Raw genomic sequence first — 137,718 nt, 5'->3', positions numbered from 1 at the left:
AAAGGATCGCCTTGCATGGGAACAGGTGGAGGCAGCTAGGAGAGCAGAGGCAGACGGAGAGAGGAGCCGGCGATATGAGGGAACACTGCTGGCAAGGAAGCCCGAGAGGCAGCCCCAAAAATTTCTTGGGGGGGGGCACACAGGAAGTGTTGCGAAGCCAGGTAGGAGAACTGCGCCAACTTCCTGTGCTTACCGGGGGGCTGGAGAGACCGGACAGGCACCGTGTTATGCTGTGAAGCGCACGGTGTCCCCAGTGTGGGTGCATAGCTCGGTGCGGTACATTCCAGCTCCGCGTATCGGGCCGGGCTAGAGTGGGCATCGAGCCAAGTGCCATGAAGCCGGCTCTACGCATCTGGTCTCCAGTGCGTCTCCTTGGGCCGGCTTACATGGCACCAACCTAGCGCACGGTGTCCCCGGTTCGCCTGCATAGCCCAGTGCGGGCTATTCCACCTCGCCGCACTGGCAGGGCGACCGGGACCATTCAACCGGGTAAGGTTGGGCAGGCTCAGTGCTCAAGAGCTCCAGTGCGCCTGCACGGTCCGGTCTATCTGTCACCACCTCCACGCACTAGCCCTCCGGTGGCACCCCCCTGCACCAGGCTGTCTCTCCGGCTCATCCTTACAGGGGCTCCCGCCTGTCCAGCGCTGCCGGAGCCTTCCTCCTCTCCAGCGCTACCAGAGCTCCCGCCCCTCATTCCAGAGGCGCTAGAGCCCCTCATTCCAGAGGCGCCAGAGCTACTCAGTCCAGCGCTGCCAGAGCCTTCCTCTCCAGCGTTGCCGGAGCTTCCCGTCTGCCCAGCGCCATCTGAGCTTCCCGTCTGCCCAGCGCCATCTGAGCCACCCGTCTGCCCAGCGCCATCTGAGCCACCCGTCTGCCCAGCGCTGCCTGAGCCGCCAGTCTGCCAGGGGCCGCCAGTGCCGCCAGTCTGCCAGGGGCCCGCCAGTGCCGCCAGTCTGCCAGGGGCCGCCAGGGGCCGCCAGTCTGCCAGGGGCCGCCAGGGGCCGCCAGTCTGCCAGGGGCCGCCAGTGCCGCCAGGGGCCGCCAGTGCCGCCAGTCTGCCAGGGGCCGCCAGTCTGCCAGGGTCCGCCAGTGCCGCCAGGTCTGCCAGGGGCCGCCAGTCAGCCCAGGGCGCCAGTGCCGCCAGTCAGCCCAGCGCCAGTGCCTCAGCCCAGAGGCGCCAGTGCCGCCAGTCAGCCCAGTGCCGCCAGTCTGCCCAGGGCGCCAGTGCCGCCAGTCAGCCCAGAGGCGCCAGTGCCGCCAGTCAGCCCAGAGGCGCCAGTGCCGCCAGTCAGCCCAGAGGCGCCAGTGCCGCCAGTCAGCCCAGAGGCGCCAGTGCCGCCAGTCAGCCCAGAGGCGCCAGTCAGCCCAGAGGCGCCAGAGCTTCCGCCCCTCTGTCCCGAGCTGCCCCTCTGTCCAGTGGGGTCATTAAGTAGGGTCGCCGTGGCTAGGAGGCCACAGAAGCAGACAAGGTGGGGGACTAAGACTATGGTGAAGTGGGGGCCACGTCCAGCACCAGAGCCGCCACCGTGGACAGATGCCCACCCAGACCCTCCCCTATAGGTTCAGGTTTTGCGGCCGGAGTCCGCACCTTGGGGGGGTGTACTGTCACACCCTGACCATAGTTTGCTTTGTATGTTTTGTTTTGATTGGTCAGGGTGTGATCTGAGTGGGCATTCTATGTTGGATGTCTTGTTTGTCTATTTCTATGTCTGGCCTGATATGGTTCTCAATCAGAGGCAGGTGTTAGTCATTGTCTCTGATTGGGAACCATATTTAGGTAGCCTGGGTTTCACTGTGTTTGTGGGTGATTGTTCCCTGTCTCTGTGTTTGCACCAGATAGGACTGTTTTGAGGTTTCACATTTCTTGTTTTGTTAGTTATTTCATGTATAGTTGTCTTTATTAAAACATGAATAACCACCACGCTGCATTTTGGTCCGCCTCTCCTTCAGATGAAGAAAACCGTTACACTGATCTAGAATCAATCCTACATATCCATCCCTACATGTCACCATTGTAAACCATACTGCCCCTGGACCAGTTGCTGTGGTGGACATAATTTGCTGTCTGTTCTGTGTCCAGGCAATTGGCTCTGACCATAGCCCATAACTCAAGATAATGGCTGATTGAGCCAGGAGAGAGCAGATCTGAGTCTGTCTGTCTGCCTCTCCTCAACAGGTCAGAGTCAGACACAGGGGGAGAATATTAATTTCATTTCCTTTATTTCTCATGTCCTCTCTCCTTGCCTCCTCAAATCCCATTAGATGAGAAGGTTAGAGGGAAGGGATCTTTGACCTTCTCATCCAATGGTTTTTGAGAGGGAGGTGAGCAGAGAAGATTTGAGGAATCAATTAAATGCTATTCTCCCATGTACATTCGTACATCAGTTTCAACACTGGCAAAAGGAAAGCAGTGGCTACATCAGTCTAAAACGGCTCCCTCTTCTTTAACTGCACTTGCTACAGGTCTATTCAGTATGGAACATGCCTGCCTGGAACGTGCTCTCTCTGACCTTTACTAAGTCTGGATAGTCTGAGTTACTGTGAAGGAACCATGGTAACAGGTACAGTATGTAGTTATATTGGCACTGGCAGGTGTTGCACCTGTTATGATTGCAGTGATGGAACTTTGAGTATTAACCTAGCCTCGTGGCATTTCGTTAGATTTGGGACGTACTTTTGTATCCCTCCATTTAGTGTTATATGTTACATTACATTACGCTACCTTACGAATGGAATAGCGGTTGTAAATGAATGTGGTCAGGCTGTGAGTATAGATCATGGGTATAAGACATTATTCATAATTTAGTAACAGATAATAACACAAACAGGTCACTTCAAAATATAGCACATTGAATCAAAGTTTATACACTAACTGATTAATGTGAGCAAAATACATATCATGGCTAAGATAATTGATTTTATCTTCTGTTTACATTGATTATCGATTTCTATCCCCATTGATTGGGTTTGTCTTGAAGGAAAAAATATTGATTGCAGAATTGAGGACAGCATGCTTGTACCTTGATACAAACAAGACAAAGCCTTTTGCCAAATAATCAGAAATAACTTATTTGTTCTTCCTGACTTTCCTCTACTTGTTGAATTCAAAAATGCAAAATGTAGGCCGACTTCACTTTTTATTCATCTTTGTCACCATCTAGAGACAAAGTCAGGTATTGCTGAGGTTTTCTCTCACTACCGACTACAGCACGTGACAGACTGTTTTATGACCAACAAGAGAGATCAAGTTCACCTTTATTTAATTTACTATAATTCAATTCCCCACACAAATAAGCAGTATCATTCAATAACTCAGTTCCCTCCTATACACATAGCATACAGGTTATGTATAAAATAAAGGTTTATAAATCCATGTTAAGGTGAGGCTACTGGTCCGTCTTCTTTGAAAGACTCTCAGCATCTCTCTTTCTGATGGAGGGCAACACACTGTACTTGTTGAGGGAGCTGCAGGATACTCGAGGTACAAGGAGGGGATGTGTAGACAAGGAGTATGACTGCATCCTATTTGTATTGGACTCCACCATATCTGTGGCTGCTTGATTATGACCGGGATAAACATGACTGCCTGGCCGCTTTGCGTCTGGAGCATGGTCCTCCTGACTTTGAGTTAGTACTGGGTACCGATGGTGTCCCTGTCCTTAAGTGTTGTGTGTGTTCCAAGGTTGGTCCTCCTGACTTTGAGTTAGTACTGGGTACCGATGGTGTCCCTGTCCTTAAGTGTCGTGTGTGTTCCAAGGTTGGTCCTCCTGACTTTGAGTTAGTACTGGGTACCGATGGTGTCCCTGTCCTTAAGTGTCGTGTGTGTTCCAAGGTTGGTCCTCCTGACTTTGAGGTTGTGGTTGTACTGGGTATCGCTGCCGTCCCTTCGATGACTTGTGGCTGATTCTCTGACCTTTCACCTCTGGGTCGTCTTGGTCAAAGGAACTGCTACTCTTCCCTCTGTTCAGGTCATCCTGAGACACATAGGGGGTCTCAGCCCCAGCTCCAGACCAGTTGACAGAGGCTATCTTCGATGCCTGGTTCATGCGAGGTTGACTCGGAGTCAGGTCATGTGGACGATGGGTTTCCACTTGAGATTGGTTCCTCTCTGCATCTGGTGTGGGATGGGCGGGTTGTTGTTGTCGTCGGCACCCCCTGGCGGACATGGGCCTACCTACAGGGGAGGCCATGACGCCTAGGTTCCTGAGTGGAGCAAAGCTGTCTCTCTGCTGGTCCCTCTGGTGATGCCTAGATGGCACCACAGCACCAGTAGCAGCTGCGATAGTAAAGGTATTCAAGTTTGCACAATACATGCCTTGTGGAGTCTGAGAGCGGTGCTGGCGCATTGACACTGACACTACCTCTGCATGTTGTTGGGTAACCACATTTACAGACGGGTCTGGGTCAGGTGGAGGATACCGTTGTCTGGCCTTGGCTGATTTGGGCCTCCTGGTCAGAGCCCTGCTGACTGCGTCCTCCAAGCTATCTCTGGGACCACGTCATGAGCTACAGATAGAGATAGTACTTAAGAGAGGAGACACGTGGTCAGGTTCATCACATGCTGCTCAAATAATGCACTGATAAGATATCCATCACTAGCATCTAACGCCACACCGCAGTCTCACTCCATAGAGGTGTGGCTCAAAGCCTTAATGCAAACCTCTCTGTATGCATATGATATAAAACTGAGCATTTTTATTTCACAGCTCCAAAAATATTCTGAAAGTGAATTCTTATTGAAATGTTGTGCATATCTCTTTTCAAAACATGGACCATTATTGCTGTTGCATGTAATATTACAATAACAACAGAACTTCAAATACTGTGTAGTATAGACTTCATGTGTCTGTGAATGAACCTATGCCTGTTAGTTCTTATGGGAATGAGCTGAGTACCCCGTCTGACTTTAAATCTTGTAAGGGGCTTGGGCTAATGCACCTACATTTGCAAAGTATGATTTAAAAAATGGACACAATTGACATATGGGTACAGGACTCGTGTCCATGATTCTGTACATGACAAAGACATTGAAGTAAATTATTATAATGTATTTAGATGTGACAGATTACAGAAAGGGGGAGGAGTGGCCATATATTTTATGTAAAATCAAATTTCATTGCGTCCCAATCTTTAAATATTTCTGTTCGCAAGAAATTTAAGCTCCTGATTGTAGATGTGTCCATAAACCAGAATACACATGTATTTGTTGCTGAGATTTACCGATGCCATGGCGGATGCTATTGGTGCTATATCAGAGTGTTTAACCCTTTTTTATCCTTGGTGTAGGTCATATTAGGGGATTTTGATCTGTATTGGATATCCCCGACCTCAGCTCAATGTAAGAGTATATGCAATGACTTTAATCTGTCTCAATTGATCTCAAAACCCACACGGCTAAATGTGAAAAACCCTGTTAACTCCTCATTGATCGATTTAATTCTTACTAATAACCCCCAGAAATATTTGTCTGGTGTAGTATTTGCATATGATCTCAGTTATCATTGTCCCATAGTATGTATTAGAGATTTGAAACACCAAAATACTCATCTTTGTTTAAATAAGAAGAGCCATTTTAAGAAGTTCTCCTCAATGGTTTCTACGTGACAGGTTCTACTCTGATTTACCACTGTCTCCTGTATTCCTGACCCTGAGTTGTATCTTCGTCAGGTCATCTCTACTCAGGTTCTACTCTGATTTACCACTGTCTTCTGTATTCCTGACCCTGAGTTGTATCTTCGTCAGGTCATCTCTACTCAGGTTCTACTCTGATTTACCACTGTCTCCTGTATTCCTGACCCTGAGTTGTATCTTCGTCAGGTCATCTCTACTCAGGCTCTACTCTGACTTACCACTGTCTCCTGTATTCCTGACCCTGAGTTGTATCTTCGTCAGGTCATCTCTACTCAGGCTCTACTCTGATTTACCACTGTCTCCTGTATTCCTGACCCTGAGTTGTATCTTCGTCAGGTCATCTCTACTCAGGCTCTACTCTGATTTACCACTGTCTCCTGTATTCCTGACCCTGAGTTGTATCTTCGTCAGGTCATCTCTACTCAGGCTCTACTCTGACTTACCACTGTCTCCTGTATTCCTGACCCTGAGTTGTATCTTCGTCAGGTCATCTCTACTCAGGCTCTACTCTGATTTAGCCACTGTCTCCTGTATTCCTGACCCTGAGTTGGCTCTAGAAAATGGATCCTCCATATTTATTCCTCTGGCAGATAAACACAATCCTTTTAAACAATTCAGAGTCAAAGATAAATCTAGCGCTTGGTTTTCTTCAGCGCTTTCTGAGCTCATTCAGATGAGAAATCTGTCCTGGGCCAGAGCAAGGAAAAACAGACTGTAGAGGACTGGCAATCTTTCAGCCAAATGAAAAACAGATGTACTATCTCAATTAAGAAAGCTAAATCATTTAGGAAAACAGTCAATGCACTGAAGCGTACAAATTCCTCTTCTTCCCTGCCGAAGCAAGTTCTGTCTGATTCTGGCATCAAAAATGAGAAGAATGGAATAAATTATGCTCTTAATCATAATTTTATCTCAGCAGGCTTTTTATTTGAGAGAAACAGTGGTTTAATTGACCCTGGTCAGTCAATCGACTGCTCTTCCCTCTGCCAACCTCTAGCTGACTCTATGGTTAACCCGTTAACTTCTGCTGAATCTGTTTTCATTTCAACAATTTCCTGTCTGTGATGTGCTAGACTCCTTGCTTAAGATTGATGTAAAATTTAAAAAATCCACTGGGGCTGATATGCTTTATCCATTTTTGCTGCACTCTCTGTCCCACTGATTGCTGAATCACTTACACCTATTTTTAGCCTGACGATTATATCTGGTACTATCCCCAAGGTTTGGAAAGTGGCCCATGTACTCCCCCTTCACAAAGGTGGTGACCCTTGCGACCTAAATAATTATCGCCCTATTTCTAAACTTTCTTGCCTAGCTAAAATATTAGAATCCTCGATTAAGATTTTAAAAATCCAATAAATGATCAGCTAAGATCATTCTTATCTTTGAAATCTATTCTAAATGTACATCAGTCAGGTTTTAGACCAGGTAATAGCACTATCTCTGCTGATAAAAAGCAACGTGCTGCCCTCTTCATTGACCTGTCAAAGGCTTTCAATACTGTTGATCACTCACTTCTAATTCAGAGGATTTCCTCAATTGGCCTAGACCAGGCTGCATGTATCTGGTTGAAACATGACATGACATATTTACTGATGGTGTTAAATCAGGTTTCCTGGATATTACGGCAGGTCTCCTGCATGTGGCGATTCTGGGTCCTGTTTACATTAACAATATCGACTCGTCTGTAGAGAACTGTAACCTGCACGCCGATGATACTGTTTTGTATGCTATTGCCCTCATGGTTGACAGGCTCCATCTGAACTACAGTCTGCCTTCATCTTGTAACAGAAAAACGTTATTGACCTGAAATCAGTACTGAATGCAGATAAAACCAAGTTTATGTTGTTTTCTAGAGCGTATAAAAAACAACTGATTTAAGCATATGGCCTTTGGATGGTGTCCATATTGAACACGTCCCGCTTACAAATCTCTGGGCATCTGGACAGATGAAAAGCTGTCTCTTAAAAAGCATATTGAGAAGTTAGTGACAATGGGCTTCTTCTATAGAAATTGGTCCTGCCTCTCGCTACATAGTAGATAGCAGATTATTCAGTCGACGTTCCAAGGCTATGGTGACGTCATTTCCTGTACATGAACACAGCTGCCACTTCATTAAAGCCATTAGATGCAGTTGATCATGACACACTGTGGTTGATTATTTAACCTTTATCCAACTAGGCAAGTCAGTTAAGCACACGTTCTTATTTACAGTGGCGGCCTATTCTGGCAAAACCTGGACGACACTGGGCTCATTGTGCGCCGCCCTATGGGACTCCCAATCACGGCCGGTTGTGATACAGCCTGGAATCAAACCAGGGTCTGTAGTGACACCTCTAGCACTAAGATGCAGTGGCCTAGACCGCTGCGATACAGCCTGGAATCAAACCAGGGTCTGTAGTGACACCTCTAGCACTAAGATGCAGTGACCGCTGCGCCACGCTGGATATATTTTACATTTGAGATTCTTCAAAGTAGCCACTTTATGGGAGACAATTTCAGTACTCATCACTGTATTCTCCTGCAAAAAGTTGGTCGTCCCTCTGATGTCACGTAGCTTGACAAAATGCTATGTTTTCATTTATAAAGCCCTTTTACAAAAGGTCCCACTGTACCTAACACATTTAGGGACAAGAGTGTGCAAAGCTGTCATCAAGGCAAAACGTGGCTACTTTAAAGAATCTCAAATATAAAATATACACTTTTTTGGTTACTACATGATTCCATGTGTTATTTCATAGTTTTGATGTCTTCACTATTATTCTACAATGTAGAAAATAGTACAAATAAAGAGAAACCCTTGAATGAGTACAGGTAGGTGTCCAAACTTTTGACTGGTACTTGTATATATTTTTTGAATGAATTGTATTGTAACTAAACACAATGAATAAATGTTATTACCTGCTGTGTTGCTCCTATATTATCTTCATTATTTAGCAGGAGATAGTATGAAAGCTTCTTTCTCTGCCAGCCTGTGCCTTTCTCGCACTTTAAAGAAAGCAGAGACAGAGCCAGGCAGCTTGCTTTGCCGGTCAGCGGATTAGGCGGTGTGCCAATTGCTTTGTGCCTCCAATAGGCTAGGGGAAGACAAGCTTTAGTAAATTGAAAAGTAAATGGAAATTAGCTATAGCCTATAACTACTTGTGTCTATACAGAAATAATTAATTCAACATACGTCACAAGAGAGCATGATTTGGCCATTGATAGGTGAGAATTGTCTGTTAATTGAATGATTAGAATATTCTGCCCTGAAACATATAATTTTATGGAATTGATTAGAATGTATAAAATCATAATCAATAAATGTGTAGTCCTAGTCAGAATTAGGGTAAAACAATATGTCTTTATGGTATTTTAAACACAGACTGTCTGAGCTTGGTGCCGACCTGACTAGAGATTTGGGAGAGAACGGGGAGTACGTCTCAAGGACAAGGTCACTATCTCTGTCGGCTGGGTAGTGAGACAGACAGTGTGTGTAGCAGGACATGTGTGTGCGTCTGTTTGTTTGCATGTGTGTGTGGGTATGTGTGTATGTGCGTCTGTTTGTGTGTGTGTGTGTGTGCGTATGGTTGTGTGTATGTGTGGGCGTGAGAAGTCAGTATAAAATGAATTGATTTGTATTCTTGACTTCAGAACGTCTCGTGAATAAATCTTTTTGACCATTTAGCTGGGCCTCAGTCTGTTTCATTCGACCAAGATCTTACACATTCTGGTTTGCAGACTGAGAGTAATATAATTAAATTGGGTGATGTACCTAGAGAACATAATTCTCTTATCAGCCATAGCTTCTTTTTAAAATGAGCTATGGATTGTTTTCAGCACACAATTTGGGCAGCGCATGGCTAATAGCCGACCATGGCTAATAGCCTACCATGGCTAATAGCCGACCATGGCTAATAGCCTACCATGGCTAATAGCCGACCATGGCTAATAGCCGACCATGGCTAATAGCCTACCATGGCTAATAGCCTACCATGGCTAATAGCCTACCATGGCTAATAGCCGACCATGGCTAATAGCCTACCATGGCTAATAGCCTACCAAATAGCTGATTGTTCTGTCGCAGCAGTCAGTGAAAAGCTAAATCTCAATTAAAACATTTAAAAAAGTTAATATCTCAAAAAATATATATTTATATTTTTAGAAAAACATAGTTTAGAAAGCAAAAGTCTATTGCTGAAAAGAGAAGACAAAGAAAATACTCAAATCTGTCTTAAGTTATCAACATTCTCATCCCCCAATTGAGCGACCAGTAGCCTATTTCACTGGCCATATCGTGGATGAGTGTGCTCATATTCACTCTTTATCATTGGCTCAGTACCACTTTAAAGTTTTTCTGGGGACAATCACTTCCTCCTCCAGGCTAGATGGATGTCATACTGTACACAACTCCCCTTTTCGCAGGCCTAAATTAGATGGCTGCAGACAAGGTCGTTCTACTGATCTGTTTGTCAGTGTCAGCAGAGTAGGCTACTAATTTGTGTCGTATGAAGAAATATGTTGCTTGTGTCTTCAGTCATATAAAGTGTACTAGAATTGCATGAATTGTGTTTATAAATGGCCACATTTTTCCCATGCAAAGAAAAGACAAGAAACATCTCTGATTAAGGCCTGCTATATGTCACGTCACTACGCGATCAGTCATGAATTGTTCAGCACTTTCTGTTTTGCTAACAGTGATTGAGTTATATTATCAGCCTAAATTATGACTACGCAATCTACTCATCACAATCGGAATAGTAGCCCAGCTAAAAAGAAACGTCCCCAAAACATTACAGAACTTTCCCTTAAGACTCCCATTAGGGTGATGTGCAAGAGACCATTCCCTTAATGTCAAATAGAAGTGATCCAGAAGTTGGTTAACATGTTCTCAGAACGTGTTAATATTCTAAACACATTTCATAGGAAAGTTGCAAGAACATTCATGTGTCCAGTTTTCTGAGGGTTTGGAAAATGATCCATCAGACATGTTTAATGGGATCGCTGCAAGAACATTTCTGTGTGTCAGTTATCAGGACATTTCGTGATGGTCTTAAAGAAACCCCCCCAAAGAGTATTCATTACACCTTGTTACTGTTGCCATCTCACACCGACTAGCTCAAACCGGTGCCACGAAAGGTTAAAGATGTCCTCCAGCAATTTTTGAACAATTCCTGTTGAAAAGTGATATCCCAAATATACAAATACAGTTAAGAACACTGGAATATGTTCCGGGCGCCACTGTGGATAACATCAATGAATACACCGATTCAGTCACCGGATTTTAAAAAAAATGTATAGATGACGTGATGGTGATGGTGTCTTTCAAAACATACCCAAATCAAAAAGCGTGGAATGATGGCAGCATGGTTGGGAAACTGAAGGAGAGAGATGCTGCTTATGAACATGGCATGGTGACCGGGGAAAATAGTAGGAATAAACACTGCAAATACGACCTACGCAGATCCATCAAGATAGCGAGACACAAGTAATAGAGACAAAGTGGAGGAGCAATTCAGCGGGTCGGACATGAGGTGTATGTGGAAGGGGCTTCTAACGATCACTTATTACAAAAAGAAAGCCAATCACGTTGCAGACTCCAACGCCTCCCTACCAGACGACACATTTCGAGCATAGCGACTCTGAGTTGCCGAGGTACGCCCCTGAGGACATCCAGGGCTTATGGTGCTTATGGTCTCCACGGAGGACGTATGGAAGTCATTCAAGGGTGTTAACCCTCGCAGGGCTGCCGGCTCAGATGGCATCCCTAGCTGCGCCCTCACAGCATGTGCAGACCTAGCGGTTGTATTTCCAGACATTTTCATATCTCTCTCTGGCTCAGGACATTATCCCCACCTGCTTCAAGATGTCCACTATCATCCCCGTGCCCAAGAAAGGGAAAGTAACTGAACTGAATATACTACCGACCAGTAGCACTCACTTTCATCATCATCAAGTGCTTGGAGAGGCTAGTCAAAGACCACATCACCTCCTCCCTCTCCGACACACTCGACCCTCTCCAATTCGCCTACCGCCCCCGACACATCTATGGACGACGCAATCGTCATTGTACTACACACTGCCTTCCCCCACCTGGAGAAAAGGAATGACCTCATCTTCACTAGAGGCTGTTGGCTTACTAATCTCACTGCAACCCCCTCTCCGTGTCTCTGGTCACTACTTTTTTTCCCTTTCTATCCATCTCCCCTCCAACCCTACCCACTCAGCCCCAAGCCAGATTGTAATGCGCCACCGCAAACTTCGCTCTCTCCTGCTACTCTCCCCTCTTCTGTCACATCCTCTCTTTCTTCTGCTAAATCCTTCTCCTTTCTGTCTACTGACTCTGCCTCTTCGACCCTACTCTTCTACCTTTCTGCATCATTTGACTCTCACTTTCCCTATTCCTCCTGTCCGGTCCGACCTTCTCCTTCGGTAACCCTTCTTTCTTTGCTTTCTAAAACACTTGAGCGTACCGTCTTGGAACCAACTCTCTCGTTATCTCTCTCAGAACAATCTTCTTGACCCTAGCCAGTAGGGCTTCAAGGCAGCTCACTCAACTTATACTGCTCTTCTCTGTGTCACAGAGGCTCGCCACTCTTCCAAAGCTGAATCTCTCTCCTCTGTTCTCATTCTCCTAGATCTATCTGCTGCCTTCGACACCGTGAACAATCAGATCCTCCTCTCCACCTCTCAGGGCTGGGTGTCTCAGGCTCTGCCTCCTCTCCACCTCTCAGGGCTGGGCGTCACAGGCTCTGCCTCCTCTCCACCTCTCAGGGCTGGGCGTCTCAGGCTCTGCCTCCTCTCCACCTCTCAGGACTGGGTGTCTCAGGCTCTGCCTCCTCTCCACCTCTCAGGGCTGGGTGTCTCAGGCTCTGCCTCCTCTCCACCTCTCAGGGCTGGGTGTCTCAGGCTCTGCCTCCTCTCCACCTCTCAGGGCTGGGTGTCTCAGGCTCTGCCTCCTCTCCACCTCCTCTCAGGGCTGGGTGTCTCAGGCTCTGCCTCCTCTCCACCTCTCAGGGCTGGGTGTCTCAGGCTCTGCCTCCTCTCCACCTCTCAGGGCTGGATGTCTCAGGCTCTGCCTCCTCTCCACCTCCTCTCAGGGCTGGGTGTCTCAGGCTCTGCCTCCTCTCCACCTCTCAGGGCTGGGTGTCTCAGGCTCTGCCTCCTCTCCACCTCTCAGGGCTGGGCGTCTCAGGCTCTGCCTCCTCTCCACCTCTCAGGGCTGGGTGTCTCAGGCTCTGCCTCCTCTCCACCTCTCAGGGCTGGGTGTCTCAGGCTCTGCCTCCTCTCCACCTCCTCTCAGGGCTGGGTGTCTCAGGCTCTGCCTCCTCTCCACCTCTCAGGGCTGGATGTCTCAGGCTCTGCACACTCCTGAATTGCATCCTACCTGGCAGGCCGCTCCTACCGGGTGGCATGGAGAGGATCTGTGTCTGCACTTGACTCTGTCGGCTCTGTCATATCCTCACATGGTCTCTCCTATCATTGCTATGCGGATGACACTCATCTACTGTTGTCCTTCCTCCCTTCTGACACTCAGGTGGCGACATGCATCTCTGCGTGCCTGGCAGACATCTCAGCTTGGATGTCAGCCCACCACCTCAAGCTCAACCTCAAACAAAACGGAACTGCTCTTCCTCCCGGGAAAGGCTTGCCCGCTCCAAGACCTCTCCACCACGGATGACAACTACACGGTGGCTCTTTCCCAGAGTGCAAAGAAACTTGGTGTGACCCTGGACAACACCCTGTCATTCTCTCCAAACATCAAAGCAGTGACTCCCTCCTGCAGGTTCATGCTCTACGACATCCGTAAAACACAACGTTTTCTCACATCGGAAGCTGAGTACGTCCTAATCCAGGCACTTGTTATGTCCCGTCTACACTACCGCAACTCTCTGTTGGCTGGGCTCCCCGCTTGTAGAAGTTTGTGAGTCATCAAGGACATCAACCACCCGAGCCACTGCCTGTTCACCCCACTGTCATCCAGAAGGCGAGGTCAGTACAGGTGCATCAAAGCTGGGACCGAGAGACTGAAAAACAGCTTCTATCTCAAGGCCATCAGACTGTTAAACAGCCACCACTAACATTGAGTGGCTGCTGCCAACACACTGTCAATGACACTGACTCAACTCCAGCCACTTTAATAATGGGAATTGATGGGAAATGATGTAAATATATCACTAGCCACTTTAAACAATGCTACCTTATATAATGTCACTTACCCTACATTATTCATCTCATATGCATACGTATATACTGTACTCTATATCATCGACTGCATCCTTATGTAATACATGTATCACTAGCCACTTTAACTATGCCACTTGGTTTACATACTCATCTCATATGTATATACTGTACTCGATATCATCTACTGTATCTTGCCTATGCTGCTCTGTACCATCACTCATTCATATATCCTTATGTACATATTCTTTATCCCCTTACACTGTGTATAAGACAGTAGTTTTTTGGAATTGTTAGTTAGATTACTTGTTCGTTATTACTGCATTGTCGGAACTAGAAGCACAAGCATTTAACTACACTCGCATTAACATCTGCTAACCATGTGTATGTGACAAATACATTTTTGATTTGATTTGATTTGATTTGTGCAATCAAACCCCTGCAACTTATCCAGAATGCCACTGCCCGCATGGTGTTCAACCTTCCTAAGCTCTCCCATGTTACCCCGCTCCTCCGCACACTTCACTGGCTTCCAGTCGAAGCTCGCATCATCTTCAATACCCTGGTGCTTGTCTACAGAGCAGTAAGGGGAACTGCACCTCCTTATCTTATCTTCTAATCTTATCTTATCTTCTAAAAAATATGTTTTGAGCAAAATAGTGTTTTTTAGACACAACTGCAAACTTCAAGGAGTGCTGAGGAGGTTTGAAGGTCAGAAGTGATGTCATCAGCCTCCTCCCTTGCTTGAGGAACAGTAGAGGACCAATAGAGAACAAAAGAGGAAAGGATCTCCCCTCCACTTGTGCCATGTCATGTCATGCCTGGACGACCTATTGAGATGTGCCTTTTGCGAAGTAAATCATTTGTGAAATGAGTTGAAAAGGAGACTGGAGGAGGACTTTAACAATTCGGTGGCATAAGGGTGACACTTCAGGCTGCATTGTGATAATATGCTACATTCGCCCTTTAACCTTACTCAACAGTGACCCCAGAGTTGAGCTGAGCGCACCTGTAGATCCAAGTCACTGGTCTAAGAGGGATGACAGACACAGAAGCCCCGTCTGAGTTCAATGATGAACCAGAGTATACATGTGTTACTTGGTCAAAAACGCACAATTTTCTCTGCAAATGAAAATGGTCTGATCTCCACAAAAGCCAACCAAACTGAGAGATAAGTTTTGTTTTCATACTAACAAATGGTTGCCGTGGTGAATAATCCAATAATAATTGGTAGGATGCATGAAAGGAAACATCAAAGAGTTTACCAGAATCTCTAAATGAAAATACTGGCAGATCAATAAAACGGCCTTGAAGATCTAATTGTAAATGAATATCTAAGGGACTTCTACACACTAGGCACCATTATTCATCTCAACCCAAGGCTCAAACCCAGGACCTCTGCATCTTACCAGTCAGGTCATTCCTACAATGAGCTGACCTGGCTCGTTCAATTGGCCCATTCATCCACCCTCCTATCCCCCATCAAGCTCGAGACCCTGGGTCTCGACCCCGCCCTGTGCAGCTGGGTACTGGACTTCCTGACGGGCCGCCCCCAGGTGGTGAGGGTAGGTAACAACATCTCCACCCCGCTGATCCTCAACACTGGGGCCCCACATGGGTGCGTTCTGAGCCCTCTCCTGTACTCCCTGTTCACCCACGACTGCGTGGCCATGCACGCCTCAAACTCAATCATCAAGTTTGCGGACGACACTACAGTGTAGTGTCGTCGAGACGGCCTACAGGGAGGAGGTGAGGGCCCTCGGAGTGTGGTGTCAGGAAAATAACCTCACACTCAACATTAACAAAACTAAGGAGATGATTGTGGACTTCAGGAAACAGAAGAGGGAGCACCCCCCTATCCACATCGATGGGACAGTAGTGGAGAGGGTAGTAAGTTTTAAGTTCCTCGGCATACACATCACAGGCAAACTGAATTGGTCCACCCACACAGACAGCATTGTGAAGAAGGTGCAGCAGCGCCTCTTCAACCTCAGGAGGCTGAAGAAATTTGGCTAGTCACCAAAAACACTCACAAACTTCTACAGATGCACAATCGAGAGCATCCTGTCGGGCTGTATCACCGCCTGGTACGGCAACTGCTCCGCCCACAACCGTAAGGCTCTCCAGAGGGTAGTGAGGTCTGCACAACACATCACCGGGGGCAAACTACCTGTCCTCCAGGACACCTACACCACCCGATGTCACAGGAAGGCCATAAAGATCATCAAGGACAACAACTACCCGAGCCACTGCCTGTTCACCCCGCTATCATCCAGAAGGCGAGGTCAGTACAGGTGCATCAAAGCTGGGACCGAGAGACTGAAAAACAGCTTCTATCTCAAGGCCATCAGACTGTTAAACAGCCACCACTAACATTGAGTGGCTGCTGCCAACACACTGACTCAACTAAAGCCACTTTAATAATGGGAATTGATGGAAATTGATGTAAAATATATCACTAGCCACTTTAAACAATGCTACTTAATATAATGTTTACATACCCTACATTATTCATCTCATATGTATATGTATATACTGTACTCGACACCATCTACAGCATCTTGCCTATGCCGTTCTGTACCATCACTCATTCATATATCTTTATGTACATATTCTTTATCCATTTACACTTGTGTGTATAAGGTAGTAGTTTTGGAATTGTTAGTTAGATTACTCGTTGGTTATTACTGCATTGTCGGAACTAGAAGCACAAGCATTTCGCAACACTCGCATTAACATCTGCTAACCATGTGTATGTGACAAGAAATGTGATTTGATTTGAACTATTCCACGGGTCGTTGCTGTAAATGAGAATGTGTTCTCAGTCAACTTACCTTGTAAAATAAGGGTAAAATAAAACCTCTGGTGCCTTTTCTGTCCCAAGGAAATATCACCTCATATTTAGTGTAAAATGTGGATTCAAAAGGGCTTTAAATATAAAGTTAGGTGTCCCTTTACCATAAAAACCACAAAGATTTGGATCTCAAAATAATTTTAGGCATTTTGTTTTTAGTGGATGTAGGCGTTTTTGCCATGTTATATTCATCAAATATAAGCAATTAAGACCCCTTGACTTTTTCCTCATTTTGTTACGTTACAGCCTATTCTAAAATGGATTAAATATTTTTCCCCCCTCATTAATCTGCACACAATACCCCATAATGACAAAGCAAAAACTGTTTTAAAAAAAAAACATTTTGCAAATGTATATGTATATCAAAAGAATAAACTGAAATATCACATTTACATAAGTGTTCAGGGCCTTTACTCAGTACTTTGTACTGAGCCCTGAGTCTTCTTGGGTATGACACTACAAGCTTGGCACACCTGTATTTGGGGAGTTTCTCACATTCTTCTCTGCAGATCCTCTCAACCTCTGTCAGGTTGGATGGGGAGTGTCGCTGATACTGCCACCCCCATGCTTTATCGTAGGGATGGTGCCAGGTTTCCTCCAGATGTGACGCTTGTCACAGATCTGGGGAAGGGTACCAAAACATTTCTGCAGCATTGAAGGTCCCAAAGAACACAGTGGCCTCCATCATTCATAAATGGAAGAGCTGGCAGCCCAGCCAAACTGAGCAATCTGGGGAGAACGGCCTTGGTCAGGGAGGTGACCAAGAACCCAATGGTCACCCAACAGGACAAAGACCCCTGAAAATAACATAAGTTTCACTCAATAATCATTGTTTTATAATTATTTGAAGAAATAAATGAACCTTTGATATCTTTAGAAAATCTAAATCTATCTGTATACATGCATTGTTAACACTTTGAGATATTTATGTGTATGTCCCTAACAGGGTGGAAATATCTGATGGTACAGTGCCTTGCGAAAGTATTCGGCCCCCTTGAACTTTGCGACCTTTTGCCACATTTCAGGTGCTCTGGTCAGATGAAACCAAAATTTAACTTTTTGGCAACAATGCAAAACGTTATGTTTGGCATAAAAGCAACACAGCTCATCACCCTGAACACACCATCCCCACTATCAAACATGGTGGTGGCAGCATCATGGTTTGGGCCTGCTTTTCTTCAGCAGGGACAGGGAAGATGGTTAAAATTGATGGGAAGATGGATGGAGCCAAATACAGGACCATTCTGGAAGAAAACCTGATGGAGTCTGCAAAAGACCTGAGACTGGGACGGAGATTTATCTTCCAACAAGACAATGATCCAAAACATAAAGCAAAATCTACAATGGAATGGTTCAAAAATAAACATATCCAGGTGTTAGAATGGCCAAGTCAAAGTCCAGACCTGAATCCAATCGAGAATCTGTGGAATGAACTGAAAACTGCTGTTCACAAATGCTCTCCATCCAACCTCACTGAGCTCGAGCTGTTTTGCAAGGAGGAATGGGACAAAATGTCAGTCTCTCGATGTGCAAAACTGATAGAGACATACCCCAAGCGACTTACAGCTGTAATTGCAGCAAAAGGTGGCGCTACAAAGTATTAACTTAAGGGGGCTGAATAATTTTGCACGCCCAATTTTTCAGTTTTTGATTTGTTAAAAAAGTTTGAAATATCCAATAAATGTCGTTCCACTTCATGATTGTGTCCCACTTGTTGTTGATTCTTCACAAAAAAATACAGTTTTATATCTTTATGTTTGAAGCCTGAAATGTGGCAAAAGGTCGCAAAGTTCAAGGGGGCCGAATACTTTCGCAAGGCACTGTATTAGTATTTAAGTCAGGGCTGGCTCCAGGCAGAGGTCACTTAGGAACCCCGGCAACTAGGGTCTCAACTTACTGTTGAGAGTTAGAATAGTAGAACACACAAGGTGCCATTTCAAAATGTGGTTGTGCATCAGCAGTTTTTCTCTTGTGATGTCAGTCACTGACAGTCGCTCAATTAGCCATGTCAGCTAACAATTTTTTGATTGGTAAATTAGTCAAGCCAGCTATCTAAACTTGTAGTAATCATCAATGAATACCAACCAGGCACGCAGGGCACGTGGCCAGGGACACTGACCTCCAGGAAGCCCCCATTGATTTTGTAATTCACTCTCACTCAGATATCTTTGACCCCCTTTAGAGTCGATTGACGCACCGGTGTGTCAATCTGCAATAAATGATATAACAAAAAAATCCCCATCAATATGTATCAGTTTAAGCTAGAGGTACTGTATCTTTGTTTTGTAATGATCATGGTGTTTAATCAGCTTCTTGATATGCCACACCTGTCAGGTGGATGTATTATCTTGGCAAAGGAGAAATACTCACTAACGGCGATGAAAATACATTCCTGCTCAAAATTGGCTAGCAATAAGATTTGTGTGTGTATAGAACATTTCTGGGATTTTATATTTCAGTTCATGAAACATGGGACCAACACTACATGTTGCATTCATATTTTTGTTCAGTGTTTATATATATATATATATTCAGTTTTTTTTATCTCCTAGATTTACTACAGACACTTCAAAACTTTGTTTCTTATGATATTTTTTCCACTGTCCTTTTTTCCATGTATGAATGTGTTATTCAATGCATTTCTTTGGGTTTAGTAGTCAAGGCCCTGTCCCCCAATGTCTTAGACTCTAAAGAATTAACATGGCATAAGTCATGGCAAACTGTGTAGAATTTAGGGCTGTCCCAACTAAAAACTATCTTGGTGTCCAAAAATCGTCTGTTCTTTCGATCAATCTGGAAATGTTAAACGTGTATTTTTCCATATATAGACACACCCTATGTGTTTTAATACAATTAACTATATGCATAGAGCTTGTCGGATTCTTAAAGCTTATGGTTTGATGAAATAAGACAATTGCCTCAGGATGGCGCCAGAGATCTAGATAACCAGAAACATTGTATCAACTCTTAAATTGGGTCCAGCACCGAGCTTGCGCTAGCGAACTTGCAACATTGTATAAAATGTTCTGGACACACAGAGTTTCCACGCCAGTGAGGGCCGGACAGACACAGCTGTAGCCTATTTGTGCAAGGGATAAGAAGCAGTGTTTGACTTGGGCAGTAGATCACCGGAGCTGAGTGCCGGTCCTTCAAATGTTCTACTGCTTGAGTTCCTGTTCCTCTTGAGTGATGGAAAGATTTTTCAGGTCGCTTATTATATGGGCTTACTTCTATGCGTGCGCCTCCCTTCTCAACATTGACAGGAGAGCTCCACACAAAAGACAATGAGTAAATTGACAAAACTCGTAAATGGAATGAAATAAATTAAAACTTGTTTCTCACAAGTGTAGCATAGGTTGTGCACTCTGCCAACAATGTGTCCACTCAGACAATGAGAACGGGAAGACAGGAATAATAATATTGAATGCATTAAAATAATTACAACAACTAAAGGTTAGAATATATAAAGTATAGGAATTAACGGTAAATGTAGTCTACTACTGGTGATATATGTAATGGGACATTGATATACACTAACAATTCACACAATGAAGTTATGAAACAATGAATGTGCACAAATTGGTGGGAGAGAGCAAATTCTGGAGAAAGAAGTGCATTAAGCATCTGGGACATGGTCAATCCGACTTCTGCATTCGTCATGCAGCATTTACGGTGATACGAGAAGTCAGGTTATTCATACTCCTTGCGCTTCACGGAGCAGTGCAGCGTTGTTGTCAAGGAAGTGTTTGCGTTTATACATGATGTACCGCCCCACCTACCGTCAACCAATCATGTCAATGAAGAGCCCACCGCATTGTTACAACATTTGGGAGGCGCATGGCGATATGGTAGAGCTCGATTTGGCCTCTGGAGGCTCCGCAATTGCTTCACCCCCATCATATGGAGACTCCGACCACATTTTCGGATCAAGCATAAATGGTCTTTTAGTTCAAGGCCTCCGCAATGGATTAATTAGTTCACTGAGATGGGCGCAAATATACACAGTACCAGTCAAACGTTTGAACACGCCTACTCATTCAAGGATTTTTTAAATAAAATGTAAAAAACAATTTTCTACAATAATAGTGAAAACATCAAAACTATGAAATAACACATGGAATCATTTGTCCAAGGAGAGTGGTGAAGTGCTGCATCAGATGACCTGGTCTCCACAATCACCTGACCTCAACCCACTTGAGATGGTTTGGGATGAGAGAGATGGACCGCAGGGTGAAGGAAATGCATCCAACAAGTGTTCACCATATGTGGGAACTCCTTCAGGACTGTTAGAAAAGCATTCCAGGTGAAGCTGGGTGATGCCAAGAGTATGCAAATCTGTCATCAAGGCAAAGGGTGGCTACTATGAAGAATATAAAATATATGATTCCATATTAGTTATTTCATAGTGTTGATGTCTTCACTATTATTGTACAATATAGAAAATAGTAAAAAAAAAAATAAAGAAAAACCCTTGAATGTGTAGGTGTGTCCAAACCTTTGACTGGTACTGTATATATATTTGTAACTGCTTGACTAAAACAATCTTGTTCGACCAACAGCCTAAAGACCAAACAATCCACCAGTCGACTAATTGGGGTCTGTTTCTCAAACTAGAAACTCTAATGTACTTGTCCTCTTGCTCAGTTGTGCACCGGGAGCTCCCACTCCTCTTTCTATTCTGGTTAGAGACAGTTTGCGCTGTTCTGTGAAGGGAGTAGTACACAGAATTGTACCATATCTTCACTTTCTTACAGTTTCTCGCATGGAATAGCCTTCATTTCTCAGAACAAGAATAGACTGACAAGTTTCAGAAGAAAGTTCTTTGTTTCTAGCCATTTTGAGCCTGTAATCAACCCACAAATGCTGATGCTCCAGATACTCAACTATTCTAAAGAAGGACAGTTAGATTGCTTCTTTAAATCAGCACAACCGTTTTCAGCTGTGCTAACATAATTGCAAAAGGGTTTTCTAGTGATTAATTAGCCTTTTAAAATGATAAACTTGGATTAGCTAACACAACGTGCCATTGGTACACAGGAGGGATGGTTGCTGATAATGGGAAACTGTATGTGTATGTAGATATTCCATAAATAATTTGTCATTTCCAGCTACAATAGTCATTTACAACATTAACAATGTCTACACTGTATTTCGGATCAATTTCATGTTATTTTAATGGACAAAAAAAATGTCATTTTCACATTTTCAAGTCACCCCAAACTGTTGAACGGCCCCATGGCAATATGAGTAGAATTGCATGAAATGTGTTAGAAAATTGCTACATTTTCTCTCCACCCATGGCAAAGTGTGTAGATTTGCAGAAAACGGCTTTAAAACTACAACATTTTCTCTAAGCCCCATGGCAAAATGTGTAGAATTGCAGGAAATGTACTTAAAAACTCTCCACTATCAAGAGGGGGGACCACTAAAATGTTTTGCCTGCGAGGTGCTTAGGGCCCCCAAAAGGCTAGGACCGGCCCTGATTTAAGTGCCTGAACCAATATTAATTGGTTCAATAATATGCTTGACCAATATTTTCTTAAGAAAGTCAATCATGTCATTTTTCTGATAGAATAAATAATATATATATAATTTTCCTCTAAAAAGTTATGAGGTCCAAAAGGCCCCACATTGTAGGAATGACCCAGTTGTTCGGCCAACGGTGCAAGTGGCGCCACTTCAGGCTGAGGAGTAAATTGCACACTTCCCGATGACCATAGACTGCTGACAGAGTAAGGAAACCAACACGTAATTTTGTAATGTTGATGAAATATCCCTTTAATGTCTCCTGTAAAAGCGTGTGTCATTTGCCTAGACACGCCCCCATATCTTTCTCCTGAAAACAAGTTGGCATTTAGTCAAGCAGCTCGAAACAATATTTATGACAAGATAAACAAAACCAATGTGAGTACTTACAGTAGCAAATTTCGGTTACTGCCTGGGAGCAAAATAAACTTGCTAGTCAACTTTATTGCCTTGCTGTGGTTTAATATATAAGCCAGTTTGCTAGTCAGCTAAAATGACATCGCTAACGTTAGCTAGCTAGCTCTGGCTAGCTCCTCTCAGTTTTTCCTCAGATGGCTGGAGAGCCGAAATACAGCAACCAGCTGGAGCAGTTCATGTTGCTGGCCAAAAATACGAAAGGACCCGCTTTGATTACCCTCATAAAACAATTACTGGAAGCTCCGGGGGTATATGTCTTCGGAGAGTTCCTAGAACTGCCCTGCATTCAACAGGTAACCTAGCTAACCAGCTTCTTTTTCTTCTCAAGTGGAGTGACTTGTGTATGAATGTGGAGGGCATTCGTTTTTCACTCAAATGTAGTGGCTAACCCCACAACACTAGATGTCACTGGTTTCAAGGTATGTGATTGCGTACAATGTTGTCAATTTTTCCCCAACTCACTGCTCTCTTTGTAGATGTCAAAAGGTCCCAATGAAGGCTACAGTCAACTGCTCAACATGTTTGCCTATGGCACATACCATGATTATAAAGGTAGTTGATCCTTTCATGCTTTTTTCTGCTGGTGTTATTCATGTTACACGGTAATGGTGCTACAGTATCCACGGGTTGATTTATTTACATTTTTACATTTTAGTCAATTTAGCAGACACTTCTCCAGAGTAAATAACAATTAGTGCATTCATCTTAAAAATCCTTAAAGCTGCAATATGTAACTTTTTGGGTGACTGACCAAATTCACGTAGAAATGTTTTGAACAGTCTATAGATCTGTCATTCTCATTGAAATCAAGTCAAAGAAGAGGTAGATCTGTATAATGTGTGCTATTTCTATGCTTCCTGTTCATAAGTTTGGGTTTTGCATCTATTTAATTTCTGTTTTGTGTGCCAGCTTAAAACAGCTAAAAATGAAATATTTTTGCTTATGAAAAATATTTCACAGCAGTTTAGATGGTACAATTATTATCTACACCAGGGGTCTCCAACCTTTTCTAGCATGAGAGCTACATTTTTAAGCTGCTCATTTTTGAGCTACTCATTTTTTTTCTAGCTTTCCAATAGACACAATCTTCTCTCCCCTGTGACTCTTCCCCAGGTCCTTAGTGTACAATAGAAAGTAGTGCACAATATTTTCTGGATTATATTTTTCCAGATTGTTTTCTCAGTAAAAAAAATCATTTTCAGTCTCAATTACAATTGTTCATAGAGAAAAAATGAAATTGGATGTTCTGAGTACATGTTTAAAAAATAATAATAATTCAGGTCTGGTAGAAAACATTTTGTTGCGTAATCACACTGTGCAGAGTGATTTCTGCACAGTGCATCTCTAAGTCTATTGCTTCAATCTAAGTAACATTATTTAAAAAATCCCCATCAAAATCAATCAGTTCAACCTCTACAGTATCGGTGTGCCATTTATGAATGTGGTATTCAATGTGTTTCTATGGGCTATAGTAGTAAAGGCCAAATTCAATATTTTTTCAAATGTTTTATATTTGCCTTTTTAAATTATACCTAAAGGGGTCCTACAATTCACAATTCACAGTCGTAGCAAGTACATCATCCCTCAATAATGATTTATCAGCTAAATCTATGCTAGTAGGAAAATACAATTCTTTTTGGTCCTATTTGTCTTTTCAGCATTCAAGGATACTCTACCCCCCTTGACTGAGACCCAGAAGAACAAACTAAGGCATCTGACCATTGTCAACCTGGCTGCAAACATGCAGGTCCGTACAGGACTGTCTACTGCAACAGACCCGAAGCAACCCTAAATATTGTTTGTGTATTGTATTTGTGCAGTCAGTTTGATCAAAGAAACTGAGAGCAGTAGGCTTTCTTCATATTCATGGTGTTCATTATTGGTCCAGCACCAGTTTGCAAATGTGTAATGTGCAGCATCACTCTCACACACTTCTATTCATTTTCATGGTGAGTGCAGGTGATCCCATACTCAGTGCTGCTGAAGGACCTGGAGGTGGGCAGTGTGCGTGAGCTAGAGGACTTGGTGATAGAGGCTGTGTATGCTGACGTGATCCGGGGGAAGCTGGACCAGTGCAGGCAGCAACTGGAGGTGGACGCCTGCATCGGCCGGGACATCCGCTCCCAGGGCATGGGCCGCATCGCCAGCATACTGACACAGTGGTGTGGGGGGGGGTGTCCACATATAGAAGAGTTCTGCATATTAATGTTTGAGATTATAGACCCGGTTATGAGTAGTTTTTTCCCCAACAAAAGCCATGTTAGAATGTCATTGTCTGTATCTGATGAATCATTAATATTGTATCATTAGTCCTGATTTTCTACTGTTTGTTTTATGCCTGTTTCTCTGTCCACATATAGATTCTGCTGATCTTTATGCGTGTCCACAGGTGTAGTGACTGTGAGAGCATGTCTGCGTCCATAGAGCAGGAGGTGGGCAGGGTGAGCCACTGCAGAGAGAGCCACCTCAAAGCTCTGCAGCACATCGAGACCGAGGTGAGGGAAACATTCAGAGAGGGTTGAGGTGGATGGTAAGAAAGAATAAGTGCTCCATTTTCAAGTGTGCTCTGTGGTGCATGCTTTTTAGTGTTGTCTCCCTGTCACTTTTCTGTCCTTCTTCCTCTCTTTCAGTTTAAAGGGCGTTATTGGCATGGGAAACATGTTTACATTGCAAAGCAAGTGAAATAGATATATTTTTTTACTCACACATTTTATGTCTATGTCCTATTATGTCTATATACAGTGTTGTAAAAATAGTTCAAGTACAAAAGGGAAAATAAATATTGGTTGTATTTACAATGGTTGCCCTTTTCTTGTGGCAACAGGTCACAAATATTGCTGCTGTGATTGTACACTGGTGTTTCACCCAATAGATATGGGAGTTCATCAAAATTGGATTTGTTTTTCGAATTCTTTGTGGGTCTGTGTAATCTGAGGATAATATGTGTCTCTAATATGGTCTCTGTCTCTCTCCTGTCTCGGTCAGGTGGGTAACATCCGCAGGATGATGTCAGCAACCACGTCTACGTCCACTCAGGACATGGACCCTCTGGGGGAGCAGGAGGGGGAAGGGGCCATGGCAGGCTCCGGGGCCGAGCGCAGGCAGACCCCCCTACAGATAATCTCCAAGGCCAAGAGCCTCAACAACCAGAGACACTGACCACTGTAGCCTGAGACGGGCATGTACTGTTTTATTAAGACATAGGCTGCTTAGTGGTCTGAAGGTGCTTCCACGCCTTGTCTCCTTCCTTCAGTCTGCACTGCCTTCAAACAACTGAAAGGGAGGAGACAACGAGAGTAAGACACTTTTGAGATTTATTCCATGGGTTTGTGGCCTGGACTAGGAGTCTTTTGTTTAAGGCACTATCCTTTCCCCTGTTTATAAAAAGGTTGTTTCTAATTTGTCTTTAAAAAAAATTGGGATAAAGAGAGAATGTATTTCCTGTTGAATGTGCCGATTTTTGTCATTTTATTTGCTAATAGCAAATATTAAAAGCTATGTTTTCAGATTTTGAACTGAACTTCATTATCACAAATGCAACATCACTTGAATAAGCACACAAGTTTCATCAGCATACTGCTATGTAGTTTAGGAAATATTGCTGATCTTATTAGTGTTATCCTGTCCCCCATTTAAATCTGTGATTATTCAAATGGAAACAATTTCCGGTTATGTTTTAAGAGTTCTACTAAATGTTCAAGAATGAAAGACCCGCTCCAGCCCTACACAGACGAGATGCTTTTGCTTGAGTTATTGTCTGGGGGCTGAAGTGTAAGTTTTTAGGTCTGTCTGCTGCCTTGTTGGGAACCCCTTCTCTCCCCTTCCCAGCCCTGCGTACCCCGCTGACCTAGTTTTCAATTGTTTTCTGCCTGAGACAATGGGAGAAAATGGTTTCATAACCACACACAATACCTGGGTGTTATTCAACAGGATTGTTGTTAAGGGTTCTCATTGTGGCGTGATTGTGTGTAGAGCGTTGTGCGCATCCTTTATGTAACCAACTCATGCAGCCCCCCCCAGCGAGCAGTTTCAGTACCCAACGCCCTTTCCACACACACACACACTTTGTCCTCACTCTGGGGTCTCAAAGTTATTCTTATAGAGAGATCTCAAATGTCCCTGTTGACAGCCTTTACAAAACCTTTCCTTTCTCACGCCACTTACTAACTCATTCACTTTGTGCCACTTACTAACTCATTCATGTTGTTCCACTTACTATCTCATTCACTTTGCTCCACTTACTAACTCATTCACTTTGCGCCACTTACTAACTCATTCACGTTGCTCCACTTACTAACTCATTCACGTTGCTCCACTTACTAACTCATTCACTTTGCTCCACTTACTAACTCATTCACGTTACGCCACTTACTAACTCATTCACGTTGCTCCACTTACTAACTCATTCACGTTGCTCCACTTACTAACTCATTCACGTTGCTCCACTTACTAACTCATTCACGTTGCTCCACTTACTAACTCATTCACGTTGCTCCACTTACTAACTCATTCACTTTGCGCCACTTACTAACTCATTCACGTTGCGCCACTTACTAACTCATTCACTTTGCGCCACTTACTAACTCATTCACGTTGCGCCACTTACTAACTCATTCACGTTGTGCCACTTACTAACTCATTCACTTTGCGCCACTTACTAACTCATTCACTTTGCGCCACTTACTAACTCATTCACTTTGCGCCACTTACTAACTCATTCACTTTGCTCCACTTACTAACTCATTCACTTTGCTCCACTTACTAACTCATTCACGTTGTTGGTCTTTTTTCCAAAATCCAGCATGCGTTTAGCAGAAAGGTTATGACCGTTATTAGACCCTTGCCCACTGTAGTGTCTTTGTAGGGCTTGTGTGTGTTATGTCAGCACCATGTGTAACCTCCGTTGATCCCTAGGGCAGGAACCACCACACACACATACACACCCTAAACCCAATTCTCCAAAAACTGGGTTTCTTGTCTCAATGGAGATATGGACTGGCAAAAGCAAATCCTGTCTAGGGTTCTGCAATGCACTTCTTGTGGCAGTGAGTTGTAACCCTTGTAGCCATTTGAGACTGCTGAACTGGCCGGCTAGAGGAGATGGCTCTGGTAAGTACCCTCCAAAACCTCTCCATACGATGTGGTGTCAGTCATGCCATGATTTAGCAGGACATTAATGCACTTTCAAGTTAAGCTTTCTATGGATTTGTGTGTGTTCAATTTTAAGCGTGTGACTTTGACTTGATTTAATGTTCTCTGATGTATTTCAGGTCTAGAGCAGCGGGTGTGCTGTCACAGCAAGAAGAGGCGAGAGAGGTGAGATGCCTGAACCACTTGTTTGTCTAGCTGTCCTCTCTCATTTTCCATTTAGTATCTCTCACTTTCCCTTCTAAGACTGCTGACCTCTCTCATTTTCCATTTAGTATCTCTCACTTTCCCTTCTAAGACTGCTGACCTCTCTCATTTTCCATTTAGTATCTCTCACTCTCCCTTCTAAGACTGCTGACCTCTCTCATTTTCCATTTAGTATCTCTCACTTTCCCTTCTAAGACTGCTGACCTCTCTCATTTTACATTTAGTATCTCTCACTTTCCCTTCTAAGACTGCTGACCTCTCTCATTTTCCATTTAGTATCTCTCACTTTCCCTTCTAAGACTGCTGACCTCTCTCATTTTACATTTAGTATCTCTCACTTTCCCTTCTAAGACTGCTGACCTCTCTCATTTTACATTTAGTATCTCTCACTTTCCCTTCTAAGACTGCTGACCTCTCTCATTTTACATTTAGTATCTCTCACTTTCCCTTCTAAGACTGCTGACCTCTCATTTTCCATTTAGTATCTCTCACTTTCCCTTCTAAGACTGCTGACCTCTCTCATTTTACATTTAGTATCTCTCACTTTCCCTTCTAAGACTGCTGACCTCTCCCTTCTTCAACCTTGCTTGCTGGTCTAGCTCTGTGTGGTCAGTGCCACTGAGACTGGTAAAAGAGGTGTAATACTGAGCGATAGACTGTCAAAAAGAAAGGGGGGGCTTCAGTACACTATGCCCACTCGAGGGGGAGGGATGGGAGGAGCGAGTGAGCGGAGGCCAGATTAATCAAAGGACATCAAAGGGGATGGAGGGATAGGATGAAAGCGTGCCGACCGTTTGTCCCATGCCATCCTGCTCTGCCTGAGCTGGCTTACAGATCTCAAGGCCATTGTGCCACGCGGGTGCATGGAGGGGGCTGGGACACGACACACATACACACTACAGTACCAATACAACACTACAAACTTAGAAACAACACAGACTCACCATACCAGGGCTGCTAATTAGCAGGGACCTCACGACACGATATTAGATTTGTGTGTGTTGGGTATATGTTGGGAAATTGTAAGATAGAAACAAGCATTTTGCTACACCCGCAATAACATCTGCTTAACACGTATGTGACCAATACAATTTGATTTGATTTATCACGATACTTAGGTGCCAATACTATATTTATTGCGATTCTCACGATTCTATTTGATATTGCGGTTTGATGTTCCAAATATATTGCTCACTATATGTCAGCTGCAGAGAGGGAGACGAGAGAGAATGAGTTTTGATCAGTCATAATATCGTCCAAAATAATATTACGATATGTGACTGTTTTGATTCCCCCCCCAGTCACTACACACACTCACACACAAAGTACTGAGAGCGGAAATTAGCGCTTTCTCCTCTTACACTTATTTACTGTCGGTCTCCTTTTTTCCTCCTCTCTCTCTTTCCATCCCCCAATGTGTGTCTCTCTCACACACCCGTTCTCTCTGTTATGCCGCAACTTGAAAGCACAGCCCTCTGATGTTGCCAAAGTCGGCCACTCACTCAAACTGCAGCACAGCCACTCATACACACAGTCACACACACTTCACACAGCCAAATCCACAAATGTGTATATATAGTCTATTTCGGACACACCTGTTGCTGACAGGTGTAAAATCTAGCACACAGCCATGCAATCTCCATAGACAAACATTGACAGTAGAATGGCCTCACTGAAAAGCTCAATGACTCTCAACGTAGCACTGTCATAGGATGCCACCTTTCCAACAAGTTAGTTTGTCAAATGTCTGCCCTGCTAGAGCTGCCCCGGTCAACTGTAAGGGCTGTTATTGTTAAGTGGAAAAGTCTAGGAGCAACAACGGCTCAGCCGCGAAGTGGTAGGCCACACAAGCTCACAGAACAGGACCGCTGAAGCTGGTAGCGCATAAAAATCATATGTCCTCAGTTGCAACACTCACTACCAAGTTCCAAACTGCCTCTGGAAGGGGCGGCAGTGTAGCCTAGTGGTTAGAGCATTGGACTAGTAACCGAAAGGTTGCAAGTTCAAATCCCAGAGCTGACAAGGTACAAAATCTGTCGTTCTGCCCTTGAACAGGCAGTTAACCCACTGTTCCTAGGCCGTCATTGAAAATAAGAATTTGTTCTTAACCTAGTAAAATAAAGGTTAAAAAAAAAAAGTTAAAAAAGCAACATCAGCACAAGAACTGTTCGTCGGGAGCTTCATGAAATGGGTTTCTATGGCCGAGCAGCCGCACACAAGCCTAAGATCACCATGCGCAATGCCAAACATCAACTGGAGTGATGTATAGCTTGCCGCCATTGGACTCTGGAGCATTGGAAACACGTTCTCTGGAGTGATTAATCACTCTTCGCCATCTGGCAGTCCGACTGACGAATCTGGGTTTGGCGGATGCCAGGAGAACGCTACCTGCCCGAAGAATAATGGTCTGGGGCTGTTTTTCATGGTTTGGGCTAGGCCCCTTAGTTCCAGTGAAGGGAAATCTTAATGCTACAGCATACAATGACATTCTAGAAGATTCTGTGCTTCCAACGTTGTGGCAACAGTTTGGGGAAGGTCCTTTCCTGTTTCATCATGATAATGCCCCTGTGCACAAATCGAGGCCCATACAGAAATGGTTGTCTCGATCAGTGTGGAATAACTTGACTGGCCTACACAGAGCCCTGACGTCATCCGCATCGAACACCTTTGGGATGAATTGGAATGCTGACTGCAAGCCAGGCCTAACCGCCCAACATCAGTGCCGACCTCACTAATGCTTTTGTGGCTGAATTGGAAGCAAGTTCCAACATCTAGTGGAAAGCCTTCCCAGACGAGTGGAGGCTGTTATAGAAACAAATGTGAACCAACTCCATATTAATGCCCATGATTTTGGAATTAGATGTTCAATGAGAAGCTGTCCACATACAGTTCTTTTGGAAAATATTCAGACTCCTTGACATTTTCCACGTTTGGTTTACGTTACAGCCTTATTAAAAAAATATATAAATATATATAGTTTTTATCCCTCAGTCTACACACAATACCCCATGATGACAAAGCGAAAACAGGTTTCTAGATTTGTTTTGCAAAATTACAAAAAATTACAAAAAGTCTGAAATATCACATTTATATAAGTTTTCAGACCCTTTACTCAGTACTTTGTTGTGAAGCACCTTTGGCAGCGATTACAGGCTTGGGTCTTGGGTATGATGCTACAAGCTTGGCACACCTGTATTTGTGGAGTTTCTCCCATTCTTCTCTGCAGATCCTCTCACGCTCTGGCTGGTCTTCAGAGATGTTTGATCGGGTTCAAGTCTGGGCTCTGATTGGGCCACTCAAGGACATTCAGAGACTTGTCCCGAAGCCACTCCTGCATTGTCTTGGTTGTGTGCTTAGGGTCGTGGTCCTGTTGGAAGGTGAACCATCACCCCAGTCTGAAGTCCTGAGCGCTCTGGAGAAGATTTTTATCAATGATATCTCTGTACTTTGCTCCGTTCATCTTTTCCTCGATCCTGACTCGTCTCCAAGTCCTTGCTGCAGAAAAACATCCCCACAGCATGGTGCTGCCACCACCATGCTTCACTGTAAGGATGGTGCCAAGTTTCCTCCAGGCGTGATGCTTGGCATTCAGACCAAAGAGTTCAATCTCGGTTTCATCAGACCAGAGAATGTTGTTTCTCATGGTCTGAGTCCTTTAGGTGCCTTTTGGCAAACTCCAAGTGGGCTGTCGTGCCTTTTTTAATGAGTGGCTTCCATCTGGCCGCTGTACTATAAAGGCGTGATTGGTGGAGGGCTGCAGAGATGGTTGTCCTTCTGGAAGTTTCTCCCATCTTCACAGAGGAACTCTGGAGTTCTGTCAGAGTGACCATTGTGTTTTTGGTCATCTCCCTAACCAAGGCCCTTCTCCCCTGATTGCTCAGTTTGGCCAGGCGGCCAGCTTTAGGAAGAGTCTTGGTGGTTCCAAACTTCTTCCATTTTAAGATTGATGGAGGCCACTGTGTTCTTGAACCTTCAATGCTGCAGACATTTTTGGTCCTTGTCCGCAGATCTGTGCCTCGACACAATCCTGTCTCGAAGTTATATTCTAACCAAATTCAATTGCTAACATTTTGAAAAACCTGTTTTGGCTTTGTCATTATGGGGTATTGTGTTTAGATCGATGAGGAAGAAAATACATCTGATCCATATTAGAATAAGGCTGTAACGTAACAATGTGGATAAAGGGAAGGGTTTGTTAGCAGTGTGAACCCTGCCGTCAGCATTGGCCTGTGGGGAGGGCTGCAGCGGCACACTTTGATGCTGTCCTGCTACTGTTGGAGCCGCGCTGCGTTTCATCGTTCAGCCGCTCACTTGGCTTAAAGATGACTCCAATTTGCGTCCCTCTTTTGGCTTACTGGCGCTTTGTATCTAGACCTCGTTTTATGTGGACGTCTAGCTAGTGTGTGACCATAGACCACGTTCTCTCCACTAACAGTCTGTGTATGGGTGTACAGAACATTGTGTCTGTGTTGGTGGTATGGTCTTCTGTGGTCGCCGTTAGTGTCACATTTTGTTGTCGGTTCTACAGAAGTCTCAAGAACCTGGGTGATGGGTGTCTGAACAACTTGTGATTTTCAGAGGAAAATGAAAACTTAACACAGATCCAACTTGGAAGTCACTTTGTCTAGAACCAAGGTCTGTGTTCTCCTCTTGACCTCTATTTGACTTATTTGTAAAACCTTATAGATTGGGTTAGGAGTCTTTCCTGGCCATGTGACCTGGAAGTCACTTTGTCTAGAACCAAGGTCTGTGTTCTCCTCTTGACCTCTATTTGACTTATTTGTAAAACCTTATAGATTGGGTTAGGAGTCTTTCCTGGCCATGTGACCTGGAAGTCACTTTGTCTAGAACCAAGGTCTGTGTTCTCCTCTTGACCTCTATTTGACTTATTTGTAAAACCTTATAGATTGGGTTAGGAGTCTTTCCTGGCCATGTGACCTGCGCAGGAAAAAAAACTCTGGTTCTTCTATTACAATATGCGTTAGTTCCTCTAGAAAATAACAGGTGCAAACATTTTGTCTAGTACAAATTAAGCCAGGTTGCCCTGAAGTTGGGGTTCAGTTCAAACCCACATTGCATTAAAAATGAAGATGCATACACCTTTTCCTGTTCCCAGATAGAATAGCAGAACGGTTCACAGTAGAGTAGATGTATTCATAAACTGCCCTCACAGATATTGGCCTACTAGTTTTTAGAATAAGGTGTGTGTGTGTGTACACAGGTAGTAGTTATGTTAGTAACAAAGATTTGGTTTGATTTAAATCTGGTCTTAATTACATACCGACAACACATCAAAGAAGAGTCTTCATAACGATCAATGCTGTTTTGGTTACTCATGCTGGAGCTGCAATGCATAGACATACAGCAAAAAGTTACCAAGATTGAAAACTTTTCAATTGAAACCTACTGGTTTGCTACTATAAGACACAACTTATGATGACCACCATTCTTATAATGTATCTTTATATAACGATTGGTGAGTTCATCTGAGAAAGACAAAAGTGATGTGAACTGACAATATTTTAATGGGGGGGATAAAGGGCTGTAAGTGATCAATGGGGGCGGTGTCCGAGTGATTCCCGGGGGACGGCTTTGAAGTGGGCATCCTCTGAGAGACATCGAGCACAATGCCCTCTTTGACGGGCAGGGAGAATGGCAGACGCTCCTCTCTCTCTTCTCACTGTCCCTCCCCCATCTCTCTGCCCTCCCCGCTTTCTCTCATCTCTCTGTCCATGTTCTCTCTCTCTTTCTTCCTCTCATCTCTCCGTCCCCGTCTCCCTGTCTTCCCTATCTCTCTGTCACTGATACCCTGCTTTGCTCGGCCCTTTCACAACATTAACTCTCTCACACAGCCATAGCTCCACAACTAACTCTCTCCCTCCAATGTTAATGAATTCAAACACCCCCTCCTTGCCTCCAAGCCCCATCACTCCACCCCTCCCTCCTGGCTCCCTCTCCCCCCTTTTCACAGAACCAAACCTCTTTGTAATTTCCAGCCTTGGCAAGTTGTACTCAGATTTGCTGTCACAGTTTTAATGAATTCAGCTGTTTGTGCATTGGCCATGGGAGCATCTCTCCTCCCTCCCCCTCCCTCACTCTCGCCCCTCCTCCACCTCTCTGGTGTTTCCCGAGGGACTCTATATATACCGCAGACCACTCTACTCCTTCCTATTGTTCCTCTAAGGAAACTTGCAGACAGATGCCCCGCGGCAGCACAGTGTGTGTGGGAGAGTGCAGAGAGACAGCCACGATAGAGACAAGTCTCAAGACAATAGCTGGTGCTGCTGGACAGAGACGTTTACTACTACTACTACTACTAGCCCATTTCTTCTTCTCTGAGTTTTTTGTTGTGATTTTTTTTTCTTCTCCACCGCTGAGTGGTGATCTGATGATCTGACGGCATGTTGCTGGTGTCACTGCTGCTGATGGCGATGGACTGCTGCCTTGGAGCGCCAGCCGGGAGAGAGGTGTACAGGATGCCTCAGAGTGCTCTGAAAGGTAAAAGGCCGGGTCTGTGTGTCATTTTAAACCGTGTCTCTTTGTGTCATACCTTTGCACACTGCGAGGGTTACGTTTCTCATGTCAACTGCTTGGCTATTCACTGAATAATATGTCACCTAGTGTGGATGATCTAGACCGGGATTTCCTAAACACAGTCCTAGGGTCCCCCCTGGGTGCACGGTTTGGGTTTCACCCTAGCACTACACAGCTGATTCAAATAACCAACTCATCCTCATGCTCTGATCATTTCAATCAGCTGGACACATTTTGGGAAACACTGATGTAGAGAGTACATGTACTGTATATATGCTGTGGTAGTGATGACTTTTTCACTTTAATGATGCTTGGTTTGTCATTCACACTCTGCACATTGAGTCTGCAGCACGATCCAAGTCTACTGTTGCCACAGTTCAGAGGAGCTGGCCTTTATCTATCTGATCTTGAGCTTGTCACTTGAAATAAAGCAAGATTTTCCTGGTAGTGCGAGGGTGATCTATTCTATTTAGTGTTTTGATCGGAAATTCTCTCTGTCCTTGTGAAGGCACGATAAACTATAGGCCTGTGCAGCAATTTCTATGAGGTCAAAAGCCTAACCGATGCAGATTGGTGAACTGGATTCACACAGTGAACACACACTGCTGTATTACATAGTGACATGTTCCAGACATTAGTGACAGCAGTAAGTCGTTTGGTGTCGGTGTTTTGAAATAATAAATAGCATATGCCATTTAGCAGACACTTTACAATTACCGGGACCAGTAAGCATTTGATAGCAGAGTAAGCATAGGATAGATCAAACAGTTTGTCGGAGCAGGCTTCTCTAATCCTGCTCACTGCAGAGGTCATCTTGACATCTACATACCGGTGAGTGAATTAGGGGTTTATTGTTTTATCACAGTCCAATGGACCTTGCACATACAGGCACATATCCAGCCAAATCTCATCTTGGTGAGTACAATCGCTTACCGTACCTCCTTATAAAAGGAATGGATTGGTAACCTTGCTCACTTCCCTGAGCTTTCTCAGGGCTGTTACAGCAGCTACCCTGATCGGCATGAATCCTAAGAGTAGAGATCCCCAGATCTCTTTGGAGGCTGAGTACAGCAAAGTGATGATGATGGCGGCGCACAGTGCTTGTAGCGGTTTGAACCAAGGGTTCCAAGAGTGCAGGGTTCCTGCCGCCCCTGTCCTGCCAGCCCGTGTCCCCTTTCCTCCATGCTTCGGGCCGTCTCTGCCATCTAATTAAGTCTTCTAATCAGCATTGTCGTTGTTTGCTAGCGGCCTGCCCTGTGATGTGGAGCGCACAGGGGAGGGGCGCGGGGGCGGCGGCACAATTGAAGTGCGTCCGCACAGCCCTCGCCAGCGTGTTTGTGCGTGAGCTCGCTCCCCTATCGCGCTGCCAAAGGGCTCAAGAGCATCATGAGAAAAATGGGGCTCCACACAGTGACACACACACACACACACATAAACACTCACTGTACTCGCTCTTACAAGCACAAACACAGAGTGCGGTCAACTACTGCGACTTTCCCACACTTAAGGAATGTGTCAGTCGTGTGCATGTCCTCCGAATGTGCTTCTTATAATTATATCTCCTCCGAGAGTACAAACCTGTCACAATGCCCTAACAGTATAAGACCATGTAAATGCAGTCTCAACTGTTCTGAGTAGTCTAAAGATTTGCATTTATGTGCCCTAGTGCTGAGAGTCACATGGCTGACATTCTACATTTCATTTCTGCACTGACCGTTTGCTGTTGGTCATACTGTTCTTCAAGTTGACATATCTCTTTCTCACTCCCATCTCTCTTCTCTTGTCTCTCTCTCTCTCTCTCTGTAGCTCTATCGGACCGGGGTACTGTGGTTCTGGAGGCGGCGTTGACCAGTGCTCTGTCGGCTCTGGAGCTGGCGACGTCGGAGCGGAGTCAGGCCGAGGCAGTCTGTAGAGACTGTGTACCCTGTCTCTTTCAGGACTGCGGACAGCGCTCCGCACCCTGCTGTAAGGAAACATCCATAGCTTTTATCTCTCCCCATCACCCATGTGACAACATGAGGCTAGGTCTTAAGAGTGTTTTAATGTCTTGTTGTACTGATTTTGTGTAAGTGGAAACAGAATTTTTGCTGGAGTTAAAGTAGTTCATAACAATCACACAAGATGAGAATAAGTGTTCGTACATATGGTGCCATTTAATCATTGTGGTTGTAATCGTGGCCTCATCTCTACTTCCTCTTCCTCTCTACAGCCTCTCTGGATGGCACATTGGCTGAGCCCAGCTGTGACGTCATTACCAAGGCTCAGAAAGTTCCGGAGGAGGGCGAGCGGAGCTGGGCGCTGAGCCAGGCATGTGGGTATTACCGCCGGCGGTGCCCGCCGGGCGAAAAGGAGAAGGAGGCTTGTGTGAGGATCATGGGCGAGAGCTGCAGTGCCCGCGTGCTCCAGTGTAGCCTCCTGAACACCATGCAGAACCTGGAGCCTGCCACACAGACACGCACACAGGGTGGGTGAGCAACACACACAATTTGCACGATATTTGGTTGTTATTCATTGGGGCACACAAATGTTTTGCAATGTAAAATGAAAAATAAGTGTTCCCCCCCTCTCTTTCCCAGCAGCAGTGTGTGGCCAGAGGCTGTCGGCGGTGCAGAACGTGACCCAGCCCCGCTCCCGTATAGTGGGGGGTTCCCCGGCCCTCCCTGGCAGCTGGCCCTGGCTGGTCAACCTGCAGCTGGACGGAGGGCTGATGTGTGGAGGGGTGCTGGTGGACAGCTCCTGGGTGGTGACCGCCGCTCACTGCTTCGCTGGGTAAGTGTGTAAGTGTGGGTCCTTTTGTACTGGTTGTTTGGTACTGGTTGTTAAACCGAGAGAGTGTGACACTTCTAATTTTGTCTCTCTGAATATTTTCCCTCAGAGTAAAAAGTTCAGCATAATTGACCTTATTCCGCTCTCTCTCTGTGTTTCTCTTCTGTAGCAGCCGCAGTGATAGCTACTGGACGGCTGTGGTGGGAGAGTTTGATATCACCAAGACCGACCCTGACGAGCAGGTGCTCAAGGTCAACCGCATCATCTCCCATCCCAAGGTGTGTTTCTCATACATGTTTTGTTACTGTGCATCCTGCCTTCAGAGCTGCGTCTATACTACAGTTTGAGTGTTGCAGCACAGTCTGTTCTCTGAAGGTCACATGTTCCCGGCTAGAGCAATGCAATTGAATGAATCAATTAACTGCTAAATCAGTCAAACACGTCGGTCAATCAACTTAATCAATCCTCCCTCCCTCTCTGTGCAGTTCAACCCCAAGACGTTTAACAACGACATAGCGCTGGTGGAGCTGACATCTCCGGTGGTCCTGTCGGACCGCGTGACCCCTGTGTGTCTGCCATCAGGTCTGGAACCGCCTACTGGCAGCCCCTGTCTGGTGGCCGGCTGGGGCTCCCTCTACGAAGGTACTTCTATTATTTTAACCATCCTTAATATATGATTCATTCACCAAAGACGTGTGGCGCTATGCACTAACTGTAAGTCACTCTGGATAAGTAAATGTGAGCTACAATACTCTGTATTTCATGTGTTACAAAGTTGTCAGTTTCTCAAGTAACATTTTTGGGCCAGGTTATAGACCTCATTTGTATAGAAAAGCAAATGCATTGACATAAGGAAGTGACTAAATTGAGCGTTGTTTGAAGCCATCACACACAGTATGATATGTACTCATTAAACTACTTCCTGTCTATCACCTCAGATGGTCCTTCAGCTGACGTGGTGATGGAGGCTAAGGTTCCTCTGCTGCCCCAGAGCACCTGCAAGAGCTCCCTGGGCAAGGAGCTGGTCACCAACACCATGCTGTGTGCCGGGTACCTCTCTGGGGGCATCGACTCCTGCCAGGTGGGTGGTACTGCCATGTCAATGGACTGAGATTAAGATAATGTAATTCCCAGGTCATTTGTTTAAATGTATTCAAAATGTAATCCAGAGCTTTGCTCCTGTGCATTTATATTGTGATGAGTGAGGTCCTCTGGTGTTCAGTTGGTAGAGAGCATAGCGCTTACAATGACAGGATAGTGGGTTCGATTCCCGGGGCCACCCATACATAAAACATGTATACAGCACATGCATGACTGTTAAGGTGTCAGCATGAACCAAACGAGTGTGCTCGCATACTCCCTTAAATTCTATTTTCAGGAAGTGTATTTTCTAAGAAATCTGACATTCATTTTTACCGAGGAGATCTGGGTTGTGCAATTTTACATCTAACTAAGATGTTTGGTGCAAAATAAAAAATTTGCATGAAAACGAGGTGTCTCTCATTGAATAATGACAGACTTATTGAAGAATCCCTACTGTTGACCAATCACTGATGAAGGGGCGTAGACTTCGACTACGAGGTGTCTCTCATTGAATAATGACAAAGACTTATTGAAGAATCCCTACTGTTGACCAATCACTGACGAAGGGGCGTAGACTTCGACTACGAGGTGTCTCTCATTGAATAATGACAAAGACTTATTGAAGAATCCCTACTGTTGACCAATCACTGACGAAGGGGCGTAGACTTCGACTATGAGGTGTCTCTCATTGAATAATGACAAAGACTTGATTGAAGAATCCCTACTGTTGACCAATCACTGACGAAGGGGCGTAGACTTCGGCTACTGTCTCCGGCTTGCCTCCAAAAAAAAATGTTGTGTGCTCGAACAGCCCGGAAAAGTCCAAAACAAACAAAAACATCACAAAATATCGTCATAATATATGCACAAACTCTTCCGAACTGTTTTGTCTGGGAAGCATGCGGACGCCTTAACTTCTTGCGTCGAGCCATCCCGGATCCGGGATCGTGAATCATTACCTTTGAAGAACTTCAGATGTTTTCAATGAGGAGACTCTCAGTTAGATAGCAAATGCTCCGTTTTTCCTGAAAGATGATTTGTTTAGGAGAAATTGCTCCGTTTGGTGCGTCACGTTTGGCTACCAAAAAAAAACGAAAATTCAGTCTTCAAAACGCCAAATTTTTTCCAAATTAACTCCATAATATCGACTGAAACATGGTAAACGTTGTTTAGAATCAATCCTCAAGGTGTTTTTCACATATCTCTTCATGATATATCATTTGTTGAAAGCCTCCTCTCTCCTCTCAATCACTAGATGACTGCGTGCAGCTTGTAGATTACGCACCAATTTAGACAAGGACACCGGGCGGACACCTGGTAAATGTAGTCTCTTATGGCCAATCTTCCAATGATATGCCTACAAATACGTCACAATGCTGCAGACACCTTGGAGAAACGATAGAAAGGGCAGGCTCATTCCCGGCGCATTCACAGCCATATAAGGAGACAATGGGAAACAGAGCTTCAAAAATTCTGCCCATTTCCTGGTTGAAGTTTCATCTTGGTTTCGCCTGTAGCATGAGTTCTGTGGCACTCACAGATAATATCTTTGCAGTTTTGGAAACCTTAGAGTGTTTTCTTTCCAAAGCTGCCAATTATATGCATAGTCGAGCATCTTTTCGTGACAAAATATTGCGCTTAAAACGGGCACGTTTTTTTATCCATAAATTAAAAGAGCGTCCCCTATATCCAAGAAGTTAAATTGCTTTGGATTAAAATGCCTGCTGAATGGCATATTTATGAGTTCATAGCAGAGTACTTCATAGCTGTAATACTGTATGTGTCCTGTAGGGGGATTCTGGAGGCCCTCTGATCTACCAGGACCGTATATCAGGTCGATTCCAGCTGCACGGCATCACGTCCTGGGGAGACGGCTGTGGGGAAAAGGGCAAACCTGGGGTCTACACACGGGTCAGCGCCTTCTCCGATTGGATACTCGCTGAGATACAGAGTAACTCATTTTTTGAAGCCACTATTATTTGCCACGCATTTACATTATTGGTTCTAAAGCTTTTGAAGTGAAACATTTCAAACATATTACATACCCTGATGTGAATCATGATACAGTACTGAACTAGCATTCTAACATTCACTCCCTGGTTTCCCCAGAGTCCTTTGGGAGTCGGGAGCCGACGTGCCCTGAGTTGCTGAAGACATCGGAGCTGTCGGAGGAGCAGCAGAGGTCGGAGTTTGTCTCTCTGTGTCGCTTCTACGCCCAGACCTGCCCCCCCAGCCAGGGGACCGCTGCCTGCAACCGCCTCGTAGAGGAGAAATGTCGCAGCCGATTCAAGAAGTGTCGTAAGTGTTTGACTTGTAACATTCACGGCCATTTTTTGCTGTGAAGTGAGCACGAGGACCATGAACTCTCAACTGCCCTACGTTTAGTGCATTAAAAATGAACCAACCCCTATATTGCAGGGTTATTCAACCGGGGATCTGTGAATGTGTATATATACAGTACTGTGTAAAAGTTTTAGGCAGGTGTGGAAAAAATGCTGTGAAGTAAGAATGCTTTCAAAAATAGATGTTAATAGATTATATTTATCAAAAAATATCAAATCAATATTTGGTGTGACCACCCTTTGCCTTCAAACCAGCATCAATTCTTCTAGGTACAGTTTTTGAAGGTACTCTGCAGGTAGTGTGGATTTAGGCAGCCTCAGGTGCTTCTCTCTCCATGTAATCCCAGACAGACTTGATGATGTTGAGATCAGGGCTCTGTGGGGGCCATACCATCACTTCCAGGACTCCTTGTTCTTCTTCACGCTGAAGATGGTTCTTAATGACTTTCGCTGTATGTTTGGGGTTGTTGTCATGCTGCAGAATACATTTGGGGCCAATCAGATGCCTCCCTGATGGTATTGCATGATGGATAATTATCTGCCTGTACTTCTCAGCATTGAATGGATGATAATTTCTTAATTCTGACCAAAACCCCAACTCCATTTGCAGAAATGCAGCCCCAAACTTGCAAGGAACCTCCCCCATGCTTCACTGTTGCCTGCAGACACTCATTCGTGTACCCCTCTCCAGCCCTTCGGTGAACAAACTGCCTTCTGCTACAGCCAAATATTGGACTCCTCAGTCCAGAGCACCTGCTGCCATTTCTCTGAACCCCAGTTCCTGTGTTTTCGTGCATAGTTGAGTCGCTTGGCCTTGTTTCCACGTCGGAGGCTTTTTGGCCGCAAGTCTTCCATGGAGGCCACTTCTGACCAGACTTCTCCGGACAGTAGATGGGTGCACCAGGGTCCCACTGTTTTCTGCCAATTCTGAGCTGATGGCACTGCTGGACATCTTCCGGTTGTGAAGAGAAGTAAACATGATGCGTCTCATCTGCTGCAGTAAGTTTCCTTGGCCGACCACTGTGTCTACGGTCCCCAACGTTGCCTGTTTCTTTGTGCTTCTTCAAAAGAGCTTGGACATCACATCTGGAAACCCCTGTCTGCCTTGAAATGTCTGCCTGGGAGAGACCTTGCCGATGCAGTATATCTCCCTTGTGTCTTGTTGCTGTACTCAGGCTTGCCATGGTGTATGCCTTTTGACAGTAAACTGTCTTCAGCAACCTCACCTTGTTAGATGAGTTTGGCTGTTCATCACCCAGTTTATTCCTCCTACACAGCTGTTTCTGTTTCAGTTAATGATTGTGTTTCAACCTACACGGATTGGATTGATGATCATTAGGACCTGTTTGGTATAATTGTTTAATCATACACCTGACTATATGCCGACAAAATCCTTGACTTTCTGCAAGTGTACCTAGAGGAATTGATGCTGTTTTGAAGGCCAAGGGTGGTCACACAATATGGATTTGATGTAGATTTTTCTTCTGTTCAATCACTTTGCATTTAGTTAATTGATCAATATAATCTATTACCATGTCTATTTTTATAAGCATTCTTACTTTACAGCATTTTTCCCACACCTGCCTAAAACTTTTGCACGGTACTGTGTGTATACAGTGCATTCGGAAATTATTCAGACCCCTTGACTGTGGTAGAGAGTCTGGCCACTCTATCATAGAGGCCTGATTGGTGGAATGCTGCGGAGATGGTTGTCCTTCTGGAAGGTTCTCCCATCCCCCATAGAGGAACTTTGTAGCTTTGTCAGTGAGATTCGGGTTCCTGGTCACCTCCCTGACCAATGCCCTTCTCCCCCAATTGCTGAGTTTGGCTAGGTGACCAGCTCTAGGAGGAGTCTTGGTGGTGCCAAACTTCTTCCATTTAAGAATGATGGAGGCCACTGTTCTTGCGGACCTTCAATGCTGCAGACATTTTTTGGTACCTTTCCCCAGATCTGTGCCTCAATACAATCCTGTCCTTCGATCTCTACGGAAAATTCCTTTAAACTCATGGCTTGGTTTTTGCACTGACATGCACTGTCCAATTGTGGGACCTTCTATAGACAGATGTGTGCCTTTCCAAATCATATCCAATCAATTGAATTTACCACAAGTGGACTCCAATCAAGTTGTAGAAACTTCTCAAGGATGATCAATGGAAACAGGATGCACCTGAGCTCAATTTCGAGTCTCATAGCAAAGGGTCTGAATACTTATGTAAATAAGGTATTTCTGTTTTTTGTTATCAATTTGCAAAAAAATCTAGAAACCTGTTTTCGCTTTTCAGTATTGTGGGTATTTATTTTTTAAATCCATTTTAGAATTAAGCTGTAACGTAACAAAATGTGGAAAAAGGAAACGGGTCTGAATACTTTCCGAATGCACTGTATGTACAGTACCAGTCATGTTTGGACACACCTACTCATTTGAGTTTTTCTTTATTTTTTACTAATTTATACATTGTAGAATAAAAGTGAAGACATCAAAACCATGAAATAACACATAAGGTAGTAACCAAAAAAGTGTTTAAATTTGAGATTCTTCAAAGTAGTCACCCTTTGCACCCTAGGCATTCTCTCAACCAGCTTCACCTGTAATGCTTTTCCAACAGTCTTGAAGGACTTCCCACATATGCTGAGCACTTGTTGGCTGCTTTTTCTTTACTCTGCTGTCAAACTCATCCCAAATCATCTCAATTGGGTTTTGGTCACGTGATTGTGGAGGCCAGGTCATCTGATGCATCACTCTCCTTCTTGGTCTAATAGCCCTTACCCAACCTGGAGGTGTTTTGGGTCATTGTCCTGTTGAAAAACAAATTATACTCCCACTAAGCGCAAACCATATGGGATGACGTATCGCTGCAGAATGCTGTGGTAGCCATGCTGGTTAAGTGTGCCTTGAATTCTAAATAAATCACTGACGGTGTCACCAGCAAAGCACCATCACACCTCCTCTTCCATGCTTCACGGTGGGAACCACACATGCGGAGATCATCTGGTCACCTACACTGTGTCTCACAGACTCGACGGTTGGAACCAAATCTCAAATTTGGACTCATCAGACCAAAGGACAGAATTCCACCGGTTTAATGTCCATTGCTCATGTTTCTTGGCCCAAGCAAGTCTCCTCCTCATTATTATTATCCTTACTCCTTTAGTAGCGGTTTCTTTGCAGCGGTCTCTTCTGAACAGTTGATGTGGTCTGTCTGTTACTTGAACTCTTTGACGCACTTATTTGGGCTTCAATTTCTGAGGCTGGTAACTCTAATGAACTTATCCTCTGCGGTAGAGGTAACTCTGGGTCTTCCTTTCCTGTGGTGGTCCTCATGAGAGACAGTTAACTCTAATGAACTTATCCTCTGCAGTAGAGGTAACTCTGGGTCTTCCTTTCCTGTGGCGGTCCTCATGAGAGACAGTTTCATCATAGCGCTGGATGGTTTTTGTGACTGCACTTGTAGAAACTTTTAAAGTTCTTGAAATGTTCCGTATTGACTGACCTTCATGTCTTAAAGTAATGATGGACTGTTGTTTCTCTTTGCCTATATGACCTGTTGTTGCCATAATATGGACTTGGTCTTTCACCAAATAGGGCTATTTTCTGTATACCACCCCTACCTCGTCACAACACAACTGACTGGTTCAAACACATTAAGAACTAAAGAAATTCCACAAATGAACTTTTAACAAGACACACCTGTTATGTGAATAGCATTCCAGGTGACTACCTCCATGAAGCTAGTTGAGAGAATGCCAAGTGTGTGCAAAGCTGTCATCAAGGCAAAGGGTGGCTACTTTGAAGAATCTCAAATATAACACTTTGTTTGGTTACTACATGATTCCATGTGTGTTATTTCATAGTTTTGATGTCTTCACTATTATTCTACAATGTAGAAAATAGTTTCTGATATAAAGCTTTGAAAAGCACCCGCGAATAGGCTACCAGTGTGCTGAAAAGCTTTGAAAATAATTAGCATTTCAGTATACATCCTGAATTGACTGGAATTTAAATGGAATTGTCCCCAACCCTGTGGCTAACCTTTGTTAACAGCTGCTCTTAGCGATACAATTTAGAGTTACCTTTCTAGCTAATAGGCTATGTTAGAGTTTTACTCTTCCTCTTCCAACTGTAATGTTGGGATGTCAAAATCTAAAAAAATCTATTAATTTGTAAATGTTGCTCCTCGTTCACCTGAGAAGACGAGATGTGAGATGTATTATTTTTGCTAACGTATGATGGTGGGTTGCCAGTTTGCCTGGGATGGGGTCCGTGGGCAAGAACAGCTTGAAGACTATTGTATAAAGCAATAATGGTGATACTATTGTTGTAGTGGAGATGGATATTGGATATTGTAATGATTACTCAGATTAATCAAGTCTCTCTCTGCTCTTTATATAATGTATCCTTGATTTCTCCTCTCTTCAGAGTTGCGTTCGTTCCTGCAGACCCTGCTGGACTTACTCCAGAGAGCAGAGGACTATATCAGAGACAAGGTAGACCTGACCTTCTTCACCCAGACCCTGCCTCAACTGGTGGAACACATCTACAGTACAGCCTTCACCGCCAAGGAGAGGGAGAGGAGGGACATCCCACAGGAAACAGGTACAACACAGGCAGCCCACTACTGTACCCTTTCTAGCCCCCTCTCCATTCCTCCCTGTTCTGTTAATCACCAACATTCATCTTATCCCCTACCTCCACAGCACAGTACTGTAAGCCCCTGCTACCCCCACAACAACCCCATTCCTCCTCAAAACCATGTCCAAAAACACAATCTTACCCACACAGCCTACCTTTGCTTTTTTTTCTATAGGTAGTAATACTATCAATAAATAGCATTACTATGTATATATTATATTATGCATCCAGAAGTGTGTGTCACATGGCTATTGTATGTGTGTAACAGGGGTATTATTTATTAAAGAACAGGTATGGGGTGCTGTCCGGTCAGGGTCAGAGGAAACTGGTCCTGGGTTGTTCCAGAAGGTAGGCCCCCTGGTGGCTGACTGGGAGAACTACCTCAGGGGCATCGCTGTGGAGTTGGACACACAGACACACGGCTCCAAACCCCTGAGCCAAGAAGAGAGCCTTTTCCTTCAGGTAGGCCATAGTGAACTCAACTCTTCCAACACTTTGTAAAGGTCATTTTCAGTCACTTTGTTTATCTTGGGAACTGTCTTTATGATCCTCTCCCATGTTGACCACTGGCTTATATGAGACTGTGTTCTACTCTTTCTTTATATTCAGTAGCTATATCAACACTACAGTTTGCTTTACTGGTGTACTATGCTATACTGTTGCTGTACGTTATTGTTAGTCTGTGCTTTACTATACCCTTTTTAACCCTCTTTATGATGTCATTTCCAGGCACAGGACCCCTCTCTGCATCAGCTAGAGGGGAAGTACCAGACCATCATCTCAGCCTTACACTCCAAACTGGACTCCAGACCTGCTCCTCCGATCTTGCACCTGAATACAGACCTCCTCCAGGAAAACTCTCCCAAAATTCATGCTGTTCCCACTGAAGAGTCGCCCTCCTCATTTCCCCTTCAGAGGTCAGAGTCGCTCACAGCCCTCATCAGTGAAATCCGGAAATTTGGGACACAGAATGAAATGGCGACAGAAGATGCAGAAATTAGTGTAACATCGTTTGAAGAGGACACATTTTCAGATCCAACACCAGTCAGTTCAATAGAGACTACTGATTGGCTTAACGAAGCTGTGACTGAACAGACAACCTTACAGCGCCTGTTCCCGTCTCTGTCCACCATCGGCAGCACCATGTCTCCCATAGCAACGACCTTTGACTCCAGACAGACTCTACTTCCTGGTTCTCCCTCCCTCCAGCTGTCCCTCGACCACCGGAGACGCAGGAGTCTCCGCAAGAGGCAGATCCCTGGGGTTAAAGGTACGTGTCGCATCTAGTACTGCATGTCTGTACTGTACGTGTCTGTGATGGTAAGATGGAACAGCTCTGTAATCAACAGTGTCACGTTATTACGACCCTGATTTTGTTTTTTATTTTTCATGTGACATGACTAGGAAACACTCTGGGCCCTAGATAGACTAGACATAAGGCTTGGAGTTTTTCCTGGTCAGGTCACGTGGTCAGGAGAAACCTCTAGCCTCACTCATAGCATGTGTATATGTTAACATTATCGGTATTGAATATTAGCAACATAATAATAGATTGTGGGTGTTTAACAGCTTGTCCAGGAGTAGCAGAGTCCACCCAGCAAGTGAGTGGTATCAGAGACACATACAAGTGGATCCTGGGCATCCCCACCAAGAACCTCCACATGAACTTCCAGGAGGTGAGGTTTTCTCTGCACAGCAATATTTACAAGGTCTATTTATGCGGGATATAATTATGTAGATATTGAGATTGTGCATATTATGTCAGACAAGTCAACTCAAACCAATCAGACTTTTCCCCAACACTTTTTCTTCATTCAAGTAATTTGTGACTGTCATCATGTCCTGTGTTGTTGACCAATGTCCCTCTCTCTCGCACTCTCTTACTCCACCTCCTCCTCCTCCTCAGTTGCTGGTGGACCTGAGCTCTAAGAACGATCGGGGTCTGTACGAGGCTCGGGTCAGGGCGGTGGTGGGGGGTCGACCTCTGACCTTCTACAGCCTGGTGGGTCTGGAGAATGAGTCCTTCTACCGTAGCATGCCGCGCATCATTGCTCTGGCTCTGGACGCTCTCAAAACGTAAACAGTATCAACTTCAACAAAACGAACTCACGTCAAAGACTCAGTGGCTCAGCGAAGGCATGGTCTAGTCAGCTTGTGGTGCCAGAGACCAGAGAGGGGGAACGAGCCCCGTGGGACCTAGAAACTGGCGACTACTCATTCAGATGGGAGGCGAGACGACAGGCACTGGGCATTCTAGGAGACCTAAACATTAGGAATGTAACAATTCACCAATGCACATCAGGTCCGGTTCAAATGCTTAAGATGCTGAGGGCGTCAATGTTATCGGTGGGCGGGGAGCCCTAACTGATCCAAATGACGTATGCATCGGTCAGAAAACCCATTTAAAATGTTCCAAACTGACAGTTAACTGTTTTTTACTTTATATAGTGTTATTCCGGGGGAAAAAATTGCTGCGTCCTCCTTTAGTTCAGTAGCCTATCAGACTTTATCACGTAACTGCGTATGAGTGCGAGATAGCAACTGTGCGTACAGTGCTGGAGACCGCTGCTCACGCCAACGAGAGGTTGCTCTCGTTGTTCTAATGGGCTATTCGTACATCTGCATTCAGATGCTTGTAATGGCTTTCACAATGTCAAATCATAGGCTTTATTAGTTGAGTGACAACAGATGTAATTTGGGTCATTTCGGGTCATTGTTACCAAATGAGCTGTAGAAAGTGGTTTTTACTCGAGTTGTGTAGCCGACCGGAATGGATACAACTCACATCCAACTGTTGATTTGGGGTTTTCAATCATTCACATTTCATTTCATTGTTCAAGTTCACTATAAGAAATAGTTTTGGTAGTTTTGCTTTAAACAGTCATTGTATTTGGTCATTTCAACAGGAACAGGGTATGTTCATTAAGGACAGAAATAGTTTTGGTAGTTTTGCTTTAAACAGTCGTTGTATTTGGTCATTTCAACAGGAACAGGGTATGTTCATTAAGGACAGCAATCATTTTTGCCAGCTGCGCATGGTTGCGTTGATTCATTGGTCGGAATGGAGAAGCTCTCCGTAAAACTCCAAACGGTCTAAACCATTCCCTTTTGAGACGGGGTAAAATACAAAGCTGCATTATATAAATTGGTTAAATGCCATGCTAATTTCTAAAGATAAATATTGACATAGTACTAGCTGGAAACATGTTTAATCTGCAAAAATGACAAGTTAATCAGTGGGCGATGGTGATGTCAGATAAAAGTGGTGGGAGAAAAAGCATACATTTCCCCACTCCTAATCTGATAGTGGGGTGGTAGATGCTCAGTCAGCTCCGGTGCCTACACACCATTGACACACACACACTGAGGGCCACTCAGCTTAGAGATGTCATCTCAGACAGATCCAGCACAGAGAGGCCCAGCTTCTGAGCTCCCATCAGCAGCAGTTATTAATTAAAAATGGAAAATGAACGTGTTCAATGCAACAACAAAGAAGTGCATTGAACCGAATTGCATCAATTAGTTTCCCTAATCAAACCAAATTGCACCGACTCGTTTCAAATTAAAATGTATCGTTCCTGTATTGTACCAATGTGTCCAAATGCGTATGAAATCACCCCGCGCAAATGGACGCAAGTGCACGCGTGCACACACACACACACACACACACACACTGCGTGACTTTGCTGGCCCATGCTGAAGAACAGACAGGAGAGTGACATTACAATATGACATGTCAACCCACCTGAGAGCCTGACCTCTATGTACACACAGCCCTGAATGTATTGGACCATCCTGCCTAGCAACCATTCATGGAGATGAGTTGTTTTTTTACATGGCTGGCGTAACGCAGTGAGACAGCCATAGAAATAAATAGAGAACTAATTTTTGTACCTGTGCCATTAAAATGGTGGAAGCCCTCAATGCCGATGGCCATGCTAAAACGGGTTATATCCATGTATCTATCTCTATGGACGCAACCCATTCTAATTTATGAGCCTGTATAAATAAGTTATTCAAAATGTCTGTTTTTCTGCAAAAGGTTGAGCCTCTTGTGAAGCAAGCAGACTGTAGGCCCCTTCATACTGTACATTGGTATATTATTTTTCGTTGCTATATTTATTTGTATAGAGAACTGCTTTGTATTTTTCTAATAAAATATCAGTAAAATTGTTATTATTCTATCTGTAGTGCTTGGTTATATATTCTATGTCTGGTGAAGTACACAGAGAATCCTTGTCCTCATTTCAACTCGGATTCATTCATTTGTATAAAAAAAATGTGTGTATATATATATATATATATATATATATATAAAAAACGTTAAGGTCCTATTGGTCAGATAATATGTTGAATTATATTATGTAAAGAGAACACACTCTAATTCACACTCTCACTTATTTTGTCCATCTACACTAAAGCGGAATAAGTAATGACCCTTGACCTCAATCTTCTCTGTTGAACTCCGACTCATTAACATTAGCTTTCTCGTCAACACAGCAGCTGCTCTGGTCCATGGTGGGGGGGTTGGGTCTTAGGGTAACAATCAACCCCACTCCTCTCCACTCTGAGTCTCCTAATTCCTCACCTCTCTCACTGTTATCCCTATTCCCAGACACTGGTCATAGAACTGAGATTGTCTTTCAGGTCTGACATGATGATTTGAGGATTCTGTATACACACTATCTACAAGCAATTGTTTATGAATGACCAGAAGACTAATGTTAACTGTTTCCAGACTAACTGTTTACAGATTAGATGTTACCCTGATGGGAGACATTTGGGTAATGATGGTGGTTGGGGAAAGGAATGGCTCAGACTCGCTTTTGTGAGGACGTTGCCTCGAGTCAAAATGGATGTTGAGCCATTCAAGATTCCACTACTAATCTATTGTGAACACCATAATTAGTTGATGGGTTGAAACAAAAGCCTGCACAGAGGGAGAGCAAAAGAGGTTTGGGGCTCCTAAATCAAATCAGGTTAGCTAAAAGGGTTACAATTAGGGTTAGGGAAAAGGGAACCTAACATGCTAAGTAGTTGCAAAGTAGCTAAAAAGTATTAAGTAGTTGAATTGTTGCTAATTATTTAAAATGCTTTAAAAAAAAAACAAGCTCACAACCTTTGGGTTTCTAGACATTCACGTTGTACGCACACCATTCACCCCGACCAACCACCTTAAGTAACCATCTGTCTTATCTACGGTAATCATACTAAACGTAACATATCATACTAATTAGAGTGTCACGAATTGACTTTACTATGTTAAATCTAGTCTATGAGACCAGGCTGCCAATACATACATCATGACCAATAAAGTCAGGAAGGTAAGACTGTAAGACCGTGATCAGCAAGTTTGTCAAAAGCTTTCATGCCTCAAATACATCTCATAATACATGGGCATTTGGCTGCTCTGGTGGTGTTGACCTTTGACCCTTGACCTTGTTGACTTCATGTCCTGCTAAACCTCCTACCTTGGCTTCTGAGGATGCAGATCCAGTAATGGTCACAGTACCAATGGAGGGCGTAACTATCCCCTCCAGTCCCCTGCCAGAGCTGCAGCTCCCATGAATACAGCCAGGTTACTCATCCCCAAGGCGGAGGAATACACCATGAATACAGCCCGGTTGGAACTCATCCCCAAGGCGGAGGAATACACCATCCCCAAGAATACAGAATACAGCCAGGTTGAACTCATCCCCAAGGCGGAGGAATACACCATGAATACAGCCTCATCCCCAAGGCGGAGGAATACACCATGAATACAGAACTCATCCCCAAGGCGGAGGAATACACCATGAATACAGCCCGGTTGGAACTCATCCCCAAGGCGGAGAATACAGCTCATCCCCAAGGCGGAGGAATACACCATGAATACAGCCAGGTTAAACTCATCCCCAAGGCGGAGGAATACACCATGAATACACCATGAATACAGCCCGGTTGGAACTCATCCCCAAGGCGGAGGAATACACCATGAATACAGCCCGGTTGGAACTCATCCCCAAGGCGGAGGAATACACCATGAATACAGCCCGGTTGGAACTCATCCCCAATGCGGAGGAATACACCATGAATACAGCCCGGTTGGAACTCATCCCCAATGCGGAGGAATACACCATGAATACAGCCCGGTTGGAACTCATCCCCAAGGCGGAGGAATACACCATGAATACAGCCCGGTAACACCATAATTAGTTGATGGGTTGAAACAAAAGCCTGCACAGAGGGAGAGCAAAAGAGGTTTGGGGCTCCTAAATCAAATCAGGTTTATTTGTCACATGCACAGGATACACAAGGTGTACGCAGTACAATGAAATGCTTACTTACAGGAACACCTCTCAACTATGCGACAGCTAAAACAGACCTGGCCAGGCACAAAGCATAGGCCACAGCCGTATCAACATACTGTAGGCCTATAGCTCTGTACCACCACATGAAGGTATAAACGCTGGTAAGAATGTTAGTGTCTGATTTTCCTGTTAGCATGGCTGTTAATTGGAGGAAATTGGCTTGGTATTTGGGAGGAATGTCAAGGCGTGGATCAGTAGCCTAGATTTTCTGAGAGTGTGGCAGACGTGTTGTGTAATAACAATGAGTTAAACGAAGCTTCAGAAATATTGCTATCAGACACGTTTTGCTCGATTCAAAGTGAATAAATGGACAAATACTTAGAATGAAAAAAGCAATGTGAGCTACAGTGTGTTGCCCTCAGGGAATCTGTATTTTGGGATGAATAATGTTTTTGTTTTTCATGGGGGGGGTAGCTGTTTTGGGGGGGGGGGATACAGTATACATTAATGGATCATTTTAGTTCCATGTATATTTCTATACCATTGGGGAAAGTATCCAAAGTATTTTTTGCTTTAGCTGACAAATCTAAGCCAGTGTGTTCACCTATTGGAAGTGTGAAAGGTCCCTGCAGCTATTTTTATCTCAATATCAAATAATTTCTGGACACATTTATGTATCTTAATGTGATTGTTTTCAATTAAAATACCATTTACCGAAGCGCCCGCTCCATCATCGCCAACTACTTCCTCTTCGACTGGCAGAACTTCACCATGTTCTTCCGGTGTGGGCATCATACACACTCCCAATCAGAAAAACATCCCCTTAGCCAAGACATACCCCCAACCTCTTCAGTGATTTGAGGCGTCGGGTTACTACCTGTAGAAGCCTCGGGGTCGATCACCACCCACTCCACAAGCTGGTTGTCCTCCTCTGTGAGAACTAGTTCGATCTCGTTAACGTTGTAGGTCTGGGAACTGAACACCGACATCCATAGACACAGTCACGGTCATCCATTACTGTTTACAAGACAGCATGCTGAAAGGAGACATTAGCATGTTTGTTAGGAGTATTGTCCCTGGCCTGGCTGACAGGGAGAGATTGAAGAAGTGAATAAATCAGAATATTAAAGTACCTTCCTTTCTTAAACTGTTGTTATTTTCTGGGACTGTTTAAAAAAAATTAGGATCAGGTGGACGAATGCAAAAACAGAGACCTTTACCTATCAGTAAGCTGTCTGTCATGTTGACCAACTTGGTCTTCCTCATATTTGTTGTTTAAATTACTGTTTAATATATCCTCTATATATTCCCTAAAAAAACTAATACAAAGTTCTCTCAACATCCATCGCTCTCGTTCTCTCTCTTTTTCTAGCCAGAATTGTTCTAAGCAGCATATCTGGAAGTCATGACACTATTCATATGAACTCTAGCTCTCTGTTGCCAGAGAATGGGGAGTGGATCATTAAGCACAGGCCTGCTAAGAAGCTGCTTAACCAGCTCTACACTAAAGATAAGTTAGAGTACCAGTTAGAGTACCAGGAAGGGGTGTTCTTCCTGATCATCCATCAACTGACTGACTCTCTCGGTGGTTGTGGGGTTCCAGAAGTGCACCGTGTCCATCATGATCCTCCTGGCCCAGGCTGTCTTCCTCATCCTCATAGCCAAGAAGGTTCTAGAAACCTCCCAGGCTCTTATAGGAAAGTAAGGCCAATTTAACCACCGAGATCCTATTAAATGAGTTATTATGGGAAGTATTATTGACATTGTGAACCTGTATTGTCTCAATGGCTTCTGATAATATAAAGGTGAATATGTCTTTGCAGGTACCTGCTGTTTGTGATGTCTGTCAACACCATCGTAGAAATGAACTGAGTCATGTGCAAAAGTGTCTCTATGGACCCCCAATACCAACCTTGTCTCAGAGCATTTCATGTCATCCTGTACGTAAATCGGAGACAAGCAGTGTAGTATGATATGACACATTTCGTATGGTATGTATTAATTTGTGGATGTCCATCAGGCATTCATATGATATGTTACTAATCACAACTCATATTATATGTTATGAATTTGCCAAATGTACAATATGTTACAAATTCTAGATAGATGGCTAATATTAGCTACCTGGCTAACGTTAGCTAGGTTATGGGTTAAGGTTAATGTCAGGATTTAGTTTAGGAGTAGGTTAAAGGGTTAAGGTTAGGGTTAGGGGAAAGGTTAGCTAAAAGGGTTACAATTAGGGTTAGGGAAAAGGGAACCTAACATGCTAAGTAGTTGCAAATTAGCTAAAAAGTATTAAGTAGTTGAATTGTTGCTAATTATTTAAAATGCTTTTTTAAAAAAACGAGCTCACAACCTTTGGGTTTCTAGACATTCACGTTGTACGCACACCATTCACCCCGACCAACCACCTTAAGTAACCATCTGTCTTATCTACGGTAATCATACTAAACGTAACATATCATACTAATTAGAGTGTCACGAATTGACTTTACTATGTTAAATCTAGTCTATGAGACCAGGCTGCCAATACATACATCATGACCAATAAAGTCAGGAAGGTAAGACTGTAAGACCGTGATCAGCAAGTTTGTCAAAAGCTTTCATGCCTCAAATACATCTCATAATACATGGGCATTTGGCTGCTCTGGTGGTGTTGACCTTTGACCCTTGACCTTGTTGACTTCATGTCCTGCTAAACCTCCTACCTTGGCTTCTGAGGATGCAGATCCAGTAATGGTCACAGGACCAATGGAGGGCGTAACATATTTCTAGTCCCCTGCCAGAGCTGCAGCTCCCTGGGACTCATCCCCAAGGCGGAGGAATACACCATGAATACAGCCCGGTTGGAACTCATCCCCAAGGCGGAGGAATACACCATGAATACAGCCCGGTTGGAACTCATCCCCAAGGCGGAGGAATACACCATGAATACAGCCCGGTTGGAACTCATCCCCAAGGCAGAGGAATACACCATGAATACAGCCCGGTTGGAACTCATCCCCAAGGCGGAGGAATACACCATGAATACAGCCCGGTTAGAACTCATCCCCAAGGCGGAGGAATACACCATGAATACAGCCCGGTTGGAACTCATCCCCAAGGCGGAGGAATACACCATGAATACAGCCCGGTTGGAACTCATCCCCAAGGCGGAGGAATACACCATGAATACAGCCCGGTTGGAACTCATCCCCAAGGCGGAGGAATACACCATGAATACAGCCCGGTTGGAACTCATCCCCAAGGCGGAGGAATACACCATGAATACAGCCCGGGTGGAACTCATCCCCAAGGCGGAGGAATACACCATGAATACAGCCCGGTTGGAACTCATCCCCAAGGCGGAGGAATACACCATGAATACAGCCCGGTTGGAACTCATCCCCAAGGCGGAGGAATACACCATGAATACAGCCCGGTTAGAACTCATCCCCAAGGCGGAGGAATACACCATGAATACAGCCCGGTTGGAACTCATCCCCAAGGCGGAGGAATACACCATGAATACAGCCCGGTTGGAACTCATCCCCAAGGCGGAGGAATACACCATGAATACAGCCCGGTTGGAACTCATCCCCAAGGCGGAGGAATACACCATGAATACAGCCCGGTTGGAACTCATCCCCAAGGCGGAGGAATACACCATGAATACAGCCCGGTTGGAACTCACCCCAAGGCGGAGGAATACACCATGAATACAGCCCGGTTAGAACTCATCCCCAAGGCGGAGGAATACACCATGAATACAGCCCGGTTGGAACTCATCCCCAAGGCGGAGGAATACACCATGAATACAGCCCGGTTGGAACTCATCCCCAAGGTGGAGGAATACACCATGAATACAGCCCGGTTAGAACTCATCCCCAAGGCGGAGGAATACACCATGAATACAGCCCGGTTGGAACTCATCCCCAAGGCGGAGGAATACACCATGAATACAGCCCGGTTGGAACTCATCACCAAGGCGGAGGAATACACCATGAATACAGCCCGGTTGGAACTCACCCCCAAGGCGGAGGAATACACCATGAATACAGCCCGGTTAGAACTCATCCCCAAGGCGGAGGAATACACCATGAATACAGCCCGGTTGGAACTCATCCCCAAGGCGGAGGAATACACCATGAATACAGCCCGGTTGGAACTCATCCCCAAGGCGGAGGAATACACCATGAATACAGCCCGGTTGGAACTCACCCCCAAGGCGGAGGAATACACCATGAATACAGCCCGGTTAGAACTCATCCCCAAGGCGGAGGAATACACCATGAATACAGCCCGGTTGGAACTCATCCCCAAGGCGGAGGAATACACCATGAATACAGCCCGGTTGGAACTCATCCCCAAGGCGGAGGAATACACCATGAATACAGCCCGGTTAGAACTCATCCCCAAGGCGGAGGAATACACCATGAATACAGCCCGGTTGGAACTCATCCCCAAGGCGGAGGAATACACCATGAATACAGCCCGGTTGGAACTCATCCCCAAGGCAGAGGAATACACCATGAATACAGCCCGGTTGGAACTCATCCCCAAGGCGGAGGAATACACCATGAATACAGCCCGGTTAGAACTCATCCCCAAGGCGGAGGAATACACCATGAATACAGCCGGTTGGAACTCATCCCCAAGGCGGAGGAATACACCATGAATACAGCCCGGTTGGAACTCATCCCCAAGGCGGAGGAATACACCATGAATACAGCCCGGTTAGAACTCATCCCCAAGGCGGAGGAATACACCATGAATACAGCCCGGTTGGAACTCATCCCCAAGGCGGAGGAATACACCATGAATACAGCCCGGTTGGAACTCATCCCCAAGGCGGAGGAATACACCATGAATACAGCCCGGTTGGAACTCATCCTCAAGGCGGAGGAATACACCATGAATACAGCCCGGTTGGAACTCATCCCCAAGGCGGAGGAATACACCATGAATACAGCCCGGTTGGAACTCATCCCCAAGGCGGAGGAATACACCATGAATACAGCCCGGTTGGAACTCATCCCCAAGGCGGAGGAATACACCATGAATACAGCCCGGTTAGAACTCATCCCCAAGGCGGAGGAATACACCATGAATACAGCCCGGTTGGAACTCATCCCCAAGGCGGAGGAATACACCATGAATACAGCCCGGTTAGAACTCATCCCCAAGGCGGAGGAATACACCATGAATACAGCCCGGTTGGAACTCATCCCCAAGGCGGAGGAATACACCATGAATACAGCCCGGTTGGAACTCATCCCCAAGGCGGAGGAATACACCATGAATACAGCCCGGTTGGAACTCATGTTCTACAAGCTCAGAGAGGGACAGCCTGATGAAATCTGCACTGGAGAAGACCTGTGAGTAGGGTTACTAGTATATCTTCCAGGGGAATATGGGGAATTGATGGGAATCTTTGGTTCCACTGTACCTACCCTGCACTTACAGTTAAGGGTTGAACCAGGATGTTGACATGAAGCTAAGGTTAGGGTTAAGGTTAGAGCTAGGGTCTGGATTAAGGTTAGAGCTAGGGTTAGGGTTAGGGTTAAGGTTAGAGCTAGGGTCTGGGTTAAGGTTAATGCTAGGGTTAGGGTTAAGGTTAGAGTTAAGGTTAGTGCTAGGGTTAGGGTTAAGGTTAGAGCTAGGGTTGGGGTTAAGGTTAATGCTAGGGTTAGGGTTAAGGTTAGAGTTAAGGTTAGAGCTAGGGTTAGGGTTAAGGTTAGAGCTAGGGTTAGGGTTAAGGTTAGAGCTAGGGTTAGGGTTAAGGTTAGAGCTAGGGTTAGGGTTAAGGTTAGAGCTAGGGTTAGGGTTAGGGTTAGGGTTAAGGTTAGAGCTACGGTTAGAGCTAGGGTTAGGGTTAAGGTTAATGCTAGGGTTAGGGTTAAGGTTAGAGCTAGGGTTAGAGCTAGGGTTAGGGTTAAGGTTAGAGCTAGAGTTAGGGTTAGGGTTAAGGTTAAAGCCAGGGTTAGGGTTAAGGTTAATAATAGGGTTAGGGTTAAGGTTAAGGTTAATGCTAGGGTTAGGGTTAAGGTTAAGGTTAAAGCTAGGGTTAGGGTTAGGGTTAAGGTTAGAGCTAGGGTTAGGGTTAAGGTTAAAGCTAGGGTTAGGGTTAAGGTTAAAGCTAGGGTTAGGGTTAAGGTTAGAGCTAGGGTTAGGGTTAAGGTTAAGGTTAGAGCTAGGGTTAGGGTTAAGGTTAAAGCTAGGGTTAAGGGCCAAGGTTAGAGCTAGGGTTAGGGTTAAGGTTAAAGCTAGGATTAGGGTTAAGGTTAAGGTTAATGCTAGGGTTAGGGTTAAGGTTAGAGCTAGGGTTAGGGTTAAGGTTAAAACTAGGGTTAGGCTTAAGGTTAAAGCTAGGGTTAGGGTTAGGGTTAAGGTTAGAGCTAGGGTTAGGGTTAAGGTTAGAGCTAGGTTTAGGGTTAAGGTTAAGGTTAAGCTAGGGTTAGGGTTAAGGTTAGACCTAGGGTTAGGGTTAAGGTTAGACCTAGGGTTAGGGTTAAGGTTAGAGCTAGGGTTAGGGTTAAGGTTAAAGCTAGGGTTAGGGTTAAGGTTAGAGCTAGGGTTGGGGTTGGGGTTAAGGTTAAAGCTAGGGTTAGGGTTAAGGTTAGAGCTAGGGTTAGGGTTAATGTTAGAGCTAGGGTTAGGGTTAAGGTTAGAGCTAGGGTTAAGGTTAGAGCTAGGGTTAGGGTTAAGGTTAGAGCTAGGGTTAGGGTTAAGGTTAGAGCTAGGGTTAAGTTTAGAGCTAGGGTTAAGGTTAGAGCTAGGGTTAGGGTTAGGGTTAAGGTTAAAGCTAGGGTTAAGGTTAGAGCTAGGGTTAGGGTTAATGCTAGGGTTAGGGTTAAGGTTAATGCTAGGGTTAGGGTTAAGGTTAGAGCTAGGGTTAGGGTTAAGGTTAGAGCTAGGGTTAGGGTTAAGGTTAGAGCTAGGGTTAAGGTTAGAGCTAGGGTTAGGGTTAAGGCCAGAGCTAGGGTTAAGGTTAGAGCTAGGGTTAGGGTTAAGGTTAATGCTAGGGTTAAGGCTAATGCTAGGGTTAGGGTTAAGCTTAGAGCTAGGGTTAGGGTTAAGGTTAGAGCTAGGGTTAAGGTCATCGAGCTAGGGTTAGGGTTAAGGTTATAGCTGGAGCTAGGGTTAAGGTTAAAGCTAGGGTTAGGGTTAAGGTTAGAGCTAGGGTCTGGGTTAAGGTTAGAGTTAAGGTTAGAGCTAGGGTTAGGGTTAAGGTTAGAGCTAGGGTTAGGGTTAAGGTTAGAGCTAGGGTTAGGTTAGAGCTAGGGTTAAGGTTAATGCTAGGGTTAAGGCTAATGCTAGGGTTAGGGTTAAGGTTAGAGCTAGGGTTAGGGTTAAGGTTAGAGCTAGGGTCTGGGTTAAGGTTAATGCTAGGGTTAGGGTTAAGGTTAGAGCTAGGGTTGGGGTTAAGGTTAATGCTAGGGTTAGGGTTAAGGTTAGAGTTAAGGTTAGAGCTAGGGTTAGGGTTAAGGTTAGAGCTAGGGTTAGAGCTAGGATTAGGGTTAAGGTTAGAGTTAAGGTTAGAGCTAGGGTTAGAGTTAAGGTTAATGCTAGAGTTAGGGTTAAGGTTAGAGTTAAGGTTAGAGCTAGGGTTAGGGTTAAGTTTAGAGCTAGGGTTAGGGTTAAGGTTAGAGCTAGGGTTAGGGTTAAGGTTAGAGCTAGAGTTAGGGTTAAGGTTAATGCTAGGGTTAGGGTTAAGGTTAGAGCTAGGGTTAAGGTTAGGGTTAAGGTTAATGCTAGGGTTAGGGTTAAGGTTAATGCTAGGGTTAAGGTTAGAGCTAGGGTTAAGGTTAGAGCTAGGGTTAGGGTTAAGGTTAATGCTAGGGTTAGGGTTAAGGTTAGAATTAAGGTTAGAGCTAGGGTTAGGGTTAAGGTTAGAGCTAGGGTTAGGGTTAAGGTTAGAGCTAGGGTTAGGGTTAAGGTTAATGCTAGGGTTAGGGTTAAGGTTAGAGCTAGGGTTAGGGTTAAGGTTAGAGCTAGGGTTAGGGTTAAGGTTAATGCTAGGGTTAGGGTTAAGGTTAGAGCTAGGGTTAGGGCTAGGGTTAGAGTTAAGGTTAGAGCTAGGGTTAGGGTTAAGGTTAGAGCTAGGGTTAGGGTTAGGGTTAAGGCTAGGGTTAGGGTTAAGGTTAGAGCTAGGGTTAGGGTTAAGGTTAGAGCTAGGGTTAGAGCTAGGGTTAGGGTTAAGGTTAGAGCTAGAGTTAGGGTTAGGGTTAAGGTTAAAGCCAGGGTTAGGGTTAAGGTTAATAATAGGGTTAGGGTTAAGGTTAAGGTTAATGCTAGGGTTATGGTTAAGGTTAAGGTTAAAGCTAGGGTTAGGGTTAGGGTTAAGGTTAAAGCTAGGGTTAGGGTTAAGGTTAGAGCTAGGGTTAGGGTTAAGGTTAAAGCTAGGGTTAGGGTTAAGGTTAAAGCTAGGGTTAGGGTTAAGGTTAGAGCTAGGGTTAGGGTTAAGGTTAAAGCTAGGGTTAGGGTTAAGGTTAGAGCTAGGGTTAGGGTTAAGGTTAAAGCTAGGGTTAGGGTTAGGGTTAAGGTTAGAGCTAGGTTTAGGGTTAAGGTTAAGGTTAGAGCTAGGGTTAGGGTTAAGGTTAGAGCTAGGGTTAGGGTTAAGGTTAGAGCTAGGTTTAGGGTTAAGGTTAAGGTTAAGAGCTAGGGTTAGGGTTAAGGTTAGACCTAGGGTTAGGGTTAAGGTTAGAGCTAGGGTTAGGGTTAAGGTTAAAGCTAGGGTTAAGGGCAGAGCTAGGGTTAGGGGTTAAGGTTAAAGCTAGGGTTAGGGTTAAGGTTAGAGCTAGGGTTAGCCAGAGCTAGGGTTAATGTTAGAGCTAGGGTTAAGGGTTAAGGTTAGAGCTAGGGTTAGGGTTAAGGTTAGAGCTAGGGTTAAGGTTAGAGCTAGGGTTAGGGTTAAGGTTAGAGCTAGGGTTAGGGTTAGGGTTAGGGTTAGGGTTAGGGCTAGGGTTAGGGGTTAAGGTTAGAGCTAGGGTTAAGGGTTAGAGCTAGGGTTAAGCTTTAGAGCTAGGGTTAAGGTTAGAGCTAGGGTTAGGGTTAATGCTAGGGTAGGGTTAAGGTTAATGCTAGGGTTAGGGTTAAGGTTAGAGCTAGGGTTAGGGGGTTAAGGTTAGAGCTAGGGTTAGGGTTAAGGTTAGAGCTAGGGTTAGGGTTAGGGTTAAGGTTAGAGTTAGGGTTAGGGTTAAGGTTATAGCTAGGGTTAGGTTAGAGCTAGGGTTAGGGTTAGGGTTAGGTTAGAGCTAGGGTTAAGGTTAGAGCTAGGGTTAGGGTTAAGGTTAATGCTAGGGTTAAGGCTAATGCTAGGGTTAGGGTTAAGCTTAGAGCTAGGGTTAGGGTTAAGGTTAGAGCTAGGGTTAAGGTTCGAGCTAGGGTTAGGGTTAAGGTTATAGCTGGAGCTAGGGTTAAGGTTAAAGCTAGGGTTAGGGTTAAGGTTAGAGCTAGGGTCTAGGGTTAAGGTTAATGTTAGGGTTAAGGTTAGGTTAAGGTTAGAGCTAGGGTTAGGGTTAAGGTTAGAGCTAGGGTTAGGGTTAAGGTTAGAGCTAGGGTTAGGTTAGAGCTAGGGTTAAGGTTAATGCTAGGGTTAAGGCTAATGCTAGGGTTAGGGTTAAGGTTAGAGCTAGGGTTAGGGTTATGGTTAGAGCTAGGGTTAGGGTTAGGGTTAGGGTTAGGGTTAGGGTTAGGCCAGAGCTAGGGTTAGGGTTAAGGTTAGAGCTAGGGTTGGGGTTAAGGTTAGAGCTAGGGTTAGGGTTAAGGTTAGAGCTAGGGTTAGAGCTTAGGATTAGGGTTAAGGTTAGAGTTAAGGTTAGAGCTAGGGTTAGGTTAAGGTTAATGCTAGAGTTAGGGTTAAGGTTAGAGCTAGGGTTAGGGTTAAGGTTAGAGCTAGAGTTAGGGTTAAGGTTAATGCTAGGGTTAGGGTTAAGGTTAGAGCTAGGGTTAAGGTTAGGGTTAAGGTTAATGCTAGGGTTAGGGTTAAGGTTAATGCTAGGTTAGAGTTAGAGCTTAGGGTTAAGGTTAGAGCTAGGGTTAGGGTTAAGGTTAATGCTAGGGTTAAGGTTAAGGTTAGAATTAAGGTTAGAGCTAGGGTTAGGGTTAAGGTTAGAGCTAGGGTTAGGGTTAAGGTTAGAGCTAGGGTTAGGTTAAGGTTAATGCTAGGGTTAAGCTTAGAGCTAGGGTTAGGCCAAAGGTTAGAGCTAGGGTTAGGGTTAAGGTTAATGCTAGGGGTTAAGGTTAGAGCTAGGGTTAGGGTTAAGGTTAATGCTAGGGTTAGGGTTAAGGTTAGAGTTAAGGTTAGAGCTAGGGTTAGGGTTAAGGTTAGAGCTAGAGCTAGGGTTAGGGTTAAGGTTAATGCTAGGGTTAGGGTTAAGGTTAGAGCTAGGGTTAGAGCTAGGGTTAGGGTTAAGGTTAGAGCTAGAGCTAGAGTTAGGGTTAAGGTTAAAGCCAGGGTTAGGGTTAAGGTTAATAATAGGGTTAGGGTTAAGGTTAAGGTTAATGCTAGGGTTAGGGTTAGGGTTAAGGTTAAAGCTAGGGTTAGGGTTAGGGTTAAGGTTAGAGCTAGGGTTAGGGTTAAGGTTAAAGCTAGGGTTAGGGTTAAGGTTAAAGCTAGGGTTAGGGTTAGGGCTAGGGTTAGGGTTAAGGTTAGAGCTAGAGTTAGGGTTAAGGTTAATGCTAGGGTTAGGGTTAAGGTTAGAGCTAGGGTTAAGGTTAGGGTTAAGGTTAATGCTAGGGTTAGGGTTAAGGTTAAGGTTAAGGTTAATGCTAGGGTTAGGGTTAAGGTTAGAGCTAGGGTTAGGGTTAAGGTTAAAACTAGGGTTAGGGTTAAGGTTAAAGCTAGGGTTAGGGTTAGGGTTAAGGTTAGAGCTAGGTTTAGGGTTAAGGTTAAGGTTAGAGCTAGGGTTAGGGTTAAGGTTAGAGCTAGGGTTAGGGTTTAGGGTTAGAGCTAGGTTTAGGGTTAGGTTAAGGTTAGAGCTAGGGTTAGGGTTAAGGTTAGAGCTAGGGTTAGGGTTAAGGTTAGAGCTAGGGTTAGGGTTAAGGTTAGAAAGCTAGGGTTAGGGTTAAGGTTAGAGCTAGGGTTAGGGTTAAGGTTAAGGTTAGAGCTAGGGTTAGGGTTAAGGTTAGAGCTAGGGTTAGGGTTAAGGTTAGAGCTAGGGCTAGGGTTAAGGTTAAGGTTAGAGCTAGGGTTAGGGTTAAGGTTAGAGCTAGGGTTAAGGTTAGAGCTAGGGTTAGGGTTAAGGTTAGAGCTAGGGTTAGGGTTAAGGTTATAGCTAGGGTTAAGGTTAGAGCTAGGGTTAGGGTTAAGCTTAGGGTTAGGGTTAAGGTTAGAGCTAGGGTTAAGGTTAAAGCTAGGGTTAGGGTTAAGGTTAGAGCTAGGGTTACGGTTAGAGCTAGGGTTAGGGTTAATGTTAGAGCTAGGGTTAGGGTTAAGGTTAGAGCTAGGGTTAGGGTTAAGGTTAGAGCTAGGGTTAGGGTTAAGGTTAGAGCTAGGGTTAGGGTTAAGGTTATAGCTAGGGTTAAGGTTAGAGCTAGGGTTAGGGTTAAGGTTAGAGCTAGGGTTAAGGTTAGAGCTAGGGTTAAGGTTAGAGCTAGGGTTAGGGTTAAGGTTAATGCTAGGGTTAAGGCTAATGCTAGGGTTAGGGTTAAGGTTAGAGCTAGGGTTAGGGTTAAGGTTAGAGCTAGGGTTAAGGTTAGAGCTAGGGTTAAGGTTAGAGCTAGGGTTAAGGTTAGAGCTAGGGTTAGGGTTAGGGTTAAGGTTAATGCTAGGGTTAAGGCTAATGCTAGGGTTAAGGTTAGAGCTAGGGTTAGGGTTAAGGTTAATGCTAGGGTTAGGGTTAAGGTTAGAGCTAGGGTTAGGGTTAAGGTTAGAGCTAGGGTTAGGGTTAAGGTTATAGCTGGAGCTAGGGTTAGGGTTAAGGTTAGAGCTAGGGTTAGGGTTAAGGTTAGAGCTAGGGTTAGGGTTAAGGTTATAGCTAGGGTTAAGGTTAGAGCTAGGGTTAGGGTTAAGGTTAGAGCTAGGGTTAAGGTTAGAGCTAGGGTTAAGGTTAGAGCTAGGGTTAGGGTTAGGGTTAAGGTTAGGGTTAGGGTTAGGGTTAGGGTTAAGGTTAGAGCTAGGGTTAGGGTTAAGGTTAGAGCTAGGGTTAGGGTTAAGGTTAGAGCTAGGGTTAGGGTTAAGGTTACAGCTAGGGTTAGGTTAAGGTTACAGCTAGGGTTAGGTTTAAGGTTAGAGCTAGGGTTAAGGTTAGAGCTAGGGTTAGGGTTAAGGTTAGAGCTAGGGTTAGGGTTAAGGTTATAGCTAGGGTTAAGGTTAGAGCTAGGGTTAGGGTTAAGGTTAGAGCTAGGGTTAAGGTTAGAGCTAGGGTTAAGGTTAGAGCTAGGGTTAGGGTTAGGGTTAAGGTTAATGCTAGGGTTAAGGCTAATGCTAGGGTTAGGGTTAAAGCTTAGAGCTAGGGTTAGGGTTAAGGTTAGAGCTAGGGTTAAGGTTAGAGCTAGGGTTAGGTTAGAGCTAGGGTTAAGTTTAGAGCTAGGGTTAGGGTTAGGGTTAAGGTTAATGCTAGGGTTAAGGCTAATGCTAGGGTTAAGGTTAGAGCTAGGGTTAGGGTTAAGGTTAATGCTAGGGTTAGGGTTAAGGTTAGAGCTAGGGTTAGGGTTAAGGTTAGAGCTAGGGTTAGGGTTAAGGTTATAGCTGGAGCTAGGGTTAGGGTTAAGGTTAAAGCTAGGGTTAGGGTTAAGGTTAGAGCTAGGGTTAGGGTTAGGGTTAAGGTTAGAGCTAGGGTTAGGGTTAGGGTTAAGGTTAGAGCTAGGGTTAGGGTTAAGGTTAGAGCTAGGGTTAGGGTTAAGGTTAGAGCTAGGGTTAGGGTTAAGGTTAAGGTTAGAGTTAGGGTTAGGGTTAAGGTTAAGGTTAGAGCTAGGGTTAGGGTTAAGGTTAGAGCTAGGGTTAGGGTTAAGGTTAGAGCTAGGGTTAGGGTTAAGGTTAGAGCTAGGGTTAGGGTTAAGGTTAGAGCTAGGGTTAGGGTTAAGGTTAGAGCTAGGGTTAGGGTTAAGGTTACAGCTAGGGTTAGGTTAAGGTTACAGCTAGGGTTAGGTTTAAGGTTAGAGCTAGGGTTGGGGTTAGGGTTAGAGCTAGGGTTAGGGTTAAGGTTAATGCTAGGGTTAGGGTTAAGGTTAGAGCTAGGGTTAGGGTTAAGGTTACAGCTAGGGTCTGGGTTAAGGTTAGAGCTAGAGCTAGGGATAGGGTTAAGGTTAGAGCTAGGTTTAGGGTTAAGGTTAGAGCTAGAGTTAGGGTTAAGGTTACAGCTAGGGTTAGGGTTAAGGTTAGAGCTAGAGCTAGGGTTAGGGTTAAGGTTAGAGCTAGGGTTAGGGTTAAGGTTAGAGCTAGGGTTAGGGTTAAGGTTAGAGCTAGGGTTAGGGTTAAGGTTACATATAGGGTTAAGGTTAGAGCTAGGGTTAGGGATACTGCTGTCAGTACAGTGTTCCAATGAGCAGTGGTGGACTGGCCGTCGGGAGCACTGGCCTGAGGGTCGTTTTGGCCTGCCATGAATAGTCAACTTGACCAGCGATAATATAGCAAGCAGGAATGAGTTGACAGAGAATCCATGCATCAGGCGCGACTCTCACTCTCTCGCTGCAGTGTCCCCGCGCCAAAAAGGACATCAGGTCTCTCCGTGACGCACATAGCAACCGTCTACCTGCTTCTCTACCTTTTAGACAAGCTGCACGGCGAAATGGACGGTCGGAAAAGCAAAGGTGGCGCAGAGAGGGAGAGAATAAAAAGAGAAAGGCCCTTGCCACAGACGCAGCTAAATGCTGCAAAATAAGCGACATGTTTGCCAGTAAGGGACCAGGTCAGTCAAAAACACACACACTGATACACACACACGACACCCAGCATGGCTAGCTAAGTAGCCTAGCTAATAATAGTGACACAGCGGCCGGTAGGCTAAACAGTTTGCAAGTCTTACTTCTTCAGGAATTACATCATAGCAATGAGTGCAACATAGCAATCACAATATGACATTGAAGGCAATATGTTTCAACTAGTAAAAAATAGTAAACCTAGACTATGGACTTGCCAGGACTCGGTCATGACTCATGCCACATAAGCTGGAGAAAGTGCACATCCACTGTACAGCGAAACAAGCTACAGTAACGTAACCATAATACATCCATGATTGTAACACAGTAGCCTGTGTGACACAGCACAGGAAATGACAAAGATCATTAACACCATTAGTACCAGCATTACAAGTTACTACAATAATTTACCGCTCTGGGAAAAATTAAGAGACCACTCCAAATTAAGAGATCCCCCTTTTTACAGAGCCGTATTAATGTAGCCTACTGATACACTAATGAAAGGTGGAGAAGGAAGCAGCAGCAGCACTAGAGCTTCAGGTGCTCCTGCAGAACGTGGAGATGGTGGTCAGTTCAGTCAGACTCAGAGCAGGAACCTTCAGGTACAACTTAAGAGCACAAACCTAAACATGTAGGCTATGATTTTAGAATAAAAAGTGTTTTATTTATGAGATTATCAGGAGGACTGTAATCGGGGGAGGCATACAATCGATGACTGCACAAGTAATACAAGTTTAAGTTTAGGTTATTTACCATGTTAATCTCGTTCAGAGCCCAGTACAGGGAAAATAGAAAGGGACAGCGGAAGCACTGAAAATCTGTTTGATTATTTTGCCCGTCCTCAGTCCAAGGATTTTGACTTATTTTTTCAGTACCACCCAAAACAAACCTGTGACAAAGACTCATTCCCAATGTATTCCACTCCAAAGATGTGAGGACAGGAGACACAGACGGCTTGATGTAATTGGTGAAACATGCTGGTGGGCCAAAGACGAGGCCTTGAGGAAAGTATTTGGAAGCTTTGCAAAGCCTGACCGTTCCCTTTACGCGGATGTGGTCATCACTATGGAAAGAATTGAGCAGGATGTGACCATAAAACCTGCCATCCGAAGCAAGGCCCAAGGGTACAAGGATGCTCTCCTAAAGTATGAAACCATACTTACAGCTGAGGTTTTTCTCAGGATATTTGAGCAGACATCCCCTCTCTCTAAATACTTGCAAACAAGTGGCATGGATATCGTAACAGCACAACACTTGGTGACGAGAACAGAGGATAACCTGAGAAAGTGTGCCCGAGACATTGAGGGTGTGAAGAGGGCAGCAGATGACTTTGTTGAGTGAGCCAATGGCATTCTGGAGGAGCAGCAGGACTGTGATGCCGAAGCTCAGACTGCTCTCAGAGAAGAGAACAACAACAGGAAAAAGAAGAGAAAACCAGGTGAGTTGGCAGAAGACGAGCCCATTGCTTAATGCAGACATGGATTACAAAATCAAGATGCACAATGTGGTACTGGACACTGTTGTTGAATGTATTCACCGCCGTTATGCAGCAAATGCAGCGCTGTTTGCAGACGTCTCCTGCATGAATCCCAATCCATTTCCTGAGATCAGAGAAAAGGGCCTTCCAAAGACAGCCATGAAGGAGCTCAGCAAATGCTTACTGTTATTTGATGAGCACGCCCCTGTTGAGGCATTGCAGGCTGAACTGATCAGCACAACAGTGGGAAAGACTGAAACAGTCAGCATGGGAGGAGTACAACACCAGGGCTGCCAGTGATGAATCAGGGGAAGGCTTTGAGGATCCTGATGAAAGGGTGGAGTTGGTGAGCAGAACTTGTTCCACATGTAAAAACTGCCCGATATGTTGCTATCTTCTCCTGCTCACGGATGCGTATCACATAATTATTTTGGGCTACAAGTTCCCCTATCCATCACTCAGGTGGCTTGCGAGAGGACCTTCTCCACCCTGACATTCGTGAAGAACCGCCTAAGAACCTCCCTTACTCAAGAGAACCTTGAAGCGTTACTTTTGATGGCAACAGAGAAGGAGATCCTTATGGGACTTGACAAAGCTGACATCATTGACAAGATGGCAGAGAGCAGTGAGTTGCTGCTCTGCCTACTGGTTTACTAGTGGTAATTACTTAATGGTTACTCGTAGCTATGCTATGACTCTTCCTTAACAGGCTGACAAAGGTGAAATAAAAGTTGCTGTGAGTTAAAGCTTTTGTTCTAAGGCATGTTTTTTGGACTTTCATATTATACTTTCAGTTATGTAGCCAATGTTCAATTTCATTGACTCGGTGTATAGATGTGTGTATTGTGTGCTGTTGGCTTTATGGGCACCAGTGAGGGAACATTGTAATCTAAAAAAAATTGTAGAGGAGTGCTTTTTCGACTTTTGTATTATACTTACATTGTTGTAGCTTATGTTCAAGTTCAGTGAATGTGTGATACTTTTGATATGCTTGATGCTTGAATATGAAGATAATCATTTGAACATTTGAGCTAACTCTGTATATCACCTTCTCTTTTTAAAAAGTGTAGGCTAATAGTTTTGTGTGTCTAGCCTTGTACATTTGTATGTGCTATGATTGGTGTATTCCCCTAGAGAGTGTTTGAGGGTGCACCCATAGCCATAGCATACCTTGAGAACTCAGTGTTCAGAGAGGCTACATGTTGGTCAGCCCCAAATGTTTGTATTTTGTCATGTGAATAACTTTCTTCCCAGGTGAACATAGTGGCCAAATTTAGAACTAGTTTTGTACCCGTTACATCAACAAATAGGGTTAGCCTACAAAATTAGCGGTCTAGTGGTTTGTGTGAACAGGGTGGCCTGGGATGGAGTCAAATTCCGTGCCTGAATGATTGTTTCAGTCCTCCCCTGACAATGAGTACCTACAATACTTGTTGCACTGTACTGACAGGAATAATTACACATTAATAAGGACAATGTCATGTAAAATGTTACAACATGTTCCATTTTAGCAGCAAGAAAATTTCAAACAATATGTATCGGTTGATTCCTTATCACTATAGCTCTCTGTTTGACATTTGACCCTAGATATCGGTCTGGAGGGGGGTACGACCCAAGAATTGGGGGCCAGCCTGGCCTAGGCTTCACCGGAGGTGCGCCAGTGTTTGGCATCCTACAAACATACCGCTGAGAGTGCCCAGCAACAAAATTACTTAGAGAGTGTGAGTCTCCCCAAAGTGTTGCACCCACCTGGGTGATGCACGGCTACTATTTTGTGCCAGAAGATGTGGTTCCTGGTTGGACGGGTGATTGACAGGGTGTGCTTCATCACCATGGCGCTGTCGTTCCTCATGGGTACCATTGGAAGTGCCTTCCTCCTTTAGGGAATAACAATCCCTCTAGGAATGAAACTGGAGCAAATCTACTGGGGTAACACTATATGATAGGGCATGACATATACATAAACAAGGAGGCATGTAATGAATGGGGTTTAGCACCGGTTTGTGTGGCTAGAGAATGCTTTGAAATATCTATGGTTATGTATGCACTGGGGGTCTGAGACTGAAACTAAACCATGTGGGTCTGTCACAGGTTTTGCAGTCTGAGTTTGCTCATTCACTGAGATGAGAAGGGTTTTGGCAGTAGATACCCGTGCTGTGTACAGAGGGCTTGACCATAGGCACTGATGCCTTATATGCTAGAAGCATGATATGTGTGATTCTGAGCAATGGTTGAAGGTGTTTTTAAACAGAGATATTACCACGGAGTAATATGCAACATTTTTATCACACTGGTAACAATTCCAAGATGGCGCAGCAGTAGGACATGTGTTTGTCTTGTCCCATGTAAATAGTCTGTTTCTTCTGGGGGGTTTTCCGTATATATCTTAATCTCACTTTCCATCTACGAACTAAATATACTTTCCTGTAACCCGCCTCATCCAATGTGGTACGGATCTGCTATTTTTATACTTTATTACCGGAACCTCCATCAGCAGCTAGCCAGCTAACTAGCTATTAGTCATTGTTAGTCACTGCTAGCGGTCTTCACCTTTAGCTCGGACACCAGCCAGCCTTAGTTTGGTCAATTCCTGCCAGTTTGCACAGCGCGATATCAACCCAGAGCATATCGGACTGCTTTTCTCTACCACATCGCCGGATTCCTGCCGCAAGCTCTGGACCATTACACTGGATCATCGCAGCTAGCTGCAACCGAGTGGCTAATGCCTCTGTCCCGAAGCAAGCACCAGTTAGCCTTGAGCTTGGCCCATCTCCCCGCTAGCCGTATGCCAGTATACCAGCTAATTCTTAGGCTACAATAGCTCTTCTGCCAATTGGCCTACCTGGTTAAATAAATATGTACTTACTACTTACTTTAAGGCAACCATCATTCTTCATGTTTTTGTAAAATGGTTGACTTAATGACTTTTATTTTACTTGAAATCTAGTGTGTTGAACATAGTGTTTTTTGTTCAAATATGAACTTTTTCTTATTAAAGGTCATGGTATAACAACTTTTTGTTCACACATTCAACATCATTTCTAGAAGTCAGCCAAACCTCCATGTAAGGATCAATGCCATTCATCATAACCAAATGCCATCCAATCACATTTGGGTTGTACAAATTCCGAGGCATGGAGAGAGATGGGGGGTGTCTCCCTATACACCCTCTCTCACACAGCCATCCCCCGATTCTCTCCTGCCCCCCTCACCCCCACCACCCACCCCCTCTCCCAGAAGCAGGATCTCAATTACATGGGTGAGTGGTGCCTTTCTGACCCAACAAAAGAAAAATCCGGCTGGTTGGGATGGAAACTGGACGGGGCGAGACAGAGTCAGAGAGACCAGTGGGATGAGAACCCCCCCCCCCTCCATAACACTCCTCGCAAACACACACACACATACCCACTAGAATGTTAGATATAAGCCTACTTCACCCATCCCTTTTTTTAAACCCAGATGCTTGCCTGCTAGACACTTACTTCAATCAAGAGATACCAGGGAGTGGACCTTAGATGGTAAGAGCTTGACAAATGGCAACATTTGTTTAAAAAACATACTTACTTCCATCTATATTCATTGTTAACCACCAACACTGTACATACTTTGCCTGTTATGTAACTTATCATGAAAATAATGTGGAGGATTTTGTATTTATTTTTTACCATATGAGGAGAAAGACAGACAGAGAGGTTGATCTCACTCCATTGAACAGTGTTGAACACTTGTTGCCTCTGGAGCGGAATACACAGGGCTTTCAAACAGAGTGTCACCACAACTGTTAAAGGAACAACTGTGCAATGTGCTACACTTTGCTGTGAGTCCATGGAGTCAGACTATGTGCAGTAGGTTTCAGACATGGGTTAGATACATGCTAAATGGCTCTAATACCTCTGTAGTTACACTAATTACTCAAGTAGCAACAGAAGCAATACCTTAATAAAATGTTGTTACTAGAGTAACTACGGTGTAACTACATAGGTTTGAGAAACACGAAGTGTAAAGAGCAACTTAAAGTGTCATCAAATACGAATCGACAGTGGTATATTACCATAGAGTTGAGTGTCTGAACCAGAGGTATTGTAGATTGTGACAGGTTTTCAATAGGAGATGGATGTAGTGGTTTCAGTGATGCTGTGACGTGAATATGAAATAGCCAGGAGCCACTGTGTTGCTTCCCCACTCCGTCTTCAGAGAGGTGAGATTGTCCTAGTGCCAGTGATGTGTTGACTGTGGAGGCAGACACATGTTTAGAGACATTTGTTTTTTGTTGTTAATTTTAGGGTCTAATCCTTTGGATTGTTCTGATCTAATTTGCAGATTATTGGGGTTAATATTGTGATAATATTGGGATAAAGTGAGCGATAGACAATTCCATCTCAATTCCAGTCAATTCTGAAAGTAAACCCAATTCCAATATTGCCTCATTGAAGAGCATTGATGACAATTGGAATTTCAGTGTACTTCCTGAATTGAGAATAGACTGGGATTCAAATGTAATTGATCCATAGAGAATGATAGAGGACTCTTTTACTCTGTCCCATTTTGGCGTCTGTGTGCGCAGAGTCCTCTATTTACATATATAAATTATCCCCAACCTTGAACAGTACTTCCTGTCATTACTTCCTGCATCCTGTCCCAGACTATGTCAGCAGTGACCACCCAGCCCCTTCCCTTCGGCCGTCTGGAGAGAGAGAAGCACATCGAGAGGCTCTTCAGAGCCTTCCACAGTCAAAGGAGGCTCTCCACCAATCCCCAGGGTTTGCCTGGCTCCATACCCCACCACGGGACATCTGACCTGGGCTCAGAGGACCAGCAGCAGGGCCTAGGCCCTGGAGGTCCGGGGGGTAAAGGGGAGAATGGCCACATGAGGCCCAGGGCTTCTGGAGGGCCAGAGATAGCAGGGGAGCAGTGGTTGAATGGTGTGGGTGGACAGGAGGGTCTGGCTCTCCTGGACGCAGTCAGCCAACTACGTATCACAGCCAGGCCAGAGCTGCAAGGTTAGTGCAACTTCATGTGTGAAATATACAGTTACATCAGATTAAAGAATGATTTTCTGCTAACAATTTGCCTATGGATTCTATCAGACACGGTATGATCACGGTACTATCACGGTAGTGATAGTCCCTCTGACCTGGTCATGTCATGCTGCTGTGTTCCAGGTCCACAATGTGTGTCCCGCAGGACCTACAGCATTGCCACCGGGGACAGCAGTGAGCAGCTCTTTGTGGCTGTAGAAGGTACAATACTAACAGTAACATACAGCCATTACACGTATAGATCCTGAATGTGTCTGCAGACAGACAGAGCTGTGGCCATAGAATAGTATCTATAGAATATAATTTTATTGCCCACCTGGGATGGAAATTTTTCTAGTTACCATTTCATTATTCAAACTGGGCCCTCTGTGTTTCTCCTTCTCAGAGAGTTCCTGTATGTGTCTGCAGTGCTGCGGTCCGGCCCGGTCCTGCTCCCTACAAGGTTTTGACCGCCAGGCCCGCCAGATCTTCCTGTTTGAAAGACCCCTCAGGGTGGACGCGTGCTGCCTTGGCTGCTGCTTGATGGAAATGAGGGTCTACACCCCCCAACGGCAGCTCATAGGGAGCGTACGACAGCAGTAGGTCTATTCTGAAATCAACCTCTAACCTCTACCTCTCTCCCAGAATATTTCTCACATTTATCCTTACCCCCACTCACTCCAGAATCAAAACGCTGTGCAACGGACAACGAAAAGAGTGTTTGTTAATGTTCAGATAGTCCCTCCATTTCAGACTGTTTCCTCTTTTTGGGGCTTAATGAATACGACCCAGGACTGTAAATAGAATGGGTGGTGCTCCTCTCTCCCGCCCAGTCTCCAGGGAGGCTAAACTGGGGGGAGTTAGCACATAGCACAGCTGTCTGGATGGATAACCTGGGTTGCTGGTGTCCTGGGTGGGGAGGAATGTGGCTTCATTCTGTCACGACTCCCACCGAAGTCGGTCCCTCTCCTTGTTCGGGCGGTGTTCGACGATCGACGTCACCGGCCATCTCCATTTCATTTTCCATTTGTTTTGTCTTGTTTTCCAGCACACCTGGTTTACATCCCCTCATTACTATACGTGTATATTATCCTCTGTTCCCTCCATATCTGTGTGTGGTTTTGTTTGTTCGTTATGTGTGTGACGCTACAGGCTGGTTTTGCGCCGGGTATTGTTAACCCGTGGTTTTGTTATTTTCTACCATGTTGTGTGATTTTGTGTGCTTTCGCTTTTCCTTGGGCCAGAGTTGTGACGCATTTGCGTCCGGCTGTTTTCCTCTGCCTGATTAAAGTGTTCACTTATCTCTGCTCTCCTGCACCTGACTTCCTTCGACCAGTTGCGCCCACTCTGACACATTCCTACTCGGAAAAACAGCGGCTGCACCTCTTGTTTTCCCTCATTACATCACCGTTTCCACACCACTCAATCAAAATGGTGGCTAATTTAGTGGAAAAAATGGAAAAGACTGTAGGCCTAGTTATTTTTGACCAAATGCCCACCCCCTCTCCATCGTTTCCTCTATTTCTCTCTCTCTCGCTCTCTCTGAAATGCCCAAACTCTCTCTTGCGTTCCATCTCTCTTTCCCTCGCTCTCTATGAAATGCCCAACCCCTCTCTTTCCCTCTCTCTCCCAAGTATTTCTCTAGGGCTAGAAGAGGTCTCCTTTGTGTGTTCATTTAGTAGAGCTTGCAGACAAGGCCACCAGAATCACTGTATCTAATTAACAGAGCTCAGAGCAAAGTAGAAGTTTAAATTAGATCTGTGTTGTATCTCTATTCTACAGTATGGAGGGGTCACCCCGGTAGACCTCTTATGACACCAAGTGGAAAATGGTCTCAGTGGTGCAATGCAATAGAAAACTGACCAGCTGAAACCTTAATCATCCAACCGACCATGCAACCAATCAACCCACGCTAGGAAATACAAAACAACAAGAACAATCACCACCCAGGATTGGTCTCTTATCAGCGTCTGTGAGTGGGTGCAGGAGGGGTTGTGTGTATGGAGGGAGGTGTGTGTGTTCACCAGTTGTACCTGTTAACAGATGGAGTATGTTCACCCCTCTCCTTGAAGTGTGTGATTCCGATGGAACCTCCACTATAAGAATCCAGGGATCATGCTGCCCCTACCGATGCCTCTCTAACCAAGAATTCCAGGTCATTATCATTTCAGGTCATTACCACCCATTATCTGATTGACTTTGATTGGTCGGCGGATATTTGATTGGTTATCATATTATTTAATTCATTTTAGCACAATTATTTCATTAGGTAATTTATGCCATATTCAAATATAGGTTTCATCACTTCCGTTCTACTGTATGCATTTTTATCTCTTTGTCAAACATCAGGTGGTCTCAGCCATCGGTGAGAAAATTGGCTCCATATGGAAGAAATGGCCTGGGTTTAACGAAGAGTGCAACATGGATCATGAATACTTTGGGTTAGAGAGTGAGTTATCCTTCGTTTACACCCGAAGCCATATAGTTAAACCTGGACTTAATAGCTTTACCTTCAAAACAAATAGAAGTATCTACTGTTCAAGAACACTGCAAAACCCCCTCTCCTCCTAAAATGTCTCAATCCTGCAGTTCCACAGGATATGACATCACAGACCAAACTTCTTCTGCTGGCGGCCACGTTCCTACTGGTAAGCACGAAGAAAAACTCTCCCACAAAAAAAAACCCAGATAAAATACTGTGGGAATCAATGAATACATTGTGAAACTGACAAACTCTGTACTCCCTACATTGACCCTTCCATCTCTCTCTCTCATTCTCTCCCTCTCTCTTTAGAATTATATGTTCTTTGAGATGAGCTGAACCGGCACCAGACAATCAGAGATGAGAAAATGTAGGTAATCAAAAGTGGACCATGAGAACTGCAGAAGCCAAATGACCATCGGCGAGTTTCACAGCTTCGCCCGATGCCACGCCATCAGAGATTGAACACATGGACAGTTGTTTGGGGGAGGGGTGCAAATGTTAGCGACACCTAAGATGTACTAGCCTGCATAGCATGACCTCCTTTCCTTTATTTAGTCCTCATTTAGTTGTCCTAATAGAAGAGATACACCCAATAAATCTTAATAGATACCTGGCATTGGCTTATGCTCCCATCGCAACAATTTGACTGACTGACAATCAGTTCAAACTATCTTTGTTTGGAAAGATACATTTTCCTCATCCAACATACGCCACCGGTGACATCACAGGATAGAACACTGAAGCCATTGGTTAGCAGCAGATGCATAATCAACATTTATTGCTATAATCCATCAGACAGTACTTTCCTCGTTTTGACAAGACACCCTTTTTCCAGCACCACCCACCCAATCCTGGGCAGTATTTCATCAGGGGGGAGAAGATAGAAGGAGCCCCAAGCTCTGGCCTGGGACCAGTTTCTGTTCTGTAGCACTAAATGGTGAGGGGGTCAGATGAGCTGATTCCAGGTCAGTGTTGAGGGACTCCTTCTACCCTGGGGAAAATATCACAGCAGGGCCACCATTCTAGCCTGGTCCCAGATCTGTTGGTGATTTTAACTAACTCCATGATCATTGTCAAGCCAAACTGTTTTGCATGAGGAGTTGGCAAGAGAGCAGAAACAGACTGACACCCAGGCTACCACCATTCCACACTGGAGAGATTTTGTTGTCACAGATAACATTGTTACATTGTTGTTAAAGTTGTATTGTTATGTCCATCTTCACTGTGGGATCTTGAAAGGCATTTTGAATGTTTAATCTGGGTTGGGTCCGTCTCGAGGCCAGGCACAGTGATATAGGCAGCTAGGCAGTCCATTCTAAAGAGGCCGGTTCACGTTACCCACGGTTCCCCTTTAGGATGGGCCCCATCCTTTGGGTTGAAAACTTTCTGGTCAAAGGTAAAGAATCAAGTTCTCGATTCTCGTTAAGTAAATAGATTTTCTCAAAAGGACATAGCTTTTTCTAGAAATATATTTTTGTACGCCATAATATTTCTAGTTTAAATGACTAGAGGCATTGTAGTTAAAATACTGCACTATAATAAAATAACTTCCACCTGCAACCCTGTTAAGTTTCAGAGTTTAAAAAACAGATACATTTTCTCTGCTGTACATTTAAAACTCTACCAGAGGGAACTGTGATTGTGCTACACAATGATGAATATACTGCCTATACCTATTTATGGGAAGGGTTTGGTTTAATATTCTGTTAGAAGATTCCGTCAACAGTCATTGGCCAAATCACCAAATGCTTGTCGCACAGTCTCCCTCTGTTGGCAGATCAGGGACAGTGTCACTTGAAAAAATACATCCACTGAGGTTTCATTCATCTCTGACTGACAGGCAGATAAAAAAGCTCCAACCAACCGACAGCTTGGTTCCGTGTTCCGTACAGTAGATTCCATGAGCCATAGAAAGGAAGGCCACGGTCCCCCCTCTCTTTATCTCCCTATCTCTCCCTCGCTGTCGCCATGTAAAACAGTACTGATCCTTAAAGGTATTATTCCTCCGGATTTCATCCAAAAGACACTACACACAAATCTAGAGATATGAGAGAGAGACAAACATAAACAGAGACAGTTAGGTTATTGAAACACTCAGTTCCTATAATTGACTACTAGCGTACTAATGCAGCAGTACTAATAATATACTGACCATGACTAGTGTCATGATTTCCATGCACAGAGGCACAACAGAAGTAAGAACATGAGGCAAGCCAGTGTGTGCATGTAGGAATATGAATTAAGACATAGCCGCTCCTACCCTTGGCAGAAACTCACAGCTTTAGAGACTAGCGACCACCAACAGCGTTCACCAAACCATGGAAGTCCTCCCAGGCCCTGAGAACAGACAGAACCCCCCCAGGTATCACAGGCGGTGTTAGCCTACTGAGCTAAAGCCTAGTAGGTCAGGCATTAGCTCTGTGTTTGTGTGTGTGTGTGTTTTTACTTGATGCTGTCGGTGTGTGTCTTGTACTCCATAATGGTGTTGGGGGGTAGGTTGAGGACCCTACGTAGAGTGTCTCTGATCCGGGTAATGGTGGCCTGGTCACTGGCTGTCTTGTTCCAGATGGAGATGATGTCCTCCTGGAGGAAAGACATGAGGGAAGCATGGTGTTGGCAACAATAGACACTGGAACAGTGAATGTGTGTGTGCGTGTGTTTGCACGTCTGGCTCTATGTATGTGTGTACCTGGAAGCGTACAGACACCACAGCGCCACAGATCTCCCCCCCCACCATGAACTGTTCCCCCAGCATGGCCAGAATCAGATTCTCCCAGCAACGAGACGCCAGGCCCTTCCTCAGCCGGATGATCCACTTCCCACCTAGCTTATTAGCATCGTCCTAGAGAGACACAGAGAGAAGATAGACAAGGCCATTAGGCAGGAAACAAATGTGTCATATTCATTAGGGCACACCGAAACAAAAATGTTCTGCAATTGAAAAGGAAAATGAGCATTCCTTATTAGTTTAGGCAGTCCCTTCCTGATCCCGTCTGTTTTCTTCTATTTGCTTCCTAATGAATACAACCCAAGTAATGGTATAGCAGTATCAACAGGTGAAGACTGATCTAAGGTCAGCTGAGTGAGCTCATAAAGGTAAGGATAGATCAAAAGGATACAGGAAGCGAGACATCCCACTCCCCCAATGAAAAGTAGACAAGACCCAGCTGCTATCGCATTGGTGTCTATGGGAGAGCCACCCACTTAAGTAGACAGAAACTGAAAAAGATGTTCAATGGTAAACGGCCTGAGTGAACTATCTCCATTTATCCACCATCTTTGCTACCCACCTCCCACATGGGTTTGATACCTTCCTTGAAAAGGTGGAAGTCGCTGTGGCCCGTCAGGTCGCCCGGACGGATCATGTGACTGTAGAAACGCCAGAACTGCTCCACCTGGTGGACCGGAGGACAGATTTAGTCTAGAACCCAAGAAATATACTAAACTAGATCAGCTGAGTCTAGAAACTGCAAAGGTGAAAGGCAAAGAACAATGGTTCCCAATAGGGACTGACCGAGGCGAAGCTGCCGATCTGTTTGATGTTGGACTCGTAGCTCTGGGTACTGGCAGGCCGGCCGGGGGTGCGTCTGGAGTACCAGAAGGAGTAGTTATACTGGAGGGGGTGCTCCCCTACCCCTGGAACTGCAATCTGAACAACAGAGCAGAGACAGACAAGATATGGTCATTTAGCAGGCACTTTTATCCTAAATTAATTTATCCTTTATTTAACTAGGCAAGTCAGTTAAGAACAAATTCTTATTTACAATGAAGGCCTACCACGACCAAACCTGGACGACACTGGGACAATTGTGCATCGCTCTATGGGACTCCCAATCACGACCGGATGTGATACAGCCTGGATTCGAACCATGGACTGTAGAGACGCTCTTGCACTGAGATGCAGAGCCTTAGACCACTGTGCCACTTATTCACACTTACAGCCTTCAGAAAGTATTCACCCCTTAACTTTTTCTATTTTGATGTGTTAGAGCCTGAATTTAGAATGGATTTAATATAAATATATATATATATATATATATATACACACACACAGTTGGGCAAAAAAGTATTTAGTCAGCCACCAATTGTGCAAGTTCTCCCACTTAAAAAGATGAGAGGCCTGTAATTTTCATCATATGTACACTTCAACCATGACAGACAAAATGAGAAAAAAAATCCAGAAAATCACATTGTAGGATTTTTAATGAATGTATTTGCAAATTATGGTGGAAAATAAGTATTTGGTCACCTACAAACAAGCAAGATTTCTGGCTCTCACAGACCTGTAACTTCTTCTTTAAGAGGCTCCTCTGTCCTCCACTCGTTACCTGTATTAATGGCACCTGTTTGAACTTGTTATCAGTATAAAAGACACCTGTCCACAACCTCAAACAGTCACACTCCAAACTCCACTATGGCCAAGACCAAAGAGCTTTCAAAGGACACCAGAAACAAAATTGTAGACCTGCACCAGGCTGGGAAGACTGAATCTGCAATAGGTAAGCAGCTTGGTTTGAAGAAATCAACTGTGGGAGCAATTATTAGGAAATGGAAGACATACAAGACCACTGATAATCTCCCTCGATCTGGGGCTCCACGCAAGATCTCACCCCGTGGGGTCAAAATGATCACAAGAACGGTGAGCAAAAATCCCAGAACCACAAGGGGGGACCTAGTGAATGACCTGCAGAGAGCTGGGACCAAAGTAACAAAGCCTACCATCAGTAACACACTACGCCGCCAGGGACTCAAATCCTGCAGTGCCAGACATGTCCCCGTGCTTAAGCCCGTACATGTCCAGGCCCGTCTGAAGTTTGCTAGAGAGCATTTGGATGATCCAGAAGACTATTGGGAGAATGTCATATGGTCATATGAAACCAAAATATAAATTTTTGGTAAAAACTCAACTCGTTGTGTTTGGAGGACAAAGAATGCTGAGTTGCATCCAAAGAACACCATACCTACTGTGAAGCATGGGGGTGAAAACATCATGCTTTGGGGCTGTTTTTCTGCAAAGGGACCAGGACGACTGATCCGTGTAAAGGAAAGAATGAATGGGGCCATGTTATCGTGAGATTTTGAGTGAAAACCTCCTTCCATCAGCAAGGGCATTGAAGATGAAACGTAGCTGAGTCTTTCAGCATGACAGTGATCCCAAACACACCGCCCGGGCAACGAAGAAGTGGCTTCGTAAGAAGTATTTCAAGGTCCTGGAGTGGCCTAGACAGTCTCCAGATCTCAACCCCATAGAAAATCTTTGGAGGGAGTTGAAAGTCTGTGTTGCCCAGCAACAGCCCCAAAACATCACTGCTCTAGAGAAGATCTGCATGGAGGAATGGGCCAAAATACCAGCAACAGTGTGTGAAAACCTTGTGAAGACTTACAGAAAACGTTTGAACTCTGTCATTGCCAACAAAGGGTATATAACAAAGTATTGAGATAAACTTTTGTTATTGACCAAATACTTATTTTCCATCATAATTTGCAAATAAATTCATTAAAAATCCTACAATGTGATTTTCTGGATTTTTTTTTCTCATTTTGTCTGTCATAGTTGAAGTGTACCTATGTTGAAAATTACAGGCCTCTCTTATCTTTTTAAGTGGGAGAACTTGCACAATTGGTGGCTGACTAAATACTTTTTTGCCCCACTGTATGTATTTATGTATGTATGTATGTATGTATGTATGTATGTATGTATATATATATATATCTCACTGACCTACAAACAATATCTCCTTTTTGTCAAAGTGGAATTATCTTTTTCGAAAAGTTTGCTAATTACTAAAAAATGAAAAGCTGATATGTCTTGAGTCAATAAGTATTCAACCCCTTTGTTATGGTGGGCCTATATAAGTTAATGAGTACAGATTTGCTTAACAAGTCACGTAATAAGTTGCATGGACTCACTCTGTAGTGCAATAATAGTGTTTAACATGATTTTTGAATGACTACCTCATCTCTGTACCCCACACATACACATAAATACAGATTCAACCACAAAGACCAGGGAGGTTTTCCAATGCCTCGCAAAGAAGGGCACCTAATGGTAGATGGAGAACAAAAATGAACAGACATTGAATATCCCTTGCACATGGCGCATGGTGAAGTTATTAATTACACTTTGGATGGTGTATCAGTACATCCAGTCACTAAAAAGATACTGGCGTCCTTCCTAACTCAGTTGCTGGAGAGGAAGGAAACCGCTCAGGGATTTCACCATTAGGGCCAATGGTGACTTTAGATAGGAGAAAGCTGAGACTGGATCAACAACATTTGAGTTACTCTACAATACTAACCTACTTGGCAGAGTGAAAAGAAGGAAGCATGTAAATGTAACAGTATAGCTTCCGTCCCTCTCCTCGCCCCAACCTGGGCTCCTCTGCACACATCAACCAGTCACTCACGACGCATCGTTACCCATCGCGCCACAAAATCCGTGGGGAACAACTACTTCTAGGGGAACAACTACTTCTAGGTCTCAGAGCGAGTGACGTCACCGACTGAAACACTACTAGCGCCCACCCCGCTAACTAGCTAGCCATTTCACATCGGCCACAAAGAATAAACATATTCCAAAACATGCATCTTGTTTGCAACAAGGCACTAAAGGAATCCTGCAAAAAAAATGGGGCAAATTCAATACAACACATTACTGAGTACCACTCTCCATATTTTCAAGCATAGTGGTGGCTGCATCATGTTATGTGTATGGTTGGAGTAAAAAAAGAAACGGAATGGAGATCCTAGAGTAAAACCTTGTTCAGTCTGCTTTCCACCAGACACAGAGATGAATTCATCTTTCAGCAGGAAAATAACCTAAAACACAAGGCCAAATCTACACTGGAGTTTTGCTTACCAAGAAGACAGTGAATGTTTCTAAATGGCCGAGTTACAGTTTTGTCTTAAATCAACTTGAAAATCTTTGGCAAGACCGGAAAATTGTTGTCTAGCAATGAACAACAACCATTTTAACAGAGCTTGAAGAATTGAAAAAAGAATAAAGGACAAATGTTGCACAATCCAGGTGTGGAAAGCTCTTATAGACTTACCCAGAAAGACTCACAACTGTAATCTCTGCCAAAGGTGCTTCTACAAAGTACTGACTCAACGGTGTGAATACTTATGTAAATTCAATATTTATGTAGTATTTTTCAATACATTTGCAAAAATGTATAAAAACATGTTTTCACTTTGTCATTATCGGGTATTGTGTGCAGATAGGTGAGAAAAAACATTTTTGAATAGATTTTGAATTCAGGCTGTAACAAAATGTGGAATAAGTCAAGGAGAATGAGTACTTTCTGAAGGCATGGTAACTCCTTTATTCAGCAAACCATATGAGGCAGGAGTTGTACTCATACAGCTTGAAGTTCCGATATCAATATTGTGCTCGAAACAGGGCCGGATTACCGAAAGGACACGTGCCCTGGGGCCCACAACCTCCAGTGTCATAAGCAATGGCAAAATGTGTTGAATTGCAGGAAATTTGCTTTGAAACTGTAACATTTCCTCTCAGCCTCATGGCAAAATTAGTAAAATAGCAGGAAATCTGCTTTAATTTTTTTAGAAAAATAGCATGAGAATATCTATAAAACAGCAAATGTTTCAACCTGCCCCATGGCAAAATGTGTAGAATTGCAGGAAATGTGTTTTAAAATGTAATATTTTCTGTCAGCCTCATGACAAAATATGTAGAATAGCATTATAAAACTGCACATTTTCAATGAAAACAACTCCCCCAAAAAAAATAAAAAATAATATGTGACTTGTTTCAGGAAACCAAAATTGTTTTTGTGGCAGACATTCCTTCTGGAACATGTAAACTTTCATGTGCCTTAATAACAAATGTGTATGCCATCTGTAAACATGAATACAATTGTAAAATGACGAGCCTAGTTGGTTTAGCCACAGAAAAAGTCAGGAACCTTCCAGCTAGCCATGATTGGCTGAGATAATGGATAGGCTGGACATGCCGAGAGATGAGTTCGGATTGGTCTGCCATGTAGCACGTTTCTGTCTATAACATGAGCTGCTCAGCTTTTAAAAAATCTATCATGAAGAACTGCATAAGTGTTGCTAATGCTCTCCACTTTCTGCAGGACCGAGTTTTGAAATCAGTGGAATACCCGGGTGGAAGCAGAGTATGATAGCTAAGGAGATGGAGAAAATGCAGATGTTTGATTGCAAATAACAGAGGGATTAGAAAATAGAAAAGAAGAATGCTGTTGTATTGCATCTTCAAACTAAGGGCAACCATGGAATCCGTGACAGAGAGGGAGAAACGTTCATCCATGTAACACAAACTCACTCACTTATGTATATCGCCTTGGTCCGTTCAATTGACCTTATTTTAGCGCCCAAAAAAACGTAATACTTCCAGATCAACTTTAATGTCAATACCATTGTAAAGCACAATTTCTCCCCTTTCCAACAAAATTAATGACATGACCTAAACGCTGCCCGTTTCTGCATAATTCAAGCAGGCAATGAGCCCCGTCGGGTCTTTTTAAAAATGGCAGGTGGGGAAGCGAAACTACTGCATGATAGTGAGAAGGAGAGATGTTGTGTGGGAAAACAGCTTTTTTTCACTCAATCTGTCCAATATCACCTTATTGCCTCTAAAATGTAAATAAAACACTATAAAGAGTTTATATAATGTGTCATTACATACCTATTTGAAGGTTTGTGTCGAATTTGAATCGGGTTTTTAGGGTAGTGCTAAAGTGATCTTAGAAGTAAAACAGAGGCTTTGAGAATGATGATCGCATGCAATGATGACGCAAAAAATGACTAGGTATCCCCCCTTACCCCCATCACTGTCCATTTCTTGTTTTTAAACGATGAGAGAAGTGCTACACCTGGTGGAGAGAGATTGTAAGACAGAAATAGTTGCTTTATGCGTGCTATACGTTACGACATGACACGTCACGATGTAACGGAGGGTCAGTTTTTTAAAACTTTTCTCCAATACTATAGAGCCATTACCATGTCGATCAACCCTTGAATAGAAACATAGTTCACACCCCAGATTTTGAAGTCAACACAGTCGCTACAGTCCCATTAGTTTTCTTTGCAGCCTCGTTTTGAATGTCGCGTTTGCGCACATTTGTACGGAATTTGCCCTAAAAACCTGATTCAAATTTGACACAAACCTTCAAATAGTGTTTTATTTACATTTTAAAGGTGATAAGTTGGACAGATCGGGTGAAAAAAAACATTTACCTACACGGCTTATCTCCCCCTAACACTATCACACAGTAGGTTTCGCTTCCCCACCTGTTTTCCCACACAACATCTCTCCTTCTCACTATCACACAGTAGGTTTCGCTTCCCCACCTGCCATGTTTAAAAAGACCCGACGGAGCTCATTTCCTTGTTGAATCATGCAGAGCCGGGCAGCAAAAAAGAGGAGAAATTGTGCTTTACAATGGTATTCATATTACAGTTGACCTGGAAGCATTATGTTTTTGGGGAGCTAAAATAAGGTCAATTGTACGTTACAGCGCGATGTACAGAAGTGCATTAGCTTACAGTAACCATTTTATTGTACCGTTTACACCTACTGTATCCTGTGCATGTTATAAATAAAGTTGATTTTATTTGATATAATGTGTGTTTTCCAGAGATGGAATGTGAAGAACAACATGAATGCCATGCTTATATTTCGTCACACTCACAACCGTAAGCTATTTTCTGTAATTCGCTCGCCATTAACGTATAAATAATGATCTTGTTGAGAGTTTATTTTCCTGTAATAATGAATACAAATTAGCTAAAGCTAAGACGTCAGCTATATGATGTGGTTAATGTTAGCTAGCTAACAAGCTAGAAACAAAACATTGTTCAGAAAGTTTATTTTAGTTGCCTGGTTTGCTAGATTGACATATACTGAATTCATTTTTAAACAGATGAGTTTATTGGTGTTAAAATACACCAGTTATGCTATTTTGGACCACCATGCAGCCTGTCGTTTTTTGTGTTCATACTTTTTCATAACGACAAGTTTGATGTCCGACGACTATAGAACATTCATGATGTCACCGTGACAACTGTCTACAGACATGACGACAGACGTAGTTTAAACCAGCCTTTAGTCTTGAAATCTTTGGTTGTTTAGTACACTACCTTATTCACTCTGTATAGCACATGGCATCACATGATTCCTTAAAGAGATGGGTGGGGCAAAGGTTTAAGAGGGTGTGAACGATGCTGAATGGGTGTAGACAAAGAAGACCTCTCCAGTAGGTGTACCAAAATGTACCAAGAGACATTTTCTCAAAAGTGGGGTTTTCAAGCTTATCAACTTTCAAAGCAGAATTACTTTTCATTGTTCCTCAACTGTAGTGTATGATATACAATTGTTTTGCTCGGAGTTTATACTTTTATCCAGTGTTAAAAACACAATTTCAATTTGTAATAAGACTGAATCGAGCCGGTCGGTCACATATAGAGGTCGACCGATTATGATTTTTCAACACCGATTCCGATTATTGGAGGGCCCAAAAAAAATGCCGATTAATCGGCCGATTTTTATTAATTTGTTTGTAATAATGACAATTACAACAATACTGAATGAACACTTATTTTAACTTAATATAATACATCAATAAAAATCTATTTAGCCTCAAATAAATAATGAAACATGTTCAATTTGGTTTAAATAATGCAAAAATAAAGTTTTGGAGAAGTAAAAGTGCAATATGTGCCATGTAAAAAAGCTAACATTTGAGTTCCTTGCTCAGAACATGAGAACATATGAAAGTTCGAGGTTCCTTTGAACGTTATCTAACGCAGGACACGCTAGATAAACTAGTAATATCATCAACCATGTGTAGTTATAACTAGTGATTATGATTGATTGATTGTTTTTTATAAGATAAGTTTAATGCTAGTTAGCAACTTACCTTGGCTTCTACTGCATTCGCGTAACAGGCAGGCTCCTCGTGGAGTGCAATGAGAGGCAGGTGGTTAGAGCGTTGGACTAGTTAACTGTAAGGTTGCAAGATTGGATCCCCCGAGCTGACAAGGTGGAAATCTGTCGTTCTGCCCCTGAACAAGGCAGTTAACCCACCGTTCCTAGGCCGTCATTGAAAATAAGGATGTGTTCTTAACTGACTTGCCGAGTTAAATAAAGGTATACAATTTTTATTTTTTAAATAGGCAAAATTGGCACCCAAAAATACAGATTTCCGATTGTTATGAAAACTTGAAATCGGCCCTAATTAAACTAGTCACATATATATATATATTATTTTTGGGGTTGTGGGGTGGTGCCCTGTGGCCCCAAATGCAGTAGTCCGACCTTGGCTCTAACAAACTGAGCCGTCACATGTATAATGTATCTAATTTAGAAAGCATAACAAACAATACATACTGTAGCATTATATTTGGGCGACACACACACCTTCTTCTTGGCAGTGTTCTGATCATTGTCCTCATCATTGTCATTTTTTTCCTTCTCACAGTCTTTCTGTGAGCCTTGATCCTGGTCGTGGTCCCCACTGTCATCATCTTTCAGACTGAACACACAGAATCAAAATCAGAATTGCCTTTATTCGCCAGGTGCACTTACATATACCAGGAATTTGACCTTGTGAGATAATAAACTGAATGCAGACAAAATATATGGAGGATAAACAGTACACAGACAGAACATATGGAGGATAAACAGTATAGATAGAATATATGGAGGATAAACAGTATAGATAGAATATATGGAGGATAAACAGTATAGATAGAATATATGGAGGATAAACAGTACACAGACAGAATATATGGAGGATAAACAGTATAGATAGAATATATGGAGGATAAACAGTATAGATAGAATATATGGAGGATAAACAGTATAGATAGAATATATGGAGGATAAACAGTATAGATAGAATATATGGAGGATAAACAGTATAGATAGAATATATGGAGGATAAACAGTACACAGACAGAATATATGGAGGATAAACAGTACACAGACAGAATATATGGAGGATAAACAGTATAGATAGAATATATGGAGGATAAACAGTACACAGACAGAATATATGGAGGATAAACAGTATAGATAGAATATATGGAGGATAAACAGTACACAGACAGAATATATGGAGGATAAACAGTATAGATAGAATATATGGAGGATAAACAGTACACAGACAGAATATATGGAGGATAAACAGTACACAGACAGAATATATGGAGGATAAACAGTACACAGACAGAATATATGGAGGATAAACAGTACACAGACAGAATATATGGAGGATAAACAGTATAGATAGAATATATGGAGGATAAACAGTATACAGACAGAATATATGGAGGATAAACAGTACACAGACAGAATATATGGAGGATAAACAGTACACAGACAGAATATATGGAGGATAAACAGTACACAGACAGAATATATGGAGGATAAACAGTATAGATAGAATATATGGAGGATAAACAGTACACAGACAGAATATATGGAGGATAAACAGTACACAGACAGAACATATGGAGGATAAACAGGATAGATAGAATATATGGAGGATAAACAGTAGATAGAATATATGGAGGATAAACAGTACACAGACAGAATATATGGAGGATAAACAGTATAGATAGAATATATGGAGGATAAACAGTATAGATAGAATATATGGAGGATAAACAGGATAGATAGAATATATGGAGGATAAACAGTACACAGACAGAATATATGGAGGATAAACAGTATAGATAGAATATATGGAGGATAAACAGTACACAGACAGAATATATGGAGGATAAACAGTACACAGATAGAACATATGGAGGATAAACAGGATAGATAGAATATATGGAGGATAAACAGTATAGATAGAATATATGGAGGATAAACAGTACAGACAGAATATATGGAGGATAAACAGTACACAGATAGAATATATGGAGGATAAACAGTACACAGATAGAATATATGGAGGATAAACAGTACACAGACAGAATATATGGAGGATAAACAGTACACAGACAGAATATATGGAGGATAAACAGTATAGATAGAATATATGGAGGATAAACAGTATAGATAGAATATATGGAGGATAAACAGTATAGATAGAATATATGGAGGATAAACAGTACACAGACAGAATATATGGAGGATAAACAGTATAGATAGAATATATGGAGGATAAACAGTACACAGACAGAATATATGGAGGATAAACAGTACACAGACAGAATATATGGAGGATAAACAGGATAGATAGAATATATGGAGGATAAACAGTACAGACAGAATATATGGAGGATAAACAGTACACAGACAGAATATATGGAGGATAAACAGTATAGATAGAATATATGGAGGATAAACAGTATAGATAGAATATATGGAGGATAAACAGTACACAGACAGAATATATGGAGGATAAACAGTACACAGACAGAATATATGGAGGATAAACAGTATACAGATAGAATATATGGAGGATAAACAGTACAGACAGAATATATGGAGGATAAACAGTATAGATAGAATATATGGAGGATAAACAGTACACAGACAGAATATATGGAGGATAAACAGTATAGATAGAATATATGGAGGATAAACAGTACACAGACAGAATATATGGAGGATAAACAGTACACAGACAGAATATATGGAGGATAAACAGTACACAGATAGAATATATGGAGGATAAACAGTACACAGACAGAATATATGGAGGATAAACAGTATAGATAGAACATATGGAGGATAAACAGGATAGATAGAATATATGGAGGATAAACAGTATAGATAGAATATATGGAGGATAAACAGTATAGACAGAATATATGGAGAAAACAGTATATGGAGGATAAACAGTAGACAGACATAAGGATAAACAGTATGGAGAATATATGATAAACAGTACACAGACAGAATATATGGAGGATAAACAGTACACAGACAGAATATATGGAGGATAAACAGTATAGATAGAATATATGGAGGATAAACAGTACACAGACAGAATATATGGAGGATAAACAGTATAGATAGAATATATGGAGGATAAACAGTATAGATAGAATATATGGAGGATAAACAGTACACAGACAGAATATATGGAGGATAAACAGTATAGATAGAATATATGGAGGATAAACAGTACACAGACAGAATATATGGAGGATAAACAGGATAGATAGAATATATGGAGGATAAACAGGATAGATAGAATATATGGAGGATAAACAGTACACAGACAGAATATATGGAGGATAAACAGGATAGATAGAATATATGGAGGATAAACAGTACACAGACAGAATATATGGAGGATAAACAGTACACAGACAGAATATATGGAGGATAAACAGTACACAGACAGAATATATGGAGGATAAACAGTACACAGACAGAATATATGGAGGATAAACAGTACACAGACAGAACATATGGAGGAGAAATAGGATAGATAGAATATATGGAGGATAAACAGTAACAGAATATATGGAGGATAAACAGTACAGAATATATGGAGGATAAACAGTATAGATAGAATATATGGAGGATAAACAGTATAGATAGAATATATGGAGGATAAACAGTACACAGACAGAATATATGGAGGATAAACAGTACACAGACAGAATATATGGAGGATAAACAGTACACAGATAGAATATATGGAGGATAAACAGTGACAGAATATATGGAGGATAGAATAGAATATATGGAGGATAAACAGTATAGATAGAATATATGGAGGATAAACAGTACACAGATAGATAGAATATATGGAGGATAAACAGTATAGATAGAATATATGGAGGATAAACAGTACACAGACAGAATATATGGAGGATAAACAGTACACAGATAGAATATATGGAGGATAAACAGTACACAGACAGAATATATGGAGGATAAACAGTATAGATAGAATATATGGAGGATAAACAGTACACAGACAGAATATATGGAGGATAAACAGTACACAGACAGAATATATGGAGGATAAACAGTACACAGACAGAATATATGAAGGATAAACAGTATAGATAGAATATATGGAGGATAAACAGTACACAGACAGAATATATGGAGGATAAACAGTATAGATAGAATATATGGAGGATAAACAGTATAGATAGAATATATGGAGGATAAACAGTACACAGACAGAATATATGGAGGATAAACAGTACACAGACAGAATATATGGAGGATAAACAGTACAGACAGAATATGGAGGATAAACAGGAGGATAAACAGTACACAGACAGAATATATGGAGGATAAACAGTACACAGACAGAATATATGGAGGATAAACAGTACACAGACAGAATATATGGAGGATAAACAGTACACAGACAGAATATATGGAGGATAAACAGTACACAGACAGAATATATGGAGGATAAACAGTACACAGACAGAATATATGGAGGATAAACAGTACACAGATAGAATATATGGAGGATAAACAGTACACAGACAGAACATATGGAGGAGAAATAGGATAGATAGAATATATGGAGGATAAACAGTATAGATAGAATATATGGAGGATAAACAGTACACAGACAGAACATATGGAGGATAAACAGTATAGATAGAATATATGGAGGATAAACAGTATAGATAGAATATATGGAGGATAAACAGTACACAGACAGAATATATGGAGGATAAACAGTATAGATAGAACATATGGAGGATAAACAGTACACAGATAGAATATATGGAGGATAAACAGTATAGATAGAATATATGGAGGATAAACAGTATAGATAGAATATATGGAGGATAAACAGTATAGATAGAATATATGGAGGATAAACAGTATAGATAGAATATATGGAGGATAAACAGTACACAGACAGAATATATGGAGGATAAACAGTACACAGACAGAATATATGGAGGATAAACAGTATAGATAGAATATATGGAGGATAAACAGTATAGATAGAATATATGGAGGATAAACAGTACACAGACAGAATATATGGAGGATAAACAGTATAGATAGAATATATGGAGGATAAACAGTACACAGACAGAATATATGGAGGATAAACAGTATAGATAGAACATATGGAGGATAAACAGTATAGATAGAATATATGGAGGATAAACAGTATAGATAGAATATATGGAGGATAAACAGTACACAGACAGAATATATGGAGGATAAACAGTATAGATAGAACATATGGAGGATAAACAGTATAGATAGAATATATGGAGGATAAACAGTAGAATATAGATAAACAGTACAGAAGAATATATGGAGGATAAACAGTACACAGACAGAATATATGGAGGATAAACAGGATAGATAGAATATATGGAGGATAAACAGTATAGATAGAATATATGGAGGATAAACAGGATAGATAGAATATATGGAGGATAAACAGGATAGATAGAATATATGGAGGATAAACAGTATAGATAGAATATATGGAGGATAAACAGTACACAGACAGAATATATGGAGGATAAACAGTACACAGACAGAATATATGGAGGATAAACAGTATAGATAGAATATATGGAGGATAAACAGTATAGATAGAATATATGGAGGATAAACAGTATAGATAGAATATATGGAGGATAAACAGTATAGATAGAATATATGGAGGATAAACAGGATAGATAGAATATATGGAGGATAAACAGTACACAGACAGAATATATGGAGGATAAACAGTATAGATAGAACATATGGAGGATAAACAGGATAGATAGAATATATGGAGGATAAACAGTACACAGACAGAATATATGGAGGATAAACAGATGGATAGGATAAACAGAACAGACAGAACATATGGAGGATAAACAGTAGATAGAATATATGGAGGATAAACAGTATAGATAGAATATATGGAGGATAAACAGTATAGATAGAATATATGGAGGATAAACAGTATAGATAGAATATATGGAGGATAAACAGTATAGATAGAATATATGGAGGATAAACAGTATAGATGGAGAAGAATATATGGAGGATAAACAGTACACAGACAGAATATATGGAGGATAAACAGGATAGATAGAATATATGGAGGATAAACAATATAGATAGAATATATGGAGGATAAACAGTATAGATAGAATATATGATAGAATATATGGAGGATAAACAGTACACAGACAGAATATATGGAGGATAAACAGTACACAGACAGAATATATGGAGGATAAACAGTATAGACAGAATATATGGAGGATAAACAGTATAGACAGAATATATGGAGGATAAACAGTACACAGACAGAATATATGGAGGATAAACAGTATAGATAGAACATATGGAGGATAAACAGGATAGATAGAATATATGGAGGATAAAGATAGAATATAGATAAACAGTATAGAATATATGGAGGATAAACAGTATAGATAGAATATATGGAGGATAAACAGTACACAGACAGAATATATGGAGGATAAACAGTATGGAGGATAAACAGATAGAATATATGGAGGATAAACACAGACAGAACATATGGAGATAAACAGATAGATATATATGGAGGATAAACAGTACACAGACAGAATATATGGAGGATAAACAGTATAGATAGAATATATGGAGGATAAACAGTACACAGACAGAATATATGGAGGATAAACAGTACACAGACAGAACATATGGAGGATAAACAGGAGATAGATATGGAGGATAAACAGTACACAGACAGAACATATGGAGGATAAACAGTAGACAGACAGAATATATGGAGGATAAACAGTACACAGACAGAATATATGGAGGATAAACAGTATAGATAGAATATATGGAGGATAAACAGTACACAGACAGAATATATGGAGGATAAACAGTACACAGACAGAATATATGGAGGATAAACAGTACACAGACAGAATATATGGAGGATAAACAGTACACAGACAGAACATATGGAGGATAAACAGGATAGATAGAATATATGGAGGATAAACAGTACACAGACAGAATATATGGAGGATAAACAGTATAGATAGAATATATGGAGGATAAACAGAAGATATATGGAGGATAAACAGGATAGATAGAATATATGGAGGATAAACAGTATAGATAGAATATATGGAGGATAAACAGTATAGATAGAATATATGGAGGATAAACAGTACAGACAGAATATATGGAGGATAAACAGTAATATATGGAGGATAAACAGGATAGATAGAATATATGGAGGATAAACAGTACACAGACAGAACATATGGAGGATAAACAGTATAGATAGAATATATGGAGGATAAACAGTACACAGACAGAATATATGGAGGATAAACAGTACACAGACAGAACATATGGAGGATAAACAGTATAGATAGAATATATGGAGGATAAACAGTACACAGACAGAATATATGGAGGATAAACAGTACACAGACAGAATATATGGAGGATAAACAGTACACAGACAGAATATATGGAGGATAAACAGTATAGATAGAATATATGGAGGATAAACAGTATAGATAGAATATATGGAGGATAAACAGTATAGATAGAATATATGGAGGATAAACAGTATAGATAGAATATATGGAGGATAAACAGTACACAGACAGAATATATGGAGGATAAACAGTATAGATAGAATATATGGAGGATAAACAGTACACAGACAGAATATATGGAGGATAAACAGTATAGATAGAATATATGGAGGATAAACAGTACACAGACAGAATATATGGAGGATAAACAGTACACAGACAGAACATATGGAGGATAAACAGTACACAGACAGAACATAGGATGGAGGATAAACAGGAGGATAAACAGTACACAGACAGAATATATGGAGGATAAACAGTACACAGACAGAATATATGGAGGATAAACAGTACACAGACAGAATATATGGAGGATAAACAGTATAGATAGAATATATGGAGGATAAACAGTACAGATAGAATATATGGAGGATAAACAGTACACAGACAGAATATATGGAGGATAAACAGTACACAGACAGAATATATGGAGGATAAACAGTACACAGACAGAATATATGGAGGATAAACAGTACACAGACAGAATATATGGAGGATAAACAGTACACAGACAGAATATATGGAGGATAAACAGTATAGATAGAATATATAGAGGAGAGGAAATGGGATATCTAGTCAGTGAGGAGAACAAGACCACAAGATACTGTACAGAACCTTGTGAAAAATACAATGGGACATCATGACAAGACTAATCCATCCATCCACACAAATTCTGTACTCATACACATAAGCAAAGCATGATATTGAACTGTAATTACTTACAACAATGAAGGTCCTTGTTGAGTACACAATTTGAATAGTCTTATCTAACTAGGTTATTGTAAAATATGAGTTACTACATTGAACAAAAATATAAATGCAACAGGTAAAGTGTTGGTCCCATGTTTCGTGAGCTGAAATAAAAGACCCCAGACATTTTCCATACACATAAAAAGCTTTTTTCTCTAAAATGTTTGTTTACAAATTTGTTTACATCCCTGTTAGTGAGCATTTCTCCTTTTCCAAGATAATCCATCCACCTGACAGGTGTGGCATATCAAGAAGCTGATGAAACAGAATGATCATTACACTGATGCACCTTATGCTGGGGACAATATAAGGCCACTCTAAAATGTGCAGTTTTGTCACGCAATACAATGCCACAGATGTCTCAAGTTTTGAGGGAACGTACAATTGGCATGCTGACTGCAGGAATGTTCACCAGAGCTGTTGCCAGAGAATTTAAGGTCAATTACTCTACGATAATTACTCAACTCTACGGTTGTTGTGGAAAATGTTGCAGTACGTTCAACCGGCCTCACAACTGCAAACCACGTGTAACCACGTCAGCCCAGGACCTCCACATCCGGCTTCTTCAAATGCGAGCCACCTGGACAGCTGATGAAACTGTGGGTTTGCACAACTGAAAAAGATTCTGCATAAACTGTCAGAAACCGTCTCAGGGAAGCTCATCTTAGTGCTCATCGTCTTCACCAGGGTCTTGACCTGACTGCAGTTTGGCGTAGTAACCAACTTCAGTGGGCAAATGCTCACCTTCAATGGCCATTGGCATGCTGGAGAAGTGTGTTCTTCATGGATGAATCCTGGTTTCAACTGTACCGGACAGATGGCAGACATCATGTACTGTATGGTGTCGTGTGGGCAAGCGGTTTAATGATGTCAACGTGTACCCCATGGTGGAGGTGTGATTATGCTATGAATAGGCTTAAGCTACGTACAACGAACACAATTGCATTTTATCGATGGCAATTTGAATGCATAGATCCTGAGGCCCATTGTCGTGCCGTTCATCTGCTCACCTTATGTCGCAAGGATCTGTACACAATTCCTAGAAGCTGAAAATGTCCCAGTCCGTCTACGGCCTGCATACTCACCTGACATGTCATCCATTGAGCATGTTTGGGGTGCTCTGGATCAATGTGTACAACAGTGTGTTCCAGTTCCTGAAAATATCCAGCAACTTGTAACAGTCATTGAAAAGGAGTGGGACAACATTCCACAGGCCACAACCAACAGCCTGATCAACTCTATGTGAAGGAGAGGTGTAGAGCTGCATGAGGCAAATGGTGGTCACACCAGATACTGACTGGTTTTCTGATTCACGCCCCTAAAAAATGTTTAAGGTATCTGTGATCAACATATGCATTCCCAAATCCATAGACTAGGGGCCAATGAATTTATTTAAATTTACTGATTTCCTTATATCAACTGTAACTCAGTAAAATCGTTGAAATTGTTGCATGTTGCATTTATATTTTTGTTCAGTGTACATGTACTAATTTATTACATTGTAATAATCACTATATACATGTGAATACTATAGGTCACAGCTGAAAGTGATTGGCTTTTCATTGCTTCATATTTGTGTATAGTAACAGGGTCTTGTCAACATCTCTCACTAGCAATGTGGTCGAATGTGCAGTGCTGACATTTATAAGCATGTGCAACATTGTAGCACTGGTGAGTGGTTCCACAGTGGTTCCAATATACACATAACACACGGCTGCTTGTCGCTGTCAACGTTTCCAAGCGGAATAGCGTATTAACATTTGCTAAATAAAAACCTTTCCCCATCTGTCCCTCCTAAAATAACTAAATGTGATCAGAGGCATGGGGGATAGTTTTAGCCGACTCTGCGCGCACCTGCCCCTGACTTTCAACCACTTGCAAGCCGAGGATTCATCCACGGCCCGCGGGGCCTCAACGCTAAAAGGGCTATCGCAAGAAGGGGCAAGCATTCCCTATTAAACGATTGATTCGTTGTCACCATGAATCTTGTTATGTGAAATGCGTAACTACGATGAGACATGACAAGCACTCGCGTGTCCCCCAGTCCCTGCAAGGCATGCAGACCAGACCGGACACACCTCTTTCTCTCCAAGCAACCCACGAGCAAGGCATAGGCCTAATTGCTCAACGAATTTGCATTCACAGCGGGGCGCCCATTGTCCACCAAATATTCAAAATAGCTTTGATTACTCACGCATCAAATTTGTTGTTCATTATTCTCTAGGTGGGGTGGGAGTCTTCAGAGTCCGACCACAGCTCCCTGAATTCCGCAGGAACGGCGGCGCGCACGACCGAAGCGGGGCACGCGCGCGTAGGCTACAGTATCGTGCGATGTTGACGTGCCCCAGAGAGCATATCGCCTACAGATTAATGAGTAGATAGCCCCACAGTAGCAGAATACAGTTCGGTGTGTTGCAGAAAACGTACTGTCCCTCATTTGTGGACACTGGAGTATATGGAGTAGTTATTGTGATCCTCAAGACATGTTGTGTGAAAAGCATTGTGTGGCATTTTGATATGGTCCAAAAATCATCATTAGATAACACAAATAGTTCAATCATGATGGTCACAGCTGAAGTGTGGTGTGCAGGATACAACTTTATTATAGTTCCATCAGCAACTGCATCTTCTGTATAGTTAAACACACAAACACACTGACAACAAAAGTACAATAACACAGTAATAATCTCAGATAATAAAACCATTGTAATCAGTCAACAGTTGGAGTGGCAGTGGTACCCAAGTTAGTTACCACACCAGCAACACACAAACACAAACACACACACACCCTGCCTTTTCAGCCACTGCGTGCAGAGCCAAAACACTGGCGGATTCTTCCAAAGAATCTGTTGCCTAAGTAGTGCCGCCTCGCTCCATATCGCCCCCTGTACTGTCCATCATGCAGCCACTTCAAACAGCAGTCCCGGGTCCAGTTCTAAGGGTGTGAGGGTGATAGGTACGGGGGCTGCAGCAGAGTCTCAGGTGTGGGGGTAGTGGGGTGAGGGGGCTACTCTGTTTGTGGTCGGAGGACAAGGGCTTGATGTTAAAGCTGTCCTTAGCCACATATTTATAATCACCACACCCTTAATCCTAAACTCAAACATTAAGGGGATGACAAAATATCACTGGTTAGGGGAAACTTCTATCTTCTCTGGGGGCATGGATGAAGGCAAAGTTCAGTCACAGGCAGCCCTGGGGTTTGGGTCTGAGGCTGGGTGGGTGCACTGCAGTGTGGTGAGGTCCGACCCCTTGCTTCTGCCCTCTCTGCCCCAGCAAGGAGCTCCATGAGTGGGCCCTTTGTCCCAGGCCGACGGGCCAGCGAGTGAGCATAGTGAGCGGGCCTCTTCAATGGCGGCTGTTTGTTTACACCGGCCAGCCCCGTCAGCTCCCATTAGCGCCTGGCCCAACGACAACCTGTGATGTGCTAATCGCAGCCGGGAGAGAGAGAGAAAGGGAGAGAGAGAGACAGAAAGAAGAGATGCCGATCGGCTCCCTGAGCCTCGCCAGGCTGGGGATAAAGGACCTGAGCCCAGGCCGTGCGTGCGCACACAAACACACACAGTGTTCGGCATGGGGAGGAGGGGGGGAGACCCGCTCCTTTCATGTGTGGCCAAGGGCCGAAGTGATGTGAGCCCACGTCAGCAGAGCGGCAGCACAGCTCCCAGAGCTAACTACGCATCACAGATATGTGAGAGACCTGTCGCCAGAGAGAGAGAGAGAGACCTTATAAAATCCATAAATGTATCATTCTTGTGCAATATATATCTACAGGCTACATTGAGGTTTTTCTTTAATTATTTGAGGTCATCTGGTATTAGTATGTTATAATAAGCTTTAGAGCCGAACTGCACACCCGCAAAATAGCCTCCACGCCAATCGCCAAATGCCTTTGGGGACGAGCAAAATTAAACGTCTGAGTTTAATTCAATAAGAGAAAATCTGCTAAATGGAGAGTTGAAAATAAAGAGAAGGGTATGTTTGGGAAAGTCTTGGTGACGTGGTAATAGAGGATAATAGCAGTGTTGTGTGATGATTGTGAAGCGCAGTCACAAGATGGGGACTTCATATAGGCCTACGGAACGTCAAGGGAACTATAGTCTACTGTTCAGAAGGGTTAAATGGAAACTGACTGGACACTGACTGTAGGCCTATAACCTCTCACATAGCCTTAAACTCCTGCACAATTAACCATTTCTTGCAACAAAATCTTGACTGGGGAACAGGAGTGGAGAAATATGGTTACTTTCGTTCAGCATCTTGAGAGAATGCGAATGCGCAGTTGCCACCTCTACAGATGATATCTATCTTTATCTGCATCAGAAAATAGCATTTCAACCACATAGAATATGCACCCAACTCTAACTGAAATCTCATCAGAAACATGTTGGGTTGTTTTCACAGATTTCTATTTCCCCACAACAGCTCAAACTGATGTCATTTGGACATTTTGCTCTGAGAAAGAAGCAGAGACTTTAGATTCTATAAATTATTCTGGTGACCAAGGGTTTATTTAGTCTTCTAGGGCAACCTATAATGACAGAAGAGAAGCTGCATGAATAACAAATAGCCTACCAAAATGTAGTAAATTAAAAACAAACATTTCAAATCAGGCAAAATAAATCCTGCACCCCCCATTGTTCTGCCGTCTCTGAATGTAGCCTACAAGGCATTTTCTATATTAGCGGGTTAGGGGCGGGTGCGGGCCTCAGATGTTCACCTTATCATATAGTCGGGCGGTTGATAGTCGGGCGGTTGAGGGCCTCCGATGTTCACCTTATCATATAGTCGGGCGGTTGAGGGCCTCAGATGTTCACCTTATCATATAGTCGGGCGGTTGAGGGCCTCAGATGTTCACCTTATCATATAGTCGGGTGGGTGCGGGCCTCAGATGTTCACCTTATCATATAGTCGGGCGGGTGCGGGCCTCAGATGTTCACCTTATCATATAGTCGGGCGGTTGAGGGCCTCAGATGTTCACCTTATCATATAGTCGGGCGGTTGAGGGCCTCAGATGTTCACCTTATCATATAGTCGGGCGGTTGAGGGCCTCAGATGTTCACCTTATCATGTAGTCGGGCGGTTGCGGATGGTTTATTAGCAATTGCGGACGGGTGCGGGGAACACAACTGACCCAAACACACGCTAACAGACAGTGATTAAATACTGCCATTCAACACAGTTGAAAAGTGTTTGTGCACTATGGTACACTAAATTGGTTCAGGAAGTGTGTTTGTTGCAAAGTATAGGTCTTGTACACATAGCCCAACACTCACTCACCTCTTGAATGGCTCTCCCCAGTCTTTCCTGACTCTTCACCACTCTCCTGAAACACAAGTACAACACACCATCATATTATTCCCCCAAATAAAATTTTAAATGAACACAATCACAAGGGCATAGGGGCTAGGAGAAGGTATTAAGGGGTTAGGGAGTGGAATAGAACCAGGTCTACCTGTGTATTTTGCGAGCCACAGTGAGGGTGAACTGGCCTGGGGAGTCAGGCTGGTAGGTGGAGGGCACTATGACATAGGCCCCTGGAGGAAGGCAGCAGGCCAGACTGACAGCCTGGGTGTAGCAGTGAGGAATGCAGCTGGCCACCGGTTCCTCCTCCCTGGGTACTGTCGACTCGGCCTGCTCCTGTCCCTCTGGAGTCTGGATACACAGAGGTTCACATGTAACTTGTCACAACAGAATCATCTTCATATAGACAGATTTTAAAGGAGGATTAAAACAACATATCAACAGGCTAAACCATAGATTCTACATTAAGGACATATTTTAGATAGGCTAACCACATACTGTTAATAAACCAGGGTCATATTGTATTAGGCACCAAGCAGAAGAAAATGGACTAAAACAAGGAGGGACTACTTGGACTTCAATAATAAACTCATTTAGTGTTTTTCATTGCAAAACGTTTTGCTAGAGTATTCCCTAATGAATACAAATCAGCTCACCTTGTACAGGTGAAAGCCGATGGCCTGGAGGTCAGTGTCAGGGCAGTTCTGGTGGAGGGTGACCCTAACATTGACCCCTGTTGACCCCGCTATGTTGTCACCCATGGTGACCGGGAACCTTGGATTCTGCCAGTGAGACAGGAAGTTCCTGCTCCCCCCGGCCGATGACCCTGTGACCCATGCGCCCTGTAAGTAGTTTGTCTCCCACTCCCCCTCTGTTACCAATGGCAAAGAGGGCCCCGGGGTCTTCACAGCACTGCAGGAGGATGGGGGAACATATAGATCCAGTTTCCTAGACTTGTAAGACAACATGATCTACAAAACAAATGGAATGATATATAAACCACTTTTGATGTATGAAAAGTAAAACTTCTGATACATTTTGATTCAGTATTTGGTCCTGGCTCCCTATTTGACCCATCTCTTTATGGTCACAGTCTTCTGCTAAATGAAGTGTAAATGTTAGTCCTACTGACCTGAGTGAGGTGGGGGAAGAGGAGAAGACCCTGAGCAAGAAGCTCCCCTCACCCCCCTGGAGGAAGGTACTGGGGATGAGCAGGTGGCAGCCAGGCTCCAGGTGTGTGTGTAGTACCACCTCACGCTCGTAGGCGTGGCAGTGTGTGGAGGCACAGGGAGGGCTGTTCAGAGTCCCAGACAGGTTCAAACACTTCTTCTCTACCTGGGGATTGACAGACAGACAGATGTACGTATTACACACACACACAGAGATAAAGATGAAATAATTAAAAGCCACACACACACACATTCTTATTTTAACATCTATCTGCTACAAGGTTACAGTGCAGTACCAACCTTCCACATGTGCAAAGCGATGGCCTGGTAGTGTTGGTGTTGTGTGGTGCTGCTGCCCTCTTCTGGTGACTGTGTGTAGTGGTGTCCTGTGTTCCTGCTATACTTTCTGTGCTGTAGCAGAGACACCAGCACCTCTCCCCTCTCAAACACCCGCAGCCAGAACTGAGGGTTGCTGCCAAAGCTACTGTTGTTACGGCAACCACCTGCTGAGTGACCTTTGACCCAGCGATCGCTGGTCTGGTGGCTATGAGTCAGCAGCTTGCCTATTGGACAGACAGGGGCTGTGAATCACACAATCACAACAACAATGGCTTTGCTTTTATGAAGGGATAGTTCACCCCCAAACCAAAGATCGTCAGACGTTCTCATACATTCAAAACTATTCAACTTTGTCTAATGCTTATATAATGAGGAAGTATTGAGTGAGTATACCAGAATAGATGCTCTGCAGGTGTCCCTCCTCATTGATAGGATACCCCACTGTGACATCATCAAACTGCAACAGGAATTCAGTCTCGTCCACCCAGAACTCTGCCTCCTGGGCCCGGCCCAGCAAGTTCAGAGTACAGGCCGGGTCCAGAGAGTTCCAGCCTTCTCCACTGCCAGGTGAGAGTGGCCAGTTTATTACTGAGACAGAGGTTCTTAAGAAAATAATTATAGATGGATTCAGGCTCAAAATGACACAAAAGAACACACACACACACGCGCGAGCCCTGCATGGGCATGAATTTTAAGCAAATTCTGACAAATTTAAGGCCCAGCCCTGCCCAAATGTAATAATATCTAGTGAGTTTTTTCAGACCCTTCCAGCGATATTAAATCATTAAAAGATTCTAGCTACACATTTCCCACTAAATTCTGCTGCAAATGAGAGTGGGAGAAGCTGTCTGTGCAACAGAAGTCACAGCAATGGCGCACACACAGGCAGAAAAGCAGAAGGGGGGGGTGTCTGGTGGGAGCGGGGGGAACATTACCCCTGGGACCGCAGCTGTGCGGGCTCGGGTAGTACAGCTCTAACACAAACACCCTACCTCTCTCTCCATGCTCCCTCCCAGCAGCGTCTGCCCCAGGGGTTTCTGATCCTGATTAGACGTACTCCTCCCCGTTCCACCGTCCTCACGTCCACCCACTCCATCACACTCAGGGCATGGAACTGCCCCAACTCACTGGCACCTAGGGTATAAGGGGGCAGTTGGGGTAAATATATCCCTAAACAATATTTTAGCTACTTGCCTATTAGCAGACTTGGGGGTGTGCCAGTACCTTACTTTGAAAGGTCAGTCACAAGATTTCAATAGAAGGCTTTCAGTAAGATTCTTAGAAAACTGCATTCCTTCTCCATTGGAGAACAATGGTCTTCACAGCCCAGAGCTATTTTTGTGTTTAAAATGTGAAAACAGCAGAATATTCCCAGACCAGTCATTTTTCCTCCTTACCTCCAGGAGCGCTGTGTACAGAGCAGCTGACTGAACAGCCCTCTCTGACCGCATGCAGCAGGTCCAGATCCAGCCTCCTCCTCCTGACCCAGTCACTGTCAGATGACCCCCGACCCTGGTCCTCCTCTGTCCCACAATCCCCCAGGCTCCAGCGCTCCGCCAGCCCCCCTGTCAGGTCTACCAGGGCCTCAGAGACCTGCCCCGCCCATAGGCGCTCATATGACCCCTGCAGCCTGGGGGAGGAGTAGGGATAGGAGACAACATGGGTGTATCAGAGAATGTCACAAAACCTAACTAGAGTATTGTATGGTATGGAATGGTATGTGATTGGAACAGTATAGAATATTTGGAGACCCAATATTAATGACTAGATGCAGAAACGCTGTTAGTAATTTTTTTGAGGTCAATTTCAACCTTCCACCTGTCACTCACTTGGCGTAGGCCTTCTCCAGCAGAGCAACCCAAAAAGCAGTGGGGGATTGGCAGCGTGAGAAGCAGAGCTTGCCGCTGAGGCAGGGCAGCCGGTCGTCAACGGTTACCTCTGTCCAGCAGCCATGCTGCCAGAGACGGAAGAGGAAGGAGCCCCGGTACCCCCTCTCCCCCCACTGGGGCTGGGCAGGGGGCACCACCTGGGGGACGGAAAGGGTACAGGGCACTGGGTTTTTCACAGTGTTTTGGTGGTATTGATAAAAGTCACCAAGTACTTAATGGACTAGGTCAGTGGCAGAAGCATAGTGTATTTTCTGTAAGACTTGAATATGTGGTCGTAACCTACAGTTGTAGTTTTACTGTTCACAGCAAAACCAAAAACCAACAAAATACGTCAATGCAATAACATATGTGACTCGTTTCAGGAAACTAGACGTATGTCGCTACTTCACAGGAGCACCATTTGAACAGAACCTTTTTTTATTTTATCAAAATGTGTTTTTAGGCAGAAATGCCTTCTGAAACATGTGAACTTTCATGGGTCTTAATAACAAATTTGTATGCAATCTGTAAATACAAAAAAAATGTTATGTTACAAGCCTAGTTGGTTTAGCCATGGAAAGAGACAGGAACCAACCCGCTAGCCATGATTGACTGAGATAATGAGTGGGCTGGACATGCCAAAAGATGCGTTGGATTTGGTCTGCCATGTAGCATGCTTCTGTCTATAATATGAGCTGGTCAGTATGTGTAGGTAATCCTTTCTAATGCGGCTTTTTATAAAGATGCTCTCAACTTTCTGGGGGACCGAGTTTGGATTGGTCTGCCATGTAGCATGCTTCTGTCTATAATATGAGCTGGTCAGTATGTGTAGGTAATCCTTTCTAATGCGGCTTTTTATAAAGATGCTCTCAACTTTCTGGAGGACCGAGTTTGGATTGGTCTGCCATGTAGCATGCTTCTGTCTATAATATGAGCTGGTCAGTATGTGTAGGTAATCCTTTCTAATGCGGCTTTTTATAAAGATGCTCTCAACTTTCTGGGGGACCGAGTTTGGATTGGTCTGCCATGTAGCATGCTTCTGTCTATAATATGAGCTGGTCAGTATGTGTAGGCAATCCTTTCTAATGCAGCTTTTTATAAATATATCACGTAGTAGCACTGAGATAATAGATGGGCTGGACATGCAGAGAGATGAGTTGGGATTGTAGCATGCTTCTGTCTATAATATGAGCTGGTCAGTATGTGTAGGTAATCCTTTCTAATGTAGCTGTTTTGGAAGATATCACGTAGTAGAACTGCATAAGTGTTGCTCTCCACTTTCTAGGGGACAGAGTTTTGAAATCAATGGAATATCCAGTGGAAGATATAACGTAGAAGAACTGCATAAGTGTTTCTCTCCACTTTCTAGGGGACAGAGTTTTGAAAGCATTGGAATTAGAGTGTGATAGCTAAGGAGATGGAGAAAATTCTGGCGTTTGATTGCAAATAAGCAGACGGAGTCAAAAAGAGAACACAGAATGCTCCGGATTACATCTTCAAGCTAAGGGCAATCATGGCATCCGTGACAGAGAGGGAGAATTGTCCATCCATGTACGGGTATGCGAGTCTAGCTAGCTACATTTTCAGATATTACACATTTCAAATTTTGTCAGAAAGTTGTTTTCATTTCAAGTTAAAGTGTACTGTTAGCTAGCTAGCTAACGTTAGCTGGCTGCCTAGTTAGCTAACTTACGTGTATGATCTGTGTAGTAATGTTATTTGTATCTCAAAGCCATTTGCATTGCTAGATATAGCCTAATGTTAGCTAGCTAACATTGAACCTGGTTAGCTACCTGCAGATTCATGCAGGGAAGTAACCTTATGACTTGGGATTATGGTTAATTGTTTAGCTAGCTAGCTACATGTCCAAACAAAAGACTCCGCTATGCAAGTAACTATTCCAATAGAATTTGTATGACGTCACTGCAACAACCGTCGATAGACGTAGCTGGGAAATTTGCTCTGGCTATCTAGTCCGATATCAGAGCACCCTCGTCTGAGTGTGCCAGAGCGCAGAATAACTGACGAATTTACGAACGCTCAACACCCGTTGAATATGGCCGGTGTCAGTAAACGCTGGCAAAAAAAAGCATAATTAAATTGTTGCCAGCAGCACAGTTGCATTCATCAACGCTAGGGATGACATAAAAACAGCCTAACCAGCTCTGCTAGGGCGAGTAAAATGGTCAGAGTGAGATGTTCTCTCATTTGTGTCTGGAAGTAGCTAGCAAGCTAGCCAACGTTAGCCAGTTAGCTTGGGTGCTTGACTGCTGTTGTTAGGACAGAACATTCGGATCAACCCTACTTTTCGGCCAGAACGTCCAGCGTACACTTCGAGAGCGAAACGCTCTGAATTTACAAGAGAATCTTACAACGCTCTGAGATTACGAATGTCAGAGCACACTCTGGCACCACTCCAGATAAAATGTACGAACACACCCGTAGTATAAACCAGCCTTTAGTATTGACATCTTTGGTTGTTTAGTACATAGCCTCCCATGTGGGGCTAAAGCTTAAAAGGGTGTGAACGATGCTGTCCAGTAGGTACCAAAACATTCAAGGGCCATTTTCTCAAAAGTGTTTGTTAAAAACCATTTCAAATTTTGCTACATAAGACGGAATCGAGCCGCTCGGTCACATATACGTTACAAATTTGTGCAGCTTTACCTTGTTCATCAAATGCTGGTACTTCAGTAAGATTGTGCAGGCACAGAGGAACCAGCAGTCTCCCAGGAGGCCTTGCTTTGCATGGCCGTCATTGGTGTTGTCAGGGAAGAGTGCAGGAGACGGGCAGATCTCCTGTAAGGACAGAGAGAGAAATAGGTCACCATTAACAGACACACAGAATCATTGTGAGCAGATTGGACATGCTTGTTTCCATTATGTGATCAAGTGTTCACACGGTGTTGAGGAAAAAAGAACATGAATGGAAGGAACACAGAATATAAATCGCATATACAGTGCATTCGGGAAAGTATTCAGAACCCTTTTCACTAACGACAAAAAAAAAAAACGAAATTTTAGCAAATTTATGAGACTCGAAATTGAGCTCAGGTGCATCCTGCTTCCATTGACCATCCTTGATATGTTTCTACAACTTGATTGGAGTCCACGTGGTGGTGGCAGCATCATGCTGTGTGGATGTTTTTCAGCGGCAGGGACTGGGAGACTAGTCAGGATGGAGGTAAAGATGAATGAGCAAAGTACAGAGAGATCCTTTCTCCAGAGCACTCAGGACCTCAGACTGGGGGCGAAGGTTTGCCTTCGAACAGGACAACGACCCTAAGCACACAGCCAAGACAACGCAGGAATGGCTTCGGGACAAGTCTCTGAATGTCCTCCACAGCCAGAGTCTGGACTTGAACCCGATCGAACATCTCTGGAGAGACCTGAAAATAGCTGTGCAGCAATGCTCCCCATCCAACCTGACAGAGCAGGAGAGGATCTGCAGAGAAGAATGGGAGAAACTCCCCAAATACAGGTGTGCCAAGCTTGTTGTGTCATACCCAAGAGTTGATGCTGTATTCATTGCCAAAGGCGCTTCAACAAAGAACTGAGTAAAGTGTCAGAATACTTATGTAAATGTCATACAATTTTTTATTTTTTATAAGTCAGTAAATTATGGGGTATTGTGTGTATATTGATGAGGGGGGAACTATTTAATCATTTTCAGAATAAGGCTGTAAAGTAGCAAAATAAATGTTAAAGTCAAGGGGTCTGAATACTTTCAGAAGGCACTGTATATTTTGACATACCTAAGGCCAATTCTGATTGGATAGGTTGTAGGCCCGGGTCTCACCTGTGGCCGGAGCCATGTGATGTCATCCTGGAACCTGGCGATAGGGGTGGAGTAGTCTGAGAACAGGGAGTCCTCACAGATGAAGGCAGGGTCCTCAAACAGACCCTTGAATTCTACAGCTAAAACAGTGATGGAGGAGCATGTTATCAACACTAGAAGGGATATTCAATTCTATTTTATATAATGTAATTTCCTGCAACATATACAGTTGAAGTCGGAAGTTTACATAAACTTAGGTTTGAGCCATTAAAAGTCATTTTTCAACCACTCCACAAATTTCTTGTTAACAAACTATAGTTTTGGCAAGTCGGTTAGGACATCTACTTCGTGCATGACACAAGTAATTTTTCCAACAATTGTTTACAGACAGATTATTTCACTGTATCACAATTCCAGTGGGTCAGAAGTTTACAAACACTAAATTGACTGTGTCTTTAAACGGCATGGAAAATTCCAGAAAATGTCATGGCTTCTGACATCATTTGAGTCAATTGGAAGTGTACCTGTGGATGTATTTCAAGGCCTACCATCAAACTCAGTGCCTCTTTGCTTGACATCATGGGAAAATCAACAGAAATCAGCCAAGACCTCAGAAGAAAAGTCTGGTTCATCCTTGGGAGCAATTTCCAAACGCCAGAAGGTACCATGTTCATCTGTACAAACAATAGTACGCAAATATAAACACTATGGGACTATGTCGCCGTCATACTGCTCAGGAAGGAGATGCATTCCGTCTCCTAGAGATAAACGTACTTTGGTGCGAAAATTGCAAATCAATCCCAGAACACAAGGACAATGTGAAGATGCTGGAGGAAACAGGTCCAAAAGTATATCCACAGTAAAACGAGTCCTATATCTACATAACCTGAAAGGCCGCTCAGCAAGAAAGAAGTCACTGCTCCAAAACCGCCATAAAAAAGCCAGACTATGGATTGCAATTGCACATGGAGAAATGTCCTCTGGTCCAATTAAACAAAAATAGAACTGTTTGGCCATAATGACCATTGTTATGTTTGGAGGAAAAAGGGTGAGGCTTGCAAGCCGAAGAACCCCATCCCAACCGTGAAGCACGGGGGTGGCAGCATCATGTTGTGGGGGTGCTATGCAGCAGGAGGGACTGGTGCACTTCACAAAATAGATGGCTTCATGAGGATGGAAAATGATGTGGATATATTGAAGCAACATCAAGACTAGAGGTCGACCGATTATGAGTCTTCAATATTCCAGGGTAAGAAGTATTAGGTTGTAGTTATTATAGGACTCTCTCTCTCTATACCATTTGTATTTCATATACCTTTGACTATTGGATGTTCTTATAGGCACTAGTATTGCCAGTGTAACTGTATAGCTTCCATCCCTCTCCTCACTCCTACCTGGGCTCGAACCAGGAACACATCGACAACAGCCACCCATGCAGAGTAAGGGGAACAACTACTCCAAGTCTCAGAGCGAGTGACGTTTGAAACGCTATTAGCGCGCACCCCGCTAACTAGCTAGCCATTTCACATCACATCGTTACACCAGCCTCATCTCGGGAGTTGATAGGCTTGAAGTCATAAACAGCAGAGTTTCTGGCAAAACGCACGAAAGTGCTGTTTGAATGAATGCTTATGAGCCTGCCGGTGCCCATCATCGCTCAGTCAGACTGCTCTATCAAATTATAGACTTAGTTATAACATGATAACACAGAGAAATACGAGCCTTAGGTCATTAATATGGTCGAATCCGGAAACTATCATCTCGAAAACAAAACATTTATTCTTTCAGTGAAATACGGAACCGTTCCGTATTTTATCTAACGGGTGGCATCCATCAGACTAAATATTCCTGTTACATTGCACAACCTTCAATGTTATGTCATAATTACATAAAATTCGGGCAAATTAATTTGCAATGAGCCAGGTGGCCAAAACTGTTGCATATACCCTGACTCTACGTGCAATGAACGCAGGAGAAGTGACACAATTTCACCTGGTTAATATTGCCTGCTAACCTGGATTTCTTTTAGCTAAATATGCAGGTTTAAAAATATATACTTCTGTGTATTGATTTTAAGAAAGGCGTTGATGTTTATGGTTAGGTACACGTTGGAGCAACGACATTCCTTTTTCGCAAATGCGCACTGGATCGATTATATGCAACGCAGGACACGCTAGATAAATTAGTAATATCATCAACCATGTATAGTTATAACTAGTGATTATGATTGAATAAGTTTAATGCTAGCTAGCAACTTACCTTGGCTTCTTACTGCATTCGCGTAACAAGCGGGCTCCTCGTGAGGCAGGTGGTTAGAGCGTTGGACTAGTTAACCGTAAGGTTGCAAGATTGAATCCCTGAACTGACAAGGTAAAAATCTGTCATTCTGCCCCTGAACAAGGCAGTTAACTCACCGTTCGTAGGCCGTCATTGAAAATAATAATGTGTTCTTAAAGTACTTGCCTAGTTAAATAAAGGATAAATAAAGGTGGGAAAAAATATAGAATTTTTTTTTAATAATAATAAAAAATAAAAAAAATTAAACATTTTTAAATCGGCAAAATCGGCGTCCAAAATTATTAATCGGCCATTTCGATTAATCAGTCGACCTCTAATCAAGACATCATCAGTCAGGAAGTTAAAGCTTGGTCGCAAATGGGTCTTTCAAATGGACAATGACCACAAGCATACTTCCAAAGTTGTGGCAAAATGGCTTAAGGATAACAAAGTGAAGGTATTGGAGTGACCATCACAAAGCCCTGACCTCAATCCTATAGAACATTTGTGGGCAGAACTGAAAAAGTGTGTGAGAGCAAGGAGGCCTACAATCCTGACTCAGTTACACCAGCTCTTTCAGGAGGAATTGTCCAAAATTCACCCAACTTATTGTGGGAAGCTTGTGGAAGGCTACCTGAAACATTTGACCCAAGTTAAACCATTTGAAGGCAATGCTACCAAATACTAATTGAGTGTATGTAAACTTCTGACCCACTGGGAATGTGATGAAAGAAATAAAAGCTGAAATAAATAATTCTCTCCACTATTATTCTGACATTTCATATTCTTAAAATAAAGTGGTGATCTTAACTGACCTAAGACAGGAATTTCTTACTAGGATTAAATGTCAGGAATTGTGAAAAACTGAGTTTAAACGTATTTGGCTAAGGTGTATGTAAACTTCCGACTTCAACTGTAATTGATCCTTCAACATAACAGTAAAGCGAAATAAATTCATAGGCTAATAACAGCAGTACACAGGTATAGGGGCAACGTAATGTCAAGTTACCAACAGTTGTTTACTAAAAAGAGACTGTCACCCTCAAACTTACCCCGCTCATCTTCCTCCATCGCCTCCCTGTCTTGTCTGTGAATCACCCACGATGCACTACCTCTCCTCTACTCCACAACCAAGGAGCTGGGTTTTTCATGACCCCACCATTCTTGAAGATACAGCATTATGTTTTCTTCAAAATAATCAGAACAGACTGTAATGGCAAGATAAATTGGTAGCCAGCATTTGCATATCAAAACAAACAGCCAGATGAACAGATGAGCTTTGATGCAAATATAGACTACAGTTGTGGCAAAACGTTTTGAGAATGACACAAATATTAATTTTCACAAAGTCTGCTGCCTCAGTTCGTATGATGGCAATTTGCATATACTCCAGAATGTTATGAAGAGTGATCAGATGAATTGCAATTAATTGCAAAGTCCCTCTTTGCTATGCAAATGAACTGAATCCTAACAAAAAACATTTCCACTGCATTTCAGCCCTGCCACAAAAGGACCAGCTAACATCATGCCAGTGATTCTCTCGTTAACACAGGTGTGAGTGTTGACGAGGACAAGGCATTAAAAAAAAAAATGTATACCTTTATCTAACTAGGCAAGTCAGTTAAGAACAAATTCTTATTTTCAATGACAGCCTAGGAACAGTGGGTTAACTGCCTTGTTCAGGGGCCGAACGACAGATTTGTACCTTGTCAGCTCGGGGGTTTGAACTTGCAACCTTCCGGTTATTAGTCCAACACTCTAACCACTAGGCTACCCTGCCACATGATCACTCTGTCATGCTGATTGAGTTCGAATAACAGACTGGAAGCTTCAAAAGGAGGGTGGAGGGCCCGTCTCCTAAAGTTGATTCAGCTGCAGGATCGGGGCACCACCAGTACAGAGCTTGCTCAGGAATGGCAGCAGGCAGGTGTAAGTGCATCTGCACGCACAGTGAGGCGAAGACTTTTGGAGGATGGCCTGGTGTCAAGAAGGGCAGCAAAGAATCCACTTCTCTCCAGGAAAAACATCAGGGACAGACTGATATTCTGCAAAAAGGTACAGGGATTGGACTGTTGAGGACTGGGGTAAAGTCATTTTCTCTGATGAATCCCCTTTCTGGTTGTTTGGACATCTGGAAAAAAGTTTGTCCGGGGAAGACAAGGTGAACGCTACCATCAGTCCTGTGTCATGCCAACAGTAAAGCATCCTGAGACCATTCATGTGTGGGGTTGCTTCTCAGCCAAGGGAGTGGGCTCACTCACAATTTTTCCTAAGAACACAGCCATGAATAAAGAATGGTACCAACACATCCTCAGAGAGAAACTTCTCCCAACCATCCAGGAACAGTTTGGTGATGAACAATGCCTTTTCCAGCATGATGGAGCACCTTGCCATAAGGCAAAATTGATAACTAAGTGGCTCGGGGAACAAAACATTAATATTTTGGGTCCATGGCCAGGAAACTCCCCAGACCTTAATCCCATTGAGAACTTGTGGTCAATCCTCAAGGCCCGGGTGGACAAACAAAAACCCACAAATTCTGACAAACTCCAAGCATTGATTATGCAAGAATCGGCTAGGATGTGGCCCAAAAGTTAATTGAAAGCATGCCAGGGCGGATTGCAGAGGTCTTGAAAAAGAAGGGTCAACACTGCAAATATGGACTCTTTGCATCAACTTCATGTAATTGTCAATAAAAGCCTTTGACACTTATGAAATTCTTGTAATTATACTTCAGTATTCCATAGTAACATCTGACAAAAATATCTAAAGACACTGAGGCAGCAGACTTTGTGAAATTTTATATTTGTGTCATTCTCAAAACTTTTGGCCACAACTGTATTAGCTAGATTCACCATTCCTCCTGTACTCTTGAATTACCATATCCTATAGTGATTCCCCTTTTCATTGGTTATGGCCATAGCTAAAGGGGTCTACACAGAATATGCAAACGGAGCCGATGGAGCGGTTTATTTATTTAACGTGACCCATATATGGTGGTCAGAGGAAGCCCAGTGGCCGGTAGTGGGAGAAGATGGAGCGAGACATTCGGCAACTTTTCTCATCGATTAAACATTTGAGCTCAATACAGTTTTCTGTTTCCAAAACTAGAACTGTTCCGAACAGAGTGGACTAAGTTTTGTCGACTTTTCTACCATTTCTACCAGCAACCATGTGCAACCAGAGAAAAAAAGAGAAGACCACCTTTACAATCACACACAGAGATGCATACAAAGCTCTCCTTTGCCCTCCATTTGGCTAATCTGACCATAATTCTATTCTCCTGATTCTTGCTTACAAGCGGAAACTAAAGCAGGTAGTACCAGTGACTTGTTTAATACCTAAGTGGTCAGATGATGCGGATGCTACGCTACAGGACTGTTTTGCTAGCACAGACTGGAATATGTTCCGGGATTCATCCAATGGCATTGAGGAGTATACCACCTCAGTCACAGGCTTCATCAATAAGTGAATCTACGACGTTGTCCCAACAGCGACAGTACATACATATTCCAACCAGAAGCCATGGATTACGGGCAACATCCTCACTGAGATAAAGGCCAGAGCTGCCACTTTCAAGGAGCGGGACACTAATCCGGACGCTTATAAGAAATCCCGCTGTGCCATCAGATGAAACATCAAACAGGCAAAGCGGCAATACAGAACTAAGATTGAATCCTACAACACCGGCTCTGATGCTTGTCGATGTTGCAGGGCTTGAAAAACAGACTACAAAGGGAAACCCAGCAGCGAGCTGCCCTGTGACGCGAGTCTACCAGACGAGCTGAATGCCTTTAAATGCTCGCTTCGAGGCAAGCAACACTGAAGCAAGCATGAAAGCACCAGCTGTTCCGGTCGACTCTGTGATCACGGTCTCGGTAGCCGATGTGAGCACTCTGTGTTGCGCCGTTCATAAGAACAGCCTTAGCCATATACCACACCACCTCTGGCCTTATTGCTTAAATAACCTAGGCTACACTTTTACATGTAGACTAATTATTTATGTATATTTATGCACAATATATGTAAATATTATTGTTGGCCATTTTAGAGGCAATTTTATGTGAATTTATGGCTCAGTTGACAGTTCCATGTATTTATTTTAGTAGTAGGCTCTAGTCGTTTACATCCCTATGAATGAATTACCTATATGTTCTAGAGTAGACCCATGTTAAAAAAAAAATATTTAAAAAAAAATAAGCATTTGTTTTTAACTGACTTGCGGTAAAGGTAAAATGATAATAGTTGTGATTGATTAATAGTAGAATACAACTCTTGATGTACTGGACTCGTGATGGATCTCCTTTTGCTCTTTCCTTTCCATCTTGCTCCAGAGGGATGGATAACTGGTAAGTCAAGCTGCCAGCAGTCACACATTAATTTTTAAAAATTGATTCAATAAAAGACAAATAGCAAAATGTTGGGGCTTTTCAGTTTTTAAATTCTATGGTTCATATTAAATAATTTGGTGTAAACCAATAACAAAGGGAGATATGAAGAGAACAATTTAAAGTTGGAGCAATTTTACTAGTTGTATTTACATATAGATTGTCATTATAGAGACACCAATTGGAAACATGTGCCAACTCCACATGCGGCATAAAAAATGGGTGCTAGTTTTCAAGCTTTGTGGGCGGGTTGAGTTGTCAGTGGGTCATAAATTATTGCTCGACTTGGCAACCCTGCTGCTACTCCAAAAATCACACGTGTACGCACGCACGTAGATCAACGGAGTGGAGTTTGTCTCAGGAGAACAGTAGTAACACTGATAGAACAAAGAGACCGATATTTCACCGGTTGTATTAAATGTGAAGCATTCAGTTGGCGGTTCCACTCAATAACAAATACGGTGGCGAGAGGAAGCTCAGTGGCCACAGTTTTACATTACCAAAACTAGAATGTGTAACAAGCAGGGTGGACTGCGATTTGTAGACTATCCCTTTCCAAAGTTTCAAAAAATGGCGTTGTTTAGGAGTGCAAGCACAGAGGGGGTAACCGGGGCACATCGCATGGGGCTATAAAGATGAAGCATCGTTCAGAAGGTTTTCTAACCACCGAATGTGGTAGTGGGAGGAAGTCCAGTCGAGGGTATTGGAAGAGGATAGAACTAGGTGAATCTGCCCGACATTCTGCAAATTTTCTCATCGATGAAACATCTTCTCAAAATAAATTCGGTTCCCAAAACTACAAATATATTACCAACACAGTGCACTACGTTTTATAGACTTGGCACTTTGCCAAAGTTTAGTTATATTTTTAATTGCGTTGTTTAGGAGTGCAAGGTCGAATTAAGGCATTTCACAAGTGAGGCGTTCCCTAACGGATACATGCAAATCAATGATGGAACGCGCCAACAGGATCTCACTAGCTCACGCTTGGCTCTGCCCACCTCCTTGTTTGTTCTGCCCACTACTATGATTCATCTGCTCCCATGGGAAACGACAGCCTCTGGTCTATCTTGGGTTGGTTATAAACATCTTTGGTAGTAGGCTAGCTATAAAGGTAACCCCAAGCAGAGACAATAGAGAATAAACACAATGAATATCAGACTAGTCATTAAAGAACCCTGGGTTACAGCCTCCGAGTGAGAGTTCTAGCTAGCTCCTTGCCAAAGTCGTGCATCGTTCACTGCAGTCAGCGTTTTTAAAATAATGTGGATGATGGCTAGCTGGCTAACGTTAGTTATTTAGCGTTAGCAAGCTAGCTAGCTAACGTTAGTAAACTAGGCATGTTAGCTAACTACGTTTCACATCGCTATTAGACAATGATAAAAACTACTTGAAACGCTGAAATCACATATTTTTACCATAAGAGTGCATAAATACAATTGAGAAAACTCTGAAAAGAAACGTAGCAGGCAAATACCTGATTATAGTCCTGCCAAATCTCTCCCGGAAGGACAGTGACAGCAAGCGGCCCATTCATTATGCGAATCCTTCCAGTTTGCGAGTTTTTGGTATTATGATCCCACCCCGTGGCTATACATTGCATTACACAAGGTTTATCTGGAATGGACAGGCATCACATCACACGACATAGCAACATTCGCTTGCTTGGATGGACGTTTGGATATAAGAAAACAGGTTGAGGTTAAGAGGGTTACTGCTGTAGGCTACTTCGAAAAATATTTAGCCAACGTTTAGCAGACGCTCTTATCCAAACCGAATTACAGGAGCAATCATGGTTAAGTGCTTAATCATCTTGAGATCAATGCCCTCTCCTGTTTCTTAATATGTGTTTGCACACAATCCGGCTACTGCCCTACACAGGATATTTAATTCTGATTTGTATTCTGAATCTGATTTGGACTTGTCCTTTTGTTTTTGTGTTTTCACTGAAGGAACCTGTGTAAGTGCCCTAGACAAGACATGCTCAACAGAGACCAACTACTGCTTGCTCACACCAAAGGAAATTACTCTAACACCCTTTACCAGAGACCAGAACAAAGAAAACATGGGTCAATCAAAGAGTACAGAATAAAGGGAGAAAGGCAAATGATATCAGATGAACTCAATAATCAGATGAGCTCCAAATACTTTCCAGGTGTGGGCATAGACAAAGCTCTGCTGCAATTCTCAGGTCCTAGGTCCTTGGAGAAGCTGCTCAAACACTACAAACAAAGAGAGATGGAACCGAATGAAAATGCTGCAGCATGGATACGTCCCTGGTTATCTCTATAGTAATAGACAGATCTGTAGCTGCCATAGAGCCCCCAGAGGATAGCACAGACTGGATGGGGCCAAAGTGGCCCAGTGCGATCAGTCATCACTACCTACCACAATCTTGAAAATCTTCTATCTGGATACAAGGAATTAGTCAAACAGCATCCTTCACAGTGCCACAGTGGTTCCTATGAGACAGTCTCAGTAAAGTTCTGGTTTTTCTAGAGCTCTGAGATGACTAAATGACATCCAGAATATAGTGTTTTTTAGACATTACCCTATGGTGTGTGTTGAGGTTGGTTATAACCCTGTAGATCCATTTTGATCCCAAGGTGTACTGTCTATGTTCTGTATCATTGTTTGTCCATCATAAAACAAGTAATGGTCAATTGCAACCAACAGGCAGAACATTTAGTGCTGTATTTCTTGAAACGTTACTAATGGGAGATTACATGCACCTGCGTGTTAAAACAGACTTGCTTGCAACCAAAAACCCACAAGAATAAACCAGCAGATCAGTTGATCTCTCGTTGTTACTGTGTCAAACAAGTTTGATATCAGACAGCTGTGTCTAGGTTCTCTACTCCAGGCCCCAATGAAATACGACCTACCAGGACCATTGAAAAAAGCAAGGCTAGTATTTAATTAAAACTATTTATTGTAAGACTATAGACCCCGTGAATTGTAAGAAACTTTAGTACAGTATAGTACGGTATAGCTCCTTTCTTGTGTATTTTATTGTATTCCTCGTGTTACTATTTTATTTTTAAACTCTGCATTGTTGGGAAGGGCTCGTAAGCGAGCATTTAACAGTAAAGTCTACACCAGTTGTATTCGGCGCATGTAACAAAATCATTTTTATTTTACAGGAAAGTAGAGTAGTTCAGTACAGTACAGTTTAAATCAGTATAGACAAGTAGAGTACCGTACTGAACTATACTGATCTGTACTTTCCTGTACTGAAATATACTTGAGTTTACTGTAAAGTACAATATAGACATCTATGTTTGGGCCACATTAGAATATACTAATTTGTCATTTGACATACCTTGATTAGATTATAATTGAATGAAAACAGATTTGTCAGTATTAATTCAATCATAATTGTCTTCAATAAGTTACCAATTTTAGATGTAGACAATACAGGAATACTTTATTTTTCCCTTTTGATAAGAAATGACCATACTGTATTAAGGTTTTATTCATGGGTTAAATGATTTGAAAATTACAAGTAAGTATACCAACATAAGCTACATTGTCACAGTAGATTCTCTCTGGTAAATGAGGAAATACCTTATTTCACTTGTATGAAATGATGTGAAATAGTTCATTTTGGACTTAGTCTGCTCAAATATTAGGTTTAATCTATACCGCACATATTACCCACCAGAGGCATAAATAGTCTTGAAAAATGTTGGCAGCAACCAGGACTTAAATTAAACACCGACATCATCTGCAGGGAGCGATAATATGGCCAATAATGGCTGCAATCGAGATCAGCTGTGCGGGTGATTTTCGCGCATATTGATGTTTTAACGAGATATTACCTTGTGTTGAGCTGGTGCTCTGTGTTGGTTTCAATTGACCTGTAGTGTCCAGTGAACCACACCATGATTCAAAAAAATATAGCTACATTATAACTTCTTGTACTGAACATTTACATCTTGACATTGAAGTACTTTTTCCAGCCATAACTACACATTCAATAACAAATGAAACGTAATTCAAATGTTGTTCTTAACAGTGGACAGACAGACACAGAAGCAATGCACAACCTTTTCTCTACTAAAATACGACTAAACCCAAAATAAATGACCGTTCATGTCCTACTTACTACTTTCACACAGAGTCATCAGTGCCACCAGCAGCACATGCAGAGTAGAGAGAGTCACCAGAAGCTTTGCCATCTTGTCAGGTTCAGAGTTCTAGGCAGGCAGTAAAGTTGGATAGATACATGTAACTCTATTGTCTGAATGAGATCCAAAGATAATCTGATACAATGATCTGGCATTGTAATGTAGTTTAAATACTTACACAGTTGGAGATATGCTGCCTTTTCTGGACTGCAGACTCGGTGGTTAAAGAACAAGGTGGAAAGTTCTCAGATGGGAAGAATGACACAGGCAGCATTGTTGGTAACTTGATACAAAACCCCCTTCCACTCTGTATGCATCAAGAATTTACAGCAACTATATGTTGATGCGTGTCAGATCAAATTTAAGGAAGAAGTTCTTCTTGTACTAGATGATTACATGTTAGGATTGTGTTACATAATGTGATGTACAGTTACCTTAAAATGAGCTGAGTGTTCAATTCATACAGAAAAAGTGTTGATCATTGTGATTAGTAAGCCTTTGTGAGTCACTTCTCCATGATAGTCCTATTTAAGCACCTGTCATTTTCATTTAGGGAGAGAAAGAAACAGAGACAATGTAACGGTTTTCCTTAGGTGAAGGAGAGGCGGACCAAAAGGCAGCGTGGTGATGATTCATGTTTGTTTAATAAAGGAAAACTATACATGAATAAACTACAAAACAATGAAATGAAAACCCAAAACAGCCCTATTTTTTTAAATTTTTTATAAAAAATAATTTATTATCTTCAATACCATTCATTCTTTACAACTCATAATTTTCATACATACTCCAACAATGGTATTTTAATTTAACTAAACAAAACAAAAAACCCAAACAAAACCTCAGGGGAGCATCTTCCCTCCCCGTCACCCTACAAACTACCTTTCCCTATCTCCCCGTCCCTAATCTATCCCCTTACAAATCTAAATGACACCCAGCCCTAAACCCCCCTTCCACCTTTCCCGAGCAGCATGCTGCCCCCACTTCCTCTCCTCCCTCTTCATCCTCCCCTCAAATCTCCTTCCACCCTCCTCACTATCCCTTCCACCCCCCAATCTCTCCCTGTCTTCACCATGTTCTGCCTGGCTTCCCACAGCCCCCGTTTAAAGCGACTCATGAGAAGCCAGAGCAGAAACCTGTCCCTATCCGTCCCTCTCGCTCTCCCTACACCTCTCTCTAACCTGGCCCACGTCAATACAAAATCCCCCTTACCAAACCTAACAACACCCGTTCCCTAGCCCATACTACTCCGGCAAAGGCACAGTCCCAAAAGACATGGCGCACATTCTCCTCCCTGCCACAAGAGGATCTTGGACAGGTGGGGGATTGTACCAAACTATACCGGTACATGATGGAACGTACCAGCAAGCACTTATGGAGGCTCAACCAATTCAGGTCCTTGAGCCTGTTGTCCAGACCCCGCGCCTGCACTCCCTCCCAGACCACTTCCGAGATGCCCACTACAGGCGCCGGACTCCCTGCCTCTCTGACCTCCTCGTACAGGTGCCTGTGATCTAAACCTCCTCGGGCAACTTCAACCTCAGGGTGCGCATGCAGCCACTTGGCCGCATGACCAAAGTGCCACGGCAGCTGTTCCGCCGAGGACCCGTGTTAGACCACACCATTACGCTTCTCACCTGATACGAGAAGAACACCCGCAGGAGGTAACCGGACGGGTGTATCACTGGATGAGCAAGCTCTGTTAACAAGAAAGAAACAAAAATTGTGTCCAGCTTGAGGGGGAAATGTGGTACCCCCCTACCTCCCTCCCCGATGGGACAGAGCATGCGTGCCCTGGCGACCCACTCGCACCTGCCACTCCACATGAACTGAAACACAAGCCTCACTAGAGGCCTCCTCAGACAAGCCGGCAATGGGTAGATGTACGCCAAATACAAAAGAGACGGCAACACATCCACCTTTAGGACCAGGACTTTGCCCATAAAAGACAAATACGTAGCCTTCCACATTGCTAGCTTCCTCTGTACCACTGCGATACGCATGTTCCAGTTTAGCGTCGCTGAGCCGGAGGTCTCAAAATGGACCCCGAGAATCCTCAGGGCCCCCTCACAGAGAGATAACCCCTTAGGCACATCCGTTCTACCGCGCCATCTACCGAAAAACTTGACGGAAGACTTTGCATGGTTCAGAACCGCTCCTGACGCTCGGGTGAAATCCCCAAAGATGGCAAGGGACCTTGTCAGGCACGAGTCCTTGCACAGCAGCAAGGAAGTGTCGTCGGCGTACTGCGTCATCTTAACACGCAGCTCACCACTTCCAGGGATCAACAAGCCTTCCACCCCTGTGTCTGCCCTAATGGCAGCCCCCAGAGGCTCCATGTACAGAACGAGGAGGAGAGCCGAGAGTGGGCACCCCTGCCTGACCCCAGACGAGAGGTCAAAAACGTCACCCAAGTGACTATTTACACTAACTCGGCACCCCGCTCCGACATATAATGTACGAATCCATCCTATGAACTTCTCCCCAAATCCTAATCGACCTAACACTCTGAATAAAAAGGATCTATTCACGCGATCAAAGGCTTTCGCCTGATCTAGCGCTGCTACCATTAAAGGCAGTCCTCTATCTTCAACCCAAGCGATGGAGTCCCTGATTAACTGTAGGTTCCATCTAATAGAGCGGCCCTCTACCCCGCACGTCTGATCCTCATGGACGACGTAGGGAAGGGCTGTGCGCAACCGGTCTGCTAAAACCTTTGCAAGTAGCTTGTAATCTAGACACAGCATGGTCAACGGCCGCCAGTTGCCAAGGTCTGTTACTTCCCCCTTCTTATATAAAAGTGACAGCACACCAACAGCCATTGATCCCCCCCGGGACCCCCGTCTCAAGGATGGCCTTCAAGACTTCGAGGACCACTGGTCCAAGTATACCCCAAAACTTGAGATAAAACTCAGCCGGCAGCCCATCCATCCCAGGCACCTTCCCTTTTCCCATCCTCCTAAGAGCGCTCTCAACCTCTTCTAGTGAAGAGAGAGTGTGGCAGAGTCAGGGTTCAGACCTGAGCCAACTCCCCCTGTTTATCGTGAGGAGCCAAGGAGGAGACCAGAACCAGAGCCGGTGTTGGAGGTGAGTGAAGCAGAGACTGTGAAGGAGTTAATGGGGAAAGTGGAGGAGAGAGTTATGAGGGAGTTGCTAGTTTGGTGCTTTAAGTATGATATTCGTCCGACGGAGCGTGTCGGGGATTTGATGGCACCTGGGTCAGCGCTCCATACTCGTCCTGAGGTGCGTGTTAGTCGGCTGGTGAAGAGTGTGCCAGCCTCACGCACTAGGCCTCCTGTGTACCTACCTAGCCTTGCACGTCCTGTGCCAGTCCTGCTCTCAGGCTCTCCAGTACACCTTCACGGTCCGGTCCATCCTGTGCCACCTTCACACACCAGTTCTCCGGTGGCAGCTCCCCACACCAGGCTTCCTGTGCGTGTCCTCGGTCCAGTATCACCAGTGCCAGCACCACGCAGTCTGCATGGAGCAGCCAGAGCTGCCAGTCTGCATGGAGCAGCCAGAGCTGCCAGTCTGCATGGAGCAGCCAGAGCCGCCAGTCAGCCAGGATCTTCCAGATCTGCCAGTCAGCCAGGATCCGCCAGTCAGTCAGGATCTTCCAGATCCGCCATTCAGTCAGGATCTTCCAGATCCGGCATTCAGCCAGGATCTTCCAGATCCGCCAGCCAGCCAGGATCTTCCAGATCCGCCAGCCAGCCAGGATCTTCCAGATCCGCCATTCAGCCAGGATCCGCCAGTCAGCCATGATCTTCCAGATCCGCCAGTCAGCCAGGATCCACCAGTCAGCCAGGATCTTCCAGATCCACCAGTCAGCCAGGATCCGCCAGTCAGCCATGATCTTCCAGATCCGCCAGTCAGCCAGGATCCACCAATCAGCCAGGATCTTCCAGATCCGCCAGTCAGCCAGGATCCGCCAGTCAGCCAGGATCTTTCAGAACCACCAGCTAGCCAGGATCTGCCAGTCAGCCAGGATCTGCCAGAACCACCAGCTAGCCAGGATCTGCCAGAGCCTACTACCTGCCTGAGTTTCCTCTCAATACTGGGCTTCCTCTCGGTACTAGGCATCCTCTCAGTGCTGAGCTTCCCCTCAGTGCTGAGCTTCCCCTCAGTCCCGAGCTTCCCCTCAGTCCCGAGCTTCTCCTCAGTCCCGAGCTTCTACCTCAGTCCCGAGCTGCCCCTCAGTCCAGTGGGGTCCTTGGTGAGGGTTATTAGGCCAAGGTCGGCGGCAAGGGTCGCCAATCAAAGGACGCGTTACAGGGGGACTGAGACTTGGTTGAAGTGGGGTCCACGTCCCAAGCCGGAGCCGCCACCGTGGACAGGCGCCCACCAGGACCCTCCACTATGGGTTTTAGTGTGCGGCCGGGAGTCCGCACCTCGGGGGGGGGGGGTTCTGTCACGCCCTGGTCTTAGTATTTTGTGTTTATATATTTATTTGGTCATGCCAGGGTGTGACATGGGTTTATTTTGTGTTGTGTTTATATATGGGGGTTTTTCGTAGGTTTTGGGATTGTGGCTTAGTGGGGTGTTCTAGCAAAGTCTATGGTTGCCTGAGGCGGTTCTCAATCAGAGGCAGGTGATTCTCGTTGTCTCTGATTGGGAACCATATTTAGGCAGCCATATTCTTTTCTTTGAGTGTTTAGTGGGTGATTGTTCCTGTCTCAGTGTTTTGTATTTCACCAGATAGGCTATATAGGTTTTCACGTTCCGTTTGTTGTTTTGTATTTCGTGTTTATTCGTTTATTAAACATGTATCTAACTTACCACGCTGCATTTTGGTCCGACTCTCTTTCGACGGAAGAAAACCGGAACAACACTGTATTTCTGATCAATTTTATGTTATTTCAATGGACAAAAATGTGCTTTCCTGTCAAAAACAAGGGACATTTATAAGTGACCCAAAACTTTTGAACGATAGTGTAAGTAGCCTTCTATCTTACAGTGCCTTGCGAAAGTATTCGGCCCCCTTGAACTTTGCGACCTTTTGCCACATTTCAGGCTTCAAACATAAAGATATAAAACTGTATTTTTTTGTGAAGAATCAACAACAAGTGGGACACAATCATGAAGTGGAATGACATTTATTGGATATTTCAAACTTTTTTAACAAATCAAAAACTGAAAAATTGGGCGTGCAAAATTATTCAGCCCCCTTAAGTTAATACTTTGTAGCGCCACCTTTTGCTGCGATTACAGCTGTAAGTCGCTTGGGGTATGTCTCTATCAGTTTTGCACATCGAGAGACTGAAATTTTTTCCACATTGTACCTACCATTGTAATAACCATGCAAATACATGTTTGTAGTGCTAAAGCAACACCAACATTTGAAATGTTTCAGTATTCATATGAACATGATAAAATGTCCCAATTGAATCATTGCGTGACATATGCATGGGTAAAAAGGTTGTGGTTGTCACAGGGACAGCTATGATGCAACAAATGAAGAAGAACTCAAAACCACTTCCTAATGACCTATTTAGCTGTCACAGCATCACTTCTATGTGTTCCTCTGACCTAGAAAATAACCATATTATAACCTCAAAACCACTTCCTAATGACCTATTTAGCTGTCACAGCATCACTTCTATGTGTTCCTCTGACCTAGAAAATAACCATATTATAACCTCAAAACCACTTCCTAATGACCTATTTAGCTGTCACAGCATCACTTCTATGTGTTCCTCTGACCTAGAAAATAACCATATTATAACCTCAAGACAACCTACATGCAACAGCCCACATCCATGCAAGTCACACACACACACACACAGACATGACTATTAGATTGAACAGATAAGATATTACTTTTCTTTGTCTTTCAGTGTATTGTATTTCAATGCTGTGTAGATTTACAGCACTACTCAAACAAAGTTACACATGAAATCCTCCACAGGCTCTAGGAGGGATCCTATAGTGTGGACAATTATTGTTTTTTGTATTTGTTTATTTTTGTAAATGTTTTGTTTTCCAATTGGTAGTTACAGTCTTGTCCCATCGCTGCAACTCCCCTACGGACTCGGGAGAGGCGAAGGTCGAGAGCTGTGCGAAACACAACCCAGCCAACCTCACTGCTTCTTGACACAATGCTGGCCAATTGGATACCGCCCCATGGGTCTCCCGGTCGCGGTCGACTGCAACAGAGACTGGACTCGAACCAGGATCTCTAGAAGCACAGCTAGCAGTGCACAACTCGGGAGGCGGTAGTGTGGAATTTTGACCATACATCAGAACTCTGAGGTCATTATGTAATCTTGTCTTTGTAAACAGTTCAATAGTTGTCATACCTTTTGTAAGTTTATAGTTTTTGATCATCCTCAGTGCAACACTCAACCTGAATTCCTAGTTTTCTTACGGGTTCTGTGGTGCTATTATGGTTTATTTGCTATCTTACAGATCACATGAACTCAGCAAAAAAATAAACGTCCTCTCACTGTCAACTGTGTTTATTTTCAGCAAACTTAACATGTGTAAATATTTGTATGAACATAACAAGATTCAACAACTGAGACATAAACTGAACAAGTTCCACAGATATGTGACTAACAGAAATGGAAAAATGTGTCCCTGAACAAAGGGGGAGTCAAAATCAAAAGTAACAGTCAGTATCTGGTGTGGCCACCAGCTGCATTAAGTACTGCAGTGCATCTCCTCCTCATGGACTGCACCAGATTTGCCAGTCCTTACTGTGAGATGTTACCCCACTCTTCCACCAAGGCACCTGCAAGTTCCCGTGACATTTCAGGGGGGAATGGCCCTAGTCCTCACCCTCCGATCCAACAGGTCCCAGACGTGCTCAATGGGATTGAGATCCGGGCTCTTCGCTGGCCATGGCAGAACACTGACATTCCTGTCTTGCAGGAAATCATGCAGAGAATGAGCAGTATGGCTGGTGATATTGTCATGCTGGAGGGTCATGTCAGGATGAGCCTGCAGGAAGGGTACCACATGAGGGAGGAGGATGTCTTCCCTGTAACGCACAGTGTTGAGATTGCCTGCAATGACGACAAGCTAATTCCGATGATACTGTGACAAACCGCCCCAGACCATGACGGACCCTCCACCTCCAAATCGATCCCGCTCCAGAGTACAGGCCTCGGTGTAACGCTCATTCCTTCGACGATAAACGAGAATCCGACCATCACCCCTGGTGAGACAAAACCACGACTCATCAGTGAAGAGCACTTTTTGACAGTCCTGTCTGGTCCAGCGACGGTGGGTTTGTGCCCATAGGCGATGTAGTTGCTGGTGATATCTGGTGAGGACCTGCCTTACAACAGGCCTACAAGCCCTCAGTCCACAAGCCCTCAGCATTTCTCAGCTTATTGTGGACAGTCTGAGCACTGATGGAGGGATTGTGCCTCGTCTGGTGTAAGTCAGCCAGTTGTTGTTGCCATCCTGTACCTGTCCCGCAGGTGTGATGTTCTAATGTACCGATCCTGTGCAGGTGTTATTACACGTGGTCTGCCACAGCGAGGATGATCAGCTGTCCGTCCTGTCTCCCTGTTGCACTGCCTTAGGCGTCTCACAGTACGGAAATTGCAATTGCAGACCTCATGCCTCCTTGCAGCATGCATCTTTCTTTTGGTGTTTTTCAGAGTCAGTTGAATGGCCTCTTTAGTGTCCTAAGTTTTCATAACTGTGACCTTAACTGCCTACCGTCTGTAAGCTGTTAGTGTCTTAACGAGGTGCATGTTCATTAATTGTTCATGGTTCATTGAACAAGCATGGGAATCAGTGTTTAATAAACCCCTTACAATGAAGATCTGTGACGTTATTTTGATTTTTACGAATTATCTTTGAAAGACAGGGTCCTGAAACAGAGACGTTTCTTTTTTTGCTAAGTTTATTTTCTGATCAATATCACAATCTCAAATTTGCCATTCACCACTTCATAGGCCACAAACAGCGGCAATCCCTTGGTATGACTGTATAGCCTTACAGAACCCTTACTCACTGGGGTAGATCAACTGAAACATCTGATACATGTGTATACACACATTTAGAAAACTTACTTACTCACTGGGGTAGATCAACTGAAACATCTGATACATGTGTATACACACATTTAGAAAACTTACTTACTCACTGGGGTAGATCAACTGAAACATCTGATACATGTGTATACACACATTTAGAAAAAAAAGGTGCTATCTAGAACCTTAAATAGTTCTTCGGCTGTCCCCATAGGAGAACCCTTTGAAGAAACCTTTTTGGTTCCAGATAAAAACCCTTTTGGTTCCAGGTAGAACTCTTTTGGGTTCCATGTAGAACACAAATCACTGCAAAGGTGTGAATTTGAGACCAAAGTGTTGTTCTGTTTGAATTTAGGCCTTGATTTGGTTATGAGACCAAAGTGTTGTTCTGTTTGAATTTAGGCCTTGATTTGGTTATGAGGCCAGTGTTGTTCTGTTTGAATTTAGGCCTTGATTTGGTTATGAGGCCAGTGTTGTTCTGTTTGAATTTAGGCCTTGATTTGGTTATGAGGCCAAAGTGTTGTTCTCTTTGAATTTAGGCCTTGATTTGGTTATGAGACCAAAGTGTTGTTCTGTTTGAATTTAGGCCTTGATTTGGTTATGAGGCCAAAAGTGCTGTGACACTTTTTTGTTGTTGTAAGAGTTTGTCATTGTTTTTATGAACAATACAAAACATACACATACAAACGACACCATCATACAAACATCAACTACATCACATCTGCCCAGACCCACTAGCACACATCCCCATATCCAAAGCTCACACCACTTTACACCACATGGCCTCAAACTGCCACCACCACCATTTTGTTTTTCACGGTAGCCCACGCACTTACATTTTTTAGATAATAAAGCATTTTACCTTACCATTGCGTTACTGATGGAGGATTGGTTAATTTCCTGTTTTTAAGTATACGTTTATTTAAGATGATTGACATGAGAAGTATCGTCCAAGCCATGGGGTATCTCACTGTTCCATCATATGCCATGTCTTGAAATATGGAGATAGACGCAGATAGACGGATTAAAAGTAAACTTTCTATCTGTCACGTCTGCACCCCCTCGTCTGGCGCTCATCATTATGCACACCTATCACCATCGTTACGCGCATCAGCGCTTCATGGGACTCACCCCGACTCAGCCGGGTCGTCCAGGTGGGACGCCGGGTGGCGCCCATTGGGGGGGTGGGTACTGTTACGCCTGCTCCTGCTCCCCCTCTCTGGCATTCGAGGGCACCAGGCTGCCCATCATTACGCACACCTGTCACCATCGTTACACGTATCAGCCCTTCATGGGACTCACCTGGACTCTATTACTTTATTGATTGCCTCCCCTATATCTGTCACTTCCTCAGTTTCTTCCCCGTGTCTACATTGATGTCATTACGTTTTCCCCTGTCCAGACGCTGTCCTTGTTTGTCTACTGTCTATTATCCATTAAATGTGCACTCCCTATACTTGCTTCTCATCTCCCAGCATTGGTCCATACACTAACTCTACCCATATCCTTTGGATTTTCTAACATTCCCAGAAGGCATGGATTATTGAGTCATTATTAGTTTTACACTTCAGACATGACTCTGCCGTTGTGCTGTAAAATTTGCGAATTGTGTCTTTTGTATAATAAATTCTATACATAAATTTATGCTGTATTAAACATACATTTTCCTTAACTATAATCTCGTTAGTTATGTTCCAACATTCTCTCCATCTTGTGTCAATGTCAGTTATTTTCAAGTCTTGAATCCAATTGTTTATTTTTTTCTACGAGTCAGTTGGATAAACTAAATGCATACGTTTTGTATAGCTTACCTATCATATGAATATCCTTTTCTGACTCAAATAGAATTCCCTCAAGATCTTACGTCCAAAAAAAATTCAAGTTGAAATTTGGGGATTTTTTCAAGTCAAAATGTGATTTAATTTGCATGTATTTGACAATATCTACAATGGCCAATCCAAAATTGCTTTTTAAAGCTGTCATGGAAATACATGTATTTCCATTTATGGTTTCTATGCCTATAGTTTTCCATGTGGCCCAATTTAACTGTAAATTCTGAAAAGCTATTCAAGGATTATTCCATAAGGTTGTGTTTTTAGGGAGTGATATTGGTTCTTGTAAAATAAAAAAATGTCTCCACGTATTCTGAAAATAATACTAGCAAAGGGGGCATTGAGTTTCCAATATTGGTCAGGTATATCAGGAGATCATCTCTAAATAAGTTTAGTTTATATTCCCTTTTACCAATACTGATACTTTGGTTTGGGTGCTGTCTAATTCTTTCTGCAAGCGGTTCAATTGCCAGTGCAAACAGGAGGGGGGAGAGGGGACTTCCCTGTCTTGTGTCCCTTTCTAAAGCAATTTGATCAGATAATGTATTATTTGTGTATATTTTAGCTTTAGGACATGTATATCATATTTTAATAAAATGTATTATTTCAGCTGGAAAGTTGAAAGCTTCCAAAGTTATTTAAACGTTATTTAACTGTTCTTAAGTCAGTTAAGAACAAATTATTATTTACAATGACGGCCTACCCCGGCCAAACCCTAACGACGCTGGGCCAATTGTGCGCCGCCCTATGGGACTCCCAATTACAGGCAGTTGTGATACAGCCTGGAATCAAACCAGGGTCTGTAGTGATGCCTCTAGCACTGAGATGCAGTGCCTTAGACCGCTGCACCACTCAATAGTCCATACTGTAAAAAAAAAATGGAATGGAATGGAATGGAAATATGTTTGGCAAGCTCATAAAGGATCATGGGATAGAGTATCAACTCATTGTACTTTGTACTTTGTAGCAGAAGTTTCCACCTGCAGGAGGAGTATATATATATAGAGTAGGACCTCACACAGCCGCTGAAGCTTTCTCTTTGAAGACAAGACAGCATCTCAACTCAGCTCATCACTAACCACAGCAGCACAGAAGAAGAAATGGCCCAGATCAGAGCCCCTGTGATTGTACTGCTGGTGCTACTGGCTTTGGGGCTCTTTGCTACGGAAACTTCTGCAGCTAAACGACGTAAATATTCTGCTGTGAAAGTTTAGTCTGTGTGTCTCTGTGTGTAATTACTGAAAAACAGAAATAAACAACTGGACAAATAGGGTAGTATTTTGTGTTTCTCAACATTCCTCGTAAATCCTTTATTTGTTCCTTTTTGACAGCACGTCGTAGGAGAGGATGCTGTGAGAGTTATACTCTTCGTAAAACACCTTTCGCAGTTATCGAAGGCTATACCATACAGACCATATCAGAAACCTGCCGTATCTTTGCCATCATGTGAGTATCTTTGGAGTATCTGATTGCATTGTATGGCAAGTAATACAGCCAGAAGAATGCCATTATAGCTACTATAAATAGCCTACTATACTGTAGTTTTAGCAATCAAACAATTATATAATGCTGTACGTGTAAAAACAAAGAGTTGAATATGAACTTGTGCTTTATGTCTCTTCCAGGTTCCACACTAAAAAGGGTAATGATGTGTGTGCAGACCCTGACCAGAACTGGGTGATAGAGCACGTCATCCGACTGGGGTATGAATAATTCTCATGAACAGAGAACTGTAAGACTAAAAGTGTGGTTGTAGCCGTGACAATACAAATTAATGATATCCATTTTACATTTTATATCTGTTTTAGGACCAAAGCGTCTCACATCAAGACCTCACAGGCCTAATCCAATGATGTCATCACAACTCAGGATATAAAGGAATAGTACACAGTCAAAAACTGAACTCAACACCTACTGTTAATCTTTCCTCTCAGCACCAAGAACCAAATCAATAACAAGGGTGTCACAAGACCCAGCTACCTGTTTCTTCTTAGTTCTATATTTTCTGGGGTGATTTTATGTAAATATATTTTGTAAATATGAAGGATATTTTTATAATATAACACATTTTTTATATACAAGAGGGTTATGATCTCATTGTAAGAGCATCAGAAAATGCATACTTTGTATGTTTTTATTCATTAACTTTGGTTGCTTCTGTTACGTTTGTTCATCTATAATAAATGTTTTATATTTTACTAAGAATACTTCTGTTTTCATCTTGTGTCTGGTGGAAGGAATAAAGACAGATAAAGCAGATAGAGACGATATTGTCGTCCTAGTTACTGTGTGAAGTGCACTACACCATGAGAGTTCACCAGTGGATGGATCACTTATAGTGCTTCTCATAAAGATAGTCCTTGTATGTGAAAACAGAAAGACTCAAAACACCATGATGGTGTAGTGAAACCATGAAAAGTAGTGCGTCCTTACCTGAGATCTGGTGTTTGGAGGGTGTTTGAATGTAACCCCAGTGTAAGTGTTATAATACACTGAATGTATTTCAAAACAGAATGGAAGTACCCTGAAACACTGACAGTGGTCCATCAATCTGAACGTTGGTGTGTTCTTGTTAGGACTGTGAAAACCGTTGTTGGTGTTTTAGTGCATGTAAAAGGCATCATCAAAACACAAAAAGTATGTTTCCGCAGTCTCTCATACAATCAAATGGTTATAAATTGCAAAGGATTTATAGCGTAAATATTGATTGACGATGATTTTTAAGAAAATATTTTAAGTAATTGTGGCGTACAGCAGGTCAGCCACCAGGGGAAGATTCGTCGAGGCCTGGTGACAGACGGAGTCTACATCACGAGGCGATGGCTCCCTCTACTGGACATGCCAGGTCTCGACGGGCTCTCTGGCCTGGACTAATTTGGGCTGATTGTGGTTAGTGTGCAATCAAGGGGCTGATCGCTCACCAGCTGGACGAGTCCCATAAAGCTGCCGGTAGTGCAGCACACGGGAGAGGGGACTGGGGGAAGAGAGTTTACTCCTGTATAGTCCTGCTCAGTCCCAGGGATAACGGAAGGAGTTCAGTATTGTTTCCCACAGGATACAGCAAGACCTGGAGCCCAGAAGACGGTATCCCAGAGAAGGTCTCCTGGGGGAGACCTATCTTTTCTTTTTGTTTGTTACTTAAATAAACACCCTTGAAACCAAGCTAACTCTGTCCGTGTCTGATCTGTGTAAGCGTCTTGACCAAAACCCCTGATCTGCCTCAAGTGGTGGTGAACTCGGGCATTCTGCATGAGCATTTCCGGTCACAACTTGCAGACTTGTTTACGTGTTGCTGTGCGTTTTGTTGCCAACCTTACTTTGATACCTGACAACTTTGCCAGCCTGCCAGCTTAGTGGAGTCTGCCACTAGCACAGTCAGTGTAGTCAGCTCAGCTATCCCCATTGAGACCGTGTCTGTGATTTTTTGGGTGATTTTAATATTCACATGGAAAGTCCACAGACCCACTCCAAAAAGCTTTCAGAGCCATCATCGACTCAGTGGGTTTTGTCCAACATGTCTCTGGACCCACTCACTGTCACAGTCATACACTGGACCTAGTTTTGTCCCATGGAATAAATGTTGTGGATCTTAATGTTTTTCCTCATAATCCTGGACTATCGGACCACCATTTTATTACGTTTGCAATCGCAACAAATAATCTGCTCAGACCCCAACCAAGGAGCATCAAAAGTCGTGCTATAAATTCTCAGACAACACAAAGATTCCTTGATGCCCTTCCAGACTCCCTCTGCCTGCCCAAGGACGTCAGAGGACAAAAATCAGTTAACCACCTAACTGAGAACTCAATTTAACCTTGCGCAATACCCTAGATGCAGTTTCACCCCAAAAAACTAAAAACATTTGTCATAAGAAACTAGCTCCCTGGTATACAGAAAATCTCCGATCTCCGATCTCTGAAGCAAGCTTCCAGAAAATTGGAACGGAAATGGCGCCACACCAAACTGGAAGTCTTCCGACTAGCTTGGAAAGACAGTACCATGCAGTATCAAAGAGCCCTCACTGCTGCTCGATCATCCTATTTTTCCAACTTAATTGAGGAAAATAAAAACAATATTTTTGATACTGTCGCAAAGCTAACTAAAAAGCACCATTCCCCAAGTGAGGATGGCTTTCACTTCAGCAGTAATAAATTCATGAACTTCTTTAAGGAAAAGATCATGATCATTAGAAAGCAAATTACGGACTCCTCTTTAAATCTGCGTATTCCTCCAAAGCTCAGTTGTCCTGAGTCTGCACAACTCTGCCAGGACCTAGGATCAAGAGAGACAGTCAAGTGTTTTAGTACTATATCTCTTGACACAATGATGAAAATAATCATGGCCTCTAATCCGTCAAGCTGCATACTGGACCCTATTCCAACTAAACTACTGAATATCCCTCTAGTGGTGTGGGGGCTGTGCTTTGGCAAAGTGGGTGGGTTATATCCTTCCTGTTTGGCCCTGTCCGGGGGTATGTTAAGGGATTTTTTCATCAATAATGACTAATTATGTATACATTTCAATCAGGACTGACTAATCAGAATACTATTATGTTACTGTATAGATGTATGAATTTTATTTTAATCCTAGTACTGAATATAATGTGTGTAATTATAATCAAGAATTAGAACAATGACTGTCTGTTCCTTGGTAGAAACGAATGAACGGATCGTCAGACTGGCTAGAATGCTTATCTACACAGGAAGGCCTTGGCCTGGTCATAAACTATACTGCCATTGTACCGGAGTGGAGGAGGGACTGGACAGTTTGAAACCTAATGTCGTCATTTTCAGTTTATAACCTGTTGTAAATTGTATCATGTTCAGTACTCTCGAGAATAAACGCTAGTGCTTGATTTTGAGACTGGTCTCCACCCATTTTATGCAAATAAGTTTCTTACAAATCCTTAGGAATGGGCTGAGTGTATTCATTTAATTGGTTAATAAACCTATAGGAATTGAATTCCTCTAACAGGGTATCATCGGATGGGGTCACAGTGTCTCCTGACCCCTCCTGTCTCAGCCTCCAGTATTTATGCTGCAGTAGTTTATGTGTCGGGGGCTAGGGTCAGTTTGTTATATCTGGAGTATTTCTCCTGTCTTATCCGGTGTCCTGTGTGAATTTTAGTATCCTCTTTTTAATTCTCTCTTTCTCTCTTTCTTTCTTCCGAGGACCATGGATCAGAACTACCTGACATGATGACTCCAATCTTTCCCCAGTCCACCTGGCCGTGCTGCTGCTCCAGTTTCAACTGTTCTGCCTGTGGCTATGGAACCCTGACCTGTTCACCGGACATGCTACCTGTCCCAGACCTGCTGTTTTCAACTCTCTAGAGACAGCAGGAGTGGTAGAGATACTCCTAATGATCGGCTATGAAAAGCCATCTGACATTTACTCCTGAGGTGCTGACTTGCTGCACCCTCGACAACTACTATGATTATTATTATTTGACCATGCTGGTCATTTATGAACATTTGAACATCTTGGCCATGTTCTGTTATAATCTCCACCCGGCACAGCCAGAAGAGGATTTGCCACCCCTCATAGCCTGGTTCCTCTCTAGGTTTCTTCCTAGGTTTAGGCCTTTCTAGGGAGTTTTTCCTAGCCACTGTGCTTCTACACCTGCATTGCTTGCTGTTTGGGGTTTTAGGCTGGGTTTCTGTACAGCACTTTGAGATATCAGTTGATGTAAGAAGGGCTCTATAAATAAATTTGATTTTATTTGATTCTGATAATGTGGTCAGATCAGGGTTGTTGTGGCTTCCTTTCCTCTTTACCATAGCCACTGCCAAGGCCTGAAGCGGGGTTGTTTGGTATGCATACAGTTCACACTCAAGGTTTCCAAACGGCCAAACATTCAATGACATCCAGGGATATGGTGCAACAAAAATGTTTATTCTTCTTATATCTAACAAAGAAATGATTCTCCAATCAACTTAAAGCATAGATTACTTGATATGGAAAAATACATAATATGACCTGTCTGTATGGTCAAAAAACTATACCGCTCCCGCTTCTAGCAAGGACTCCCTCCCCCGAAGGCCCAACTTCCTGCCTTTATCCTAACACACTTACCACAATACAATGAATGGGCAAGAGGGGGGGGGGGCAAAAATTGAGTTACACTGACAAATGAATGTATCTCAATCAGGTAAATATAAATCATAAAGGTATGTACCTAATATTTCATCATTTACATTAATATTTAATATATTTACACAAATGTACATGGAGCTCGGTATGTTCAGTCTTTTATACAAATATGTCCAAATCGGCTCTAACAAGGGTTGACGTTTATGCTGCATCAGCATGGACGAATTGATAGCTCAGTTAGTACGGGCCCAACAAGCACAACAGGCGGTTCAGGAACGAACATTGGAGGAACATATCCCGCCAAGCACAGATGAGAGGCCTACTGAGCGTAACCAGGGCATGGCTCCTAACCAACGTATTCACCCTCTCCATCCTAGACAAAGTGGTCCTGGATCGCTTCTTACGGGCGCTACCCCACAACATGAAAAGAGCAGTGAGTCTATACACGCCCCAGACCTTGGAGGGCCTGCTGGGAGCAGTGGAGACGCATCAGAACACTGAGGCCAATTTGGGGACCCGTCCGAGGGGACGGAAGGACAGCCCCACCTCTGTATACCCAGAACCGACAGCCGGCAGGTCCAAAGGGCTGCAGACCCGTGGAGAGATAGTTGGGGGAGTGCTGACCCGCCCCCGACGACCCCAGGTAGTTGGAGACCAAAGGACGTGTTTTGAGTGTGGCCTGGAATTGTCCGGCTCGAGAAGAGTCGATGCTGTCAGCAAGCCCCGGAGGCGAGGTGGGTCCCGCAGTGAACTACGTCACCTCCTGTTGGGCGCACCACAGACCAACAGCACCCATGGTCCCGGTGAAGGTTGACGGACACGACACAGAAGCTCTATTAGACTACAGTTGTATGGTTATGCTCGTAACCACGAGCCTGCTGAACCAGGGGACCGAATGTGGTAGGGATATGTCCATTTCCTGTGTCCACTGTGACACAAAGCGGTATCCAACCCTACGAGCTAATATCGTGACACCACAAGGGAGCTGCAAGATGATGGTGGGTGCTGTATCGGTGTTGCCGGGACCCCTCCTCATGGGATGAGATTGTCCGCTGTTCGCGGAACTGTGGAGGCACGAGCTGAGGAAAAAGGTACGAGCCGGCCCTAGACGAGAGCGAGGACAACCCGTCGCCTGCGCGGCCTGGAAGCAAGCGGTTGACAAACGCAGATCTACGTGTCTGGAGTCGGAGTCGGAATGGGGCGCCAGAGCCCGACCCCCCTGGTGAACCACTGGAGGAGGAGCCCATCCTCCCTCTCCTCGATTTCGAGGGACCAGTCGAGACCCATTGGGAGGATACAAACTTGAAAGCCGCCGCAGCCCAAGTGATAGCGGTGGATGGACAGCTACTTCTGGAGGTGAGTGATTGGCGATACCCCCGTTTCCAAATCAAGAATAACCTTTTGTATCAGCTGTTGCGCCAACAGGGGGAACTTCGAGAGGTACTTGTCCATTGTGTGTTGACAGGTGATTTAAACACTAGTAATGCAAGTTTTTCACTTGTCCATTGTGTGTTGACAGGTGATTTAAACACTAGTAATGCAAGTTTTTCACTTGTCCATTGTGTGTTGACAGGTGATTTAAACACTAGTAATGCAAGTTTTTCACTTGTCCATTGTGTGTTGACAGGTGATTTAAACACTAGTAATGCAAGTTTTTCACTTGTCCATTGTGTGTTGACAGGTGATTTAAACACTAGTAATGCAAGTTTTTCACTTGTCCATTGTGTGTTGACAGGTGATTTAAACACTAGTAATGCAAGTTTTTCACTTGCTTTATTCAAGTGTCAAATGTTTTATTTTTTTAAATGTAACCTTTATTTAACTAGGCAAGTCACAAATTCTTATTTACAATGACGGCCTACCCCGGCTAAAGCTTAACTCGAACGACGCTGGGCCAATTGTGTGCCACCCTATGGGACTCCCAATCATGGCCGGTTAAAAAAAATGTGCACGTGACTTTTTTCACCTGTCAAGTGTGTGTTTACAGGGGATTAGAAAGCTTGTCTTGGTCATTTTACACGTGTTCATTACACCTGTCCAGTGTGCATTTACAGGTGATTAGAACGCTTATGGTCATTATATCCACCTAGCTCCCTGCACTAGGGAGATCGAGGGATGGGAACAACCCAGGGAGAAGGGGGGCCAACACCCAGAGAGGGGGTGTACTTTGTTGAAGCGATTACAGCAATTACAGCCTTGAGTCTCCTTGGGTATGATGCTACAAGCTTGGCGCACTTGGATTTGCAGATCCTCTCAAGCTCTGTCAGGTTGGATGGGGAGCGTCGCTGCTGCACAGCTATTTCCAGGTCTCTATTTTCAAGTCCGGGCTCTGGCTGGGCCACTCAAGGACATTCAGAGACTTGTCCCGAAGCCACTCCTGCGTTGTTATGGCTGTGTGCTTAGGGCATTGTCCTGTTGGAAGGTAAACCTTCGCCCCAGTCTGAGGTCCTGAGCACTCTGGAGCAGGTTTTCATCAAGGATCTCTCTGTACTTTGCTCAGTTCATCTTTGCCTCGATCCTGACTAGTCTCCCAGTCCCTGCCGCTAAAAAACATCCCCACAACATGATGCTGTCACCACCATGCTTCACCATAGGGATGGTGACACTTGGCATTCAGGCCAAAGAGTTCAAGCTTGGTTTCATCAGACCAGAGAATCTTGTTTCTTTAGGTGCCTTTTGACAAACTCCAAGCGGTCTGTAATGTGCCTTTTACTGAGAATTGGCCTCCGTCTTGCCACTCTACCATAAATGCCTGATTGGTAGAGTGCCGCAGATATGGTTGACCTTCTGGAAGGTTCTCCCATCACCACAGAGGAACTCTAGAGCTCTCTCAGAGTGACTATCGGGTTCTTGGTCACCTCCCTGACCAAGGCCCTTCTCCCCTGATTGCTCTTTATTTCTGTTTGTGTGCTTGGTATGGTTCCCAATTAGAAGCAGCTGGAAATCGTTGCCTCTAATTGGGGATTATATTTAGGTAGCCTTTTTTCCAACCTGTGTTTTGTGGGATATTGTTTTGAGTTAGTGCATGTGGCACCCAGGGACCCAGGGTCTCGAGCTTGATGACGAGTTTGGAGGGTACTATGGTGTTAAATGCTGAGCTGTAGTCGATGAACAGCATTCTCACATAGGTATTCCTCTTGTCCAGATGGGTTAGGGCAGTGTGCAGTGTGGTTGCGATTGCGTCGTCTGTGGACCTATTGGGGCGGTAAGCAAATTGGAGTGGGTCTAGGGTGTCAAGTAGGGTGGAGGTGATATGGTCCTTGACTAGTCGCTCAAAGCACTTCATGATGACGGAAGTGAGTGCTACGGGGCGGTAGTCGTTTAGCTCAGTTACCTTAGCTTTCTTGGGAACAGGAACAATGGTGACCCTCTTGAAGCATGTGGGAACAGCAGACTGGGATAAGGATTGATTGAATATATCCGTAAACACACCAGCCAGCTGGTCTGCGCATGCTCTGAGGACACGGATGGGAATGCCGTCTGGGCCTGCAGACTTGCGAAGGTTAACACGTTTAAATGTTTTACTCACGTCGGCTGCAGTGAAGGAGAGTCCGTAGGTTTTGGTAGCGGGCCGAGTCAGTGGCACTGTATTGTCCTCATATTGAGCAAAGAAGTTATTTAGTCTGTCTGGGAGCAAGACATCCTGGTCTGGGGCTGGTTTTCTTTTTGTAATCGGTGATTGACTGTAGACCCTGCCACATACCTCTTGTGTCTGAGCCGTTGAATTGCAACTCTACTTTGTCTCTATACTGACGCTTAGCTTGTTTGATTGCCTTGCGTTGAACAGACCTGAAGCTGGAAGCAACATTATGGAGTCGTGGTCAGCTTTTCCAAAAGGAGGGTGGGGGAGGGCCTTATATGTGTTGCGGAAGTTAGAATAACAATGATCCAGGGTTTTACCAGCCCTGTTTGCACAATCGATATGCTGATAGAATTTAGGGAGTCTTGTTTTCAGATTAGCCTTGTTAAAATCCCCAGCTACAATGAACGCAGCCTCAGGATATGTTGTTTCCAGTTTACATAGAGTCAAATAAAGTTCGTTCAGGGCCATCGATGTGTCTGCTTGGGGGGGAAATATATACAGCTGTGATTATAATCGAAGAGAATTCTTTTGGTAGATAATGCAGTCGACATTTGATTTTGAGGAATTCTAAGTCAGGTGAACAGAAGTACTTGAGTTCCTGTATGTTGCTATGATCACACCACGTCTCGTTAATCATAAGGCATACCCCCCTGCCCCTCTTCTTACCAGAAAGATGCTTGTTTCTGTTGGCGCGACGAGTGAAGAAACCAGCTGGCTGCACCAACTCCGATAGAGTCTCTCGAGTGAGCCATGTTTCCGTGAAGCAAAGAATGTTACAGTATCTGATGTCTCTCTGGAAAGCTAATCTTGCTCGGATTTCATCAACCTTGTTGTCAAGAGACTGGACATTGGCGAGTAGTATGCTAGGGAGTGGTGCGCGATGTGCCCGTCTTCGGAGCCTCACAAGAAGACTGCTTCGTTTGCCCCTTTTAGAGCGACGTTGTTTAGGTTCGCCAGCTCGGATCCGATCCATTGTCCTGGGTGGAAGGCAAAACACAGGATCCGCTTCGGGAGAGTCATATTCCTGGTCGTAATGATGGTGAGTTGACGTTGCTCTTATATTCAGTAGTTCCTCCCGACTGTATGTAATGAGACCTAAGATTACCTGGGGTACCAATGTAAGAAATAACACGTAAAAAAAAAAAAATACTGCATAGTTTCCTAGGAACGCAAAGCGTGGCGGCCATCTCTGTCGGCGCCGGAAGTCACATTATTACGCATACCAGCCAACATCTTTACGCACACCT

The 137,718-nt window shown here is 43.5% G+C and overlaps 6 protein-coding genes and 1 pseudogene across 19 annotated transcripts; 5 read left to right on the top strand and 2 right to left on the bottom strand.

Annotated features, from left to right (window-relative positions):
- The first annotated feature begins 22,418 nt into the window (after positions 1-22,418).
- LOC112226540 (COP9 signalosome complex subunit 7b) lies at positions 22,419-26,099 on the top strand. 5 transcript variants are annotated; one of them, XM_024390919.2, is made up of 7 exons: positions 22,419-22,552; positions 22,715-22,884; positions 23,068-23,143; positions 24,250-24,338; positions 24,551-24,753; positions 24,981-25,086; positions 25,577-26,099. In XM_024390919.2, the coding sequence occupies exons 2-7, from the start codon at positions 22,726-22,728 to the stop codon at positions 25,748-25,750; spliced, it is 807 nt and encodes a 268-aa protein (XP_024246687.1). In that variant the 5' UTR covers positions 22,419-22,552; positions 22,715-22,725; the 3' UTR covers positions 25,751-26,099. The 5 variants fall into 5 exon arrangements, with proteins under 5 accessions (XP_024246687.1, XP_024246686.1, XP_024246690.2 ...); XM_024390918.2 differs by having other exon boundaries at positions 22,695-22,884; XM_024390922.2 differs by having other exon boundaries at positions 22,439-22,552; positions 22,705-22,884; positions 24,981-25,121; positions 25,577-25,692.
- A 7,755-nt stretch (positions 26,100-33,854) lies between these two features.
- prss56 (serine protease 56) lies at positions 33,855-49,434 on the top strand. The gene is made up of 14 exons (XM_024390916.2): positions 33,855-34,444; positions 36,287-36,445; positions 36,690-36,944; positions 37,060-37,249; positions 37,416-37,524; positions 37,732-37,888; positions 38,185-38,327; positions 40,121-40,280; positions 40,439-40,627; positions 45,090-45,266; positions 45,589-45,764; positions 46,032-46,572; positions 46,872-46,978; positions 47,209-49,434. The coding sequence occupies exons 1-14, from the start codon at positions 34,348-34,350 to the stop codon at positions 47,380-47,382; spliced, it is 2,634 nt and encodes an 877-aa protein (XP_024246684.1). The 5' UTR covers positions 33,855-34,347; the 3' UTR covers positions 47,383-49,434.
- Positions 49,435-53,011: 3,577 nt separating this feature from the next.
- On the top strand, positions 53,012-68,794 carry LOC121841231 (annotated as a pseudogene).
- A 231-nt stretch (positions 68,795-69,025) lies between these two features.
- LOC112226536 (phospholipid scramblase 1) lies at positions 69,026-75,101 on the top strand. Its single transcript, XM_024390910.2, has 8 exons — positions 69,026-70,429; positions 71,554-71,911; positions 72,074-72,151; positions 72,336-72,528; positions 73,973-74,084; positions 74,279-74,378; positions 74,519-74,577; positions 74,724-75,101. Exons 1-8 carry the CDS (start codon positions 70,427-70,429, stop codon positions 74,748-74,750), a joined length of 930 nt encoding a protein of 309 aa, XP_024246678.1. The 5' UTR covers positions 69,026-70,426; the 3' UTR covers positions 74,751-75,101.
- A 63-nt stretch (positions 75,102-75,164) lies between these two features.
- Positions 75,165-96,018, bottom strand: eif4e2 (eukaryotic translation initiation factor 4E family member 2). 5 transcript variants are annotated; one of them, XM_024390911.1, is made up of 8 exons: positions 95,920-96,018; positions 85,792-85,936; positions 77,929-78,063; positions 77,705-77,809; positions 77,104-77,256; positions 76,861-76,997; positions 76,675-76,751; positions 75,165-76,452 (listed from the first exon to the last, which is right to left on the bottom strand). In XM_024390911.1, exons 1-7 carry the CDS (start codon positions 95,937-95,939, stop codon positions 76,703-76,705), a joined length of 744 nt encoding a protein of 247 aa, XP_024246679.1. In that variant the 5' UTR covers positions 95,940-96,018; the 3' UTR covers positions 75,165-76,452; positions 76,675-76,702. The 5 variants fall into 5 exon arrangements, with proteins under 5 accessions (XP_024246679.1, XP_024246680.1, XP_024246682.1 ...); XM_024390912.1 differs by having other exon boundaries at positions 76,692-76,751; XM_024390914.1 differs by having other exon boundaries at positions 76,925-76,997.
- Positions 96,019-96,303: 285 nt separating this feature from the next.
- capn10 (calpain 10) lies at positions 96,304-114,464 on the bottom strand. 6 transcript variants are annotated; one of them, XM_042308002.1, is made up of 14 exons: positions 114,323-114,464; positions 109,510-109,644; positions 106,202-106,320; positions 105,070-105,201; positions 102,364-102,560; positions 101,932-102,164; positions 101,527-101,668; positions 100,928-101,136; positions 100,496-100,776; positions 100,159-100,361; positions 99,683-99,938; positions 99,178-99,377; positions 99,003-99,048; positions 96,304-97,422 (listed from the first exon to the last, which is right to left on the bottom strand). In XM_042308002.1, the coding sequence occupies exons 2-14, from the start codon at positions 109,526-109,528 to the stop codon at positions 97,393-97,395; spliced, it is 2,067 nt and encodes a 688-aa protein (XP_042163936.1). In that variant the 5' UTR covers positions 109,529-109,644; positions 114,323-114,464; the 3' UTR covers positions 96,304-97,392. The 6 variants fall into 6 exon arrangements, with proteins under 6 accessions (XP_042163936.1, XP_024246673.1, XP_042163939.1 ...); XM_024390905.2 differs by having other exon boundaries at positions 100,496-100,758; XM_042308005.1 differs by having other exon boundaries at positions 100,928-101,094.
- Positions 114,465-127,857: 13,393 nt separating this feature from the next.
- Positions 127,858-128,815, top strand: ccl20a.3 (chemokine (C-C motif) ligand 20a, duplicate 3). Its single transcript, XM_024390821.2, has 4 exons — positions 127,858-127,983; positions 128,127-128,241; positions 128,421-128,498; positions 128,604-128,815. The coding sequence occupies exons 1-4, from the start codon at positions 127,896-127,898 to the stop codon at positions 128,638-128,640; spliced, it is 318 nt and encodes a 105-aa protein (XP_024246589.1). The 5' UTR covers positions 127,858-127,895; the 3' UTR covers positions 128,641-128,815.
- Positions 128,816-137,718: the final 8,903 nt, after the last annotated feature.

Source organism: Oncorhynchus tshawytscha, linkage group LG28 (assembly GCF_018296145.1).
Source record: "Oncorhynchus tshawytscha isolate Ot180627B linkage group LG28, Otsh_v2.0, whole genome shotgun sequence".
NCBI classification, from domain to species: Eukaryota; Metazoa; Chordata; class Actinopteri; order Salmoniformes; family Salmonidae; genus Oncorhynchus; species Oncorhynchus tshawytscha.
Note: the sequence above shows the minus strand (reverse complement) of the source record. Positions and strands in the feature narration are given on the sequence as shown.

Bases quoted from the DNA above. Each gene is read 5' to 3' on its own strand.
- LOC112226540 (XM_024390919.2), top strand. From the start codon at position 22,726: ATGGCTGGAGAGCCGAAATACAGCAACCAGCTGGAGCAGTTCATGTTG. The intron at 23,144-24,249 runs GTAGTTGATCCT...TTGTCTTTTCAG, and splicing joins CACATACCATGATTATAAAG to CATTCAAGGATACTCTACCC. The intron at 24,754-24,980 runs GTGTGGGGGGGG...GCGTGTCCACAG, and splicing joins GCCAGCATACTGACACAGTG to GTGTAGTGACTGTGAGAGCA.
- prss56 (XM_024390916.2), top strand. From the start codon at position 34,348: ATGTTGCTGGTGTCACTGCTGCTGATGGCGATGGACTGCTGCCTTGGA. The intron at 36,446-36,689 runs GTAAGGAAACAT...TCCTCTCTACAG, and splicing joins ACAGCGCTCCGCACCCTGCT to CCTCTCTGGATGGCACATTG. The intron at 37,250-37,415 runs GTAAGTGTGTAA...TCTCTTCTGTAG, and splicing joins GCCGCTCACTGCTTCGCTGG to CAGCCGCAGTGATAGCTACT.
- LOC112226536 (XM_024390910.2), top strand. The intron at 72,529-73,972 runs GTAGGTCTATTC...ACCTGTTAACAG, and splicing joins ATAGGGAGCGTACGACAGCA to ATGGAGTATGTTCACCCCTC. The intron at 74,379-74,518 runs GTGAGTTATCCT...TCAATCCTGCAG, and splicing joins TGAATACTTTGGGTTAGAGA to TTCCACAGGATATGACATCA.
- eif4e2 (XM_024390911.1), bottom strand. From the start codon at position 95,939: ATGAACAACAAATTTGATGC. The intron at 77,810-77,928 runs GTCAGTCCCTAT...CCGGTCCACCAG, and splicing joins AGATCGGCAGCTTCGCCTCG to GTGGAGCAGTTCTGGCGTTT. The intron at 77,257-77,704 runs GTGGGTAGCAAA...GTGTCTCTCTAG, and splicing joins GTATCAAACCCATGTGGGAG to GACGATGCTAATAAGCTAGG.
- capn10 (XM_042308002.1), bottom strand. The intron at 99,378-99,682 runs GTGAGCTGATTT...CTGTGTATCCAG, and splicing joins TCGGCTTTCACCTGTACAAG to ACTCCAGAGGGACAGGAGCA. The intron at 99,049-99,177 runs GTAGACCTGGTT...CTTGTGTTTCAG, and splicing joins GTGGCTCGCAAAATACACAG to GAGAGTGGTGAAGAGTCAGG.
- ccl20a.3 (XM_024390821.2), top strand. From the start codon at position 127,896: ATGGCCCAGATCAGAGCCCCTGTGATTGTACTGCTGGTGCTACTGGCT. The intron at 128,242-128,420 runs GTGAGTATCTTT...TGTCTCTTCCAG, and splicing joins TGCCGTATCTTTGCCATCAT to GTTCCACACTAAAAAGGGTA. The intron at 128,499-128,603 runs GTATGAATAATT...TATCTGTTTTAG, and splicing joins GAGCACGTCATCCGACTGGG to GACCAAAGCGTCTCACATCA.